At 41.5% G+C, this 133,510-nt stretch overlaps 6 protein-coding genes and 1 long non-coding RNA gene across 8 annotated transcripts in view; 4 read left to right on the plus strand and 3 right to left on the minus strand.

The window, feature by feature from the left end:
- LOC138973410 (protein Aster-B-like) overlaps positions 1-31,126 on the minus strand; it is a 38,703-nt gene extending 7,577 nt beyond the window's left edge. The window contains exons 1-14 of the mRNA XM_070346131.1: positions 30,842-31,126; positions 30,155-30,262; positions 22,809-23,253; positions 19,787-19,871; positions 18,974-19,077; positions 17,596-17,772; positions 16,615-16,767; positions 15,095-15,290; positions 13,655-13,798; positions 11,184-11,308; positions 8,343-8,535; positions 2,198-2,251; positions 335-511; positions 26-95 (exon numbers count right to left, since the gene is read on the minus strand). Of these exons, the coding sequence (XP_070202232.1) occupies positions 26-95; positions 335-511; positions 2,198-2,251; positions 8,343-8,535; positions 11,184-11,308; positions 13,655-13,798; positions 15,095-15,290; positions 16,615-16,767; positions 17,596-17,772; positions 18,974-19,077; positions 19,787-19,871; positions 22,809-23,253; positions 30,155-30,262; positions 30,842-31,032 (2,222 nt within the window). The 5' untranslated portion in view covers positions 31,033-31,126. The remainder of the gene's footprint in view (positions 1-25; positions 96-334; positions 512-2,197; positions 2,252-8,342; positions 8,536-11,183; positions 11,309-13,654; positions 13,799-15,094; positions 15,291-16,614; positions 16,768-17,595; positions 17,773-18,973; positions 19,078-19,786; positions 19,872-22,808; positions 23,254-30,154; positions 30,263-30,841) is intronic.
- On the plus strand, positions 3,920-6,871 carry LOC138973409 (uncharacterized). Its single transcript, XM_070346130.1, has 3 exons — positions 3,920-4,086; positions 4,874-4,964; positions 5,983-6,871. Exons 1-3 carry the CDS (start codon positions 3,961-3,963, stop codon positions 6,084-6,086), a joined length of 321 nt encoding a protein of 106 aa, XP_070202231.1. The 5' UTR covers positions 3,920-3,960; the 3' UTR covers positions 6,087-6,871.
- A 203-nt stretch (positions 31,127-31,329) lies between the features above and the next one.
- On the plus strand, positions 31,330-54,474 carry LOC138973411 (intraflagellar transport protein 46 homolog). 2 transcript variants are annotated; one of them, XM_070346132.1, is made up of 13 exons: positions 31,330-31,394; positions 34,640-34,745; positions 36,666-36,701; positions 41,517-41,608; positions 46,824-46,978; positions 47,541-47,615; positions 48,075-48,168; positions 48,606-48,740; positions 49,086-49,198; positions 50,237-50,303; positions 51,033-51,093; positions 51,516-51,619; positions 52,771-54,474. In XM_070346132.1, the coding sequence occupies exons 1-13, from the start codon at positions 31,362-31,364 to the stop codon at positions 52,846-52,848; spliced, it is 1,149 nt and encodes a 382-aa protein (XP_070202233.1). In that variant the 5' UTR covers positions 31,330-31,361; the 3' UTR covers positions 52,849-54,474. The 2 variants fall into 2 exon arrangements, with proteins under 2 accessions (XP_070202233.1, XP_070202234.1); XM_070346133.1 differs by lacking the exon at positions 36,666-36,701.
- A 1,717-nt stretch (positions 54,475-56,191) lies between these two features.
- Positions 56,192-59,977, plus strand: LOC138973412 (ATP synthase subunit g, mitochondrial-like). Its single transcript, XM_070346134.1, has 3 exons — positions 56,192-56,346; positions 58,394-58,542; positions 59,619-59,977. The coding sequence occupies exons 1-3, from the start codon at positions 56,271-56,273 to the stop codon at positions 59,745-59,747; spliced, it is 354 nt and encodes a 117-aa protein (XP_070202235.1). The 5' UTR covers positions 56,192-56,270; the 3' UTR covers positions 59,748-59,977.
- Positions 59,978-61,054: 1,077 nt separating this feature from the next.
- On the minus strand, positions 61,055-92,274 carry LOC138973421 (uncharacterized). The gene is made up of 13 exons (XM_070346141.1): positions 92,128-92,274; positions 88,038-88,130; positions 86,664-87,203; positions 83,452-83,563; positions 83,023-83,090; positions 80,748-80,977; positions 78,063-78,291; positions 76,103-76,282; positions 72,998-73,285; positions 72,009-72,257; positions 71,469-71,652; positions 69,510-69,755; positions 61,055-66,902 (listed from the first exon to the last, which is right to left on the minus strand). Exons 2-13 carry the CDS (start codon positions 88,122-88,124, stop codon positions 66,118-66,120), a joined length of 3,198 nt encoding a protein of 1,065 aa, XP_070202242.1. The 5' UTR covers positions 88,125-88,130; positions 92,128-92,274; the 3' UTR covers positions 61,055-66,117.
- A 305-nt stretch (positions 92,275-92,579) lies between these two features.
- On the plus strand, positions 92,580-120,922 carry LOC138973414 (uncharacterized). The gene is made up of 13 exons (XM_070346135.1): positions 92,580-92,716; positions 94,846-95,134; positions 96,425-96,970; positions 97,903-98,017; positions 105,626-105,699; positions 106,855-107,075; positions 110,228-110,420; positions 112,983-113,162; positions 114,454-114,744; positions 115,024-115,275; positions 117,629-117,854; positions 118,541-118,702; positions 119,434-120,922. Exons 2-13 carry the CDS (start codon positions 94,973-94,975, stop codon positions 120,147-120,149), a joined length of 3,138 nt encoding a protein of 1,045 aa, XP_070202236.1. The 5' UTR covers positions 92,580-92,716; positions 94,846-94,972; the 3' UTR covers positions 120,150-120,922.
- On the minus strand, positions 103,112-105,345 carry LOC138973413 (uncharacterized). Its single transcript, XR_011458012.1, has 2 exons — positions 104,186-105,345; positions 103,112-103,507 (listed from the first exon to the last, which is right to left on the minus strand). It is a non-coding gene; the product is annotated as an uncharacterized lncRNA (long non-coding RNA).
- Positions 120,923-133,510: the final 12,588 nt, after the last annotated feature.

The following is a 133,510-nucleotide window of genomic DNA, read 5'->3' on the forward strand; positions in this document are numbered from 1 at the left end:
AAACAGTACAAAGCGCGCTACTCACATGATGATGATGACACGAACCAGTGTGTCTGCGTTCAGTTTGATCATCCCGTCTTCTTTCAGACCCGCACCTGCACAAAAACACACTTAATTACTCGTTGGAATCAAGCTTGGCATGGGCAGTATAACTCCGTCAATTTCAAACTTGAACAATCTTATCAGCCTAACATAAACAAGCAGTGACTCACGAAATGTTTGGGATGAGCTGACGAAGACCCTGAAGAAAGCGGAGTCTGAGTGAAGAGGTTCTCAAAAAATGACAAAAATTGTGATATCTCAACAAGGTAAACATAAAAGGAAATTCACAAACCTCTGACAGGAGAGGGAGGCACAGACGACGTCTGCCTGTCGACAGCGGAACGAGCTTGCACCATGTTGTCCGAAACGCTTGCATGTGGTTTCCGTCGCCGACGCAACTTCTTCTTGGACAGCGGGTGGGAAGGGAGATGACTCTCCTGTCTTTCAGCCTCTCTTCGGAAATGCGCGGCTGCAACAAAATGTGACCCATGCATCTCAGGTGAAAAAGTCATGATTATTAAACAAAAAACCAGCTCTCACAAGCACCTACATTATTACTTTCTTTCTCAGATTTAACAATAAAAAAAATACTGATAAATACAGTAGAAGCCTTCTGTAATGACCATCCAAGGGAACAACCAAAAGTGGATGTTCCAGACAGGTGCTTGTTGTGGAAAGATGAATGATATGGGAAAGAGCCTCGTTCTTTCTTTCTTTATTTGGTGTTTAACGTCGTTTTCAACCGTTCAAGGTTATATTGCGACGGGGAAAGGGGGGGGGGGGGGGGGGGGGGGATGGGATAGAGCCACTTGTTAATTGTTTCTTGTTCACAAAATCACTACTCAAAAATTTGCTCCAGGGGCTTGCAACGTAGTACAATATATGACCTTACTGGGAGAATGCAAGTTTCCAGTACAAAGGACTTAACATTTCTTACATACTGCTTGAGTAAAATCTTTACAAACATTGACTATATTCTAGACAAGAAACACTTAACAAGGGTAAAAGGAGAAACAGAATCCGTTAGTCGCCTCTTACGACATGCTGGGGAGCATCGGGTAAATTCTTCCCCCCTAACCCGCGGGGGGTAAAGAGCCTCGTCTGGGATCCTTTGGAATGGTTATAATGGGCAAGTGGCTGTTATCAAGAGGTGGTCACCATAGCAGGTTCTACTGTATTATATTATCCCCTTGCCCCCTGAACCGCCTGAGCTGGCCCGCCGAAAGTGTCCTGTGAAAATCCTGAATCGCCCGGCATGACACTAGTCACCTACTTTCACTTTGGCTTTGAGTCTTACCCATAAGGCATTTCAAGCGGAAGTCATTATTGCACTTCCTTCCGACTGGTTGATTCTCACATTTACAGAGTTTGAATCGATGCGATAGTGTGTGCTGGTTTGATTTTTCAAATTTTTTTTTTTTTTGTCTGACAAAATGGCGTTAGATGAAGGTTTAGAACTATGGCGTTCAATCATTTGGCACTCTTATTACGATTCTGACCTGCCTTTCGAGGGATTTAGGCTTGAAGAGTTGGTGAAATTGGGCAAAGTCTGAAGTTTGATTTGGGGGTTGTTGTTCGACAAGACTTTCGGTAGATTTTTCAGGGATTTCTCAGTGTCTCATCAGAGAACATAATAATAATGAGTATCTTGTGTCATCAGTAATCTTGCTAAATTTCTGACTGCAATTCTGGTGAAGAGATTTTCACAGATTTCCAACATAATTATATTGGTGTAAATGAGGACTGAAGGCTGACATGCACACAAAACCTTGAATTTGTTTTTGTTAGCACATTTGCTACAGTGAAAGGGAACTGAGCTTACTTGTATGAGACAATATCTGTATCCATGATTTTTTCTGTCATCTTGTGAAACAATCAGAGTACTATTTTATATGATTTGTTTTGTTTTGTATGTGTGCATGCTGTTCTGAGTTGCTTCCCTTTGCTCAGGATTGAGAAGGCGGTCTGCCATTTTTGTGTCAGTGGGCATTGGGTTCATGGCATAGAATTCTATTGCACTAAAACAGACGACAGAGTGCCAAAAAGTCTCCAAACAATTAAAAAAAAAAAAGTAAAGAAAAACCCACACACAAATCAAAACCAACCACAGAACGTACACATGAACAAAAACAGAAAACATGAATGAAATACTCACACAGTGACCTAAAGTAGTCAGTCAAGCCATTGACAGCACTTTTCTCTATCATACCTGCAAGGCAAATAGTACACTGAGTGTGTGTGCTGTTACATCGTCAAAAACACAAGCTACACACCAAACTCACAGGTATATGATCTTACAAGTTCCTTACATCCTTCACTGGCTCTGTAAAAGCCCGTTATTAACTGCTTGCTTCCCTTTAAAGAATAAACTGACCAAAGGGCGTCATTGTCCTGAACAAAATCTTCAAAATCTCTAAAACCATTTGGAATTTTGGGTAAGGAAATCCTTTTGTGAAATGACGCCAGCGCCCTTCCGAGATTGGTCAATGTATTTCAGAGATGGAGTGCCAACATAATGTCGGTCACACTTAAAATCAACAATACTCGATTTTCCTTTCCAAACAAATATGAAGTGAACGGGACCACAGGGGCAGTTATCAACATAACTTACCTTGAACAGTGATATCAACAGAATGTACAATACACAAATATGAATGGAGCGACTCAGAAACCGACGAGTTGATACTAATTCCCATGCTCAAGAACTCAGGTGTAATACTTGAAGTTAAAAATGATCTTTCTACCCCTAAAGACAGTGAGCGATGGGAGGGGCACAGGTTCTTCTTCCAGACCTGTTTACCCCCATAAGTGTTTTGGAGTAATGCTCAGCCCCAAAAATAGTAATCCTGGCACAAAAATAGTAATCATCCAGCATTCGTCGCCAATTACAACGCACATGACAACTGTGTCTGCGAAACGCAATCATGCACATATATAGATCCATCATTCACAAACAAAACACATCAGTCAGTTTTTGTAGTCATCATAATTTCAACGAAGATCACATCAAAAGCCCATGCATCACTGATTCTTTTTCTTTTGCTCGTAGTAGGCCTTTTTCAGTGTGTCAAGCGCTTCTCTACTGTACTTGCGCTTGCCGAATGAGTGAGGGCAAACACTGTACATAAAGAAGACGTGGAACTTGCGAAGAAAATGCGAAAAAGTGTTTGTGGGTTATCGTCCCTAGTCACATGCTGACGGCAAAAATGGCGGATCGCGTAGGTACCGATCGCGTGCGAGGTGGTGGTAAATTGTGCTCGGCTTTTTGTTGCAAGAACGCCCGTTACAAACAGAGCTGCTTCGGGAAAACTTTCCACAAGTTCCCTAAAGAAGAAAAAAGGTGGGTTGTGCAGTGATTATTTCATCAGGTTTACCTTCTTCAGAATGAGAATGCAAGCAGCAATGGCTCGAGTCAACTCACTCAGATTTAAGCCAACTGTCTGTGGGCATTTTTGTCTGCTATGATACTACAGTATTTATAGAACTAATATGCAAATGAAATATTACAAACATAGCATGGATCGGTTCATCCTGAGATTTCTGTACTAGCTGTACTATGTACGCGTGTGTCTGCGTGTGTACCTGTGTGTGCATGTGTACACTGTACTTACGACTGTGAGTGTGAGTCAGCAGTCAGTACAAAACAACAGTTTACACTTGATGACAAACTACCCGTGGGCATATTTGCCGAAATCTTTATCAAACCTTGCTTACGGGAAAACTACAGTACAAAGGTACATCACTCGTCCGTTTTGCGTTCAGGCAGAGCGTTAGATTTAGACTGAAGATCTGATTTATTTTTTGTCTTTCCTTTTTGCTTAGTTTAACAATAACATTGTTGTTTTTATTGTCAAACTAGGTGCAGAATATGGATGCAATTCACAAGGCGAGAGGACTTTGAAAAGCTGCAGCCAGCTGATGTTCAAGGTCTCAAGCTTTGTACTGATCACTTTGAGGCCAACCAGTAAAACAATCCTGCAGAGAGGATCACTTGTGTGGAATGCTGTCCCGACATTGTTTGCAGTGCCCAATCCACCACCGAAGGTTATTTATTTATTGGTTTTAGGTTTTTGCAAACCAATGAAGCACACTATTAAATGCAGGTTGAGTAATGACAAGTTTGAGGCTGATGTAAGAATTGAAAAAAAAACAGCATTGTTCCCATCAAATAATGCCTGTTTGCATTTAGCGCAAAAAAATGATAAGGCCAACCAAAAAAGTTACTTATTTTGGATCGACGTCTTGATTATGATGATATGATGAACTTATTTTGCCAAAAAACAGCCCCAAATGGCAAAAAAAGTATAGGGTCGGCGTCAACAACAAAAAAGTTGTATGTTTCTGGTCACCTGACCCTACCTATGTTTTCCCGACGACCCTAGACTTTTATTTTGCATTTTCAAAAATAAAAGGGGTATTCAAAAATCAATTGTTTTCCTGTTTTTCAACAAAATAAGTTAAAAAGATGGTTTAAAAAAAAAAGTTTAGAAAAAAAATCTCCACCTTTAGTCATGTTAGGCCACAAAAAAAGTCTGTTTAAGGTAACATAGGCCCTCCAAAAATAGCGTCGGTAGGTCGGCTTTTTATTTTTGTATTTTAGCCATCTGAATATTTTAATTTCATTTTTTAATGCCCCAAAAAAGTCTAGGGCCGGTGGGAAAAAAATAGGGTCGGTCCGGATACTGTAAACAGATTATTTTTTGTTTTGCCTTACGAGAAACATACACTTTTTTGTGTGGCCTAAGACCAATGCCATGAAATTGGGAGAATTGTTTCATTGTGACTGGGTGTTGGTTGTGAGTTTGTCAGTTAAAGAGCTGTGCATTTGCAGGTTGCTAGTGGGAGGAAGCCACCATCGCAAAGGGTAGCTACAAATGAAGCCAGCACCGACCTGTCGCCTGATGCACAAATTGTTCAACCAGGTAAGAGATTTTTAACCATGAAGAACACCCTGACATCAAAAAATGTTTAAACCCATCCATTACATAGTTGATAATTGCTGTATAGGGTGACGGGCGCTGTGGCGGGGTGGTAAGACGTCGGTCTATTAACTCGGAAGGTCGAGGGTTCGAATCCCGGTCGCGGCCGCCTGGTGGGTTAAGTGTGGAGATGTTTCCGATCTCCCAGGTCAACTTATGTGAAGACCTGCTAGTGACTTATCCCCCTTCATGTGTACACGCAAGCACAAGACCAAGTACGCACGAAAAAGATCCTGTAATCTATGTCAGAGTTCGGTGGGTTTTAGAAACACAAAAATACCCCGCACGCTTCCTCCGAAAGCGGCGTATGGCTGCCTAAATGGCGGGGTAAAAACGATCATACACGTAAAATTCCACTTGTGCAAAAAAAATGAGTGCACGTGGGAGTTTCAGCCCACGAGCGCAGAAGAAGAAGAAGAAGAAGAAGAAGAAGCTGTATAGGGCGGATGCATGGATGGATGAAATTGTACCTGTAGTTCCAACACGTTAAGATGGGAAACATATCCTGTTAGAGGCATGGTGTAACAAGAAACAATTAAGTGGCTCTATTCCCATCTCCCCCCCCCCCCCCCCCCCTCCCCTTTCCCCGTCGCGATATAAGCTTCGTGGTTGAAAACGACGTTAAACACCAAATAAAGAAAGAAAGAAAGAGGCATGGTGTGTGAGGAGTTTACCTGGTACTGTTGTCCTAATCAATCAATCAATCAATCAATCAATATGAAGCTTATATAGCGCGTATTCCGTGGGTACAGTTCTAATGGCCTCACCCATTCAGTACCAAACAAGGTCAATTCCATCATTGTTCCACATCGTATCCATAGTTGCTAATACACTTCATTTCTGGCCTGCCTTCCTACGCTATTGTTTATTTTCATTTTGTGATTTAATTACACGTGTTTTAATTTCTTCCAGGTTGTAACTTGTTATGGTTATGTTATTTTATGTGTGTTTTCTTTTTTAGATGACATTCAGGCGATCCTGGAGGACATAGGATGTAAAGCATCAAAGTCGTCATCTTCCCATCCCCTCGTGAAGCGGAACTTTGGCAGAAGGTCAACAAACTGAGGAGCAAGGTTTTCCGATTAGAAAAGAAAACGATGGAACCCCGTGTAAAACGAGCGAGTAAATTAGCCAAGCCTCCCAAGAAAGACTTTGTAGTAGAACAGTTGTCTCTTATATTATCAGGCGAGGCGAGCTATTTTGCCATTTATGCCTGTTACATATTTACCGGTTATCTGCTGCTGTGTCCAATCCTGGCAGAGACGGGAACGCATGTTACCAAGGAGCCGAAGGAGAGTCAATGAGATGAGAGAATGTGATTAACAATTGCCAACTCTCTCCGTACAAAGAGGGTCCAAAATTGTATAAAAAAAATAGATGGTAGGCAATTCAAAATTAAAAAAAGGACTCTCGGAGCATGGACTTAATGAGTCAAAAATTAAAGAAGGCTCTATGAGCCGAAGTACATGTTTTGTCTATTGTCTTTTTTTATTTTGAATTCCCTACCATCTATATTTTGATACAATTTTGGACCCTCCCTGGTGTGTTGTTTCTGATGTACCTTTTAGTCTGTTTACAGTAACATAGGCACACAAAAAGAGGGTCGGTAGGTCGGCTTTTCTTAAAAAAAATTTATAACCATCTTTTTAAATTATTTTGCAAAAAAACAGGAACAAAATTGATTTTTTTTTTCTTTTTCTTTTTTTCCAAATGCCAAAAAAAAAGTCTAGGGTTGGTCTAGAAAAATAGGGTTGGTCGGGATACCGTAAACAGGCTATTTTGCTTTGTTTTGCCTAAGCAAAGACTAACAAACTTTCTTTAGGGTCTGACATTGTATATACTATACAATTTTTGGGGTATTAACTAAATATATGTATACAGTTTTCGATTCCTTTTATACTTTTTCACAAATTAGCCCCCCCCCCCCCCCCTTTTTTTTTTTTTTAGTCTGCCCTGGGGGCGGGAGGTCTCCTAATTTCGGTTTCTAGGGTCACCTTATGCTTCCCCATGAGCTGAGAACTTAATTTAAAATGAGCCTCGATTTTTTTATTTGTATTTTGTAATTGTGCCTTTGTCCAGTCACATGATTTCACTTTGTACTTAAAAACTTGGCGCTGTCATCATTTATTGCTATTTATTGTTCAGTTGTTCAGTATTTATTGCTATTGGGCATCAGTTATTCAGTTGCCCTCTTTCGAATGAGCCATGCATGCATTATGGATGTGTTTAGCGAATTGGGATACCTAAAGCAATGTAAAAGAAACAATGTGAAGCAAACATATAGCACCAAATAAAATAACCGAATCAGAATGGAAACTTCTTCAGTGTATGTGTGTGTGTGTGTGTGTGTGTGTGTGTGTGTGTGTGTGTGTGTGTGTTTGCTGTTTTAAATACCGAAAATGTGAAAATAAAGCAAGTCACAGCATGAGAAAGATCGACTGTACTAGTCATGACAAAGCAGAAGACAGCCTGGTCAGCATGTAGAAAAGGGGAATAACTCGTATTTAGCCATTCTCATTTCTAAGCATGCCCAATGAGGAAGTTATCCTTCTTCCCATTGTAGTTTCTTTGGTGAGGGCGAGACTTCACCACTAGAATAAGGCTCTCCAGCGTCTTATCAGACATGATCTCTGGTCAGTCCTGTGCTTTTTCACCCCATTTTGCCATTGAAAAAACAATGCCAAACATGTGAATTCATTTAAAAAAAAAAATAAAAAAAAATCTTTTTTTAACATTTTTTTTTTATTTATGAAAATCGTAGTCTTGACACGGATAGCGGAATGGCGTATTTTTTGCAGAAAATCGTAATAAATTACGCCAAAATCGTAAGGGTAAACAGGTTTGTTCTTCTTCTGCGTTCGTGGGCTGAAACTCCCACGTACACTCGTGTTTTTGCACGAGTGGAATTTTACGTGTATGACCGTTTTTACCCCGCCATTTAGGCAGCCATACGCCGCTTTCGGAGGAAGCATGCTGGGTATTTTCGTGTTTCTATAACCCACCGAATTCTGACATGGATTACAGGATCTTTTCCGTGCGCACTCGGTCTTGTGCTTGCGTGTACACACGAAGGGGGATAAGCCACTAGCAGGTCTGCACATAAGTTGACCTGGGAGATCGGAAATATCTCCACACTTTATTTATTAAGGATATTTCTTAACCCACCAGGCGGCCGCAGCCGGGATTCGAACCCTCAACCTTCCCATTAAGAGGCCGACATCTTACCACCCCGCCACAGCGCCCTTCGGGCACAGGTTCGAATCTCTTAGCAAAATCTGAATCTGAGTTCATAAAGCAGAAAAAAAGAACAAAAATCCTTACTCTTGAACATTCCCATAACAGACTTGCGAAACCTCAGCTCGCTGGTGACACGGATTCGACATTTGGTGAGCGAGATTCGGGTGAGGCAGTAGCGTAACACAACGTAGAAGGAGTCTCCGTAGGGGATGCCGCCATTGCAGATTTCACAGTCCACAATGTAAGCCTTTCCGGGTTTGCTGTCTTTGTAGCACACCTGCAACAAAATGAAATAAATAAATTATTAATAAATTAAATCCCCCCCCCTTAATGGAGGGGTAAAAACGGTTAAATGCGTGAACAAAATTGAGTGTATGTGAGAGTTTCAACCCATGAATGCAGAAGAAGAAGAAGAAGAAGAAATGAATGAATGATTGAATGAATGAATAAATGATTAAATAAATAAACAAAAATGTGGCACTTGCCAAAGACTCCACACGGCAGTTTCTGCTATTAGGTTTAGTTCACAGGCACAGCCGGAATCTGAACCCTTTATCACCCCTTCCTCAGTGCCAGGCCGCCAGCGGTAATTAATCACCCATCCCCCGGTTCAGCGCTGGCTACACAGTAGTGACTGTACAACCGCGCGATAGCATCACCCACACAAGCCATCTCAGCAGTAGAAGGCTAAGAGAAAAGCTCCCTTCTACTAGCAGGCCAGAGTGCGGCCTAGCTCAACCTCTCGGCAGCTACGCACTGCTATCTCTGCCTTGCGAGTAAGCTGTGTGTTTTGAAAACACTTCTATCTTGTTAGTTCTCTTGAATTACGATGTCAGCATGTGTGTTATTTACACATAGCCTTGTAGTCAAGACCATAAACTTTCAAACGATACTAAATATGACCACTATGCTTTAGGTGTGCCACTGCTGTAGCCTGCTGAAAGAAGACAGACAGAGAACAGTACACACGGCACAATGTAATTAATGACATGTATTTGAGTGGCTACAGATCGCGCCACGGTCAACTTTTGAAGACAGAACAAATTAAAAACAAATCTGCAAGGTTAATGTTAACAGATGTTCATGCTGACACTTTGAAGATTTTTACCTTGTGTGTGTGAAGTATCTTTTCTTGAGCCCGCTTATAGGTATCCAAGTAGGATTTATTCCAAAATGTCAGCACACGGCAGTTGTTGTTGTTATAGCTAGTTTTACTTCCATGTATCTTGGGGTAGATTTAAAGAAGGCTGTTCACATTATACTGACACCAGCAAACCAGTGTCGGCAACGGGATAAATGATATGGACACCCACTGGATGTTATTAATGGCTTGAGCTTGTTCCTTAACACGATCAGCTGTTGTGTTTGAGGGCGTACGGTTTAATTTAATCAGCTTTGAATAGCACTTCTGACAAAACGTGGTCGAATGTTTTGCACTAATATCAGAAGATACATCAATGTTAAAAAAGTTTTTCAGTTTGTCCGCATAGTCCACACACAGTTTCACATTACAATGTCGATCTTTTTTTGTTCTTGCAGAGCGTTCCCCACACAGTCTACACAATGCATTAACACAAATTAGATGTTCAGTTTCAGTATGCTCCATTATAAAACACACTGCATACCCAACATACACTGTCACATGAAGACAAAGAAGAAAACTGGAAATATTAGGTCACACTGCTGCACAAAATAACTGAGTGTGATGTCACTTGTAATAATACTATGATTCAATCCTTTCTTTTCTGCTGAACAGTGGGTGAAAAATTTGCCTGTCACAACACAATGCCACACAAATGAAACACACAGCGTACATGTACTCTGATGATCAGAAACTAATACAAGACAAAAAATCTTCAAGACGAAACCACATGGAAAGTGCTCCAGACAGGGCTCTTCAAGATATAAACTAGATACAAAATCTGGTTCTGCTGTGAGGCAGTGGCAGGAAGGCAATTAAACCGTGGGAAATTGACTCATTTTCTGCTGCCAGCCAGTGGAACAAAGAAGGCTGAAGCTCCAGCGGGGCCAGGAATGTGCTAACAGATAAGCAGGGCAGGGGCTGCGTGGGCGGGTGCCAGCAGCAAACTAAATCATGCTGTCTGTGAAAGGGGGAACCGCCGTGTCCAGTTATTATAGCATCTAAGCTTAGGGATTAATATGCTCAATATTAAAATACAGATCACTGCAAATAAAGAAGCATGAAAGCAATATATGGGTTCATGGTAATCCTGTGCTGAATAACATAGATCTCTTTTCTGTCTGTGTTCTATCATTTACTGCTCTTTCCACCTCTCAAAGATATGCTGTGCATTGTATATTCTGAACATATTTTTGTTGTACTATTGCTACATGTTCGATTGCTACCAGCTTGTACTTATAATTACTTGCATAGTATGCATTTGATTTTATGAATAACCACATATGTAATATGCTCTTCATGCCTCATCTTCATCATCATCATCATCATCATCAAGTTTTCTGACCTACTTTTGTTGGTAAACTTTTTAACTTTTTAATTTTTAATTTTTTCAATTTTATCATTGTGTGTCTGTGTGTCCCAAGGACAGATTGTAAGAAAAGGCGTAGCCTTAAATCTTAATCCTTGTTAAATAAATAAAGTTCAATTCTCTCAAAGTTCTCACTCACTCTCTCTCTCTCTCTCTCTCTCTCTCTCTCTCTCTCTAGACTGTCTCTCTCACAGATGCACACAGACACAATCCGAAACAATTTTGTTTTAGTCACACATTACCAGTTGCATAGATTCACACCATGCACCCACCATCCTTCACACAACAATTCTGACCTGTCTCTCTCACAGATGCACACACAGACACAATCCGAAACAATTATTTTTTAGTCACACATTACCAGTTGCATAGATTCACACCATGCACCCACCATCCTTCACACAACAATTCTGACCTGTCTCTCTGTGCTAGGGGAAGTGCGGGGACCTATAGAGTTGTTGAGCGTCAGGGTGTAGCTGATGTTTCTCACGCGGTTACCGTCCTCATCGGGCTCGTCTTCCCATTGCGGAAGGTTCAAATCTGCAGGTGACCAGTACATAATTCTGTAGTTGTTAAAAAACACAATATTTCTGTACTCACAAAGACAAGGACAAACATCCATTTTTTCGCCTATGGAATGGTTATGGAGTGCTGCTCAATGCAGAAAGCTGTGTTCAAAAGCACCAAGAGTTTAACGGATTGCTTACTTTTAATGGTGAATGATAAGGCCACACAAAAAAAAATTGTCTGTTTCTGGTAACATGGCTAAAAAAAATAGGGTCGGTAGGTAGGGATTTTTTATTTTATTTTTTTATTTTACCCCAAATGTAGACCAATAAAACTAACTTTAAAAATCGTGCAAAGAGATTGGATTCACTATACATAGAGACAAGACACTCAACACATTTACAAATCGTCAGCGGACTTTCGTTTTCACACGTTTTTGTTGTTCATTTTCTCACCCTGTCCTTTACCACCAAAAAAAAAAAGAAAGAAATTTGAGTTTGGAAAAAAAAGTTTAGGGTCGGCGCCGAAATTTAGGGTCGGTCGGGTGACCAGAAACAGACAATTTTTTGGGGGGGCCTAAACGTGAATGCTGCTCATCGCTGCTAGAAGCGCTCCAAGGTAGCAAGAGACAATGAACTGCTCAAATCTGAGGGTGAACACTAACCAAGAATACTGCTCAGTCTTGCTAGTTGTGTTTAAAGATAGCAAAAGATAAATTCTCGCACACCGCTGGTACACAGGACCAGCCCCTAACAGTCTTGAGACCAAGTGAAAGTGGAAGAGGGTGAATGGTGGCGGTGGTTGAGGTGAAGGGCTTTTGTTGATTCTTTGCTGTCTCGATGTTACGGTCTGGCATCTGCCTAGCAAGTCTGAGAAAAATGTCCCTCTTTCTTTTTGCTGCTGTATGTATCAACTATATTTTATTCCCCTCCTTTTTGCACTTGTATTTCACACTTTCTGATGCTCTCTGCAGGGTCCCCACTGGTTTTTAGAAACAAAATTCCATGACTTTTCCATGACTTTCCATGAGCCTCAATAACATTTTCCATGACTAGATCCACAGGTCGCCATTTCCGAACACGCAAACTTTTTACGTCTTGTCACTGCCAGTTTTGACACTGGCTTGCTTTGCACTGAATTTGAGTCAGTTTCTACGCTCTCTTCGACAAGCAAGTCAAGCATTTGCTGCGCAGTCAGATTATCGGTAATGTTTGCTGGTCCTGTCATTTCACTAAACTGGACCAGCCACTGTTTGTATCCATCTACACTTTCGTAAATTCCGTTTCGTAACCGTCACTGTGACTTGACGAACTGTCATTTTTTTCACCGCGATACACAGTTCATTGCGAAGATCTTCCTTGGTAATTCGTTCCAATTCCGCATATTTTTTGTTGTCAAGAAACAACTCGAAAGAACGTTTCAAACTCATCATCCTCCATCTTGCTTGTTGAAGCGCTAAAGTACTTTATCGATGCAAAAACAAAAGCAGAAAACTTCGACGAAACCGACTCAAATGCAGCACAGACGACACGACGAGATAACGGAAGGAAGTGAGCCTCGCTTTGGTTCAAGTGCCGTTAAAAATACCGTTATTCTCGTATGCAAATACGAACGAGAAGTTGGTCATACGAACAAGCCTTGTGCTGGCGACGCAAATCGCTGCTGGCTGGCAAAAGGGGGGGGGAGATGGCTGGGCGACGAAAATAGCCGCTGGCGTGCTAAAGGTTATTTTTTTTTTCTTTCTTATTTTTGTTAAATTCCATGACTTTCCATGACTTGAATTGAAATTCCATGACTTTCCAGGCCTGGAAAATTAAAAATCAAATTCCATGACTTTCCAGGTTTTCCATGACCTGTACGAACCCTGTCTCTGCCTCACCCACTGCAAGAAAAGGCGGGGAGACATTCCAATGGCAGCTGTTCTGACCGCTTGAAATAGACAGTGACGGTTGCCCCATACCTGTAGATAAATCCGCCAGGCGGGGGGTGCGAGCGATGCCTGCAGAGTCCCTCCGTGCGGTGGTGATCTCAGACACCTCATACCTTGCCTGCTAATAATTATGTCCTACAAAATCTGAATGAGGTGTCATGGATAACCCATATGGAATTTATGAGAAAGAGTTTCGCAGTGTTAACCCTATTTGAACAGCGTGGGTCGAGCAAGGGGGCGGTTAACATGTTTATACCTATTCGGATGGTGTATGCTGTGTGCGACCCATTTATACTTTTGAACCTAACTTTTTACGTTGAATCCTTCTTTAGAAAGTATGGGTCATTTAGAACCCACACCATTCAGACTGCGTAGTCTAAAGCGTGATCAGGTGAAGGTTAAAGCACCATAATCTTTTCAGCCTAACAAGTTCAGCTACTCCAACTCACCAAAGGTTTTGCGTGAGCCGACGAAGACTCTGAAGAAAGCAGAGTCAGTGAAGAGATTCTCAAACACCTTGTCCGCGTTCAGGTTGAATACCTCGTCCAGGTAGAGTTTTTCCAGGTGCTCGTGGCCGCTGCATGGAACTTCACCTGTACAAGACACTACAGCTTTTGATCAACGCTTTGACTCATTTAGAAGGGCAAAGATTGGGAGAAAAAAATCAAAAAACCAGATAGACTGCTAATGTTCCAAATTTTAGAATAAAAAAAACCAAGAATTGTAGGTTATTGGAACGTTTAGTTATTGACAAAACAAAACGTAACATTAACATTGACGTTAATGTAACGTGTTTTTTTGTGGTTAATAATTAAAGAATGGGAGAGTTTGTTATACAGTAGAACCTCCCTTTAAGACACCCCCCCCCCTCCCCCCCAATTTAAGACGTCTTCCCTTTTAAGACCTTATTTAGGCCAAAAAAAAAATAGGTGTGGTTAAGGTAACATAGCCCCAAAAAATAGGGTAGGAAGGTAGGCAATCCCTTTTTTTTTTATTACTTTTTTTTTCTAATGTGTACAAATTAAACCTACTTGACAGGGAAATAAGTGTGCGACTTGAGCGCTTTCGCTTTCATTGCGTTTTCTGCACTCGTTTTCTTGGGTTTTTTGGTGTTTTTTTGACAAATGTAATAAAAAGTTATAGGGTCGGCCCCTAAAAATAGGGTAGGTCGGGTTACCGTAACCACACCTATTTTTTTTTTAGGCCTTATCAAATTTTCTGCTCATAACCTCTGTAAAGTTACCTACAATTCACTTCCTTTATTTTAAGACGAAATGAATTCTATTTTAGGTTTGTTTCCTTGCTTGTTTTATTTCAACTTTTGTTTTAAGAACAGCTGCCTCAAGGTGGTCCTTATTTGAACCCAAAGTCGACTTTGAGGAGACTTCACCAAGACTTTCACACAAAATTCAGTGCCAAAGCATCATGCATGCAGCTTGCTTTGTGAAGTTGACTTATCCAAATTAGTACAAAAAAATCCTCCAATTATTAAAAAAAAAATAAAAAAAAAAAAATTAGGATGAAAGTCGCCTGTTCATTTCAATGCTTTCATATGCAAGGGGATTGGTTCCGCATAATTCTCACTTACTCTATTATTACACATGTCGTATGCATTTAGATTGCTTATTTCCCTTTGTTTTTCAGATCCTCCACTTGAAGACATATTAAGACAATTTATTGTCCATACAATTAAACAATGGATGGAAAAGTGTGCTTCCTTTGCTCTTAAACAACCAAAACATAAAAACATCCGAAGTAAAAACATCCGAAGTACTCAAGACTGACAAGCACACACACACACACACACACACACACACACACACACACACACACACACACACACACACACACACACACACACACACACACACACACACACACACACTTACTGTCACTGTCTTCAGTGGTGTCACCGTAGTCGGTGGGAGGGGAGCTGGCAGAGGGAAGGATGGGGGCGGTGAGGGGAGAAGGCGATTGGTTGAACACCTCGTCGGACACCAGAGCGTCGGTGTCTTCGTTGCTCGGCCCGGCCATACCGTCGTTGGCTATCGGGTGATCGGAGGAGTCCGTCAAGTCTTGCATGGTCTGATGACACAAACACCATCGTTATGATGAAAGCAGAACAGTGGTGACTGCGAGTGAGAACGAGAAATAAAAAGACCAAAAAATACTGTACTCAAGTGTTTAACGAAGACGATACAAATAACAAAGCACGACGTTTCGACCACTGGGGTCTTCCTCAGGCACAAAAATCAGAAAAAAAGAGGAAGACAGATGACAGAACAGAAAGAACTACAGATTAACGATTCACTTTTTTACATGTTATGACGCACATACCAAAATCGTTATGGTTGTGTTTTATTTTCTTGTTTTTGCTATACCAGGAAGGGAGAGAGAGAGAAAGTGAATAACACACTGAAATTGAAATCCCTCTAAACATCATATCTCTCTCTCTCTCTCTCTCTCTCTCTCTCTCTCTCTCTCCCCCCCTCCCTCCTCCTCCCTCCCTCCCTCCCTCCCTCCCTCCCTCCCTCCCTCCCTCCTCCCTCCCTCCCTCCCTCCCTCCCTCCCTCCCTCCCTCCCCCTCCCTCCCTCCCTCCCTCCCCTCCCTCCCTCCCTCCCTCCCTCCCTCCCTCCCTCCCTCCCTCCCTCCCTCCCTCCCTCCCTCCCTCCCTCCCTCCCTCCCTCCCTCCCCTCCCTCCCTCCTCTCTCTCTCTCTCTCTCTCTCTCTCTCTCTCTCTCTCTCTCTCTCTCTCTCTCTCTCTCTCTCTCTCTCTCTCTGTCTCTCTCTCTCTCTGTCTCTCTCTCTCTCAGATGCCACTGTGGTGACACAGGGGCAGGACATGGATACCGCCTCTGAGTCTGCACATTAAGTTGATCCATGTTCATGTCTGTCCCGGCCTGGATTCAATCCTTGACCCACGGATCATAAGTCCAGACGGGCACAGTGGCCTAGTGGATAAGAAATCGGCCTCCCAATTGGAAGGTCGTGAGTTCAAAACCCGGCCGTGGCTGCCAGGTGAGTATAGGGTGGAGATTTTTCTGATCTCCCAGGTCAACTTATGCGCAGACCTGCTAGTGCCTTATCCCCCTTTGTGTGTACACGCAAGCACAAGACAAAGTGCGCACGGAAAAGAACCTGTAACCCATGTCAGTGTTCGGTGGGTTATAGAAACACAAAAATATCCTGCATGCTTCCCCCGAAAGCGGCGTGTTGCTGCCTGAATGGCTTTGGTAAAAGCGGTCATACACGTAAAAACCCATTCGTGCAAATCATGAGTGAACGTGGGAGTTTCAGCTCTTGAACGAAGAAGAAGAAGAAAAAGATTAAGTCCAGTGCTCTACCAACTGAACTACCAGTGAAGTCATCTTGTCTCAACAAAGGCACACAAAAATAAAACAAACTTACCAGTTTCTGGTTCAGATCTTCGTCAGGTTTGAGCTTCTCTTGGAGATCTTCCATGCGTGGTGGTGGAACATAGTCGTCATCGCTAGACCCGAGTCCAAGCTCCTCCCCATAGTTGTAGTGAATCCATTGCCACAGCTCCCGGGGCGGCATCGGCTGAAACAGTCGCTTGCAAAATTAGTCGTTTTGTTTTTAACCTTGTTGCTGGTGAAATGATAGCTGATAAGGAGATAAAAAGTGTGTTCGTGTGTGTGTGCATGCGTGTGTGCCTGCATGTTTATATGTGTTGTGCATGCAGAAAACGTAAAAACTTGGGGTAATGGTGCAGTAGCTTCTATAACCAAAACTCACCCAGAAAAGTTGGATGAAGAGTTATGAATTTTTATACATGGCTTGCTGCACGAAGCTTTGGCAATGTATTTTCCGTAAAACACTTTGCATGATAGGATTGAGCCTGAAGTTGATTTCCTGAAAACTTTGCAAAGTCTTTTTAAGGAAAATACAGTTTTCACAAAGTCAACTAACTTCAGGCTCAATCCAGGAAAGCCTTTACATGTAGTCTCAGGTTTTTAACAATCTTAAAAGAGGATGAACGTCGCTTGTTCATTTCAATGCTTGTTATTCTCTCAGGTGCCAGGAGATTGGTTCCGGATAACTCTCGCTTACTCCATTGCACATTGTATGTATTTAGAGCGCTTACTTCCCTTTGTTTATCACATTTTTTTTTTTTTTTTTTTTTGCTTAACGCCCAGCCGACCACGAAGGGCCATATCAGGGCGGTGCTGCTTTGACATATAACGTGCGCCACACACAAGACAGAAGTCGCAGCACAGGCTTCATGTCTCACCCAGTCACATTATTCTGACACCGGACCAACCAGTCCTAGCACTAACCCTGTTTATCACATTTCTAAACATATTTCTGCCTCATTTCGTTTAAGAATCTCCAAAGAAGACGACTCCAACAAGGAGAAATGCAGCTGACCTGATTCATAAGATTGTTCTGCCAGATTCGGAAGAGCATCATGTAAGTCTTGTCCCGTGCGCCGAAGGAGGTGAAGAAATACTTGTCGCTGGTGGTGGTGATCTGGATAGCGTTGGGGATGACTCTCGCTGTTCTTTCCTTGGTAATCGCCGTGATGTCTCGACACGGGATCGCAAGCTGGTTGACAATGTAAAAAGCAAACTCTGATAGACGAATTACCGAATTAACTCGACCCCCACCCCCCACACATATAGGTATAGCCAACACAAAGCAATCTTTCTCGATTCATGGAAAAATATCTGAGGTTCTTCTGAAAGACACTATGCATTTTATACACAGTATATCTGCAGTTTACAAAGGTACTATGCATGTCAAAACCTGAACCTAAACAAAATCCAAGCTACACTGGAAGCCCCCTTTTAAGACCCCCAAATCTGGCACACCCCCCCCCCCCCCCCCCCCAACTAGCTCTTTTAGATTTTCAGTTCATAAGCTCTGTAAATTTAACTGTATTCTAAGTCTTTCTCTTTTTAAAGGCACACTCCTTCTCATGAAAACAGTTCCGCTTACTATCTCAGTTCTTGCCAGGCTTTGACAAAGGATAAGAACATCTCTCCACTTGTTCACATGCATACCACAAATGAACAGCTTGGGTGCTCTCTCTGCACAGTGGGAATTTTTGACAAATTAGTTTCTCAAAAAGCCACTCGGGTTGCATTAACAAAATATTTAATAAAACAAAATGACCACTGTGCACAGAGACCACCCATGCTGTTAATTTTGCTTGCTTAACGCCCAGCCGACCACGAGGGCGGTGCTGCTTTGACATATAACGTGCCCCACACACAAGACAGAAGTCGCAGCACAGGCTTCATGTCTCACCCAGTCACATTATTCTGACATCGACACCGGACCAACCAGTCCTAGCACTAACCCCATAATGCCAGATGCCAGACGCCAGGCGGAGCAGCCACTAGATTGCCAATTTTAAAGTCTTAGGTATGACCCGGCCGGGGTTTGAACCCACGACCTCCTGATCACGGGGCGGACGCCTTACTACTAGGCCAACCGTGCCGGTCATGCTGTTAATTTTGTGTATGTGTCCAAGTGGAGGTCTTATCCCATGTACAAGCCTGACCCCATCTGACACATTGAGCTGAACTCTCATGAGAAGGAGTGCGCCTTCAAAGAAGAACATCGGTATCCAGGAGACCAAGCCTTGCATTAGTAGAAGGCCACAGAGTTAAATTTACATTGCCTGTACGAGAAACTAGAGCTACATCTTCCACCCGCTGATGTTGGCTTTAATGACAGCTGTTTTTTTCGGATTGTTAATTAGGTCTTATTAGAGAGGTTCCACTGCACCGTATCAACTTACCACAGTTTCCCAGCGGAAAATGTTGGCGTAGAAACAGACCCAGTTCTGGGAGATGTACATCCTGCCTTGAACCAGAATGTCTTTCTGCATCGCACATGAATAATCTGCAATGTTGGAGTAAGACCTTACATGAAACTGGAAACTCACTTATCTGCTGAAGTTCAAAATGGACATTTGTGAAAATGAAATATGTGCCTAAACTTGAAACAATATCCCTTGTACTTTCTTCTTCTTCTTCTTCGTTGATGGGCTGGTACTCCTATGTACACTGGTGTTTTATGCACAAGTGGGTTTTCACTTGTAAGTCGGTTTTTACCCCGTCATTTAGGCAGCCATACAATGATTTCTGGGGATGCATGCTAAAATGGTATTTTTATGTTTCTATAACCCACCGAACTCTGACATGGATCACAGGATCTTTTCCGTACATACTTGGTCTTGTGCTTGTGTGATACAAAGAAGGGTACACACAAAGGGGGATTATAAATGCACTTGCAGATCTTCACATAACTAAGTTCACCTAAGAGAAAGGAAAAATCTACACCCTTATCCCAGCAGGCGCGGCCGGGATTTGAACACTCAACCTACCGCATAGGAGGCAGGCGTCTTATCTACCAGGCCATTGCGCCCGTCCCATGCACTTCAAAATACTTCTATTTAAATTTGTGCAACATGAGTTTGGCAATCACAAGCTGCAAGAGGCGTGTCTCCAAACGTTGCCGCGAGCACGCTAGTTTTGTTTATTTTTTAATTCTGTTTTTGTGTGTGTGCATGTTGTTTGTTTGTTCTTTAAGGGCATGTTACGGTACTTACCGACTATCAATCTTTCGTCCCTGGGAATCTCCTTGAAAGTTTTCCTGAAGTCCTCACTACGAGATTTGTACGTTGGGCTCAGCATCTGTGGGTATAATTCACAAATGAATGTTCTGAAACCTGTGTCAAACCTAACAGGGTGGAAAAACCTGCACATGATAACACCAGTAGCCTGTCTAGCACTGAACATTAATCAAATGTAAAAAGGTTTTTCTTTTAAATCTGAAAAGAGAACCCCCTCCCCACAGCTAAGAGAAATGAAATCAGTCAAAAAAACAAAGTATACTGGAACTTGAAGCAAAATAACTACTCATATTTGACTGAGTCTCTTTTTGACGACAACAATCAAATTCCAAAACCAAGGTACATTGTAATCTTATTGTGACTCACTTACCATGCCAGTTGTAAACATAAATAAAGCTTGCTCTTAATCAAAACGAAATCAGACAAAATCTGATAAATGCAAAGAGAAACACTTGATCACTATCAGTATCACAAGCAGTATCACTATCAGTATCACAAGCAGTATCACTATCAGTATCACAAGCAGTATCACTATCAGTATCACAAGCAGTATCACTATCAGTATCACAAGCAGTATCACTATCAGTATCACAAGCAGTATCACTATCAGTATCACAAGCAGTATCACTATCAGTATCACAAGCAGTATCACTATCAGTATCACAAGCAGTATCACTATCAGTATCACAAGCAGTATCAGTTGCCACTTCTTTTTCTTTCTCTTGGAGTCCTTACTTCCTTCAAACAGAATTCAACCGATGTGCACGCTTTATGCACACTAACAAACAAAACTTGACTAAACGTAATAAAGAAAGAATAAAAATGAAAAAAAGTACAATGCATTGCAAACTACTTATAAATCATGCTAACTAATTTCTTTTCCCTTGTAAATTAAGCAGCTCTGATTCAAAGTCATACTCATGCTAATGAGCTTCACAGACAGTACTATAATTAGGCACGGAACATAAGTGACCTTGAAACAAGTTCTACGCCTAACTTAGAAACTACAGTGGAACCGGCCATGGAAAGACCGGCTTGGGCCTCGTCAAACGTGTCCTGGTGGCCTGTCATGACAGCTATAGTTTCATTGGAAAAGATGACAGACAATCAATCAATCAATGAGTCTTATATCGCGCATATTCCGTGGGTACAGTTCTAGGCGCTCTGCAGTGATGCCGTGTGAGATGAAATTTTATACGGCCAGTAGATTGCAGCCATTTCGGCGCATATTTACCTTTCACGGCCTATTATTCCAAGTCACACGGGTATAGGTAGACAATTATTAACTGTGCCTAAGCAATTTTGCCAGGAAAGACCCTTTTGTCAATCGTGGGATCTTTAACGTGCACACCCAATGTAGTGTACACGGGGGGAGGTTCGGACACCGAAGAGAGTCTGCACACAAAGTTGACTCTGTGAAATAAATTTCCGCCGAACCTGGGATCGAACTCACGCTGACAGCGGCCAACTGAATACAAATCCAGCGCGCTACCAACTGAGCTATATCCCCGCCCAAGGGGACGACGGATATAAATACAGTGGAACCCCCCCCCCCCCCTTTTTTTAAGACCTACATTTTTTTGAGAAAATCAGGTCTTAAAAAGGAGGGAGTCTTAAAATGGGGGTACATTTACAGGGCGTATGAACACAAAGTGCAAAAAGACAAGGTCTTATAAAGGAGGAAGTCTTATTCTTAAATTGAGGGTCTTAAAAGGGGCGGGGGGGTCCACTGTATCCTTTTATTGAAAGTTCAATTAACTTGGTAAAGGTGATATCATTGACAATTGACAAAGGGACAACAGAAGGTGTCCTTTCCCCAGAGGGGCCTCACATAGCAGGTACCACTGTTCATCAAATTACAAATGGTTGACTCTTGTCATGCCCCATTCATGCCCTCTTCCCCCGCACCCCTTCTCCAACACACACCAATCTGTTCCCTTCCTGCCTGGCTGCTACACTTCCTGTTTGAAACAAGTCATTACACAATGACACTGCATGTAACACAGCATATCATCATTAGCCAAGTTTCAGATAACAACACTAAAATCATGTTGTCACTTGTAACACCAGGGGCTCACATCCATGAGAAGTGGCACGGGACAAATGTCCTGGACAATGCAAAAGTGATAGGACATTTGTCCTGAACAAAAATAAATCAATAGGACTTTTATTTCGCAGCAAAACGTAAATCTAATTAAATTTGACTAGTTAGGTTAGGGCAGAGGTTTGAAATACAAACGCTTCTGGCCTTTTTCTGGCACCAAGTTTCGTTTCGGCGGCATGTTGCTTTTTCGGAGAGAAAAACCGCGAAGGGAGGCAACTGTCAACCGGCTTGGAGCATTCCGAGTTGCGACCCTTGGAAGCTCTTCTCTATAAAAAAAGCACATAAGGTCTCCCCAAGTTTCGTCTGTTTGGAGATACACATCGCTTCGCAAAACATCGATAAAATAGCAAATCAAACTACTGTAAATGGAAAGTACTGACAATATCCAGATCAAATGAAAGCATAATCGGACAATGTCCTCTTGCATGAAAAATGTATATGACATTTGGAAAAAATATCCGTACATAAATATGTCCGATGTCCAACGTGGATGTGGGCCCCTGTAACACTTCTTCCATTCACAGTAAAAGTGATCTACCAATCTAAACAAAGCACTTTAAGATGTCAGACCTCATTGCATGAACACAAACGCCACATTTGAATCTCTAATTCCCCTGAAATAGGTGTATACTGCCTGAATCAGTGAATGGCGGGGTGAAATATCTTTTTCATTCTCTCTCTTTCTATCTCTGTCTCCCTCTCTCTTTGTCTATCTCTCCCTTTCTCTCTCTCCCTCTGCAACCCCTCTCTCTGTCTCTCTGTCATTGCCTCTGTCTCGTGCAAAAACATGAGTGAACGTGGGAGTTTCAGCCGATGAACGAAAAAGAAGAATCTCTAACAGTCCCAACATGAAACTTAATCCGTCACAATCTCACCCTCTGTGGGCAAACTTACCGTATACCATGATCCTTTCTTCTTCTTGTCACCCTTTGAACCCTTTGAAGTGGGCATCACGTCTATTGACCTTGACCCCCCTTCCGACAGCGTCCCGTTCCACGAATCAACACTCAGGTTCAAGTCCAGAGACTTCTCAGAGCACTTGTCCAGAATATTGTCCAGCGATCTCTCAAACGACCGTTCTCTGGTTCTCTGGAGTGTTCGAGTCCGATCCCTCTCTGATGTGGAATCTGACATGGAGTCAGCAAGGGAGGGAAGCACGGGTGTGCTGGCGCTGTGAGAAGGGAGTTCAAAGGTCAAGGTCGATCCCACTACGGGCAAGGTGGAGGTCATTTCGCTCTGACTGTTCCGCTCCGACCCCGGCAGTGATTTTTCCGGAGAGCCAGAGCGTCGGACGTCTGATCGATCGTTGACCGGAGAACCATGTCGGAACACCACCTCTCTGTGCAAGCAAACAGGTATCATTAGGTTCATTTTAAAACTAAGAATTGGTTGCATTAGTAAGCTAATAGCGTAGTACTAGTAAAAAACTGTCGATCTTTAAAAGTAAACAGAGTTATTGCTCCTATGAGGGGAAGAAATGAAGAAAGAAAAATTAACGGGACAGTTGCGGAAATTTCTAGAAGGTAAGGGAGATAACTCTTTTTTTGTATCCAAACAAAGGAGGTAAAGCTAATGATAATGGGATAGCGAGCGTCTTAAATTGCTACAGGGCTCCGCTTACTCCCGGGCGAAGCCGGGCTTAACTGCTAGTGTTTAGAAATAAGACTGTCGGACAGTGACTTACTTATTTCTGGAGTTTGTATACAGTGGAACCCCCTTTTACTTAACAATGTTTAGAAATAAGACTGTCGGACAGTGACATACTTATTTCTGGAGTTTGTATACAATGAAACCTCCTTTTACTTAACAATGTTTAGAAATAAGACTGTCGGACAGTGACATACTTATTTCTGGAGTTTGTATACAGTGGAACCCCCTTTTACTTAACAATGTTTAGAAATAAGACTGTCGGACAGTGACATACTTATTTCTGGAGTTTGTATACAGTGGAACCCCCTTTTACTTAACAATGTTTAGAAATAAGACTGTCGGACAGTGACATACTTATTTCTGGAGTTTGTATACAATGAAACCTCCTTTTACTTAACAATGTTTAGAAATAAGACTGTCGGACAGTGACATACTTATTTCTGGAGTTTGTATACAGTGGAACCCCCTTTTACTTAACAATGTTTAGAAATAAGACTGTCGGACAGTGACATACTTATTTCTGGAGTTTGTATACAGTGGAACCCCTTTTACTTAACAATGTTTAGATATAAGACTGTCGGACAGTGACATACTTATTTCTGGAGTTTGTATACAGTGGCAGGGGTGTACCTTAACTTTTTTTGCTACCGGCCAGGGGGGCCGGTAAGTCAAAAATTGAACCGGCCCTCTCAAATCCCAACCGGCCCCAAACTTGCCGGAATTTCTTACAACCGCCCCAGCGGCCCGTCGCGTGCTAACCACATACACAAAAGACGTACATTCATACTTATAATGCATACATGTGGATTTGCACTACTAATAACTACCACAAACACACACAAAACTTGATGACTAAAATGCTATGTTTTAATATAATGATAATTAACCTTGTTTTAATAAAGAATTTAAAATAAAAGCCGCCACAAAGAAACAAGAAATCAAAACCACATTCACACCCTGTCACACAATCACACACTAAACCTCACTAAAAGTTACCCCCTTTATGTACCCCCTACCACACAATTTACAAAGTAATTTACTATGGAACTTTACTTACCACATAAACACACACTACAAAAGAGTAAATCAGCATTTTTTTAATTTAAATTATGTTTTTTGTTGTATAAAACCAAGTATAAAAAGCTGACTACAGTACAAACAAACAAAATTCTAAGTTGCTTTCTTGTTTTGTTTCTTTTTCTTTATGTCTGTGTTATTAATATTACTGTAAAAGTTGCATACCAGCCAAATTTACCACAGCTTAAGTCATAAATAATCAAAAGCATTACATTTAATTTCTATTTTCTAATGAAAACAAACAGATGTTCAGATTTCCTGATCCTAGAATTGTTCACAGGTGATCTTTATGCTTTTGATTCAGCAGAGTTGCATCCCTTGTCCTATTGTTGAAGGTCTGTCTTTTCTTCTTTATCACATATACTGATATAGTGGATCGGGTTGGTTTTTTTTTTTACTTCCTTGGTTGAAGGGAAATAATTGACAGCAGTAGTACTGTCACTACTTGTACTAAGTTGGTCAGCAAAGCTGGTGTTAACATATTTTGGAAAATGGTCTCAATGAGTATCCCTGCAGTCAATGACGTAATTATATATATACATTTCCCAGAAACTGTATCAGTGGTACATAGCAGGCACATCAAAGGAAAAATACAGAGGGCTAGGGGGAATATGTTTGCTCTGGATGGGCGGTCAGATCAAAGGCAGATGCATTGTAAAAGCTGGTTGGCCTTGAGACCTGGGTCAATGACCGTTACTTGCAATCTGAACACAGCTGCCTGTCGAGACACTGACCTTCTTACTCGGGGTCAATGACCGAGTTTTTATCTGAGAGGAAACTGTTTTACAACATGTGAAAGTCTCTGAAGGATTGGTGAGCGCAGGATAAGATAAGAGAGGGGGTGCAGTGAATAGCGCAAAGAGGGGGGACGGAGGGGGGTTTAACTATTTTGACTGCTGATGCAATCGCCAGCGGCTCGTGGCACTGGTCAAGTGAGGCGGAGGGGGGTAGCTGTCTAGCCAATGTGTCTGGCCTTGATTAGTGGTAGTCCTGAGTCCTCAAAGTGGGGGAAGGGGGGGGGGGGGATGAGTGGGCAGTAGAGAAGTGACAGATTTTGAGATCGCCCGCAGAGATATTTGTTCGCTGGTCGTTCCGATTGACGACGTTGCCTAACGACTTTGTACTTCAGCGCGATTTCAGAGGAATTTTGAACTCGCCCAACGCGATTTGAAGTCGCCGGGGGCGAGCGCCAAAACTCACCCCTGCAGTGGAACCCCCTTTTACTTAACAATGTTTAGAAATAAGACTGTGGGACAGTGACATACTTATTTCTGGAGTTTGTATACAGTGGAACCCCTTTTACTTAACAATGTTTAGAAATAAGACTGTCGGACAGTGACATACTTATTTCTGGAGTTTGTATACAGTCGAACCCTCTTTTGAGACCTCCTCCATTTTAAGAACTTGCTTTTTCAGATGTTCTGTTCACCTCTGTAAATTTACCTCCATTTCCACACCGGTGACACTGTGACGGTTCCCCTACGCTTTGTGTTCGGTGCCCTGACCCTTTGTGTTCGGTTCCCACTCGGTTCCCACACGCCAAAATTCGCGGACAAAACATCCATTTATGGTAGTATTACGCAATGTTGCTCTCTGAGAATGGTCTTGTTAGATCTGTGAGTGTTTACACTACATGCCTAGGTGCTGTTGGATTGAAGGTTTTTGATATTTTAGCCGTTATTAGGTAGAATGCCTTCCACTTTACTGCAAAACTGCATAATTCGTAGCATCGGCAAGAAATATCCTTCCAAAAAATGCCTGCTTGGAACTGTCCGTGGTCCAGCAAAAAGTTCAACATGTCTGTAGCAGACAGCCCAAGTTTCAAGATTGTAGGGCCATCCAAACAGCCGTAATAATAAAAACAACAAAAGTAGTCAGTGAAATTGGCTGTGTTCGGTCCCCCCACACTTTTGTGACGTAGGCGTGACGGTTCCCATAATTCATTGTGTCGGTCCCCACTTTCTGTGTCGGACCCCACTTTCGACCTAATTTCTCTGTGACGGACCCCACAACCAGCCTATTTTGTGTCGGTCCCCACACCTTCTTGGATTTATGACTTGCCGGTTACTTGTATCATTGTATTCATTGAATCTAATTGTCTCGGAGTTATTTTTCAGCAAAAACCGGCAAGGCAGCACCTTTTGTGATACCAAGTAAGTCAGATGACATCAGTATGTGTGTGTGTGTGTGTGTGTGTGTGTGTGTGTGTGTGTGTGTGTGTGTGTGTGTGTAGAGAGAGAGAGAGAGAGGAGTGAGAGAGAGAGAGAGAGAGAGAGAGAGAGAGAGAGAGAGAGAGAGAGAGAGAGAGAGAGAGAGAGAGAGAGAGAGAGAGAGAGGGAGAGAGAGAGAGAGAGAGAGAGAGAGAGAGAGAGAGAGAGAGAGAGAGAGAGAGTTGTGTTTCCGTACCCGCGACAGCGTTTTTCCAGCGGTGCGACGAAAATCAAGCACATAGAAAATGACCAGGAGTGTTTCCACACGCGCGACGCGATTTTTTTGAAAGGGTCCTGGAGCGATTTTTTCGCGTTGTCGCGCGACAACGCGGGAGTTTACAGATTTTACCGCATGTTTAAAACGCAAGTACGGAAACACGTCACGCGTTTGCGCGCGTTTTCTTTTGTCGCTGCCGCTGTCGCGAGTACGGAAACAGAACTTACCGCGAGTACGACACTACCGCGAGTACGACACTACCGCGAGTATAACACTACCGCGTGTCACACTACCGCGAGTATAACATTACCGCGTGTCATTTTATGACTTCCATGGCTGAAGGCAAAGGTTGAAATGTTTCCTTGAAATATAAAACAAAAAGGCCTGGTCTGTTCTCTGAACACTAATTCAATGTTTGTCATGCTAACCAAGAACTGAAAACGATCAGAACACAATGATCAGAATACATATAGAATGGGTTGCTTCCAATCAAAGCCGTTAGAACACAAACTCACAAGAAGTAAGTTTGCATGCGTTCTCTCTACGGTTATGGTATTCGCGGTTGTGGTACGCGCGGTAGTGTGACACGCGGCAGTGTTATACTCGCGGTAGTGTCGTACTCGCGGTAGTGTGACACGCGGTAGTGTTACACGCGGTAGTGTCGTACTCGCGGTAGTGTGACACGCGGTAGTGACGCTCGCGGTAGTGTCGCATAACCGGAGTGATCTGGAAAGGTGTCAATCTCTCTCTCTCTCTCTCTCTCTCTCTCTCTCTCTCTCTCTCTCTCTCTCTCTCTCTCTCTCTCTCTCTCTCTCTCTCTCTCTCTCTCTCTCTCTCTCTCTCTCTCTCTCTCTCTCTCTCTCTCTCTCTCTCTCTCTCTCTCTCTCTCTCTCTCTCTCTCTCTCTCTCTCTCTCTCTCTCTCTCTCTCTCTCTCTCTCTCTCTCTCTCTCTCTCTCTCTCTCTCTCTCTCTCTCTCTCTCTCTCTCTCTCTCTCTCTCTCTCTCTCTCTCTCTCTCTCTCTCTCTCTCTCTCTCTCACACACACACACACACACACACACACACACATACTGATGTCATCTGACTTACTTGGTATCACAAAAGGTGCTGCCTTGCCGGTTTTTGCTGAAAAATAACTCCGAGACAATTAGATTCAATGAATACAATGATACAAGTAACCGGCAAGTCATAAATCCAAGAAGGTGTGGGGACCGACACAAAATAGGCTGGTTGTGGGGTCCGTCACAGAGAAATTAGGTCGAAAGTGGGGTCCGACACAGAAAGTGGGGACCGACACAATGAATTATGGGAACCGTCACGCCTACGTCACAAAAGTGTGGGGGGACCGAACACAGCCAATTTCACTGACTACTTTTGTTGTTTTTATTATTACGGCTGTTTGGATGGCCCTACAATCTTGAAACTTGGGCTGTCTGCTACAGACATGTTGAACTTTTTGCTGGACCACGGACAGTTCCAAGCAGGCATTTTTTGGTAGGATATTTCTTGCCGATGCTACGAATTATGCAGTTTTGCAGTAAAGTGGAAGGCATTCTACCTAATAACGGCTAAAATATCAAAAACCTTCAATCCAACAGCACCTAGGCATGTAGTGTAAACACTCACAGATCTAACAAGACCATTCTCAGAGAGCAACATTGCGTAATACTACCATAAATGGATGTTTTGTCCGCGAATTTTGGCGTGTGGGAACCGAGTGGGAACCGAACACAAAGGGTCAGGGCACCGAACACAAAGCGTAGGGGAACCGTCACAGTGTCACCGGTGTGATTTCAAGATTGCCTCCTTTTTAAGGCCTGATTTTTTCAGATTTTTGAAGGTCTAGTTAAACAGGCATGGGAATTCCATGGTCAAGGGGCAGGCCGCCTGGGCCTCGGCGGGGTACAGGGGCAGAGCCTCATTGGAGGGACCAGGGGGGCCAAGCCCCCCTGAAGGAAAACGAATTTTAGCATTTTAGACTAATATTTTGATAGTTCTTGTGGAGTTAAGGAGCCTCTGTCCACCTCAAGGATATAGACTCCAGGGGACGAATGTGTGCTTGGTGTGTGTGGGTAGTGGGGTATCAAATAGGATGCTCTCCCTTGGACCACCCTAGTCTAGGGTTGTAGTCTGTGTCATGGTGGTTGGTTGCGTATAGCCTGTACCTGCTGCGCTTGCTTGCTGCTCTGGCTGCCTGCTTGGCTGTGTCTGTGTTGTATGTGATGGCTGTAATGATACTAGCTGCAGTCTAAGTGAGGTATCCCTTGTGGTGTAATACCTCCGGACTAGAAAAGTACTGCTTGTCTCAAGACCGACCTTGCGCCTCCACGTTGGCAGCTCTGGAAACTGGGTAGCGCGAGCCCCCAGGCCAAGCAAGGCGGATCGGGGAGGAGGATCTGCCCCCTTGACGTGCGGCATGCAGGTCCCACAAATGTGCGGACACGCCCTGGTGCCTCCGAACAGATCACCTAGCTATGGGCAAATAGCACCTCCAGGGCATCCCAACGGCGGAACAGACGGATGAGGAAGAGAATTGCCAACGGCTGTGAAGGCGGAGGAGGATGTCCTACTGGGCAGACCAGGCTCAGTTTGTAGCCATGGTAGGCAACTGATCTAGGAGAAGCAAACTCCAAAGTCAAAACCCTGCACCGGCAGGATATCCGAGCCTCAACGGCAAGGCAGGCGGATGAAGGCACTCCAGCTATGGGAAACTAGCCGGGCAGAATGGACTCGTTAGCCCAGGAAGGCAACTATTCTTGGGGAGGGAGCAACCCTGAGAAAAAGCTCCAACCGCCGAAGACGGAAGACAGCAGCCATTTTGGCGTGGGTAGAAAATCGGCTGTCTACGCTTTTCCGATTACATGTATCGAACGCAGAAGAAGAAGAAGATAGTTCTTGTGTAAGCAAATAATCGATAGAGAGACAATAGTATACATATAATTTAATTTACCTTTTTTTCGCCGCAGACATTTTTTTTATTTTTGCTGAAACGTAATTTCCCTTTTGCGGAAATCTGCGATTTCGCGGACAATTCCCATGCCTGCTTAAAAGGGGGGTTCCCTTGTATTTTATGAAGCAACACTAACCCTTCTTTGAATGGCTCCAACGCGCTGACCGCCTGTGTGTCGCCCTGTCCAGACATGCTGCTCACGTTGATGGACTCCTGGCTGGACATCAACGTGTCTCGCTGACCCCTGCAAAACAGTTACACTCTGCAGGAAAAGGTTAATTGAGCGCAGCAATGAGGAATCCTTCAAAGATGTCCTTATTAGCAAAGTAAACGTTGATGGCGATGCTTAAATAAATCTAACCCATGAATGTGTGGATGTAACAATGTAATCATGGTTGTGTTTGTATTGATTGAGAATGAGACCAATGCAGAGAGTGATCCTGTTTGGGGCTAGTTAGGGTAACTTAAGTCCGCTGAATGGTTTTGGGTACACAGTCTGGTGGACTGTCAAATTACACTAATAATCTGATCACGCGACATTGACACCATCTTCCATGTGGCTCACCATGAAAATTAATTCACTTTTGCACGGCCAGTTTCGCATGCAGCACACCAATTCCTGGTATTTTTCTTTGCACCATTAACACAGTATAACAGCTCCACCAAAAGTGCCTGTCAATGTCAATTGTCATTGCATTTCACAATTTTCCAGTGTACACACACTATATGACTTTTTGACTATGATGCAAATTACCTGACTCGCTTAACTTTCTCTCACAGATGTCTCTACACGTCTAAATAACAGTTTACTACGCTTACTTACCGTAATGACGTGAATCGAGGCGAGCTTTTCGGTGACTCTACAACAGAGCTTACTGCGGGTGAAGATTCAACATGAAACAACACAGATTGTTTATGCTTAGCCTCTCTGTTGGCAGGGCTTCCCCGCTCGGTGTCAACATAAGTGCGTTGGTATTCGACAGTCACTACACCTCTCTTGCCTTGTCGACTCATACTGGACTGTCGGCGTGGAGTTAGAGGACAGAAATACGTATCATTTTGCAAAAATCGAACTTCCAATGTTTACCGCATTATGTTGACAGCCCAACACGACAGAAGCGGAAGTGCACAACTTTAGAATAGTTTCGTATTTAAGGTTCATTCTCAAAAACACCATCTGAGGGTTTTTCAAATAATGTCAGTAATGTTGAACTTTATTTTTTTCTATCATTGGTATGAAAAATAAGTATATTTGAGATTAAATTTAAAAAGAGTTTGATTTTAGTTCGAAATCGTGCAGTTTGCGCTAGCTCTGTATAGACTGCGTTCCAGAGGCAAACAAGATGAATAGTGGTGATTCTGACGAGGATCGACAGGTATTAAATGATACAACTGACAATTGACTGGCACCGATCAGAGTTTATGTGTATTGTATTGTTTATTGTCTAATGTTTATTTGTTTCCTGCTTCAAAGCAGAGCGTTCATTCGATACATTCACCGGTTGCTAAGTTGGTGTCTGTGGACGCTTTCCAGATTTTGTACACAGTCCTGTAAGTTGTAAGCCTAACTGACATTTTACCTATTTTAATTTTAATCTAATTCAGTCCGGACTTGATTATTGTTGAAAGGTGGGAGAGGAGGGGGGATGTTATTGCGCCTTTTTTTTATAATGATGTTTTCCTTCTAAACCCCATGTAAATGATGTTAATTAAAGACAACTGTACAGTTCATTCCGTAACTTGAATGGTATTGGTAACATGACTTTTTATGATTACAAGAGTAAGTTCGGCAAAATCAGAGGCTTAGATTGCAGTAGAAAAACGTCCCTCCACTTACAGCGCTCACTTCGGACTGGGTGGCCGAGTGGTAACGCACTTGCGCTCGGAAGCAAGAGGTTGCGAGTTCGACCCTGGGTCAGGGCGTTAGCAATTTTCTCCCCCCTTTCCTAACCTAGGTGGTGGATTCAAGTGCTAGTCTTTCGGATGAGACGAAAAACCGAGGTCCCTTCGTGTACACTACATTGGGGTGTGCACGTTAAAGATCCCACGATTGACAAAAGGGTCTTTCCTGGCAAAATTGTATAGGCATAGATAAAAATGTCCACCAAAATACCCGTGTGACTTGGAATAATAGGCCGTGAAAAGTAGGATATGCGCCGAAATGGCTGCGATCTGCTGGCCGATGTGAATGCGTGATGTATTGTGTAAAAAAATTCCATCTCACACGGCATAAATAAATCCCTGCACCTTGAATATGTGCGCGATATAAATTGCATACAAATAAAAAAAAAATAAAAAAAATATATCCCTGCGCTTAGAACTGTACCCACGGAATACGCGCGATATAAGCCTCATATTGGTTGATTGATTGACTTTTCATATACAGTCGAACTCGCTTAAGACGAATCACTTGGGATCAGGAAATAAGTTCGTCTTAACCGAAATTCGCAATAAGAGAATTGATTGATTTTTTTACTGTCACAATTTTAGAAGTAAAATTTAAAAAGTCGTGTAAAAGCATGTACATGTACATTCTGATCAATCTCCGATTTCATGGTGTCCCCCAGTTCTGGTGCATGTACTACTCTGGCCAAGTTTCCTCTCAAGACATCAAAGAGACCGCCCCATAGGTTAAATTCCCCATAGGTTAAATAGTGACCCGGGTGCAGGAAGTGTTTCCTCTCTCATATGAAAGGGGAACCTGACCTCTCATAGCTAAAACTGGGTCTATGACCCCTGGGAAGAAGGTCAGTGTCTATAAAGAAGGCCACCCAGCCATCACAATGGACCTGCCTTTGATCTCGCCTCACACACAGATCCTTGTAGCCTTGTGACTTTTAGAGACAAAGCGGCTCTGGGGCGATGAAAACGTGTTTGTTAAAAGAGGGGTTCGTTATGCAAATGATATGATATGTCAATCTCGGGACGAGTTTAAAGATTTCGTCATAAGCGTGAGTAAATTACAGACATTATGCATGCTTGGGAATCCAAAAAGTGCTCGTCATAAGCATAAATTCGTTACAAAGAATTCGTTTCAAGCATTTTTTGTAAGCATGAAGAAAGAGGTATTCAGTTGGGAACTTAAAACTAATACGTTATAAGTCAAAATTCGTAACTAGCGTGTTCGTTTTAGGTGGGTTCGACTATAGCTAACACAAATGTGTGTCACTGACTTTTAAGTCAAGGAAAATTAAGGCTCCCCTATAGGGAAAACTATACCCACCGGGACTGTATAAAATTACTTTACCTTACCATAACATGTGTATTAAACTATTATACCTGTTTCTTTTCCTGCCAAGAGGTATGATGCTTCCAAACATCTTGTGGATATATGTGGCACAGATTTCCATCACACTTTAACACAGTTGTGCTTGTTAAATTACTGTTGTCTGGTTCACAGGCCTTGGTTGACCACCAGAATCAACCCTATGATATTGATAAGTCCTTGGACATACTAACACTTACTAACTATACTCCCTGATGAGCATTTAACACTGATGTTGTTACTTTTGTCTTGTCCGCAGAATCTGAATCTGATTCACCAGAATTAATAGTAAGATGAATCCCTAAATATGAGCACTTACTCCCTGACGGTGCGACTTTAACATTGATGTTCTTGTTGAGAATGACAGTCTCTGATTCACCAGAATCAACCTTGCCATATGAGTCCATATAGACTAGCACTTACTCCCTGACTCAGAGTTTAACAGTGATGCTGTTGTTACCAGTTCTTGTTGTCTTTTTTAGAGGTAAATCTGATTCACCAAAATCAACTTTACAATGTGTCCCTAGTCATGCCAGCACTATAATCTCCCTGACGCCAAGTTTAACACTGATGATATTGTTACTCCTGTATGTTGTTCAGGCTCTGATTCACTAGAATTAGGTCCTTATGATGAATCCCAAGACTTGCCAGTACTTTCTCCCTGATGCCAGGTTTCACACTGATAATGTGTCTCATTGTTTTCTGATCTATCAGAATCAACTTCACAATGAATCTCTGGACATGCAGCCAGCTTTTCCTCACACAAAGTTTTTACACTGTTGACGTAATGTTACTCTTGTATTTTTTACAGGCCCTGATCAGAATCAACTTAACGGTGAGCCTAGATTATTTACAGCACTCCGTCACACAAAGTTTAACACTGATGACGTTGTTACTTTTGTTTCGTTCACAGGCTCTGGTTGACGAGAATCAACCTTACGATGAGCCTATAGACTTTCAACTACCGCACTCCGTCACACAAATTTGAACTCTGTTGACGTTGTTACTTTTGTTTTTTCTACAGGCCCTGACCAGAGTCAACTTTACGATGAGCCTAGACTTTCGGCTACAGCACTCCCTCACACAAAGTTTAACACTGTTGACAATGTTACTTTTGTTTCCTTCACAGGCTCTGGTTCACGAGAATCAACCTTACGATGAACGTTGACGTGCAGTTACTAAGCTAGCACTCTATCTGTCATATAAAGTTTAGCACCGATTTTGTTGTTACTCTTGTGTTTTCTACAGGCCCTGACCAGAATCAACTTAACGATGAGCCTCGACTTTCAGCCATAGCACGTGTCCATCACACTAATGTTAACACTGATGACGTTGTTACTTTTGTTTCCTTCACAGGCTCTGGTTCACGAGAATCAACCTTACGATGAATCCCTGGAAGTTCCCGACGCAGAGGAGATTGCGAGCACTTACTCCCCCACGCCACGTGTCCCCAACCCTTCAGGTGAGAATTGTGTAATGTGTGTCTTTACAGTGGAACCCCCCTTTTAAGACCTCCAACAATCTGAGAAAATCAGGTCTTAAGAAGGAGGGAGTCTTAAAATGGGGGTAAAATTACAGAGGTTAGGAACAAAAAGTCTCAAAAAACAGGGTCTTAAATTGGGGGATATTAAAAAGGGGGTTCCACTGTATCCTTCATCTGTGTAGAGCTGGATCAGGGATGCTTAAGTTGTGTGCAGCGTACAGTGGAACCTCCCTGTTATGGCCTTAGATAAATTTGAGAAAATTGTGTCTTAAAAGGGAGGTTTTTGTGTTGTTTTTACCAATTTAAAGACGTTCCCAACAGAAACCCTGAAAAAGTATATAGTCTCAAAAGGGATATGTCTTAAATAGGGGGGGGGCGGGGGACAAAAGGGGAGTACCACTGTGTTATTTTTGTTGCATGTCTGCCTACGCTTTTACCTTCAAACAACCCAGTGTCCAATGGGTTACGCTTGTATCATGAAATAAAAACGTGAGAATGAAGTGCTAAAAGTGATGATTGATCCATTAAGTTTGATTGATGTAGTGCTGTCCAATTACTTTATTCTGCTTTGATCTGTTCAGCAATTACATGTACTGGTAATAGAGAGAGTGGCAGGTGGAAGTTAAATACATCATTTGTGACCCTCCACCACGAAATGAGTCGCATGTCACCTTGCGCGGTTCTGCGCTAGGCTTAATAAAAGTCCGGAGAGTGTCTGGTAACAGTGTGAGGGTCACCTTAGTCACAGGCTTATAACTCAAACAGTTTTTGGTCTTTTCTAAAACGGTTTTCACCACTGGATAGAGCATAAAAACCGCTTTAGGAAAATGTAAAAATATGAAAATCATGCAAAAGTGACATGCGACTCATTCCGTGGTGGAGGGTCACATTTATACTTGTGTACAAATGTGGGTACACTACAGTGGAACCCCTGTTTCAAGACCTCCCAGAATCTGAGAACATTAGGTCTTAAAATTAATAGAGTGGTAGTCTTAAAGTGGATGTAAATTTACAGAGGATATGAACAGAAAAACAAAAGCATGCAGTCTTGAAAGATTCCAGAAAGTGTTAGATTGGGGGTGGGGATGATGGTTCTTTAAAAAAAAAAAAAAAAAAAAAAAAATAAACAAATCCCTGCGCTTGGAACTGTACCCACGGAATACGCGAGATATACTAAGCCTCATATTGATTGATTGATTGATTGAAAAGAGGGTTCCACTAGCTCATTCGGCTCAGGTGTGGGTGAGGAGGTACCTTGGGAGTAAAGGAAAAGGGAGTGGGAGTGCAGGTGGGAGCGTGATTTTGAGCTTGAAACTGAAAGGCGGAGGACAGAAAGAATTAAAACTCAATTTCTTTATTGCAGTCGTTTGCGTCTCTTTACTGTTAGTCTTATGATTTCTCCACACACTCCACAACATGAAGCATCAAAAACTCACACTGACTTTCCGCCCAGTATCTTTATCTTCAATTTGTCAGCTTTTGGGTTGTTGTCTTTGTTCATACCATGTTCATAATAAGTTTTCATTCCCCCTTTTAGTGTGACATCTGATCATTCACGTTTTTAGTGTGACATGTTTATTCATATGTGTACTTAAAGTGTTAATATCTGATTATTCATACTTGTATTGTTTTGAGTGTAATGCCTGTTTGTTTATTCTGTTATTGCAACATCTTTTTGGTCACAGTTTTAGTGTAACAACTGTTTGTTCATCCTTTTATTGGTGAGGTGTAATCTGTTCATTCATATTTTTAGTGGAACATCTGTTAAATACTTTTATCAACATCTTAACATCTGAACAATCAGTCCTTTAATGTGACATCTGTTCCATGCTTTTGTAATTGAAAGACTTTGTTCATGCCATTGTTGACAATTTCCATCTCCATGTTTGGTCCTCACAGGGCGGGCTCTAGAGGCTCTTCAAGGCACTCGGCAAGGTGATCATTGCACATTAATCGTGCTGCTTTCATTTCCACCCAGACTGTTTCGCTTTCTGTGTCTGCATTGCCATTGTGTTAATTGTTTTGTTTTGTGTATAAATTTCATACAAGTACTGTGTCAAGCACAACCAACTGCTGTATAACAGTGCATGGGTATGTTACTGTTGTGAATGTAAACACTTTAGTGTGTGTGTCCGACAGTGTGTGTGTGTGTTTGTCAGTGTTGCCATTTGTTTCTGTGTTTCATTTTTATATTTAGTCAAGTTTTGACTAAATATTTTAACATCGAGGGGGAATAGAAACGAGGGTCGTGGTGTATGTGCGTGTGTGCGTGTGTGTGTGTGTGTGTGAAGAGCGATTCAGACAAACTACTTGACCGATCTTTATGAAATTTGACATGAGAGTTCCTGGGTATGAAATCCCCGAACGTTTTTTTCATTTTTTTGATAAATGTCTTTGATGACGTCATATCCGGCTTTTCGTGAAAGTTGAGGCGGCACTGTCACGCCCTCATTTTTCAACCAAATTGGTTGAAATTTTGGTCAAGTAATCTTCGACGAAGCCCGGACTTCGGTATTGCATTTCAGCTTGGTGGCTTAAAAATTAATTAATGACTTTGGTCATTAAAAATCTGAAAATTGTAAAAAAAAATAAAAATTTATAAAACGATCCAAATTTACGTTTATCTTATTCTCCATCATTTGCTGATTCCAAAAACATATAAATATGTTATATTCGGATTAAAAACAAGCTCTGAAAATTAAATATATAAAAATTATTATCAAAATTAAATTGTCGAAATCAATTTAAAAACACTTTCATCTTATTCCTTGTCGGTTCCTGATTCCAAAAACATATAGATATGATATGTTTGGATTAAAAACACGCTCAGAAAGTTAAAACAAAGAGAGGTACAGAAAAGCGTGCTAACCTTCTTAGCGCAACTACTACCCCGCTCTTCTTGTCAATTTCACTGCCTTTGCCATGAGCGGTGGACTGACGATGCTACGAGTATACGGTCTTGCTGAAAAATGGCATTGCGTTCAGTTTCATTCTGTGAGTTCGACAGCTACTTGACTAAATATTGTATTTTCGCCTTACGCGACTTGTTCATTCTCAGCTAAAACCTGGAGTATCGAAAGATTAAAAAAAAAAAAAAAATAATGCTCCAAATGAAAGCCGATGGTTAAAATGATTGTCAGACATTCTTGTGTCATCGGTTTGCATGTCATATTAAATCATGACTACGTGCAGTAGACTGTATCATCATTGCATGTCTTTTTTTTCTTCTTTTTTTTACACTTCGGTCGATACATACTCACATTTGCCTTCGAGTCACGTTGTTCCTCATCCATTGCCTCAGTGTTTATAAATTCTTCAGTCACACTTCTCTGCATGCTGAATTTGCATTGAAAAAAAACCTACAACCAAACCTCCAAGCATCCTGTATTTATCATTCATTAATTCACTGAATTTATTGTGGTGATAAATTCTTCAATCACGGTCCTTTTCTGCATGCTGACTTTGTACATGTACCAGTGATAAATTCTTCGACCACACTTTTCTGTGTGCTGAAAGACTACATGCAGTGATTCACTTTTAACCTACGTGGCACTTTATCGCCACTATGATTTACACGAGCAGTAAATTCTTCAACCACATTATTTTCTCTGCATGCTGATCTTGCAACAGTGATATATTTGTTGACCAGTGTCAATATTCTGCTTTCTGAATTTGCATTTGAATCTCTGAGTTTTCACATTTTAAAATAGTTTTAATTATGCAGAAAATTGACATGTTCTTTGTCTTTTTGAACATTTTCCACACTCAGTTTTCTGCAAATTTCTGCTGAGCAACTCTCTCTAATCTTTCTTTTCTCCCACTCATTTTGCACCTCGGGTCAGATGTGAGTTTTGGTCCGTTTAGCGACCTTGGACACTTGTGGAAGCAGCAACGGAAGAACTCCTGTGCGTTGAGTCAGCCGCTGATTCTTTTTGAATGTCACTTAATGTAGAAATGATCTGTAAAAAGCATGTTGTTGGTGCACATCATTGGCCATTTTTAGACTTCAGGTCTGACCTGTAGTAGTCTTTTGTTCTGTAACGAAGGCCACAAATCTATTATTGCACATGACAGCACTTGCATGCCTGGTCTCTGTTTTACTTATAGTTGCGACTCATATTGTGAGAATATTCTTGAGGAGGTTATAAATTCAATTCTTGACTGTCTGTTGTAATGTTTGATTTCACGTGGTGGCATCAGTGTTCTTCTTCTTCTGCGTTCGGGGGCTGAAACTCCCACGTACACTCGTGTTTTTTGCACGAGTGGAATTTTACGTGTATGACCGTTTTTTACCCCGCCATTTAGGCAGCCATACGCCGTTTTCGGGGGAAATCAGTGTTCATTACTTTCATTCAGTCTAAATGTCTTAAGAAAGATTCCTGAGTGCATTCAAATTGATTTGTATCTCTATATCTTTAAGTGTACTGGACATACAGAATCATATATGGTGTGTAGGGATTTTAAGTGAAAATGAGGTAAAGGTCCTATAGGAAACCTATAAACCTCATGAACTCCTTTTAAGGTCTCAGTATATATATGAAACATAAATGGTCTCTTATGTAAGTCTCCTATATGAAACCTATAGGTCTCTTATGTAAGTCTCCTATATGAAACCTATTGGTCTTTAATGTAAGTCTCCTATATGAAACCTATTGGTCTCTTATGTAAGTCTCCTTTATGAAACCTATAGGTAGGAATCCTATTTGGAACCTACAGATCCCTATATATATGGGATTCCTGTAGGCCTCTGCATGCATACATGTTTATGAGTCTTATGACACTTATGGTTTTCATGCTGAGAAAGGGAGTACATGGGAACTGGAGTTCAGCTAGATTACAATTAAGCTTCATCCGGCTGTCTATGTGGCGAGCGGCAGAGCAATAAAGTTTCCCTCTTTTTCTTCTTCTCGTTCGCTTACACTTGGAGTCCAGCTCTGGTTATGAAGCTGGTGGTGTTAAGTTTCCCTCAATACAACAATCATAATGAGTTCTATTCGATCATGTTATCTCCACACTCAGAAATTCAATCCCCAGTGTTGTCTAAAAGGATCACTCCACCTGTTATAAGGTACTACAGGCTGACTTGTTCTATGTTGGCTGGTGACCAGTAATGAGGGGACAAATTACCAGAAATTACAGGATCAAGTCTCTTGTACATGTTCTTTGTTGTTGTTAGTTGTACTACTCGCGTATGAAGTTATACAGGCAAACCAACGCTCAGAGAGCAGTACTGATCGACGGATACTGGACTAGTACTTCAATTGGTGTGTGTCGACGTGGCATTTACTGAAATTGATGAATTATTGTGGATGTTATCTTGTTGTTTGCTGCGGATTAATTCTGTTTGTTATTAAAATTTCATTTGCCATACATATGTCTACGCGATGTTACTGAGATTGTTACTGTGCTGTGGATGTTATCTTTTTGTTCGCTTAAAATCAGCGTTTGTTAAATTTCCTTTGCCATATATATACACGTCTATGTGGCGTTACTGAGATTGTTTAATGTACTGTGGACGTTATCTTCTTGTTTGCTAAAAAGTTTTGTGTTAAATTTCATTTGCCATGTAAGTTGTCGTCTAGTACTTTGTGTGTTGTAAATTATTTAATGACAGTCTCATTGTTGTGTTGTTGCTTTGGTTTTCAGATTTCAACATCGTTTGCAGAGTTTGATGATTATATTTTTCATCTACTGACAGCATGTGCAGAGAAGAACATTAATGCTTTTGTTTGTTTGTTTGTAAAAAATATTGTTGTTTTGTATTTGACTTACTTTGATAAAAAATGTAGGACTCCGGCAATTTCTGAAGAAAAACAACAACAAAACCTTTTAAGTAGTTGTCCTTTAAAAATTTTAACTTTTTTAGTTTAAAAAGGATAAACTGTGCAGTTTACTGTCAGTGAGTAAAAACAACAAAATAAACTTGTTATTTTCATGACTTTGACATGGGGATTTCTTGAGAAGGGAGCATCAGTGTTGTCAAAATAAGGACAATATAAGGACTGAATGTTTTATTGATTTTAAACTCACATGGACAGAGTAGGTTTTAACATTATGAGGCAGAAAATTGACCTCAACTCTCAGATACAAAGTACTCTCTGAGGTTTTAAGAAGGCGAGAAATGTCTAGAAAAGAAGATAAAAAAACAAAGGATTACTGTACTCACCAATACAAAGACGACACAAGACGATTACATTGAGTAATCGTCTTGTGTCATCTTTGTATTGGTGAATACAGTAATCCTTTGTTTTTTTAACTTTGTTCATCTTACCACAGTCACTTCGTTGTTTAGATTTAGAAAAGAAGAAATAAAGGATGGAAATGGAATGCTTAATTGTCCTAAACTTTAAAGGCCAATAACCCAGCCCTCGGCAAACTAAGCTCGAGTTTCTCATTCCTGGCCATGCTAAATTTAGCTCTGTACCTTATAGTATAACAAGCCTTGGTGTCCTGGAAACGGATGTTCGGCTTTAAAGTTTCACTGAATCATGATCAAACGTCAGGCCTCCGTTAATAATTGTCTAAAGTGCCAAAAGAATATTCAATAATATTCCTTGCAGCTCTCTATGTCATGTAACTATGTTTTCTATATAATTTAGAACATTTACTTTCCAGTGTAGGTAATGACCTTTGTGATTTAGAACACTTAATTCCCATTGTGACATTGATGACCTTTATAATTTAATTTAGAACACTTAATTCCCATTGCTATTAATGACATTTGAAATTTGACTTTTTGTTTTCAAACAGATCTGGGTCATAGCCGAGGCAACTCCCCGCCGCAGTCAGCCATGTCAGACCCATCGGAGGACCCCTACGATGACAAACCTGCACCCATGCAGGTAGTGTGGCAATTTGGATAAGTGAATAGACGATGTTCGGAAATAACTCTTTGTGGACAAATAAAATCAGGTTTGTATGGCTTGTAAAACAGTGAATTGCTTTTAGTAAGGCAAGCTTAATTTTTACGCATACTCCACGAGTTTCAGACACACCCCTCGCTAGCCGCTGGCCTATTATATGTCACTTGGGATAAGCTTGACTCACTACAAGCAAGAGCAGTACTCTGAGTCTTTGACAATCCATACAAACCTGACAGAGTTACATTACCGAACATGGTCTCATCTCTGAATCTCATGTGGATGTGTGGGTAAATGTTTGCCAATCTCCATTCATTCCTTTGTCTTTCCTTGTCCAGTTTTATGGTTGTACATGTACTAGACATTTTCTCGACAGATTTGCAATATAGTTTGCATTAGTGCCACGCCTGATCATTTTCAGAGGGAATCGTCCAAGAAACGTCACAGATGTAAGGGATTAAAACCAAGGATATTGCCAGAAAGGTCATTCGGTCCAGCGCAGCAGACTGAACTGGCACGCTTTACTATCGCTGTGTGTGAGTGGCATGCCAGTTCAGTCTACTGCGCTGGACTGGGTTTTGTCAGTTTTGATGTTGGAAGACCTGTTTTTCGTTATTGTTGTTTCGCGTTCACATCTCCCTACGACCCAAACGCGTTGTTGCTTTTGTACCAAATTTGATCCCCAATTGTACTATTCATTTGTGTTGAAGTGTGCAAAATGCTGAATTTGTGCATCCATACTGTACACAGTTATTACAGTTTAATAAAACTTTTCTGAAAAGTTCCAATACATCCAACAATCTCATAAAAACGCCATGATATTTTACACACATTTTGGCAGTTGTGTTATCAATACTCATGTTAAATTTAAAAACAATACAAACAGCCATTACAGAACTAGAGGGTTTTTACCAACATAGCCCACACAAAAATTACGCCAAAACGAGGCTGACACCGGTCTTCTTTAAAATGGCAAAACAACATTGCTAGTCACAACAGCTGAACCAAATAAATGTGTATGGGTAAAAAATGAGTTGTTCTTCCATTTGAGATCCAAAACTGTTGTTTATTTTGATTTTTGTGTGTATTTTAGTGTCTGCTTCAGTTTGCTTTTGCGAATTTGATTTTGGGGCGTGTCCTAGATCTCCGATACACTGCATACAAACTAGATGATGAAAAATGAAACTCTGTTTTTCATACGGTTGTGGAATAAATTACCTTTCTGGCAATATACTTAGTGTTAATAGAACTGGCCGCATCACAAAGATCTGCAGCTAAATGTATCTGTGTATTTTTTTTATGACAGGTAAAGTGTAGTCTTTTCATGTCTTGTTGTGTCCCCTATCCTGCCTGTCGTGTGCTAGGAGCCGCCAAAGAAAGAGAAGGGGGCCAAAAAGGGCCCGATGAGGCGGCAAGCCCTCCTGTCGGCCAGGTCGCAAAAGAAAGCGGTCATCCAGGAAGGTGAAGGTCAGGAGCCTCAGCCGCCAGCCAATCAGGTGGTCAGCCCCCAGGCGCAAGAGAACCCGCAGCCGCTGCTTCCCAAAGTTCCGGAGGGTGGGAAATCGCTGACAGCAAGCTCTCTACCCCAGCTTGGACCCAAACCCCCGCAGCCACCAGGGCAAGCTGCAGCAGAATACGCAGGGGGAGGAGCCCCACCGGCACAACCTATGCAGCAGCCGCAGCGCCCCCAGATGACGCTGCAGCAGCAACAGCAGATGATGATGATGCAGCAGCAACAGCAACGGATGGCTCAGGCTCCCATGATGCCTCGCATCCCCACCCAGCCGCAGCAGCAGATGCAGCAACAGATGCCGCAGATGCGAGGCCAGCAGATGACCATGCAGCAGGCAGCCATGCGCGCCCGAGCGCAGCAGATGTACGCTGGGCAGATGCAGATGCAACAGATGGCGCAGATGGTTTACATGCAGCGCATGCAAATGATGCAGATGCAACAGATGGGGTATAGGATGCCGCAACCCGCTCAGCCAAGTGGGGGAGGGGGTGGGAGTGATGATGATGAGGAGGATGAAGAAGAGGAGGACGATGATGATGATGAGGACAGCGAGGAAGAAGACAGTGATGACGATGAAGACGAGAACATGGATGAAGAAGAAGAAGAGGGGGAAGGGGAAGATGCTCAGGCTGCGGCAGAAACAGTGCCAGCCGAGACAGAGGGAAAGGCGAAGGAGGTAGAGACAGTAGGCGGGAAACCCATTGCAGTACCGCCACCAACCCTCACCCTACAACAGGAAGACGGCAAAAAGAAGAAAGCAGACGCCAAGAAAAAGGACAAACCGAAAGATGAGAAGCAAGGGCAAGAGACGGATCAACCCAAACCAGCCAAGCTGGGCAAGCTGAAGAAAGGCAAGAAACGCAGGCTGACCACCAAGCACCAAATTCCACCAATCAGACCACGGGGGGTCGTGAGAGACAGCACGCAGGACCTCGGAGAGTCCGGTCTCACACCAAGTCCATTTGGCACTCCAAGGGACGCACTCCCGGACATTGCTGGCATCAAGAAGGTACTCCCGTGGTGATGGGAGTGCTATCATTCCGTGGATTGTGGTGTGTGCGGGCCTGGCTTTGGCCTGGGATAGTTTGGTTGCAGTGCTGGAATTTTGTGCTGGTGAGGGATGAGTTTCAGAATGTGAGGTTTGTGTGAAGGTACAATGTTATTGTGAAATAAGGTTTGAGGTTTTGATAAGAAAAGTATTTGTAGAATTTACAGAGAGGTTTTTTTCTCCGTTTGGTGTGTGTGTGTTATTTTGTCTGGTAGAGGATGAAGGGTGAGAAATGTGATATTGGGAAACAGTTTCAATTAATGGTTTTGATAACACTAACAGAACTGGTAATACTGCTGTGGTAAGGAGTTTTTTTTCAGGTTGTTGAATGATTGTCATCAACTGGGCAAAAATCTTGCATTCCATTTACAAGGAGCAGGTTGACAGTTGATGATTTGCTGTGTTTTTGGCGAAGGTTTGAGTGGGGTTGATGGGGCTGTTGGTGACTTTGAATCTGTTAAGTATTGGGGTGTGCACGTTAAAGATCCCACGATTGACAAAAGGGTCTTTCCTGGCAAAAATGTATAGGCATAACAAAAAAAAGGTCCACCAAATACCCGTGTGACTTGGAATAATAGGCCGTGAAAAGTAAATATTCGCCGTAATGGCTTCAGATTTACTGGCCGATGTGAATGCGTGATATATTGTGTAAAAAATTCCATCTCACACGGCAGAAATTAATATGTAAAGCGCTTAGAGAACGTCAACGCTATATAAATATCCCATATAAATAAATAAATAAATAAATAAATAAATAAATAACAAGAGTCAATACTTTAATTATTGTTTTCTTGTCAAAGTACACTGTATTTATCAGGGACCTTTTCTTTCTTTTTGTATTTGTTAACACCTTCGTATGTGTAATGCATAGGTGGATAATTTCTTTACAGTTTACAGACATGACTTGAATACAAATCCTTCTTCTTTCTGTGCTTTATCTTGTCGTTTTCTTAAAGGTAGTGTATGATAGTGCTGGACTTGGCCAGGGAAGCTAAGGTGCTTTCCAAGAATTAATTTTAAACAAATAAAAATGAATGTTGTTTTTATTTCTAAAGTGTAGTGCATACATCCATATGCATCAACCACAGAGAAAGAGACTTGCACAGGCACTTTAATGATTATATGCCAGTAGCCAGTAGCTCCTTTTGAGTTCACTGGAGTGAAATACAAGTCAGTGTGAACTAAAGAAATAGATACAAAGAGAGAGAGATTATTGTTAGTACTGTTTGCTCTTATCAGCAAATCATTTTGTCATTTTTGGCTCACGTAAGTGTAGCCTATGCGATGATAAACTTTGTCTGTCTGTGCGTGCGTGCGTGCGTGTGTGTGTGTGTGTGTGTGTGTGTGATAGAAACTTTAACATTTCCGAGTCTATGGATTACGTCAGTCTCGGTCAAAAGTGTTTGACGTGTGTGATAGAAACTATTTGAAGACGTCACATTATGACGTAAGAGGGTTAGACGTCACGCAAAGGAATTACTGAAAGTCTCGGTCATTGTTATTGTGAGCGGGCCGAGACTACTTGGCAGATCCAGGGTCTCGCTTTCTTGCACAGTTTCACCTATGCTTACTGTGTGTGTGTGTGTGTGTGTGTGTGTGTGTGTGTGTGTGTGTGTGTGTGTGTGTGTGTGTGTGTGTGTGTGTGTGTGTGTATGTGTGACGGAGTGATTGAGTTTGTGTTACTGTTTGTCGATTTCTTACGTGAGCCTTGAAGGCTTCGCCTCTTGTTCTATGTCTGAACATAACACTTTGTATGTAGCCTTAGCGACCATTTAGAAAATCTCCACGCGTCTCGCGGTGTCACGCGGTGCGCTGAAACAGAGAGTCTGCTATCTCTTCCTCCCCTCTCCCAACCAAGCTTGGAAATGGTCCATAGACTGTATGGGTGGAAGTATTTCCGTGATATTTCTTGACAACAGACAATGTTGTGAAACAACTCTGTCAAGTTTTCATGGGTTGTGGATGAGTGTCTTTCCCTTTTTTCCAAAGAAACACTGAGACAAGACCACAATGTCATGACTGTAGCTTGTCTCAGTGTTTCCATGGACATGAAGCAGGGAAAAACACTTCAAACCAGCTCTTCCAGAACCCATAAAAACCCGACACAGCTTTCTTTATTTCTTTCTTTCTTTCTTTATTTGGTGTTTAACGTCGTTTTCAACCACGAAGGTTATATCGCGACGGGGAAAGGGGGGAGATGGGATAGAGCCACTTGTCAATTGTTTCTTGTTCACAAAAGCACTAATCAAAAATTTGCTCCAGGGGCTTGCAACATAGTACAATATATGACCTTACTGGGAGAATGCAAGTTTCCAGTACAAAGGACTTAACATTTCTTACATACTGCTTGACTAAAAATCTTTACAAAAATGGACTATATTCTATACAAGAAACACTTAACAAGGGTAAAAGGAGAAACAGAATCCGTTAGTCGCCTCTTACGACATGCTGGGGAGCATCGGGTAAATTCTTCCCCCTAACCCGCGGGGGGTCCGATCAGAGCTATTTCCGGAATTCGTCAGCTATTCTTCAACAACCACACTTTCCCATTTGCGGAATAAATATATACATAAGTTATTTTCGGAATTTCAGGCAGCCACATTCCTTCTTTGTAATATGCTATAATTTCAATACAGAGTCTGCAGCCAGGCATTCAGCCGATCCCAGCCGGACGTGGCCAACTACCACCGCAAAGTCAGCAGTTCAACTCGGAAGATGAAGATGATGACGACGATGATGATGATGATTCTGACGATGATGATGACGATGACGAACACCCTCAAGTGGAAGGGTGAGTGTGAAGAAAGAAAAGGGGATGGGGGGGGGGGGGGGCTACTCTTTTCTTTGGTTAATCAGAAAAATATTAAAAGACAGACAGAGGCACGCATGTGCACACAGTTCTTTTTGTAATACAATCAGAAGAAAGTGAACAGAAGCTACCACAAACACAGCTGCAGAAGGAAAAAGAAATAAGTATGTATGCAGAAAAATAGTGGGTAGGAAAGGGTTGGGGTGAGGAGATACTGGGCTAACATTATTTTTCAGTTTATCAGACACACACATTCACACACACACACACACACACACACACACACACACACACACACACACACACACACACACACATACATACACACACACACTTCATTGTGTTAAACAAACAACAGAACAATAAACTTGCACACAAAAAGAGACAAATTGCAGAGTAAACAAGAAGTAAATGTATGGTGTTTATATAAATGTGTGTGTGTTGTATAAAAATACACATAATAAGTTTGTTGTACTGTGCTTTTCTTTTCTTTTCGAAAGAGAACATGATATTATTAATCATTACAACTGACTTTCTTTTGCAGAGCATACGACCCAGCCGAGTTTGAGAACCTGTCTGTGACTGCAGAGATCAAGGAGTTGTTCCAGTATATTACAAGGTGCGGTGCTTGTTATTCTTTCTGCACATTTGTTTTATGCTGTGTGTGGGTGTTTGTGAGTGTGTGTGTGAGTGTGCATAAAAAGAATCCTTTTAGCATAGACTATTAGTAATATTGTCTGCATGTAAGTCAGTGTGTGGGAGAGGGTGTATGTGTGTTTGTTTTTGTGTGTGTGTGTGTTACATTAATATGTTTGTGTGTCTGTGAGTCTTTTCTTGAAGTGTTTTTACACTTATGTGTGTTCTTGCGTATGTATGTGTGTTAGAATGCATTATGTAAATTATATCAACGCACCCTTGTGCAAGCTGTTGTGTTTGTTAGATGTGGATGATATTGTTTCTCTGCCTCACTTTGTGCATTGATCATCTGTTGAACAACCATGTGAAAAAGGAATGATGGTTTTGTGCATTGATTGTCTGTTGAACAACCAAGTGAAAAAGGAATGATGGATTTGTGCAGGTACACTCCTCAGTCCATAGAGCTGGACAACAAACTGAAACCTTTCATCCCTGACTTCATCCCCTCTGTTGGCGACATTGACGCTTTCATCAAGGTGAATGAGTGATAGACACTTTTTTCTGCTTCACCTTTGTGTGTGTGAATTTGGGTGGGGTGGGGGGGGGGGGGGACATCCATGTGTGTGGTTGTTTTTGTATGTGAGTTTGGGTGTGTGTGTGTGTGTGTGTGTGCTGAAGTTGAGTGAGGTGTGTGTGTGTGTGTGTCTCTTTGAGTAAAAAATGTATTCGTTCTGTCTTGGAACAAATATTCCAATAACTGACCGCTCTTGTTTGTTTAAAACAAATTGTGTTTGAGCATAAAGATTTGAACAAATACAAACATAAATGAAGCTGTATGTGTACCATCATTCATGCATGTGTCCGCATGCCTATGCCGTTGTGTGTATAGGGGTGTGTATTTGCCTACTTCACTGCATATTTTCATCAGATTTGTACCTTCATGCCTGTATAACTCGGTGTGTGTATTGTATAGATACCTCGTCCGGACAACAAACCTGACACGCTGGGACTGACAGTACTTGACGAGCCGTGCGCCAAGCAGTCAGATCCCACTGTTCTCGACCTACAGCTTCGAGCCATCTCCAAGCAGACCACTGCCAAATCACTGGTAGGTTTTCACCTTAATCGCTGTCATGCAGAACATGGTAACTTTTGCCAAATCACTGATAGGTTTGTCAGTGAACATTGAAAAAAGCGTTTCTTTGTAATGTATTGGTAAACTTTATCGACGGTGCGATCGACGCGTGTGAAGCATGCTTGAATCGATGTTCAAATGCTGTGTGGAGACCCTCATTTTTCTGAAAATGCTCCAAGTTTGTTTGAGATCACTCCAAGAGCAAAACAGGGGTTCCCAGGTCTGGAGATGTCTTAAATGGGGGTTCCACTGTATATTCAGGTAAATGTTGCTTTTTTTCTATGAGAACGTGTTGACCAGCAGGTGTGTGTCTTGCAGGTGGTGAAGAGCCTGGACAGTGCGGAGAAGAACCCCAAGGCCATCGATAACTGGATCGAGAGCATCAGGGAGCTCCATCGCTCCAAACCCCCACCCAACGTTCACTACTCACGGTAGGTAGATACCATAGACACGCATACTGGCAGACAGACAGTCTCACACATACTGGGAGACACACACACACACACATACTGGCAGACAGACAGACACGCATACTGGTAGACACACACACATACTGGCAGACAGACAGACACGCATACTGGTAGACACACACACATACTGGCAGACAGACACGCATACTGGTAGACACACACACACATACTGGCAGACAGACACGCATACTGGTAGACACACACACACATACTGGCAGACAGACACGCATACTGGTAGACACACACACATACTGGCAGACAGACACGCATACTGGTAGACACACACACATACTGGCAGACAGACAGACACGCATACTGGTAGACACACACACACATACTGGCAGACAGACACGCATACTGGTAGACACACACACACATACTGGCAGACAGACAGACACGCATACTGGTAGACACACACACATACTGGCAGACAGACACGCATACTGGTAGACACACACACACATACTGGCAGACAGACAGACACGCATACTGGTAGACACACACACACATACTGGCAGACAGACACGCATACTGGTAGACACACACACATACTGGCAGACAGACACGCATACTGGTAGACACACACACATACTGGCAGACAGACACGCATACTGGTAGACACACACACACATACTGGCAGACAGACACGCATACTGGTAGACACACACACACATACTGGCAGACAGACACGCATACTGGTAGACACACACACATACTGGCAGACAGACACGCATACTGGTAGACACACACACACATACTGGCAGACAGACACGCATACTGGCAGACAGACACGCATACTGGTAGACACACACACATAATGGCATTGTCTGTTATTGTCTCAGACTTGCCTCACACTAAACAAATATTCATTTATTAATTTTCTTGTGAAGATTCAGCTACTTGCATTAAGTCCCTGGATAAGACGCTTTACCAGAACAATGTATTTTTATCGTTAGTCTTCAATGTCAAATTCTATCTTGTTCTGAATTTGTTTTGCAGAAATATGCCTGACATTGACACGCTGATGCAGGAATGGCCGCCAGAGTTTGAAGACCTTCTCAAAGAGGCAAGTAAAAGGGTAGAATATGCAAATTAGAGAGCTTGAAGGAGAGGCAGGTTTTAGAAAAGAGACTTCAACTTTGTCAAATTAATGAAGGATGTTGAATTAGCTGAGCCCAGACTTTGAGTCTGATTGAGTGGTGATATTTTAAGGTATTGTTGGTCTCAAGCTACAGTGAACCTGTACGCCCTTAGATGCTGATCCTCACCTTTTTCTTCTTCTTCTTTAGCGTTCCAGAATTTTCTGGTAACGCGTGAGCTCGTTTGCCCATTTGGGTTCCCCACACTATACTCTGATAGCATAGTCAGCTTCACTCCGCTTTCGTTGAGTAGGCATGCTGAGTATTTTCGTGTTTCCATAACCCACCGAACTCTGACATGGATTACAGGATCTTTTCCGTGCGCACTTGGTCTTGTGCTTGCGTGTACAGACAAAGGGGGTTAAGTCACTAAGCAGGTCTGCACATAAGTTGACCTGGGAGATCGGAAAAATCGCCACTTTTAACCCACCAAGCGGCAGCGACCGGGATTCGAACTCACGACCTCCCGATTAGGAGGCCGACGTCTTACCACCACGCCACTGCGCCCGTCCGCTGATCCTCACCAGAATGGAATGGGAAAATTATTTCAATGTGAACAGCAACCCCGAACAATTCTGTGTGCTTTCTAAGTGACGTAGCTGTTAAGATGTTGTTGAGGTAAATAAATAAATTGTCTTGTTTTGTTTTTGTTGCAGATTTCCCTTCCTACTGCAGACCTGGACTGTGACCTAGGAAAGTTCACTGAAATCATTTGTTGTAAGTTGTGCCAAGTAGAATAAAGTTTTTTAATTTTATTTTACCAGCAGAGACTGTACACGGGGGTGGGGAGATAGCTCATTCAGTAGCAGCGCTGGCTTCCAAAGGAGTTGGTTGCATCCAGCGAGGGATTTATTTCTATCTATTCGGTGTCAGGGAAGAAAAAAGGGATAGCATGGTACAATGTACTGTATTCAGCTGTAGTAACAACAACATTTGTAATTGTATGTGTTTGTTATAAGTCCCCCCCCCAAAAAAAAATAAAAAAAAATAAAAAAAAATAAAAAGGAATTGCTTTGATAATGAAACTGATGACAATGATACTGCAAAATGCAATGATACCACTCTCATGAATCATTGAAAGCGTCAACAACACTGACACAGATTCTGATCATCATGATTACCAGTATCAATATGTGCAGCGATACTGGACATCCCTGTGTACAAGAACTCCAGTCACCACAACGAGAAGATCCAGGCCCTGCACGTCTTGTTCACACTCTACTCAGAGTTCAAGAACTCACAGGTAATAGGTCACAACACTTAATAATAACAATAAATACCTTTTTATTATGCAAATCTCATTCATTGGCTCCATGGGGTTTACAATTATTTTCATCCCATAACAAACATGCAAAAATGTAACGAGCACAAAAAAATCAGACAGATAACATACAAAGGTGATACGTCCTCACTTTCTCAACATCCCCTCTCCTCCTCCTCCTCCTCCTCCTCCTCCCCTGACACACACACACACACACACACACACACTTTTGTCTGCTCAAATGTCTGTGTTTATGTTCTTTCTTTACTTTATTTGGTGTTTAACGTCGTTTTCAACCACGAAGGTTATATTGCGACGGAGAAAGGGGGGAGATGGGATAGAACCACTTGTCAATTGTTTCTTGTTCACAAAAGCACTAATCAAAAATTTGCTCCAGGGGCTTGCAACATAGTACAATGTATTACCTTACTGGGAGAATGCAAGTTTCCAGTACAAAGGACTTAACATTTCTTACATACTGCTTGACTAAAATCTTTACAAAAATTGACTATATTCTATACAATTAACACTTAACAAGGGTAAAAAGAGAAACAGAATCCGTTAGTCGCCTCTTACGACATGCTGGGGAGCATCGGGTAAATTCTTCCCCCTAACCCGCGGGGGGTTGTGTTTATGTTGACAGCCTGCCTTCAATTTTTTTTCCTGACAACACCTCCTTATCTGTCTCTTTTCCTTTGTCTACCCTATCCTCCCTTTTCCACCACCCCTCCTTCCCCTCCACTCCTCAAGATCCCAAGAGCAGAGCAAAAGTCTAAGAGGTTGAAAACACGAACACACACATACAGGAAAAAGAAAACAAAATGGGGTTGCTCTGTACCGTATGGTAGCTCGATTTCCCCAGCGAGAAAGCAGCCCCACTGTCCACGAGGGGTGCCGTCACAGGACTATGTGATACCTTATCCTAATCCTTATCCGTATCCTGTGTGTTGCAGCATTTCCAAGCTCTGGCAGCAAACAAAATTAAAAAAAAAAAAATTGGGGTAGCTTCCAAACTGTATTGCAGCTGGCTTTCCCCAGTGTGCACGTGAAAGCAGCCCGATTTTCCATGAGGATGACATCACAGGACTTTGCCATTACTAGTATCCTTATTCTTATCCTTCTGTGTGTTGCAGCATTTCCAAGCTCTGGCAGCCAACAACCAAATAGACAACGCCCTGAAGGATGGGCAGGGCGACCAGATGTTCCTTTGAGCAGCGCACTCTTTTTCTTCATCACATTCCATTGCATCATTCTCCTTTGTGGAGAATACTATTCAGTGCTGCCGCTACTCATTCTGCAAAGTGGAATACAGTGGAACCCCCCTTTTAAGACCTCCAGAAATCAAAGAAAGTCAGGTCTTTTTTTTTTTTTTTTTTTTTGCTTAACGCCCAGCCGACCACGAAGGGCTCAGGGCGGTAAGTCAGGTCTTAAAAAGTGGGTCTTAAAATGGAGCTTAAGAACAGATGTTAGTTATGAACAGAAAAGCTGTAAAAGCAAGGTCTTGAAAGGGGGATTTTAAAACAGAGGTTCCACTATAGACGAATTCCAAAAATAACTCTAGTTTTTATGGGCTGTAGAAAATTTAAAACCAGTACCCCTATTACACAATACGTTTTCCACATAAGGTATACATAACATTTCACAGAACGTATACATAATCCTTCGGTACAGGTACAAAATTATGACAAAGCGCAGCCAGCTAAAACAAACAAGGGAGGTGGAAGGGGCAGAGGCGGTAAGAGTGAAGAGCGCTGCGGCGACGCGGGCGCAGATAAAAAGCCAAGTGACCGGTCAACTAACTGCTGGACAGTCAAATACCTGACATCAACTCACACAATTCAAAAATGCACTATAAAAAGCATGCAGGAAATAACGCACGCTTCTGACCGAGGGGTTGTGACTGGTGGTACCCACCAGCCACGGGCACAGTAAAACAAGTGTTTAAATTACATTTATACTAAATAACACCAAAACTATTGATGGTCACAAACTGAAAATGGTCTTCAAGGAGTGTGGGATTTGCTGCATTTTTTTTTTTTGCCTCAGGAGAGAAATGTTACTTTATCAAATGAAGGCCTGAAACATAGATTTTTGCTAGGCTGTTTCCTGCATTATGATGACTGATGCTGCGCTGGGAACTTCAAACCTTGTCTGAAATTTAGCAGGTCTGTCACATTCGTTACAGCAAATTAGTATGGCCCTCTGTGTATTTAAAAAAAAAAGAAGAGTAATGTTCTTTCATAATCCAATCTGTTTCTTAGCCGGGTGAAATCGCATCTTTTTCGCTTGTTGGTTCTGTCTCTGGGGTAGTTATTGGTGATGTTGATTGTTTTTACCGTAAGATGCTTGTGATAAAATGACTACAAACATTGTTTGTCTAAACATTAGTTCATTAGTTGTTGTATTTTAATTCACTTACATGTCTAATTGAAATATGTTGACATTTAATGTTGCTGAAAGTTTGGATATTTGATGTGGGACTATGTTTGCATTTATGCATGTAAAGGCATTCCCAACAGAACGCAAATCTTGTTTCTCAGCAAGTGACTTTGGTATGAGAACGTTTGAATGAAGGACTTTAATTTGAACTGAAAACTGGAACACTCAGTAGTTAATTGAAAACGTTAGGTACTGAATAAAAACGAAAGATCATTTAAAACATTATTCTCTTTGATAACAATTTAATCCCCATCGATTGAAGGTTTGGAACATGAGTCCATTTGCATTCTAGTTCTGTGATAGATATAACCCGTATCTTTTGTTTTTGAGATGTTGTTGAATGTTGCTATGTCGATCTTATTCCGTCCAAGAAAAATAAACTCAAAATTTGTTCATAATATTTTGAAGGTAGCTTTGTTTTTGTTTGATTGGTTTTGCAGTTGTCTGTTGCATGTGTTCCATATATGTTATGCATTGGTGGTCTTGTCTGTGTTTTGATTATGGTGCAGTCGTGAAAATTACTATAAGTATCAGGGCCGGACTAGGTAAGTACTAGGGGGGGTGGAGGGGGGGGGGGGAGGGGGGGGAGTTGCAGATGCGCAGACACTTTGTATAGAAAATCTGTGAAAATATAATCATAATAGGGGTGAGTGTGGGGCTATAAAACGAGGGGTTATAAAAGGGGGTTTCCACTTTTTTTTTTTTTCTTTTTTTTTTTTCTTTTTAAAAGCAGACAAACTCTCAAGTCCTTAATGGCTAAAAACCGTAGGACTTTTAATATTAATTTTACTACTTGGGGGGTTTCCACTGTACATGAAAACCATCAATTAATCTACAGCACCGATCGAAGCTGTATATTTCACTAACACGCCACTTTCTCCTCTCTGTGTTGTGCTGACAAACAAATGAATGAACAAACAATGAAAGATAGACATAAAGAAAGAAAGAGACAAAGAAAGAAAGCATAAGATACATTTTGCATACCAAACTTTAAAAAATCTGACATCTTTATTTGTAATATTTTATTAAAAAAATACCTACACTGAAACACACACAGAGAAAAACAAAGACCGACTCAGATTGTAGACTACAGGGTCCACATATCATTGAAAGAACGGTAACTGTGGCTCTACTGCCTGCTGGATCAAACCCTGTACCAAGGGCGGATCTGGGGGGGGGGGGGGGGGGGGGGGGTTACACAGGTTACGTAACCCCCCCCCCCCCCCCCCCCCCCCCCCCCCCCCCAAAAAAAGAGGTAATTTATTGGCTCAGGATGCACCAGATAGCTCTATTTTGCTTCTTTGGATAAAAAAAAATTTTGGGGGGGGGGGGCAAGCCCCCGGACCCACCTAGAGGCTTAGGCGCCTTCGGCGCCGTCAACTTGTATTTTCGCATTCATTTTGTAACCCCCCCCTCCAAAGTGAATTGATCCGCCCTTGCTGTACTATAGCTGATGGGGTCTATGTCGACCAAAAGAGTGGGATTCCCTGTAGGTGAGGTTCCACAGGGTGGAGTTTTTCAATAAAACTTGCAAACCATACTCGAATTTCTAAGAAATATAAAAAAAGATTGAAAAACATCAAAGTCTACCGATGTCACCAAGCATCACCTGACTTTCAGCGATATCAGCGACACGCTACAGGAACTAAATCCTGTGGTATTCCCTGTATACAGGGAATCCCCCTCCAGGAACTCCAGCTACAGGGAATCCCACTCTCAGTTTTGGTCGACATAGATCCCATCAGCTGTACTATAGTAGCTTTTAGCAATGAACTTGCACAGTAGCTTCTCTTGGCCTGGAACATTATGCCATGTCTTTAAGCCTCTAAAGGTCAATACTGTATCACAGACAGAGAGATAATATTATGAATAATTATTAGTTTTTGTTTCCTCAAGAGTTACCATACATTTTGATTTATTTATCTGTTTATCTGTGTTTAGATGCACAATAGATGCCAACGCACAACACACGCACGCAATTTCCACTGCATTTTCACAGTACAGCCGCACATGCTGTTAGTTTTGATCACAATGATTACAATTTAGTTATTGTACTCAAAGTATTATATTTGATTTCAAACAGGACTGCGAAGGTTTTGAAATTTTACCATAATATTTGGGAACAACAAGAGCTATTTCGCTAAAACTCAGTGAAAAGACAGTCCATGCGCACTGCAGACTAAGCGGCATCAAGATGGCGAAGGCTGCGTCGACCTTGGCTATGCGATTGGTGACTGGTGTCACTTCAGGTGGAACCAATGCCGTGAAATGTAAGTTGGCATCATGTACTCGTGGCCGATCTGTGTTTGCTTTTAAAATACTTTGGAACCGTGTTCTGAGTGTGTGTGTCTTATCAGCACTTGTTTTTGCTGACCTTCGTCTGCTACAGACTACAGTACAAGGTATCCGCCGGGTAGTGGTAACGAAGCACAGGGATTTTTCTTGTCCTTTCTTTTTGTTTTTGTTTTGTTTTGTTTAGTTACTCACACGTTTTTCAGTGTAAGTACTTCTCAAGTTTTCCAGATTGACTGTTGGACATAAAATAAAAATGACAGGAAATGAACAAACATTTCGCCTACTGATTTAGGGTACAAAAACTACATGACAACTTAGAAAGTCGGATTCATAGTCTTTTCAAGTCTCTTGGACTTGCAGTTGCAATCCCACCCCCTCCCCCTACAAGCGCATTCTGGTGTTCGTAAGACAACTGTTCAATCAAAAGATGTAGGCCTACGTTCCAGGGATGTTGCAACAAATTCATATCAAAAGGACAAATGTCCTAGCTCTTCAGCATCAATAGGACATTTGACCGCTTTCAGAAATTTCAATAATCCGGATTTTTTCATTTTCAAGAATGACACTCGCCGTGTTCCCCCTGTTTTTGACCCTAAGAATGACACTCACCGTGTTCCCCCCTGTGTTTGACCCTAATGTAGCACAGGATGCCGTTAAATAGTCAAACGTGTTCGGCTTTTGTTGAACTTTGGCAGGCTTTGGATTTATTTTTCGGTGGCCGCATAACTCGCTTCCTCAAAATGTCTCGAACTGAAAGCAAAAGCAGACGCAAGACTTAGGTCAGTTGGAGTTGTCTTCCATACTCCAAACGTAATGTGCTGCAGACGGGTGTCGCCCAAACGCAAGATCCGCACTGCACAACTTCAGTGCACCTGTACGCGAGAGTGCTTGGTCGCTTTTTGAAAATGTGAATCTTGAAAGGAACATTAACGAATATCGCGCTGTCCGAAGGAATTGAGTTCTTATTGGACAATGCCAGCGCTTAGTTCAAAACGATAGGACATCTGACCGCCATGCGGCCTTGGCTCCGCTTGATTGGGATTCAAAGCGGGCGACCAGGCGATCGCCCGCCACGTGACGCGGGCGATCTGATCTAAAGTACCAATCAAGCGCAATCGGGCCATAAACATGGCTGCCAATTTGTTGCTGTTGGACGAGTTGTTCTTTAGTGATGATAGTGATGCGGAGTACGCCTACAATATGGAGTGTGAATGCTTGGAAGTCACACATATATATTGGAAGTCACACATAATTATGTTTGATCTCCGGTTGAAATGGTTTGCAAGATATTGACCAATTGAAGGGACTGGCTGACTGGTCAAAAGCCTCGAATCTTGTGATCTTGTCATTTGACAAGTCATCTGCATGGAATCGTCATCGATTCACATTCAACTTCACTTGAAATTACTTCAATGAATCCTATCTAAGCCCCAAAACACACTTTAAACAATCACGAGTACTTAGATTCAACCCAATAATTAAGCACAGAAGCGTGAACACGGCCTGAAGGTACAACTTTCTCTTCAGAAGTAAAAGATTCACTTACTTTCCACCCGTGGCGGCCATTTTGATCTCGCATCAGCCGATGTGTTTTGGTCGGGCGAGGCGGGCTAGCCCGCCGGCTTAAGCCGGTTGATGACCCGATTGTACTTGATTGAAAATACTTCACCCGGGCGCACCCGGGCGATCGCCCGGATTCCAATCAAGCGGAGCCTATGTGAATCAGACATTTGAGCATCTAAATCGGTCTATGTCCGATGTCCGACGCCTAACGACGTCCCTGACGTTCCGTCAGGCAATAATATATGAAAACTGTCAAAAGTATATGGTTGACCAATCATGGGTAAAAGACCTTCGAACTGGGGCTTTCAGGCCCCAGGGAAAGAGGGTTTCCTCTTTTTTGTTCTGAGGATCAAGATTCCCACCCCTGATACAACAAAGTATTGTTGAAGATTTAAATGTCAGGGATAAAGTGCAATTGGCTAGAGCACCGTTCTTAGGTAACAAACGTTTCTCATGCAGATGCCACTCCGAGACTTCAGACGTTTTGGAAGTACGCCAAAGTGGAGCTGAGGCCGCCCACACTGGGCGAGATGCCTCAGGTCCAGGAAGGACTCAACAAGCTGGTCATCTCTGCCCGCACTGGCAAGTGGAAAGCCGTCACCGTCAAGGTAAGAATACAATGTTGTATGCTCTTACTTACAGGGGAATTAAGTGCAAAAATGTGGACCTGGAAGTCATGTTTGTACATTTTGCAGGAGCTGGATCACAGTCCTATCATGCTCCAGGAGACATGACCTGTGTGTTTGTTTCTGTCTGTATTCTTCTCTGTACAAGTCTGACAGTTACATTTTTCTTTCTCCATTTTGTGCGTGAGTGTGTCTGTGTGGTCAGGATAATAAATAAAACAAACAAACCACATGCACACACGCATTCAAACAAATCTGGAAAAAAATCTTGCGTAGGCTGTTGTGCAAGACTCAAATCAGACATGCAAATTGTACGACTTTTGTCTTGTTTTTTGTGAGCCTTGCTACCACATTGCCGCCATGGCCATGGCCATTTTGTTCAGTGTACATGTACTTACATGCTGTAGTATAAACCAGTTGCACGGGGGTCTTAGAATTAGATACATTGAGTCCTTTTAATTTAAAGGTTGGAAAGGGAAACAAACAGAATTGTAGCTTGTTTCTTATTCATATCAAGCTATGAGACATTGAGTCAACAGTTATATATATATATATATATGATCATCTAAATTATGTTCACATATGAAGGAATGTGCTCACAGGTTGATAGCAGACTGTGTTTAGAATTGGTCATGATGCCGTTGACGTCATTTTTTCTTGGACATTTCATTGTGTTGATATTTGCTTTGGTTTAAGAATCAAAACGAAAGTACAGTAGAAAGAAAACGAAAGTACAAGATTCTAACTTATTAAGTAAACAAATAATGTGTTTAAGTAACCAGATGTTGTACTGGTTGCTGTGCAACCCATGCGATTTCGTAACCTAGCTGTCGTTGTCTGCGTGCATTACATTTGACTTTGACCGAAAATTCGAGTAGCCAACTTATCTGGTTTGTTTGTTTTTACTGTTCAACTAATATATATATATACGCATGTTCACCTTGCTTCCTACAGTCGTATAAGAAGTGATGTCCAGAGATAAATTATCATCTGTCATTATTATTAGTCTGTTGTGTATTGTTGTTTTTATGCCGATATTTTTGTTTTCTTTTTTTCAGGAGGCCTGGTTGAACACTCTGATTGGCGCAGAAATCATGTTCTGTTTCTTCATCGGGGAGGTGATAGGCCGCAGGAGTTTAGTCGGCTACCATATCCCTGGCGCTGTTCACTACATTGCTGAAATCTAAATCTACTTCATGTGCGATGTAGCTTTTTTCTGCGTGTAAATGTTTGAATAGAGACCAAGAGCTTCGGAGCCATGTGTGTTTTTAGTGTGAGGGAAGAACTTTTGATTTGAAACAAAGTGACAATTCACTACGACCGTTCACACATTTTCGATGTTAAGGTGACGCAGAACTGTTGAGCTCCGAGTTGTACTGTTCTCAATATATATAATAAAACGTTTTTCATAGTCGGAGCTATTTTTACTGCTTGTATGTTTTGGACATATGATGTGTGTGTGTGTGTCTGCTTAACCTTCGCCAGTGGTGGTTGGTCCGTGTTAATTGTAAATATCTCTTAAACTAGTTGGAATTTTGTTATGAGCTTTTAAGAATGCCTCAGGCACCTAAAAAGCTCATGTCCTAACATTTCAGCGAGAAGTAATTAAAAAAAGTCATTTAGACTACAAACGTTGTGGGGCTGTGTGGACCCATGTTTCTCAAAGAAGGAAATGAGAAGCATGGGGCCCCACGATGACTTCGTGTGTAGTCGATAATCCGGACAAGCGAAGGTTAATCTGTGTGTGTGTGGCTGCATCACAGTGTGTCAATGTATCAAACCCATTCACTCGCTCCTGCATACAGTATCAATGCATTCATTCATGAGAACATCCCTTCTTTGCCTTCCCATCAAAAGCATGTTATTGTCTGTCCGGATGGCTAGCGTAGGACGTTTTTACTTTTTTTTATTTAATATTTAGGCAACTTTCATGAAGTGATCAAGAAGAAACGTTAACGATTAGTACTATCGTATGTTCAAATGGCTTGTTTCCAGCTTTCGCAGTTTGAGCTCCACACGTACATTTTCGCAAATTAAGGCGAAAAAACGCCCCCATTTATACCTGAAAAGAGCCCCATGCACAATGTCACAATTTAATATATATTTGTTTGAACTCTGGTGCTTCTCAAAACTGTCACGCTCATAGGACAGTACCTGACCTAGGAATGCAGTAAAACGGAACTTAACAGGTGTGAAACGTGCAACCGACACAGAGATCTGTGGGGTGCGTTCATGGTTGAAATGTATGAAATTTTGGTCGTATCACTCAAAAATATACGAGGGTGGAGCAAAAACGATTTGGGAAAGAACTTAACCCTTTTAACAAAAGATAGAACTAATCGCCCTGAACGACTTTTCTTCTTAAGCACTATGTAAAAGTAAAAGTTGCTTTGATTTTTTAAAATTAATTAAAAACGTCCTCCGCTGGCCAACCGGACAGACTTATCCATCATAAACATAATTTATCAAAAGCTCAGTGTAAACAAGTAAAATGTATGCATTAACAACTTGTAAACAGTTACAAATTGCATTTATATTCATTTATCACAAACGGCTGGATAAAAACAAAGCTTTGCTATCAGAAAGAGGCGTATATATAGAAAATGTCTGCAAGTTTGTCACTTCACAATTTAAATTACAATAATAGCATTCTCTAAATCTGTCGTGCAGTAAACATTCTCAATAATGCATGGAACATACTTGAACGCAGGCCCTGCAAAAAATAACAAAATAAACTCAAAATACTTTACAGTAAATGAAGGTGCGGGAATCTAAAATATGAGTGGCACATGTATTATCTTCTGATTTGTGATCTTTTTTCTCTCTTAAAAATAACACCCCCAAAACAATTTTCTTTTATTGTGAGCATACTTTAAGAGCAAACATAGCTATATTTTTTTGATTCAGGAAGAGATAAGGACTACAATACAATCATTTAAATCTGTTAGTGAAAATGTATGACAACTTTAATGAGCAAATAAATCAATTGATTTGTAAGCTTCCAAGCTGAAATGCTATCCCATGCTCCAGACTGAGTCTTAGATTACTTGACTTAAATTTCAATCAATTTGGTTAAAAAATGAGATCGTTTCAGTGATATCATCAAAGACATTTATTGAAAAACCAAGGTTTGGGGGTGACAGAGTGGAAGAATTTGTATGTAAAGTTTTGTGAAGATACAGTCCACTTAGTTTTCTCGCTCTCCTCACACACACACACACTCATAACCTACATGCAGGGATAACACACAAAAAATGTGAAAAACCTGAAAGGCCAGGGTCCACGGCGGTGCCCCCCAAAAACTGTCAGGCTTCTTTTTATTATCTTGTTGGGACAAAGAACAAAGTTTTAATTTGAGATACCGGATTTTCGGGTTTTAAAAGTGTTCAAAAACCGGATTTCCGGCGGGAACTGGAAAGGTGTTAGCCCTGTACACGGCTATCCTCGTCTAGATTCCTGGTCTATCTGCAAACATCAAGTCAAATCTTGACTAAATGTAAAAATAAAAAAAAAACCTCAGAGACCTTTCACCAAACCAACAAAAAACACTCATGAACCCACAAATGCATAATACAAATCTATCATATGAATGATAAAAATATCAGTACAAACTTGGCTAAAACTGAAGTCTCACATCATAAAAAAAAATAATAAAAGTAGCTACTAAGGTAATTTGGAACCTCCCTTTTAAGATCAGATTTTATCAGATTTTGTGAGGTCCTAACTGTTCCACTGTTCTTTAACAGAAGTATCAGGAGCTGTGAATGCGCCATAACTTGAAAAATCAAATAGATGTCTGTTAGGTTTTTTTTACATCACCATACAAGTATGTACAATATTCTTTCTTTCTTTATTTGGTGTTTAACGTCGTTTTCAACCACGAAGGTTATATCGCGACAGGGGAAGATGGGATAGAGCCACTTGTCAATTGTTTCTTGTTCACAAAAGCACTAATCAACAAGTCGCGTAAGGCGAAATTACTACATTTAGTCAAGCTGTGGAACTCACAGAATGAAACTGAACGTACTGCATTTTTTCACAATGACCGTAGTCCGCCGCTAGTGCAAAAGGCAGTGAAAGTGATGAGCCTGTTCAGCGCTGTAGCGGTTGCGCTGCGCTGCATAGCACGCTTTACTGTACCTCTCTTCGTTTTAACTTTCTGAGCGTGTTTTTAATCCAAACATATCATATCTATATGTTTTTGGAATCAGGAACCGACAAGGAATAAGATAAAATTGTTTTTAAAACGATTTCGGAAATTTAATTTTAATCATAATTTTTATATTTTTAATTTTCAGAGCTTGTTTTTAATCCGAATATAACATATCTATATGTTTTTGGAATCAAAACATGATAAAAAATTAAATAAAAGTAATTTTGGATCGTTTTATAAAAAAATAATTTTAATTACAATTTTCAGATTTTTAATGACCAAAGTCATTAATTAAATTGTAAGCCTCCATGCTGAAATGCAATACCGAAGTCCGGCCTTCGTCGAAGATTGCTTGGCCAAAATTTCAATCAATTTGATTGAAAAATGAAGGTGTGACAGTGCCGCCTCAACTTTTACAAAAAGCCGGATATGACGTCATAAAAGACATTTATCGAAAAAAAGAAAAAAACGTCTGGGGATATCATACCCAGGAACTCTCATGTAAAATTTCATAAAGATTGGTCCAGTAGTTTACTCTGAATCGCTCTACACACACACACACACACACACACACACGCACACACCACGACCCTCGTCTCGATTCCCCCTCTATGTTAAAACATTTTAGTCAAAACTTGACTAAATGTAAAAATTTGCTCCAGGGGCTTGCAACGTAGTACAATATATTACCTTACTGGGAGAATGCAAGTTTCCAGTACAAAGGACTTAACATTTCTTACATAATTCAGTTTTTCACCTTTTTATATGAACTATGTTTCATTATAATGTATTTATAATAACATACCAGCTTTGCAGTATGTGTATGTACTATCTAATCTTTTTAATGGAACAATTTAGATTTCAGTGATCCGGATTTTCTAAACATAAAAAGACTGTAGCAACACAATATACTAACAAGGGCATACCCTCCGAGAATAATAAAAGCCAGAAATGATTCCAGTTATTTCCCTTTAGTTGTCGGTGCAGCCACATGCTATGCAACTTAGCTGACCACTCCCTTTGTGCATTAATTTTGTGTAAGGCATAGTTTGTGAATTACACTTAGATTTAAAATTTGTTTCAACATTTCAACTTCTATGGTAGAAATTATTTTTGGATGATTTATGTTTATAAAAGTGATTTCTTTTGAACATGAAGTATCTTAAAATCTTGTACATGTATACAGTTTGAAAAATGATTCCAGAAAAAAAATGTCAAACAGGAAGAAGAGTGTCACTGCAAAATTATGATCTGATAAATAACTCTACAACAGGCATTAACAGTGTTGCTGAACATGTAATCACATTTCTATACAAATTTTATCGAAGAGATAAATAACAAATCTGCATAATTCAGAGATTACAACAATAATTTCACACAAATATATATCTTTCTTTATTCTTTATTTGGTGTTTAACGTCGTTTTCAACCACGAAGGTTATATCGTGACGGGGAAAGGGGGGAGATGGGATAGAGCCACTGGTCAATTGTTTCTTGTTCACAAAATATATATATGGACATAGGTCTGAAAACATACAAACAAAGCTCAACTACAGGGTGACCCAAAAAAAAGAGTACCCAAACAAAACGTCATAAATTGAACAAAAATAAAGCAATCTTCATAAAATTTATTTACACACACAAGTAGCCTCTGCATGATTTCAACAAAAAATGTTAGCGTTCTAGCTTGTTTTTCAGGAAAGTTATGCTCATTCTACAGAACATGCTCCAAATGGCCTCCCCCGGATTTAAATCCCCCAGATTTCTATCTTTGGGGGTTCCTGAAAGACAACGTCTACAGGAACAACCCACAGACAATCGCAGAACTCAAGTGAGCCATCACAACAACCATTCGCGGAATCTCGCAACAGGAGTGTGTGCGGGTGATTGATAACTTTGCGCGGCGAGTTCAAGTTTGCCTGAATCGGTGCGGAGGCCATTTGGAGCATGTTCTGTAGAATGAGCATAATTTTCCTGAAAGACAAGCTAGAACGCTTAAAGTTTCTGTGCAAATCATGCAGAGGCTACTTGTGTGTGTAAATAAATTTTATGAAGATTGCTTTATTTTTGTTCAATTTATGACGTTTTGTTTGGGTACTCTTTTTTTTGGGTGTATAACATAATGATACTACAATGTGTTTTGAAGAAACAAGTATTTGCATTTCAAACGGATTACAGAATACAAAATGTCACACTGCGATTGCATGTATGGTAACAGATAAAGTGTATACACTCAAAAAGTTAAATCTATTCACAAGCTGATTATTTACACAGAATGCTGCCTTTGCTTACATATCAAAACACACATGCTTGCACACGCATGCACACACACACACACACACACACATACACAAATCTGGTTTAAAAACACGCACCTCTTGTTAAAAACAAACAAACAAACAAGCATGTAATTTAAACAAAGATTCACCAACTAATCTCAATAGCATCTTCTCGTTGAACATGCATTGAAGGCCTGTCAGTTGAAATCATGCAAAATTAAGCCCACAGGCACATGACCTAAGGTTCATTGAAATGGAATCATGCATTTTCTACTACTGTACTTTCGAAACTATAATGCGCTTCGTTTTAGCTATGAGAGGTGGTTCCCTTGTCATATCTGACAGAGGAAACACTTCCTGCACCGGGGTCAGTGACCTAGTTTAACCTATAGGGCGGTCTGTTTGATGTCTTGAGAGGAAACTTGGCCAGGGTAGTACCTAGTAGCTAAAACATGCATTATCACAAGTTGTTTGACTAGTACTCAGGCGGTCTCTTTGATGTCTGAGATGAAACTTGGACTGGGATTTCTATTTTAACAACACATAGGGCGCTTCCGTTCAATAGCAGGGGTCAAGATTGAGGGAAAAAAGTTGCGCCTTATAAAATACGGTACAGTTAATGAAGACTCCAAATTAATCAATACTTTCTAGTAAAGAATCTAAATAAATAAATACATTCTAGTAAAGAATCTAAATAAATCCATGAAAATAAGTGATGTACAGTGGAACATTCTTTTTAAGACTTACCCAGGTTTTTCAAGACCTCAATTTTCAAGACCATCATTATTATTTTTCAGATTTTTTGTTTATACGCTCGTAACATCTGTTATTTTACCCCCATTTTACGACTCCGTACCTTTTACAGACCTGATTTTCTCAGATTTTTAGAGGGAGGTTCCACTGTATTCAGATGAATCCACAACAGTCGGTGAAACATCTAAATGAATGCATGAAAATAAGTGATGAATCAACAACAGTTTATGACGAATCCAGACGAAAGATGTGATCCAACAACCACACGTCATCCAGCTAACATCTTAGATACTGTCCCTCTGCATAGGCCAAAGTCTGTGACAAATCCAGATGCATCCACAAAAGCTTGTGAAAAATTGTGACATTACTATTTCAGTTCGTGTCTGTCTGCATAGGCTCTGCTGCCTTCTTCTTCTTCTTCTTTTCAGGATCCTTGCCAGGGTGAACGAGAATAAGCTGACAGACAGCCCTGGACCCAATGTAGAACATATCCTGTCGCGACTGCTTACTCATGGAATCGATGGCCGCCTGAATCTGTCTCTTGCTGTGAGTGTCGGTGTAGCGGAATGGTTCCTCTTTGACGGACGAAGTTTTGGATTTATTCTGTTCTGAAGCTTGGTCAGGGGTGGGTGGGGAGGCTTGGGGGCGTCCTGCCTGTTCTGCTAAGCCAGAGATGTCTTTCATTTCTACGTCTTCTTCCTGGGGAGCAGGATGTTGGCTTCCGTCTGAGGACCCAGCTTCCTTCATTTCTACATCAGCAACCCTAACTCTATCCCCTTCAACCCCTGCTTCTACTAAATGCTTCCCATCCCCGGTCATCACCAAATCTTCCCCAGCTTCCATGGCTGCCTTGATGTTAGGATCATGTTTGACGAACATTTCTGGCAGACTTTCTTCGTCATCTGAAAGATCTTCCTCTTCCTTCCCGTCTGCGGTCAAGATGATATCGTCTTTCCCCTCTGCCTGTCGCATCTCAACAAGATCCCTCACATTCACCGGCAGTTTATCTTCGTACAAAGGGTTTAACAGGAGACTTCTGGGAAGTGGCGGAGGCGGCTTGACCTCTGGGATGATGATGATGACGGCACGCTCCAAGCCGTGGACGGAAGTGAGGTCGACGATCAGGATGACATCATCAGGAGGAATAGGAGCATCACCTGAACAGCAGATATTCAAAATTATCAGCTGGGTTGCAGCAAGTAAACAAAGCAAACCGACCAAGTAAAATGTAAAGTAGAGGATCTTGATCTTGAAAACTAAAAAAAACACAACAGTAGTTTCCATCTTTATCTTGTTCATGTGTAAACACAGGAAGGGGTATAAAGCACAAGCAGCTCTGCACATAAGTTGAGCTGATGGGGTCTATGTTGACCAAAAGAGTGGGATTCCCTGTAGGTGGAGTTCCTGGAGGGGGATTCCCTGTATACACGGAATACCACAGGAATTAGTTCCTGTAGCGTGTCGCTGATATCGCTCAAAGTCACGTGATGCTTGGCGACATCGGTAGAATTTGATGTTTTTCAATCTTTTTTGATATTTCTTAGAAATTCGAGTATGGTTTGTAAGTTTTATTGAAAAACTCCACCTTGTGGGATTCCCTGTATACAGGGAATCCCCCTCCGGGAACTCCACCTACAGGGAATCCCACTCTTTTGGTCGACATAGACCCCATCAGCATAAGTTGACCCAGGAGATCGAAACATCTCCACCATTAACTCTTACCAGTTCGGGGGTTTTAGGGCATATTTTACAGTGCTGTTGGTGCCTACTTGCCGAGTGGCTATCTGGGGTCATATTCTAAATGAAATATAGAAAGTTATATATCAAATGAAAGGAAAATGAATAAGCTTTTCATATTTGCAAAGAGAATTGTGCTATCTTTAAAGGTAAAAATTTTATGGGGGTGACAACATGATTTTTGTTGAAATTTGTACGCCCATTTTTTGGAACACGTGACAAACACAAAGAAGAAATTTTTTTTGTGTTCAGTTTATTTTAGATATGCTGCTAACTAGTCTGTTTGGGCATTCATTTTACATAACATAGCAAAGTTTTATAGAGTTTTGCTGATAAACAAAAAAGTTATTGTCACCTGAATACCCCCACCCAAATTTCAAAGTTGGACGTTTCATGCCTAAGGCCCCACCCAAAAAAATATTCTGTTTACGGTATCCTGACTGACCCTATTTTTTCGCGCGACCCTAGACTTTTGTTTGGCATTTGGTAAAAATAAAAAAATAAAAATAAAAATATAAAAAAATTTGGAAAAAAAAATTTGAAAAAAAAAATTTGAAAAATTTTTTTAAAAAAAAAAAAAAAAAAAAAAAAAAAAAAAAAAGGGGCTTTGTTTTTGGGCAAAATAACTTAAAAATATGTTTTGGGGAAATAAAAAAAAATTAAAAAAAAAGTCCCGACCTACCGACCCTATTTTTTTTTGCCTATGTTACCGTTAACAGACTTTTTTTTTTTTTGTGTGCCTAATAATGCATTTCTATAACTAACTTATAACAAAAACCCAGCTTGTTTCAGTCATAAAGTGTGTCTTAAATATGAGTTTATCCACTGTCCGACCCATCCAATGTAAAAAAAACACAAAAAAAAAAAAATTATAATTAGATAATTGGTCAGTGGAAAACTACAGGGGGGGCATCGTAAGCTTGCTTACGATGGGCAAGGGAGCGAACTGGTAAGAGTTAACCCACTAGACACATCCGAAATGTATACTAGATGGAAGGCCAGCGTTCTGAACACTAGGCTATCTGTCTATCACTGTGTTTTGATTGTAAACAGTTTAGAAAATTATCATCAGAACAGGCAGAAGCAAACATAATGACTGACGATGGTTCAAAGACTCCAGATCACAAACTAGAAGTAGCATCACCTTTTTACTTTGACAGGAAACCTTTACAGTCATGTATCCCATTACAAACAAAACATATGTGACTTACTATAAGCGCATGAAAAACTTGAATCCCCTTTGGAGGCAAAGACACTCAAACAGCTAGAAGTGATTTTGGGCTAATTCAATTATTAGCCCTACAAAAATGTGTTTGCTAACCATATACAAGGAGACAACAGTAGTCAGACCCAGTCTATCACAAACAGCCCTTTACAATCGAGAAGTGCCCCATCAAACTGTTGCACAAATAAAACCTAGAACTACTAAGTGAAGCCCAAAGAGTAGCATCATGCTGCATTTTGGAATGTTCAGAGTAGCCATTAGTTTTTAAGAGTAGCATTGTCTTGAATTTGAATCGCACACCCGCATTATACGAGGTTTGCCTTGAACTTTCTTTTTTTTTCCTTTCGTTGTCTGTTTCACAAACGACATTGCGACATGTCGACAAGTGGGAGACAGTGTCTCGGTAACCCGCACCTCCAAGACCGTGTTCCAAGTCAATCAAGAATACGCTAACCAAGACTACAACGCGAAAAAAAGAAACGACATTCTCGATTGGATGTACGACAAAACCATCCCCTGACTGGATCAGATCTTTCCATCACGGACAAGCGCAGTTTTTACCGACAGCTGCTGATTGTCCTGTGATAAGTGGACATTTTGTATGCTGTTCATTTTGTGTTTGAGCGTAGCAGTTTTGGGCTTAGCGTAGCAGCGCAGCAATTGCTGCAAAATCGTACCATGCTACGCTGAAATCGTAGCAGTTAGCAGCTATGTATAAATAGCTCATGCTGAAGGCTGGCAGAAAACTCTGCTGTGAAATGGGGGACTACTGCGCCAACGTCACACAAAGATGATTACTTACCATCTTCCCTGGATGTGTTGACAGCAACCTTCAGTTTTTTCTTGGCCATCGCGTGAACAAAACCACCGATGGGAACAGAGAACTGGAAGGCACACTGGGTAGCGACGATCATGACGTCATTGTACTTGAGTGGGAGGTCACCAATGGGCAGAGTTCCTTTGGTCAGCTTCTTGCAGTCAGGGCAATTCTTTGGTGCTTTTTCATCATAGCAGATGGGCTTCTCAGAACACTCACATTCTTCTTGACCTGAATCATTCAATATAATCGAGAACACTGCAAAACTTGTTTTTCTTTATCTCAAGGAGAAAATCAGTATATGGCTAAAACAACAGTTTAGCAATTAGAATACCATACACTCTTGCAAACAGTTAACTCATTCGCGTTGTATCGGACTTCCTAATTCGACAGCTGTGCTTTGCGTTGCCGGCACCTCGGATGTTACGATCCGACGTATGTAAGGAATTTTTAACGATGTGAACGGCCCTGCTGACCAAGGGAAACAACCCCCGCAGTAAACTTCTGCCTGTCTACAGTGGTACCATTCACTGTAAACAATTCCTTCCCTTCAATTGTTGGGAATAATGTTGGATTTTTTTGACGGTGTGTGACCCACGTGTTTTGACTTTTCCAAGATGGCGGATTGTTCTGCTACAAGACGTATTAACTTGAAAAGAGTGCTAGAACTTGTTATTCAGGACGGTTCTGATCTTGACCTTAGTGATGATGATAGAAGAGATGATATTTTAGATTCTGGTGACGAGTTTGTACCAATGGACGATGATTTGGGTGATGATTCGGACAATGAAAGTGTTGATCATGACATTGTGTATAATGGACCCATGACGTAGAAATTGTTTCTGGTTTTTTTTTGCTTCAAAGAGGTACTTTGACTGGATGTGAAGACAACAAAAGGTATGTTCTTTCAAATGTTTCATATATTTTCTAAAAGAGCAAGTTTCATTTTTAACTTTGCAAAAATGCAAGGTAGGTAACTTATCTTGTGTTGTTGATTTTTATTTTATTTTTTTAAGATGGGTCAAAATCGTGCGCCGGGAGGGAACACGGGGGACAATTTAGACGCGCCCCGAATGAGTTAATCATTTTAATCATTTATGCCTTTGACCCCGTCCGGGGCATAGGCCGCCGTTGACGTTTCTGTAACGAGTACTTTTTTCCATGGATGAGTTGTTAGCCCTTCGCACAACCCCCAACCTGGCGGGCCAGGGGGTATACTTAGTCTGGCCCCATTCACCTCAGACCTGTCCGGCGTGGTTACACCTGCCAGGAGCACTATGAAGGCTCCGGCCGGCATAGCTCTTTGGATCATCAGGGCACGCAAGCTGCTACGCCACGGCAAGGCATATATACACCAGTAGCAGGAATGAGTTAAGCAACCCTGAATTTCAATGTACATTGTAATTTCAAAAATCATTCAAAATTCATTGGACAACTAGAATGTACGGGTTGTGAAGGAGTAAATACTCTTGCTTTTATTGAGGGAAACTTTCCCACGTGCTCCTAAGGTCCGTGTGTTGAGACACACCCCTTGCTTGTGAATCGAAAGTTTGCCTCCATAGAGACAAGAGTATTCACTCTTTTATAGCCCATACAAATGTAACCGAGTGCAAGAAGCACAACAATCACCTTTGGAGGCGAAGTCTAATCAAACAAGATTGAGAATTTTAGCGCTAATTTCTTGGCCCTATAAAAACTGTTAAGGGTACACAAAGGCAACCAAGAACTTAAAAGGAGATTGCAGCAGCCAGACCTCAACACACACAGAACTCTACAATGCACAGGTTTCAGCCACGTTGAAGAAACGTTGAGCCATAAATAGCCTGCGCTCCTCAACAGCCGACAACTCTGCAGAGCCTGGTGTGAAGGGTGACGGTAGTCTTCCTGTCACACAAATCCAACCGAGTTATTTCCCAACATCGTCTATTGATAGAAAGGCCTTACCGATGCGAAGTTCGTTCTTCAGGTAGTCAGCTAGCATGTCCCCACACTCAAAACAGAACCAGATGTCCTCCTTTGGCTTCTTGTGGTTGCCATGGGCAATGAGGAACACCGGCAGTCCGTCTGCTGCATACTGCTCACGCTTCTGACAAGCACCTTGTTTGGCTGGGTGTGAGAGAATAGCGTTCTGAATGACAAAAAGCATTGAAATATTTACAAGTTAAATCAGCATAAACAATAATAACCCTGGGAGGCAAAGGGGGTTAACCTCAGATATTGCTGTCATAATATAGGACACGTGTATTTACTCTTTGCTGAAGGCATTCTGTCTTCTACCTATCAACTTGTGAACATTTTCTTTGAAAGAAATAAAGAAACAATCAAATAAACAAAGAGAGAACAAAATATAAATACATGTCACTTGTCAGAAATAAAGACAAAACTGAACCATGTGGACAACACATACACAGAGTAAGAACTGCTGACTGTTGCAAAACTTGTAAAACTTGCAGATACAAAATTCTTTACTGCTTACAGCTTTACCTCTTGGAAGCAGCAAACATTTTCCTGATCCAGAGAAGGCTGAACCAGCATGAGAGCTCTCTGCACTGTTGGCGGGCATCGGAGGGGTAACGTCAGGTCCCAAAGCACCCCAAAGTTGTCTTCGTCAGTTTCCCCAGGTTTTGCTACATACGTAGGACGACCCACTCTTTCAACAGAAGCGGACCAAACGCTGAGGCCTTTGTCAAAGTCACCGGACCTGAACTGCTTTTCCTTGTGTGATTTTGCCACCTGAAAAAGGAGAGAATGTTGAAACCAACAAGATCCGTATGGCCTTACATCTGACAGTGCCCATGACTCATGCTTCAGATCCCAATCCATATGCTCAGCGGACCATCACCCCCCCCCCCCCCCCCACCCCACCCCCCAATCTCCACACCCCCTCCCCCCCCCCCAAGACTTCAGGGTTTTACAAATGGGGTTTTCTCAGTACTGACAGAAGGAATATGATCATGACTTCATCATCTACACGTGATTGACTTACACTTAACTTTCTCCTCATCAGAATAATGAATTATTCCATTGTTGTCAATTGGTGGAATGTCTGACTGTGGTAATCCTTTCTTGGTCATAACATTATTTAAAATACTAACTTCCACCAATCTTTATTACCAAAATGTATCTGCGAAATTATTTGATCATCCAATTCAGCATTATATTCTTCCGTTTCTTACACACACTTTTTGTACTAAATCATTTCTAATGCGTCTAAATAGCGCCGAACACCACACAAAATTTAAACGTTTCGCTATACTGTGCATAAATTGTTTTTTCTTTATCAACTTTTTAATTTCCTTGGTTATCCATGGGGCATCTCGTTCATTTATCCGAACAGTTTTTAGGGGAATACAGTGCTTGGCAGTAGTCATGAGTATGTCTAAGTTATTCACCCTATTGTGACTCTTTCAATTGGATGTACTATTCGTTAAGTAATACAGATGCCTGAAACACCTGGCGTGATCATTGCATACCTGTTCGAAGAATTTATCAAGTCCTTTGCCGTTCATGCCACTTTCATCCAGCGCCATGCACACTTTGCGATCATGCGGGGCGGCCACTGGGGGCAAGGTCGGAGGTCGTGGATAGCCAACGTAAGGGTGTGACACAGTGGTTTTTGCTCGCAGTCTGAATTTCAACATTCGTCGCTCGAAGTAGCCTGCATCCAAAGTCTTCTCTGGCCTGATCAGCATGAACAGACGCAGACGCTGCAAGACTTCCTCATGGTCAGTGGGATGGTACTGTCTTACCATACGCTTGACCTGAAAAATTGAAAAAAATACATGTTAAAAGTCACAGTCAGCCTCCCGTAAACCATCACAGACACTGTCAGGCTTTTACACACAGTACAAACACCCTTTCGTTTAAACACTCACCGCTTGAGAACATCCTAGGTGCCCTCCGAAAAAAGCGAGCAATTTTCAAAGAATATATTTTTGCGTGGCCAGCCGTTGTCTGATCAGACAATCGGATGACGCGGTTTAGCGCTAGACCCAACTTTTAAAATCTAAATAATAAATTAACAGCTTGTTACACAAACATTCTTAAATCATAACAGAATTCTTTTTTTTATCAAGACAAGATCAGTACAACTCAAAGTTTTGAAAGTTTAAAAAAAGATAGCCCGGAGGTGTGTCCCGCAAAACGTAGTTCTCGTAGCAGACAAATGTTCTGCATGTCGCCAGTTTCTTTGAACGGTCAACCGCCACCACTCAGTTCGTGTGGCTCGCAGCCGTTTGTTGCGTTTTAGATTCAGAGGTACATAATAACGTGCTATTGCAGATACAGCGAGTCGCATTGAAATCACAAATTGACCACTAAATTGTGAAAAAAAGGAAAGTGGATCACACGGGTTCACGATGGCTCAGGGGTTAGATAAACCGCGAAAACAGGTGTGTGGTTTATGCAAGCTAATTAAATAGCCATTCAAACAAACTGTGTCATTCAATGCTATTAATTGCTATTGCAAATGTGTTCGATAAAGTTTAGAACGGCTTTTTTTATGCGAACTTGGTCAACCTTGCTTGTTAGAAGCTGACATCCCATCGAGATGCTTCTTTTGTGTTGCATGGTTTGTATGTCTTGTCATAAAAGGAAAAGGCGATATTTTACATTTTTAAGTTATTTTGCATAATATATTCCTTGTCTTTAATCCTTTCAATCTTAACAGTTGGTTTCAAGACTCTTGTCATTGTGAAATTCAGCAACATGTAACCATCTATAAGTTGTGAGAAAGCTTCTTGAATTGACTCAGACTCAGCAATTGTTGCCAGGATTTGCGGAAAACAAGCAAAATAGCAATCTGCTGAGAACGGTAACGTAGGATTCCCTGCGCAACGTTACTGACATCAATGTAAAGTGGTGAGTGTGTGTCAGAGACAGAGATAGTGTGTGTGTGTGTGTGTGTGTGTGTGTGTGTGTGTGTGTGTGTGTGTGTGTGTGTGTGTGTGTGTGTGTGTGTGTGTGTGTGTGTGTGTGTGTGTGTGTGTGTGTGTGTGTGAATTTAGATCAAAAGTGCGCGTTTCCAAGAGTAAAAAAATCTCTGGTCATTCACAATGGCTTGCGTTTTGTTCATTGTCAGTGTGTGCGTGCAGCAGTGAGTTGCTATACGTGTACGTTTGTGTGTGTTTGTGGATAAAATATTACCACATAAGTTTGGGACGAAAAAAGAAGCATGCGTCTTGAGAAAAAGAAAAGAAATCGTCATCGACCAGCACAATGGCTTGGTGGTAAGACGCCGGCCTCCAAAGCGGAAGGTCGCGAGTTCAAATCGGCCGGCCGCGCCTGGTGGGATAAGGGTGGAGATTTTTCAGATCTCCCTGGTCAACTTACGTGCAGACTTGCTTGTGCCTTAACACCCTTCGCGTGTACACTCGAACGCACAAGACCAAGTACGCACGGAAGAGATCGTGTAATCCATGTAAAAGTTCGGTTGGTTACATAAACACAAAATACCAAGCATGCATCACCCGAAAGCGGCGTATGGCTGCCTAAATGGCAGGGTAGTAACGCTCGTACATGTAACAATCCACTCGTGCAAAAACACGAGTGTACATGGGAGTTTCAGCCCACAAACGCAGTCTCGAAGAAGAAGTCATCTGATGATAAAAAAAACCATCTTCTCACAGGTAATATCTTGAGAACATTGTTGCCAACAGAAGCGTCACATCTGAACACTTGTGAAACACATACACATTAACATACACACAGTAACACATACACATGCCAGGCGTGCGCGCACACACACACACACACACACACACACACACACACACACACACACACACACTGTGTCACACACTCACATAGGCTCATAGTGATCGATAGACAAGGTAAATAGCCCGGAGGAACACAGTTGCTTCCCTTAAAAGTGACTTCAGACAACAAGAACAACATTTTGTATGTTCTGATTTAGTGTGAACTATTCTTTTGCAATTATATGCATGGCACGAGAAAAGGAAAATAAGAAATACTCAGTATTAACGATATAAAACCTATATTTTTCAGATTTTCCAAAGAAATCCAAATACCACTTGTGTTGTGTGTGTCCAATTCTGACCAGGGCCACCCAAGGAAACCTCCCCCTCAGCCTATTTTTTTCTTATTTAAATGAAGTAAAAAATAAAATTATAATAATATAAAAAAAATAATAAAGAAATACATTTGAAAATAAAGAAAAAATAATGGCTCAGATTGCACCAGATTGCCCCATTTTCCTTGTTTTTATCAAAATGTTCAGGGGGAGCTGGCCTTTGTCTTCTAAATGACGGTTTCGGAAAATAGTTAGGTAATTAATGTTGGCTCAGGTTGCACCAGATCGGTCAATTGCCCTTGTTTTGATCCAAATTTGACTTCTTTTATTAACTTTTGGAAGTTGTATTAGGGCAAGTGTCTTGGCTCAGATTGCACCAGATTGCTCAAGTTTCCTTGTTTTTATGAACATTTTCCGAACCCCCTTAGTAGCCTCGGGTGATTCGCGCCCTCAACTTAACGCTTCACGTCGTCGATCTGTCCCTAAAAGACATTTGGAAACCCCCCCTTAAAAATGATGTGATACGCCCTTGCTGACTCAAGTATACCTGCTCCAACAGGACGTGCGTCACTGATCGGCTGGGTGGAGAAAGGGAGAGAAGCCAGACGATGTGTCCGTCGTCTAGCCACGTCAGAATTCTCAGCAACAGCACCAGCGTCTTGCCTGTACCCGGAGGGCCCTCGAGGTGCACAAACTCCTCATTTCTCTGGAGTATTTCAATCTGCTCCTGTTTTAATATACAATTAATCCAGTAGGTAATATCTTTCTGAAGACATGCTAGCATCAGAATAAAAAAAGGCACCCGTTTAATGAACCAAAAGATGGTTCTACCAAAAAAATAGATGCTTTCACCAAAAGAAAAGATGGCTTGAGTGACAAAGAATTAAAGTACCAAAAAAAAAATTTATCCACCAAAAGAATTGCTGTCTGAACAAAAAATAAAATAAACTGGCAAAAGCAAATATACTCAGGCAAAAGAAAATATAATCAGGCAAAAGATTGACTACTTCAGGCAAAAGAAAATATAGTTTCAACAAAAGAAATGGATAGTCATTCTCCAACACAGTGAAACACAGTGTGAGTGGTGGTCATTGTTTTGATTCACTGATTTCGCTTAAGCAGAGGTGATTTCTGATCACAAATTCAGCTGAATCAAGCAAGGACACAGATTATGTCAGTTGAAAATGGAATTTGAAGGCACACCGAGATTGCTGAAGCACTGACCACATCGCACACTGAAAATGTGGACAACAGCGTTTCAGTGGGCAACGTCACCAGCTTAGTCGCTGAAGACTGGGAACACGATCTTCGTGGGATCTTCAACCCTGGAAAAGGAGCTCAAGACTGCCATTCGAGAGACTGAAGAAAAGGTTGAATCATCGTCCTGGGCTGACTTCGAGGAGTATGCCACATGTCGGAGGTCGGTGTGGAAGATTACGATCGACGAAAACAATCAGTTTTTCTGCAACTGTCCGGAGTTCCTCAAGTGCTACGTGTGTCATCATTCCATGGGTATGGAGATTCGTCTGGAGGTGACCAACCCCCCTGCCCAGGCCAAGACCATCCCGGGCCAATCGGCCAGAAGCGAAAGCGCGGGCGCCAAAAGCTGTCGAGACCAGCGCTTATCAGGCAGTGAACACACTGATCTTGACTGCTCTGTACACTGATTTCATCATTATGATTATGATATGGAGTGACACTATTTTGTCTCTGAAAGTACACTAAACTTTATATTTGTTGCTGACAGTAGCTATTTTGTTGTTGAAATAATTAGTTTTTTTGGTTGAGAATTCTTTTGCAAGTCTCATTTCTTGTTTTGGTAGAATCAATCGGTTTTTTGCTAGAAGCATCTATTTTGTGGGTGGAAACATCCGATTTTTTTGTTGGAATATCTTTTGCTAACTAAGCAATTCTTTTGGTGAAAGCATCTATTCTTTTGGTGATTTAATTTATTGCCATAAGAAAATAAAAACAGTCTTCAAGATCATGACAATTTGGACTTCCCGATGCCAAAAAGCGTGTGAAAGTAGTTGAGTTGACAACACCTAATTTGTTAATAAATCAAAGACTTTCCTTGCTTTATCTATTCCCCACTGCTTCTTATCATCATATCTTCCTAGCTAACAGACCTACACTAATCAACTAAAATCTTACATCAGAGACGTGGTACATGATCAGTACTCCTTGGCAACTAGCCCATTGTATACATATAGAGAGAATTTGATCTTTCTTGTTCAAAAACATTTTTTATGTCAGTTCTTGAATAGCTTCCACAGGAAATATTCATTTCAATTGAATGCATAAAAGTACAACAAAAATAAATACTGGTACACCCTTTTAAGACCTCGAAAAACCTCGGACAATCATGTTTTAAAAAGGAGGGAATCTTAAGATGGGAATACATTTACAGAGGCAGTCTGAAGAGAAAATGTAAGAAAATAGAGTCTAAAAAGGGAGGGAGTCTTAATTTGGTAGGTCTTAAAATATCAAATCAGAAGAATTCTTACCTCTAACAAAACCAGCTCAGAGAAGCGCCTGGCCATGATTCTTGCAGCTCCTGCCATTGTTTTGGCCACCTCTGGAACCAACCGCACCTTCATTTTGGGCACCGCTTTCTTTGCCTTGCCATTTTTGCCGTTATTATTCTGGTTTGGCGGAATTGTCGTAACTTCCAGTTTCACTCTGGGGTAGGTCTTCTCTGTGTAGATCTTTACGGTTGTCAGAGGGCCACAGAATCTACAAGAAGTACAACATTACAACAAGGAAAGAAACAAGTCGCGTAAGGCGAAATTACTACATTATTTTAGTCAAGCTGTGGAACTCACAGAATGAAACTGAACGCACTGCATTTTTTCACAATGACCGTAGTCCGCCGCTCATGCAAAAGGCAGTGAAATTAACGAGCCTGTTTAGCGCGGTAGTCGTTGCGCTGTGCTGCACAGCACGCTTTTCTGTACCTCTCTTCGTTTTAACTTTCTGAGCGTGTTTTTAAGCCAAACATATCATATCTATATGTTTTTGGAATCAGGAGCCGACAAGGAAAAAGATGAAATTGTTTTTAAATCGATTTCGGACATTTTATTTTAATCATAATTTTTATATTTTTATATTTCAGAGCTTGTTTTTAATCCGAATATAACATATTTATACGTTTTTGGCATCAGAAAATGATGAAGAATAAGATGAACGTAATTTTGGATCATTTTATAACAACATTTTTAATTACAATTTTCATATTGTTAATGACCAAAGTCATCAATTAATTTTTAAGCCTCCAAGCTGAAATGCAATACCGAAGTCCGGCCTTTGTCGAAGATTGCTTGGCCAAAATTTCAATCAATGTTATTGTAAAATGAGGGTGTGACAGTGCCGCCTGAACTTTTACAAAAAGCCGGATATGACGTCATCAAAGACATTTATCGAAAAAAAAAAAAATGTCGGGGGATATCATACCCAGGAACTCTCATGTAAAATTTCATAAAGATCGGTCCAGTAGTTTAGTCTGAATCGCTCTACACACACACACACACACACATGGTCCCCACTGGTTTTTAGAAACAAAATTCCATGACTTTTCCATGACTTTCCATGAGCCTCAATAACATTTTCCATGACTAGATCCACAGGTCGCCATTTCCGAACACGCAAACTTTTTACGTCTTGTCACTGCCAGTTTTGACACTGGCTTGCTTTGCACTGAATTTGAGTCAGTTTCTACGCAGTGTCTCTTCGACAAGCAAGTCAAGCATTTGCTACGCAGTCAGATTATCGGTAATGTTTGCAGGTCCTGTCATTTCAAAGGTTAATTTTTTTTCTTTCTTATTTTTGTTAAATTCCATGACTTTCCATGACTTGAATTGGAATTCCATGACTTTCCAGGCCTGGAAAATTAAAAATCAAATTCCATGACTTTCCAGGTTTTCCATGACCTGTGGGAACCCTGCACACACACACAGAGACACAGACACAAACACAGACACACAGGCACACATACACCACAACCCTTGTCTCAATTCCCCCTCTATGTTAAAACATTTAGTAAAAACTTGACTAAATGTAAAAAGGACAACATCGCTATACAGTTTCTGAGCTATTACCTGAATGAACACACATGAGAACAAATAAATAGGCATGGAGTAAATTAAGTATATCGCAGCCGCCACACACACTCACGCTCTTTACCCCCCCTCCACCCCCCCACCATCTTGACACATTTATCGTACCATTTTAGAAATACAGATACAAAATTTACCATGTTCAGAAGCATAAAATCATGACAGACATCTAAAACAGGGGTGAAAACACACACAAATGTGCACATAAAAAACACAACTAACAAGAAGGGCAAAGCCCATACGACTCACATGCTTGACCTTGACCTTTACATAGCAATGACATCATACACTAAGAACTGCTTTACACATTTTTCCTACCAAAATACATGTGACCTTGACCCAAGGTCATCCAAGGTCATGCAACACAAAGCTGTTAATTCAAGACATAGGAAGTACAATGGTGCTTATTGGCTCTTTCTACCATGAGATATGGTCACTTTTAGTGGTTCACTACCTTATTTTGGTCACATTTCATAAGGGTCAAAGTGACCTTGACCTTGATCATATGTGACCAAATGTGTCTCATGATGAAAGCATAACATGTGCCCCACATAATTTTTAAGTTTGAAACAGTTATCTTCCATAGTTCAGGGTCAAGGTCACTTCAAAATATGTATACAATCCAACTTTGAAGAGCTCCTGTGACCTTGACCTTGAAGCAAGGTAAACCAAACTGTTATCAAAAGATGGGGCTTACTTTGCCCTATATATCATATATAGGTGAGGTATTCAATCTCAAAAACTTCAGAGAAAATGGGAAAAATGTGAAAAATAGCTGTTTTTTAGACAACATTTATGGCCCCTGCGACCTTGACCTTGAAGCAAGGTCCAGATGCTATGTATGTTTTTTGGGGCCTTGTCATCATACACCATCTTGCCAAATTTGGTACTGATAGACTGAATAGTGTCCAAGAAATATCCAACGTTAAAGTTTTCCGGACGGACGGACGGACGGACGACTCGGGTGAGTACATAGACTCACTTTTGCTTCGCATGTGAGTCAAAAAACTGTTACATGTATTTATAAACGCAATCTCACAATTTTAGGGGCAGAGTGAATGGCTCTTAGAGTCTTACCGGGCAACGATTTTTTCATACAGTTCATCAGACATTTTTTCTGATGGTCCCTCAATGTTCCTCAAAGCCGCCAACACCCTGTCTACTTTCTGGTAAAGATCCTTATCCATTTCGTCTTCGGCTGTCACATTTCTTTTCGGCAGATCGTCTAAACACAATGTGATTTTGCTGATCAGATCTGATCGAGTTTTTTCTGAGATGCCCAACGCTTCCATTAGGTCCATTAGGTCCTGAAATGTCACCAGCACCAACTTATTAGTCTCGCATGAAATGTCATAAGTGTTTGTACTGTAGTGTGGAGAGAGAGAAAAAGAGAGAGAGAGAGAGAGAGAGAGAGAGAGAGAGAGAGAGAAAGAGAGAGAGAGAGAGACTCAGAGAGAGAAAGAAAGAGAGAGAGAGAGAAAGAGAGAGAAAGAGAGAGAGAGAAAGAGAAAAAAGAGAGAGAGACAATCAATCAATCAATCAATCAATATGAAGCTTATATAGCGCGTATTCCGTGGGTACAGTTCTAAGCGCTTGTCGAAGAGTTGTCAACACAGGACTAACAAAGAAACTAACATCTTCAGACGGACACGAACCCTATCACACACTAGCAAACCCTGGTAAACATACAACAAACAACTGTTTAACAACAATGTACACATCAATAGCTAGGTCCAAACAAAATAATATTAAGCACAAAGAAAACACCTCTCACAGAGCACAGCACAAGAATGTCTTTTGGGGCACAACACATCACGTCGAACATGAAAGTCGCAGCCAGCTACGGGAAGAACTGAGTCTTCAACCTACTCTTGAACGCGTCAAGAGAGGGGCTCTGGCTCTGGCGAAGACAGAGACATTGAGAGGTGTAGGGAGGTTCGACAGAGACTGACAGAGTGAGACTGAGAGAATGAGAGAGACAGAGAGAAAGAAAAAGAGACAGAGAAAAAGAGAGAGAGAGGGAGGGAGGGACATAGTGAGAGAATGAGAGAAACACAGAGACAGAGCAAGAAAAAGAGTGAGAAAAAAATGAGTGTGTACATGTGTGAGTCATTCTCCAAATATTTCATCATTGTGACACAATTTTGTTCATTATGCAGTCATAATAAAGTTATTGAATGTTGTGCTTAGTGGTGGTTGATAAGCATCTATAAGGAGGGTTTTTAATTTTCTTATTTGATTTTTTTTCAATATTTTATTGAAATACATGTATTTTGTTTTCAACATATTTGTTTAAATATTTTTTTCCAGTTTTTTTTAATCATTTAAAAGTTTTATTTTTTTATTTTTTACATGCTTACAAATAAACATTGGCACGTACATAATCATATTGGTGAGAAATTGGCTATGTCCAAGCAATCGTGGTCTGCATCTTCGCCGGAAGCAAAGGACGTTACGAACGTACCCTTCCAAAATGTCAACTACACCTTTTTTCGTGAATGACATCATTATTTACGACAAATTGTGGAAAAAAAACGTTACGCATCTGTATGGCTGGGTGATTAACAAAGAGGCAAAAATGAAAATGTATGCTTGTATTCAGTTGAATTAATGCTAGCTTATAATGAAAACGGCCGTTACGAACGCATCACGTGTGACACAAAACACTCTCCGAGACATCAAATTCGTCCAAAGTGTGTCCTCGGTTGAATGAATGCATTTTCTGCATCTTCAAGCTGCACTTGTTGACTTGATCGCAAAAGAATTAATGATTTTAAAGAAATACATTTGGTTACAGAGGTCGGAAAAATCTAAGTGAGTGTGACAACATTCGATGCGTTTGTAACGCTGTTTTCAACTTCATTTTTTTGGGTCCCAAACACAAAGGAAATAACAACAATTGACAGGAATGAACCTTTATCGTTTCGCAAAGTGACTTTTCAACAAATCATCCAAAATCAACTTATCGTGTAAATAAACTGTAGCTTCCAATATATGTACCGAGCCTGTTCCCATATTTCTGACACCATTTTAGTTGATTTACTGACATGTGTACACTGTATTAAATATGAACTTACAAATATGTTCATTCAGTTTGCTGTGGGTGCTTCTTCAAACATATCTTTATCAAAATAAACAGGGGGAAAGGTCTAACCACATTTGCTTCTGTGAAATTTTATTTTAAGTGACCGACCTTAGAATTCACCAGCTTTGGAGAATGACTCATATGCAAGTGAATCAGTCTATAGACAGCTTACTGTTTGTCTTCCAAACTGATTTGTTGAGCAGGTGATCAGACATCACAATTCAATTGAAGAAAGAAGCAATGTAGGCAGATTCCACTTAGACTCACCGGTGTAGGCGTATGCTTTTTTAGCGTCTCATCCAGAAGGTCTCTTGTAGTATTTGCTAGCACCACACCTGAAGCATGAAAGCCATTGTCATCATTTTCAGGAATTTTCATTCATAACCTGAACTAGGTAACAAAAACCACTGTTCCCAATTTAACAAATCGAGGTGGTGAATGGGTTTGAGCTTTCAGGTGAAACGTGGATTGTCAGAGTGAAAGATAATCGGGCTGTTTGTTTGATTTGTGGAACCATTGTGGCTTTGGATTCATGTTTCCGAGGACAACAACTGTAAACGTTCACTCTCAAAGATTCAATCAGTGTTGGAAATTACCCGGACAACTCGTGATCAATGAGCCAAACTGATTTTACAAGAAGGAGTGTGCTTTTAACTGTGATTTCATTCATATCTTATATGTGATTTTTTTACTCACCTGCTCTGATTTTAATCTTTTCATCTGGGTCAAGATCAGAAAGTAATTTTCGTATCACATTTTTTTCCTTCTGAACTTGTTTGCCAATTTTTGAAATTTTTTTGGACAGCTCCTGGAACAAAGTAAAGAGAACTGAAGTTAAATTAAAAACACAAACAAAAAGGAAGCAATAAAAACATTGTTTTACCAAGTCTTGTCAAGCGATTATTTCAAAACATTTAGTCAATCTGTAGACCTGAAACTAAAAGATTGACTCTGAAAATCTGGGATCAGTCATCGTTGAGACTAGTAAAACCTGGCTAGTTGAAACATGAGATATGGGTCAAGCTGGTCACATTCTTACACACACATAGTACACCACCACCCTCAGTCACGATTCCTGGTCTATCTGAAAACTTCACTACCGAAATACCGGACTATAAGGCGCAACTTTTTTTTCTCAATCTTGACCCCTGCCGCTTATTGAACGGAAGCGCCCCATGTGTTGTTAAAATAGAAATCCCTGGCCAAGTTTCATCTCAGACATCAAAGAGACCGCCTGATTACCAGTTTCCTCTCTCAGATTTGAAAGGGGAACCACTTCTTAGAGCTAAAACTGGGTCATTGACCCGGGGGAAGAAGGTACAGGCCACCCAGCTATCACAATGGATCTGCCTTTGATCTCGCTGCACACACAGAGCACACATATTTCCACTCTGTATTCTTCCTTTGATGTGCGGCTTATAGACGGAAGCGCCTAATGTGATGTTTTTTCTCACTTTTACCTCAAAAGTTGGGATTGCGCCCTATATGACGAAGCGCCTTATAGTGCCGAAAGTACGATATATCAAAAACAAAACATTAAAATAAAGTCAAAAAGCCCAACAAAATGAACACTTATAATAGCAGGTACACCAAAGTCAGTCAATCAGCTGTCCGCTGAGTGGAATTTCCCCAATTTTACGCTATCTTTCTCCTCTATTTTCTCTGTGTGTATGGCGATGGATGAAATAAAATTTATACTGGGTGAAAGTTTATTCTTTTGTCTTTTATTCTGTTCTATTCTTTATTAGTTTGATAGCTTAGAAATTGGGGAAATCGTAGTTTGAAAAAGTGATGTGTGTGCCGCAGCAAAGATGGCTCCCGCGGTTGGGCCGGGCAATTTTACGATGGGTAGGTTCACTTCTCTCCAAAGTGCATCGGGTGAGATCATCAAATCTAAAAATAACCACCAATGAATGAAAGAGGAGGTTGTGAGCCTCGTTTCCGTATAATTCATTGATCCATACTCGCGCGCTTTACAAGTAAAATCTGTGAATGAAAACTACTACGCGTTTTTTCTACTTGATTTGTTGAAAATACCATCGAAAGGAGCCCACCATGTGAAAGAACGCACCTTTTTCTTCAAAACTGTCAAGTTTGTTTAACTTGTTTCGACACTCACGCGACGTGTAGCCCGATCAAAGATGTGAAGTGTGAAAGTTTTCACGTCGGGTCAATGACCACAATGGCTGCCTGCGGCGAAGTAACCGAGCGTGACCCGTCACCACAACAATGCAGCGATCCGTCCAGTTTTTCATCCCCATTCACATGGGAGATGCTTGTTGGTCAGATTGAACTTATATTTTGTTTGTTTGCGTTGTTATTTTGCCCCAAAACAAACACTTTGTTCGTATATTTTGTCTTTGAAAATGGTGGTTGTCTGCCTGAAGAGATCGATGAAAAGCGAGCTGGGGTAGGGTGGTAAAGTTCACTTGTGAATTAACTTCCTTTACACTATGCAGCGTAATTTTACATTGCTTTTGTAGGGAATATGTTGTATTATTGTTTACGCAACTTTTTACTTGAGTATTGCATCTATATGTTGCCAAAAATGTCATTTTTTAATGGTCACGTGACCTTCGCAAATTTTCCGTCTGCCGGCAAGCGGACAGCAGAGTAGGCCTACTGCTGTTGCTGAGACCATCCCTGAGATGTAGGCCTAGGATGGAGACAGAATGACCAACCTTTGACTTTGTAGGAGATTAGATACACTATACAGCCTAAGGGATTTGATTTTTTTCTCAGGAAGGGGGGGGGAGACTCCAATTTTTTTTATTTTTTTTTTATCAAAACATGAAGAAAGCAGAACTTTTGAGCAAGAAAATGTTCATTAAATAAACTGTTAGCCTGTCACATTATCCTGTGTAACAATCCAACATGAATGGCAACAACTACTGTGGTGAGGAATGATCTAACGTTATGTCGCTATTACAAAATGTATTATGTAATAAATACAAAAACATATTTCATGTTTTCAAGTCTTTTAAGTACTTTAGTTGAGTTCAGTGTTTAATGCTGATTCCAATGATACCAAAACCGTTTTTGTAGGTGAATTAGAACAGAAGTTATGAAAAATGCCAAAGTAGCATATTGTGCGTTATGCTGTGTATCTGTTAAATCCCTAGTAAAATCGCATGTTTTGCAGTTTTTGAGAGATGATTTCATACATTTCCTGACATCAGGTCCCTTGCAAAAAAATTAGGCTTGTTGTATGTTTTCAGTAGAAGTAATAAAAGTGAAATTGACACAAATCATGCATTTGGTTGCTTTAGTGTTGTCCTTCAAAGTTGCCTAATTTGCTAATTTGTAAAGTGTCCTAAAAGCGCGCGCTAAAATTAAATGATTAAAAAATCATAACTTTGGTTCTAATTGACATACACAAATGATTTTGGTACCATTGGAATCAGAATAAAAAGATCTATCAGAAAATACTAACTTTGAAAATAATATCCTAACTTCAAAAATCACTTTGGTGTACCTGATAATAGTCACCTGAATCAGTGGCTTTTATAATTAAGCCGATTAACTTTAATAAACAGCAATCTTTGCTCTTCTGGTCATAACATTAACCTCCTTTTTGTCAAAATATTCCTATTGTACCCTTGTCATGTGTGTCGTCGCAATTTTTTTATTTATTAATCAAGCATCTACAGAGCACTACATGTACCTCAAAGAAGAAAAATTCTGAACCTCTGAATAAACAGTCCAGTGGAAACCTCCTTTTTCGCCATAAAAAATAATCTGAGAAAATCAGGTCTTAAAATGGGGGTAAATTTACATAGGATATGAATAGGAAATCAAAAAAACTAAGGTCTAATTAAAAGGGAGGAAGTCTTAAATTGGGGGGGTCTTAAAAGGGGGGTTCAACTGTGGCCAGTAAGCAGTAAAACAACAACCACCAAACAACTCACTGTGATCTGCGTGCTTCTTTCGAACTCACGCTCCTCGTCTGGATCTCCAATTGCCTTCACCTCCAGAATGAAAACTCCTTGCTCTTTGTCGATGACGAGTACATCAACTTCACCCTCTTCTTGCTGAAGCTTAATGTTCGGCTTGGGGAGTTCTGGAGTGTTGGGATCTGCCCAGCTATAGTCTTTGTTCAGGTAGTTTTGGAACTCCATGTTGGACAGAATGAACGCTGCAGTGCCCTTCTTTTTTGAGTACTCGGACAGAGTCCATAGCACCCGTTGCTGAGCTTCATCATCCTTCGTTGTGCTGTACTGTGTTGGGATGTACATACGCATCCCAAACCGCTCGAAGGGTTCCTCAGGAACAACTGGCTTTTCTGGTTTGGGTTTGAAGGCCACAGCTTTGAAGTGGACCGGAGGCGCACTGTAAACCTCTCGATGCAAGCCAGGGTACCATCTCCGTATGATCTTGTACCAGTTTTCCGTCAGTATTTGTCGAACTTCTGGCAGTACCTTTGTCACTCCAAACAGGGATCCAAACATCTGGAAAGAAATCAAGCAAAATATGCATCTTTTACAATACAGGAATAGATCAGATATTCCTTTCGATTGATGCCATCTTGATGTAGAAGTCGAATACAAGGCCTTCCTGAGCAGCTTAGTCCTTTTATTTATCTCACAATTATTTGTAGATCTGCATGTCCACTATAAATACCATTAGGTCGACATTCTTGTGAATATGATGCTGTTTTCTATCTTTAATGTTCCCTGAAGTAACCTTTCTTGTCTTTTGATTGTATTTTTCTTGAAGAAAAGTAACTTAGACCTTTTTTAGCTTTGTATTTTGATTAATAACGGCGGGGATGTAGCTCAGTCGGTAGCGCGCTGGATTTGTATCCAGTTGGCCGCTGTCAGCGTGAGTTCATCTCCACGTTCGGCGAGAGATTTATTTCTCAGAGTCAACTTTGTGTTCAGACTCTCCTCGGTGTCCGAACACCCCCGTGTGTACACGCAAGCACAAGACCAAGTACGCACGATAAAGATCCTGTAATCCATGTCAGAGTTCGGTGGGTTATGAAACACGAAAATACCCAGCATGCCCACGCAACGAAAAAAGCGGAGTGAGCTGACTATGCTCTCAGAGTATAGTGTGGGGAACCCAAATGGGCAAACGAGCTCACACGTAACCAGAAAAAATTTTCTGGAACGCTGAAGAAGAAGAAGATTAATAACTTAACATATCCCTTTTTTTTTCTTTTTTTTTTTTACAGAATCATGAGAATTAACAACATTTGTAGAAGTTCTTTCAACCATGGTTTGACACTTACACAACAGTAACAGTGACACACAGCACACACATGGATGTAGACAACTTACATTGTTCCATCCTGTTGGCGTTTGCTCTTTATATTCCTCAAAATAACGATCATCGTCTCCTGCTTCCTGGGGCTGTGGGGCTGCCATGATCCTCTGTACACAAACAAAGGCAAACAATAATTACACAGATCCACATGTATGTAAATGTCGTGCCGAATTCACAAAATTGCCGAATTCGCGGAACAATTTTGCCCATTTCACATAATCGGCAAAACGCTGCCCATTACTTGAAATTGGCAGCGGTTTGCCAAAAACACGCAAAGGCTTCAATCATTTGCTCATTTTGCAAAATCGACAGCCACTTTTGGGTTTTAAAGTTCTCAAATGCCTGGGATATCATCACACTTAGACAGCTACATACTAAAATCGATAGATATCGCAATAATCGATGTTATGGCAATAAGTGTGTTTTTGTGCACTTCCGGAGTTATGCTCGACACAGACAAAAACGGACGATAAAAACCATTATAAAGTAATGTTAATGCAATGTTCATGTGACACAAAAAATAAAAGACTCGCTGCCGCTATTTGCGAAACGGGGAAATTTGAGAAACCTTTACGCATAATGGGCAAAAATGTTGCAATTCGGCAATTCCGTGAATTCGGCATGACATACATGTAACCTATTAAGATACACTGCCGAACTAAAGTTAAGGGCCGGCCTCTGATTTGCGCAGCTTTCCGTTGTTATTTTTTTATGCCAACACTGCATGACGATAAAATGGCCAACTTGGGTTTTCCAGAAGCTTGTCTCACTGCTGCATGTGCCTGACCTTGTTTTGCACGCATTGCAGTTCAGCAACACCGTTTTTAGGGGCAGTGAAAAGGTTGTCAAAACACGATAATTTCCTATAAAATTTGCTCGACTTTAGCTGAAGAAGCAGTATTGCAGTCGGTGTTTGGCATGGTGCACGAGCAAACCATGGCTATACTGAAAACTCCTCAACGAAAGTTGCACAGGAATGGGTATTTAGGGGCGCGCACCAGAGCTCTGAGTAAGCATGCCTCCAAGAACGAAACTGACAACATTGGATCGAGGACGGGCGCTGGGATGGCTGCAGGACGGCGTGTCTGGCAGAGAAGTTTCCAGACGGCTAGGAGTGAGCCACTCTGTTATTCAGCGGCTCCACCAACGCTTCCAGACTACCGGAAGTGCTGTTGAGCGACCTCGGTCTGGGCTCCCAAGATGTACAGATCGAAGAGACGATCGCTACCTCCAGCTCTTGGCTCTACGTAACCGAACCAACACCCGCAGGACGTTGATAGGCAACTTCAGGGCCGCTACCAACGTCACCATCAGTCACATGACTGTGACCCGTCGTCTGCGTGAGGTGCGCCTGCACTCAAGGAGAACTGTCGTCCGTCCGCCCCTCACACCACGTCATCGCCGGGCCAGAATGGCGTTCTGCCGCAACCATCGGCGTTGGAACAGACAGCAGTGGGGCAGGGTACTCTTTACAGACGAGTCCCGGTTCACTCTCTCTTCCTGTGATGCCCGCATACGCGCTTGGAGACGTCCGGGTGAACGTTTCATCGATGCCTGTGTCCAGGAACATGACAGGTATGGAGGCGGTTCAGTAATATGGTGTGGGCTGGCTTCCATCTGCACGGGAGGACCTCCCTGTACCGTATTAGAGGCAATCTTACCGGCGTGCAGTACAGGGATGAAATCGTGAGGCCTCAAATCATCCCTACACTGCAAGCCATGGGTGCCGGCGCTATGCTCCAAGACGATAACGCGACCCCTCATCGCGCTAGGGTGGTCCAAGATGTTCTGCAGCGTCAGCAGATTGTGAGGATGAACTGGCCAGCCCGATCCCCCGACTTGGCGCCCATAGAACACCTCTGGGACATCACTGGACGCCGGGTGAGGGACAATCACCCCCCACCTGCTGATGTGGACCAGCTCTTCCGATTCCTGCAGCAGGAGTGGACGGCAATGCCTCAACAGATGCTCCAGAACCATGTAAACTCAATGCGCTCACGGATCGGTGAATGCCTTGCAGCCCGGGGTGGCCACACCCGTTACTGAACTTGAACAAACTGACAGAACTTTCTTGCCACTTTTCAAAAGGGGGGTGGGGTACTTCCGACGGTTGCTGCACAAATTAAATTTCTTTGTTGGTGATTTTGTTTACATGACTCGAACGGTTACATGTCGTATTAAAACATTTCAAGGGTTGAAGGTGTTGCTTTGATTTGTTGTGTTATGAGAGATGATTCTTCTTCTGGCCCTTAACTTTAGTTCGGCAGTGTATGTGGTTACAAAACCTGACTGTAACCTTTCACTTGAAGGAGTTCCATGCCTCACATACAATCTGTCACACAGTTGGGGTGGGGAGATTGCGTGCTAGAGAGAACAGTTTGTCGTTTTTGGCGTGGGTTTGACCTCCAAGTTTGGTGAGGGATTTATTGCCAGCATCAACATTGTGCAAACTCTCCTTCATGTCCGAACTCCCCCATGTGCATCCATGTGCATGATAACGATCTCAAATTCACAGGGAAAGTCTCAGGGCTTGAAAACATGCATGCATGACTACACGCATGCAGGCAGAAAAAAAACCGGCAATGCCATACTTTATGGCAGCTCGGGGTAACCTTGCTCACATTAAGACTATATGCAGTATCTACTAAAGTCACAAGATCACTGAACTTCACTGGATAAACTGAAGACACAATGTTTGTGCACTGGAACTTATCTTTACCCTGGCCACTACAGCGCGATGATATTACCTACAGTCAAACTCGTCTATGATGACCACCCAAATCCTACAAAAGTGGTCGTAAGAGGCAGGTGATCGCTACAGAAAGGTAAATCAAAACAAACAAACAAAATATTTTAGAAAAAAGACCTCATTGAAGATCCTTTAGTGGACATAATTGGCTTGTGGTCATTACTGAGAGGGTCATTTGAGGGTAGGTTTGAGTCAGTAGTATTCAATGATCCGTCTGGCAATCACAATGTTCAGCAATGTAACCCAGTGGCTCCGATTTATTCTTTGGCTTTACCTAAGAAAGTCTACTCATGGATCAAATCTTGTCTGTATCCCCAGACTCTGTAGCAGACAATACACAAAAGAAATCCAGCGTGCCAGCCCACACATCAATTGCTGTCATTTGCTGCTCAGTCTGTGCAAAAACAACTTCCATGTTTATGATATTGAATACAAAGACAAAGTCCCTGCTTGAATCTACCAAGTTTTCTCGTGCTTGATGTTAACAGGGCAGTTTTTGTACGGAGAATTTGCCTGTCGCCAAAAAGAGTGGGTTACCATATAAATGTAATGCGGAGTTAATTAAATAAGGATGATACCCATCCCCCCCCCCCCCCCCCCCACACACACACACACCAAACCAGCTAGTGTCATACAGGACTGGGCATGTGCATTTATCGCATTTTTGGACACCACAGCAGGGAGATTTTGCGATAAATTGCAACAGCAATTATTAACATACCACCGGCCCGCGGCCCCAATCCCCACCCCATACCCCCCTTCCCCCTTTTTTGAGGTTAGCCGTTATGGCAAGTGGCTGCGGTTTACAACAAGTTACCTAGTTTCTGTGACAGGCAAATACTCTGTGTCCATGCAGCTGAGTCATGTACATGCATATATCCTGCCAGGTTTCCAACACTGTGTGGTAGATATATATATGGGTAGCTGCCGCGCTATGCCAATTAATGCTATACACATTCATTTTTCAGAAAACGCATACATCACAAACATGCCCATGGACTTTTTTTTTGGCAGCCTAGTATACTGACTGGATGGCATTATGCTTCTTAAATAAATTCACAATAACATGCCAGTATCACTATCTACCACTGAATCAAAGTGAATGTTTCAGTGAAATGTACTACTCTCCAAAACTCTTCCTCTTTTGCTTTCCTGTTCAGGGTCTGCTTCTCAAGAGCAAATATATTTTTTGATGCTGCTGATGCTTCTAGTAATGAAGAGACTCCTGTATCATAGATGTGATAATTACGACAATGACAACGAAGGCGATATTGATAATCATGATTGTGATGACGGAAGTTTTTGAGTCATAGAAACCGAAAATAACTCAGTTAAGGCAAACTGTGCAACCTTACATTAATAAAACGCCGCAGGACGACGTTGTCAACCCTTGCAGCATCAAAACACAATCTGCATTTGTCACATTCTGCTTATGTATGGAAGACTTTGCAGAAACTATGTCTACACAAGCCACAACAATCAAAACCTGCAGTGCAAGGTACCGGAAGTTGAGCAATTGTGGGAATTCCCGCAACTCAGACAAAAAGTTGGTAAAGGTTCTGGACCGGGCAATATACTCGAACTCTTAACTTATTTATTTTGCATTGACATGTTATTCTCACATTACCACCTTAAAAGTAAGCACTTTTGTTTAAAGCAAAAGCTCTCTCATATCTGCATTTACTGTATCGACGAGGTTAACCATCTTTTTTTTAAACTTCAAAAAGAACAACCGGAAATTGACAAAGTTTTGCAGTTTTGTAGACTCGGGTTTTCCCAGTATGATACTCAGAGAGGGTACTCGCTTCTGCTTTGCTTTTGGTCTACTCATTTTTGAGGACGACAAATGGCTTCCAGCTCAAAGTCTTTGGCATCGGGCAGTTTTCTGCACTCATGTTGTGCTTCACTTTCATTTAACGACTTTAGTTCAAGCCAAGAAGAAGGGTAGGTAGAAACAGTGTAGTTTGACCCAGCTGATCTTGTCAAGAAGCTAGAACCTTTGACCTAGTTTTTGTGTCAGTTACTGTCTGTCTGCATCTTGTCAATGATATGTTTTAAAAAACCTAATTTGATCATATAACGTCCGAGTATTTTGAATAACTTGATATATACAATACAGGTATCAATTCACGTCTCTGAATGTAGGGTTGGTAAGTCGGTTCTTTTTTCTCTTGTTTGTTGATTGATGTTTTTTTTAGAAGATTAACTTTCCTTGTAAAGTCTGCAAGATCAAGTTTTGTCTTTTTTAATTAATTTTGATGAATGGTCAGAAAAGTTCTAGGGTCAGGAGGAAAAAAAACCCGGGTGGATCGGGGAATCAGAAACATTAAATTTGTTTTCTTGGCCTTACAATACCAGTTGCAAATGATTTGTGTTAACCATGCATGAAAACGCACCAGCTAGGATAGCTATAGTGTCTGCATGACAGTTGCAGCATGATTTTAATAAAGACTTTTCACAAGTTGCATTTTTGTGAGCAAATTAATGGTTTTAGAAAATAAGCAGTTTTCTTAATTCATTTATCGGCCTAAAAAAAACCCCAGGTTTCCGTTTTTTCGACCGCCCCTATATTGTCTTCCTGACCCTAAAACATTTTTTTACCCTCAAAAAATAAATTAAAAAATTATTCAAACACAAGAAAACTCGATTTTGAAGACTTTTCAAGCAAATGTCAATTGAGCTTCTCTTCTTTGACACCAAGGGGAAACAACTTGCATGGCTTTTGGCAAGCATTCATGCGCCTGTGTAAATAAAAAATAAAAAATTCAATCCCCCTGCCCCCATCACCCCCCAAAGAAAGCTAACCAACCTACTGCCAACCCTAATCTTTTTGGCCTTGCCATTGGAAACATTGGACTGGAGAGCCAGACTGGCAAAATGGTTGGAATGCTTGCCTGTCACTCTCTTGGTTGGTGATTGACCCCCACGTGAATACAATTAGCCGATTTTCAAAGTGTTCTCCAGTCCACCCAGCTGAAAATGGTTCCCTGACCCTATTTGGAGCTGGGGAAGGCAAAGGCTGCTAGAGAGAGGAGATGGGCACCGCTCTCATAAAGCTGGCTTTAGAAAAGTTGAGATCTCTGGGGGCCCGAGTAGCTCAGGTGGTAGAGCACTGGACTTGTGATCGAGAGGTCGCTGGTTCGAATCCGGGCCGGGACGGACACGGGTCAACTTTATGTGCAGACCCAGAGACGGTATTTATCTCCCACCCCCGTGTCACCACAATGGCACGTTAAAGATCTTGGTCATTCTACCATAAGTGCAGATGGCTGATACCACCTAAACACGCAAACATCAAAAAGCCGTGAGGGCGTAAAACTCGAATCGTATAAACCAATTCATGTCCAATATAGGCAATTAAGACCTGACGGGGCGGTGATGTAGCTCAGTCGGTAGCGGGCTGGATTTGTATCCAGTTGGCCACTGTCAGTGTGAGTTCGTCCCCACGTTCGGCGAGAGATTTATTTCTCAGAGTCAACTTTGTGTGCAGACTTTCCTCGGTGTCCGAACACCCCCCGTGTGTACACGCAAGCACAAGACCAAGTGCGCACGAAAAAGATCCTGTAATCCATGTCAGAGTTCGGTGGGTTATAGAAACACGAAAATACCCAGCATGCTTCCTCCGAAAGCGGCGTATGGCTGCCTAAATGGCGGGGTAAAAAACGGTCATACGCGTAAAATTCCACTTGTGCAAAAAACAAGAGTGTACGTGGGAATTTCAGCCCACAAACGCAGAAGAAGAAGAAGAAGAAGAAGAACCTGACGGACAATAAGCCCCTTAAAATTTACTCTTTTTTTTTTTTAGATCTCTATCTCGTTCCCCTACGATCAGTTATGATTATGGAAATACCCTACCTTACCTTACATTGAAAACAAATTTCTATTCTTTTGGTTGCCTAGTCATACGGTACAGAAAAGTCTAAATTTTGTTGTTGTTGTTAATATAATACTGTAAGACTTGATTATGGAACTTTTGCATGTTTTTTTTTTGTGTAATAAATTTCTATTGGGTTATAACTTTTCTTGATAGGAAATTAATCAGTTGCCACTGTTTATTGTTTCTGTGGTTTCAGATGTGAAGGAAGCTTCTGACAATCATATTCATAGTCAAGGAAGAGGGCCTCGATGCCATGCAAAAAGTGACAGGGAAATAACGCTTCTGTGTTTGGGAAGGTTTTGCCAGTCGCACCCGACACCACAATGGCAAGCACTACATCACCAGCGGCAACAATGGCAAAGGCAACACCAGCAGCCACAACACCGGCAACAACTACTTCTTCAACTGTGACAACAGGAACAGGCAGCACAGCACCAAACCTCTTTGAATTCAAAGAATATGAGGAGTCTGGATTTGTCGATGGCGTACGTAGGAGAAAATCTGTTTACTTTTACTTTTAGTTGACAAGTTTACTAGTCCGGAGTTGTTGTCTTTTTGTTTTGTTTTTTTGGTGTGCTCCTTGACTCACAAAAATGACAAAAATATAGAGAGCTAGGGTTAATTATTTGACTCTTTGATGTACTAGCTCTTACATACACCATCAAACCAGCAGCCACTTAAAAATGATTTCTTAACATAATTGCTCCCACATAGAAAAAGTAACTAATATGGGTACACTATTAAGACTGTCACACTTTCCGTATAATCGTTTGAAAACAAAGTTTATATGTTGCTGCTAAAAGCAAAACTGTGCATTACTCTCCTGCCTTTTAAGCATTCATGTGCACTCAAACTTTTCCTCTTCTTTTTTAGAACTTAGAAGTAAGAAAATGGATCCATTGAAGTTGAAAATAAAAGCAAGCAAGCTAGAGTGTCATGTGATATTAAGCTGAAAGAGAAAAGGAGCAGGGAAATTGCAGTGATATTGGATGCAGGATATTGCAGGAAAGACTAGGAAAAGCTTAAGGTATATAGGTATCCATACTGTCAGTCTGATTAATTGCTGTTGCGCAAGTATTACTTCAGTTACTTCCCTTGTATTGACAGTAATACTGTACTGTTTATCACTTAACCTTCACTGGATCACGCTTTGGACTACACAGTCCAGATGATGTGGGTCTTGTATGACCCATATTTATAAAGAAGGATTTAATGTCAAAAGTGTGGGTCGTACACGACCCACGCCATCCGAATGGGGATAAACACCGTAAAATACCTTCTATAATTCCAGATAGGTCGTCCACAACCCACACCATCCGGACTGTGTAGTTCAAACAACGTCATTGATTATTTGTTTGTTTACGAAGATAATCCTTTAAAAATAGAAGAAGCAATTGACTGACGAAGACAATCACTGAAACCGATCCATGTTAATTGTTCGTGTTTCTGGTACTGGTGAGTACATTTTCACTGTTATCTTGTTCTTTAGAAATTGGTCAATATATATAGGAAGGTTCTATGGTGTTCGAGGATTACATGAAGTCTCAATCCAAAACTCCCGATAGTTTTAGAGACACAGACACTTAATTTAGTGAGGATCTGGGTCGTCCACGACCCAGGAAGCACGGTGAAGGTTAATTGGTTAATTAGACAGACAGCATGCATCCTTACAGTTACAATGACAAGAAGAGAATATGCTATCATGTATGTGTACATTTTTTGTTTTTCTATTGAGTATATTATTGTGATGACAGTGGGGATTTTTTTGTCTCCAGATGTTCGGATCACTCATGCAAGTTGCAAATTCTGCGTCACCAGATAATGACATATATCCCCTTGTTGACAACTGGTGGAAGATCATTCAGAAGTGGTATCCGGACATGCAGAGCAAAGTCTACACAGTCCCTCCTGTCCATTTCAACACTGTCTCCTACAAACCTCGACCAGAAAAGCTTCCCGCACCAGACGAACCATATGCAAAGTTCGGCATGTGCACATACAAACCCTCGCAGTACAGCACCGTGAAGGATGATGAGGCACAACAGCGTACCCTGTGGACAATCTCTTCCTTCCTGGAAGACAGGAAATCTGCCGCTTTCGTTTTGTCCAACATGGATTTTCAAAGCTACTTGAACAAAGATTACGTTGTCACAGGTAGTAAAGTACCAAAATACACAAAACCCAATAACAGTAACAGTAATGAACAAGGAGATGCTGACGTCTTGGTCATTGACAAGAATGAAGGAATTTTTGTATTCGAGGTCAAGGCCATTGGAGACAACGATATGTTTCGTTCCACAACAGAAGAAGACAAACTACAGGTACTTATAGTTATTTTTTGTCAGTTTCAAAGACCTCTTGACAATATGTGTGCTGATCAAGTTGGTCATATTTATACAGTACATGTTGTGTATTGACATACACTCAACAATTTCGAAACTGTGAAAAAGCTTAGGTGAGGAGAGAATCTTTTTGGAGCTTTCTTTATTATTTTCACTTTTGAATGGGTATAAAAAAAATGCCTTGCTGGAATATGATTTGTGAGTGCGCATCGAGGCTGCAATTTATCAAAATATTTGGGTTTGCTGCTACCTGGTTGCCGCTAGCAGTGACCTCCCCAATGTGAGAGGAAGTAATATAATTACTGTATATAATAATGAACGGCAGGGCAGCAGAAATACCTACACTGTTTCCGAGTATCCTCAGCGGATGGTGACAATATTTGGTTTTACTGCGGAAAACCAGAAATGCTGATGAAAACCAGCTTTATTGGTGGAAGAACCTAATTTAGTCATCGTCCCCCTAAGCATGATTTTTTCCTGCGGGAAAACTGAAATGCAGGATGCTGCAGTGCAACTGGACTTTAATGCTTTACTGACAAAAAATCAAGTGCAAATAAAATAAATTCTGTAGAATGTTTACTTGCTTATTGTAATGTTGAAGCATGCTTACTTACTCAGGTAAGCTCATCATAATTATGTAATTATTCCGCAGAAAAAAACACTATTGTCAATGTCATCATAGGGTCAGTGGAAAATTAAACTGTACAGTTTCATAAATAGCAATCTGTTAATCCATTTGGATTCAAGCTTGTGCTTGTATTTCCACGTAAATATTCTCGTCCATTCCCAATCTTGTGATCTTAATGTTTAAATCTGAAATGTTATGAAAACTTCTTTTTTTCACACAGAATAATTTTCGAGTCTTTCTGATTTTTTCCACACTGTTCTCAACAAAAACTTGCTGCTTTCAGAAACTTTGTGACAAATTGGAAGGTACTATAACGAAGCAGGTGAAGAAGGAGAAGTGTGTAGTGCAGAAGTTGCTGTCTGCGCTTGATCCTCAAAAAGAAATCAAAGTCAGAGCTGGTAAGTATAAATTACATCAAGTGGTGGTGGTACAGTATGTGGTAAAAAATTAGACAAAAGGATTTTTTGTTGCACAAGAGTTGTGTGAACAAATCCACAGTTGCTCTCATTATATATGTGTTCAACTTACTTGATAAGCTATGATTCTGAATAATTTAGTACTATTAGTGGGGCTCCTATGTTGCAGAATCACTCAACAATTAATCACATCTTGTGACAAACATCATACTTCGTGATATTGTTCCTTATGATGTTTTAAATGATTTCAGATACAGAGCCACTTCAGAAATTGATTTTTGTGTTTATAATAATGAATAAAAGGCTGCACCTACAGCAGACGATTTTCATACCAAAAGCCATCAGCAGTAAATATTTCCAACTCAGCAAATGTAAACTTCAATTATTAACAATGCACCAGAAGTTGTCTTGTGATAATATATACATGAAATAAATATTTTCATGGGTACTTTTGTGTTCTGTCATTTAGTTTTATATTTTTTTTAGAAAAGTATATATCCGCAGCTAGAAAATTCAAGATGGCGGCCTCCATACCAATGCGTGTTTTGATTCAGCGAAAACAACGTTTGTGAGGGTAAGTTTTTAAGATTACCCTTTCATTCACCAATTTCACGTCATTATAATCTTTATTTGTCCCCTCGGGTCTGTTTTTGATCGGCTGAAGCGCTGAAATGCTGCACACTTTCAAATCTTGCTGAAACTGGATTGTGATAGATCTAGATCTATCTGTTGATTGAATGAAAGAAAACCATGCTCGCCACCACATGATTTTGGACAAGTTAAAAGAACTTTGAATAAAAGGCAAGGAGACAGAGATTGTTCAAGGCATGATAATTAGTCCTGCCTATTATAAAGGACTTGACTTCCATAAGTTTCTAAAAAAAACTGAGGGGGGAGGGGGAGTGACTAAGAGTGAGTAGGCCACAGTGACAATGACATGTACTAACTAGTAGGAGGGCCAGCTTGGGGGGGGGGGGGGGGGGGGAACCATTCCCCATGTCCCTACGGTCTTGTGATCAAACTTTCAAAGATGATAGCTAAAAGACAAAAGTATGCAATAAGCTTATGTGCTAATGAAATGAGAAATGAGTGGTTTTGAAAAAAGTGGTACCTCTCTCTGAGTCTGAGTCTCAACACTGTTAGTGTTACGATTTTGGTGTGTTACTTTTTTCTCAACCTTTTACTTAATTTAGGTTGACCGTGCATTGATGTGCATTTTATTTTAACAGAATATACAACTGAGGGTTACACCACATGCGGGTTCCTGAGAACAAGAGTGCTGCGTGAATACATTATGAGCAATTCTGCCGGTGCCACACAAACGAGCTGATTTCACCATAACTATCAAGGTTGGTACCTAATACCTCCAGAGTAGCTGAACAGTTTGCATCTTTTTTTTGATAATTAACAAGTATGCACACATATGCCTAAGCTACCTCTGTGAATTTGGTGGGTTTACCATACCCTCACAAGGGTCAACATTCTGTAAGCGACTGTTAGAATTCTAATGAATGTAGCGGCCAGCAAGATTTAAGAATCAGTTGGGTAACTGGAAACAGTTTTTTTGTATTGACCTTAAATAGTAAGAATTATACAAATAGCAAGGACTACTACTACTTTAGTAGTCCTTGACAAATAGTTAAAATACAATTTTTGCATTTTATCTTTTGTGTGAAGACTTTGGCTAACTCTCTGAGATAGTAAACATTATTCAAATAAAATTGTCACTTTTCAGCTTTTGTATGAAGGGTACCCCAGGTGGATTTCCTACACCATGGATTTAGAGGAGGCCAGACATCTAAGACGGTCTGCTTCTCATCCCAGCTGATTTCAGTTTTCTGCTTATGAAGTGTGCATCGCTATGGAAAAGGATTCAGCCATTTTTTGCTCACCACATTGCCAAAGCCATTGGCCCCGAGAAGTCACCCTGCCTGCCCATGTTTCACAGTTTTACAGACTGTGATACTGTGTTGTTCTTCGGTGGTATTGGGGGCTTGACAAGTATGGCATGCATTAGTAGACATCACACAATCTTTCCTCAGGTTGTCTGCTCTTCTTTGAGAAATAAGTACTACTGACAGGTCAGTTCAAGAGCATTTTGTGGTACTTCTGCAGGACAAAACCAAACTTCCTGGGTGTGAACAGTGCTAGAAGGTACCTCTTCAGTCAAAAGCGCTGCCAAATTCCCCAAAACACCCTTACAAGTAACGTGCTGTTGCAGGACATGAGTTTGAGAAGAGCAATCTACCAATTAGACTACGTCAGTAAATATACAATCAGGCAAACAACCCAACACCAATCATTGTGGGGCTGGCAGTCCAAGGCTGGAAAGTGGGAGTTATTTTGGACGAGCCTTCAAGAGGTATCCAGCATGTGCCGAGAACGCATGAAGTGTGGAAGTGCTGTACAACAAAACGCTGCAAATGCTGCAAAGAAGGACTGAAGAGCTCTGCTCTCTGCAGCTGTGCTTGCATGCCTGTGAAAATCAGCAAATTAAACTGTGTAAAAATATTATTGCACCCATTTTCGTACCCCAACTCAAACATTCATTCCCGTATCATTTTATTCAAACTTTTTATGCCTGTAAAGGCTCTCACAAATGGCACATCTTTCAGATAAAAGAAGATTTAGTTACAGGGGTCACATGACCGCCGCCAAATAAGGGTACCCTTAACGTGGCAAAGGGGATGTGATCACAACTTTAGGTACCCAATAAAAAGTCCAAAAAAATTCATGAGGCACAACATCTATCCAGAACAGGATGAATACTTTTTAGTGTTATGTCATTATTATACCTTTCATTTTTATCAATTTGATTTTTGGGGTACCCTTATTTAGGCGGCGGTCACATAACCCATGTAAATTCAATCTTTTATATTAAAAGAGTTCCAGATAGCCACGTTGTGTGCCCTTAATAGCATAGACAAATGGAATAAAATGGCACAGGAATAAATGTTTTCGTTTTGGTACGAACATTTGTGCGATAGTTTTTTGTTGGCACAGGTTAGGTAAGCCAACGATTCTTCAACCCTGCCACCCACGCCGTCCAACCAATCGCTGCACCATTGATCATGTATACATGTATTGTTATGTTTTAACAATTGTTTCTGTTAGTTTCTATTGCAAGAGAATGACTTGTAGCATCAAATACGCCTAAATACCTTTTTCACAGGCGGCCATTTTGATTTTTTTTTTAAACTACTGATTTTTAAATTTTTCTCGGTTCCTCTGTGTCAGGTTTTGTTAAGCACATAAAACCATACATTTATACCAAATTTGGTGTTTGTCACATGAAATGAAATATGCCTAACATACCCAACCGTTTTTACTGGCGGCCATTTTGAATTTTGTTATAAAAACTACCGATTTTTTAATTTTTCGCGATGGCTCTGTATCAGGATTTGTTAAGCACATAAAACTGTACATGTATGCCAAATTTGGTGTTTGTCACAAGAAATGATTGATTTTGCAACATAGGAGCCCCACTATATGCAATGAATAGGCTGGCCAGGTTAATTGGACTAATGTGAAATGAAACATTCTTTTATTCACGGCAGCTTATGCTGAGCTTTATTGGATGCAATGGGCGGTTCTGGTGAGGTTATGCCCCTTCTTTCTTTCGGCTGGTAACAGGCGGAACCTCGCGGCAAGATCACACGAGAAAGGGAAAAAAACGTGCATTGGTCCCAAATAGCATGTCGCTTAATTGGTAACAGTTCGGACGGGCGCAGTGGCGTGGTGGTAAGACGTCGGCCTCCTAATCGGGAGGTCGTGAGTTCGAATCCCGGTCGCTGCCGCCTGGTGGGTTAAGAGTGGAGATTTTTCCGATCTCCCAGGTCAACTTATGTGCAGACCTGCTTGTGACTTAACCCCCTTCGTGTGTACACGCAAGCACAAGACCAAGTGCGCACGGAAAAGATCCTGTAATCCATGTCGGAGTTCGGTGGGTTATGGAAACACGAAAATACCCAGCATGCCTACTCAACGAAAGCGGAGTGAGCTGACTATGCTCTCAGAGAATAGTGTGGGGAACCCAAATGGGCAAACGAGCTCACACGTAACCAGAAAAATTCTGGAACGCTGAAGAAGAAGAAGAAGAAGGTAACAGTTCGTGTGTAAGTCGTGCATCTTATACGGTAAAAAGACAATGGTAACAGGCGGAACCTCGCGGCAAGATCACAGGAGTTGTCTCGCGTTATCACTCCAGAAGCGCTCATTGAGTTTTACTCATCTAGTGTGAAAATGTTTTTATAAATGTCAAGAAAATATGGTTCGAATTATGCGACCAGCAGCAAAGAAGTGTAGGCTTTGAGGGTTATGTTGTTGTCAAGCGTTCAGTTCACTCCAGTTCTCCTCTTCCTCCGGGGTTCTGACTACTTCATCCTCTCTGTCCTGTAGCTCTGTAGTCGTTCAAATGTTATTTTCTCCGCTGGATTCCATTCTTGCAAGAGCAAGTGAACAGCGCTGCTGCGATGCGGGCGCAGGTAAAAAGCCAAGTGAGCGGCCCACTGCTGGTCAGTCAAACATACCTGACATCAGCTCACAATTTAAGGGGAGGCACTGGTGTTAAAAGTGATTTTTTTTGTTTCTTAACTCTTGGGTCAACAAATGTTTCAGAATTTAAGTACTCAGTCCATCTCCTGAGAAAATGAAAAAAAATAAAAATTTGGACCATCGGTTGCCATGGTAGCAATCCAAGATGGCCGCCAAACTGCCCCTTTTTAAAACCCTAAGGCTTTTTTAAAACTGCATGAAATTTTGTTTTGATGCTTGTTATTTATACTTTAGCACAATGCCGAGAAACTGATAGAGTCGTTTTTTGATATCTCAAGTCATTTAAAAAATATCAGTGATGAAAGTGAGTGATGTTGAGTTTCATGAAAAAACGCCCCCCAAAACGGTATAACTTCTCAATAAATATTTTTTTCAAGAAATCACTCTATCAGTTTCTGCAAAATAACACACTCAAGATGTATGCAAAGTTTCAACAACGCAAGTTCATAAGAAAAAAAGCCTTAGGCTTTTGAAGTGACAAAAAAGTAGTTTTGAGAAAATACACAAAACGCGAAGAAAATGTATTTTTTGTACACAAACGTTTATGAAACATGTAACAAAACAACACTAACAAAACAACAAGTCTTGCTTAGTTCCACAAGAAAAACAGAAACTAAATTCAACAAAATTTAAAATAACAACACCCAGTGTTCTGCAAGCACCAAGGAAACTGTTCGAAGGTCACAATGATCAACTCTCATCCGTTATGTTCACGCTGCGTAAAGTATGCCCATCCATAACTCCCAACTTGTTATCAGTGAAGCCTTTTATCTTGGACCTCTTTTGGACTTGCTTTGAATAATCAGGGAGTCATATGACAGTGTCCTTTACTTTCTATACTACAATATTTGGGTTGACTTCTGTGAATTGCCTTGCAATGCCATGGGTACTTTGGAAGCTCCTCTCCAGCTTCTGCATCTGTAGAGACAACATAAATTCAAAATTAATATATGTCTATGACAAACTCATATACTGCTATTCACATTTTCCCAACAATGACCCTCCCCCCCCTTACACACACATTTGAAAAAAGGTATTCTAATATTGTGATACATGGTAACACGATATTTGGGCGCATGCATATGTCAGTGCTGATAGTCAAGCAGTGAACAAAAAGATGTTGACAAATCATGTGAATGGTACTATTAGGCAGTGCTGATCTGGTTTACAGCTATTGCACATACATTGCATGCAGAAACCATATGGTCTGCATGGGACGTATGACCACAAGCAATGTTCACTCACTGGGCCATGTGAATGCATGTTTGTTTGAGCCACAAGAAAACTGTGATCAAAGGAGCAAGCTATATATAATATGCTCGAGAAAATAAATGAGGAAAGAACAGATGTTTTGCCCCAACACTGACAAACCTTGTGACAACCAAGCTTCACAGTAGCAGCACATAACTGACTAAATTTGCATCCTATTCAGTTTCTTTGCATCAGGGTGTTGTTACTTATAGATTCTGTTCTTCAGCATAAAACAGTCACACACACACACACACACACACACACACACACACACACACACACACACATAACCAAACAAATATATAAACTTCTACATGTTTGTCAAAAGAAGAAAAAAATACATACCTACTACCATCTTGCTTATCAGCTGCTTGGAATCTTCCCTGCTCTGCTTGGGCTAGTATTCACTGCACCAGATTTCCCAGGAGATGCAAGTTGCACCATGGCTGAACATAGTCATTTTTGTATTGATTGTTCTTTTTCTAAGCAGTTTATTTGCTTTTTTCAAGAGAAAAGATATAGGGTCTGCCTTCTCGTTGCCATAAATGGCAAACTCCGTGTTGTCCTTTTTGCCGTACGCATTCCGCTCCGCAACTCTAAAATAAGTCGTGGCTCAAAACACTCATGGCAACGTGCTTCAAACGTACACCACCGGTGGTGATTTCTTGCTCCATCTCAGCTGTTGCAAGGGAAGCAGCATAGTTTTCATTCTGGACGAAGAAGAATGCACAAACTTGATCTTCCGATTCGTTCGTAGCAATAGCAGACGACACTATCGACTCGCACTTTCTTTTTAAACTTCTGTCACGCCAGCCTCTGCAACTGATCTGATTTTAGTCGATAATTATCTCCTTTGCGTGTCAAGCACTGAAATCCGGGCAAAACGTGTGATAAACTGAAGTTTCCACAAAGATATCCAAGGAAAATCGCAGCTGTAGATGTTTCACATCGCCTTTGGCGAGACCTGGCGGAAATCAAGAATATTGCATTCTGGGAAGGCCGAATCGAACCGAACGAGACCGAGCATAAACGAAGTTTAATATCCGCGATTCGATTGGTCAGTAGACAAAAATGTTCACACGGAATCTCCCGGAATCTTCATCGGTTGTCTTCGGCTCATTGGAATGTCTTCTAGTTGCTGTTACTAACGGCGCGAAATCTGTAAACGGAAATTCCCGTTGTCCGCGGTATGAACTGATTGTAGCAAAGAAAAGACAACTCATTCCAGTCATGCTAACGTGACCACCGTTGACGATGTGTTTGACTCACATTCACCTCTCAAACATACGCATTTTTTTGCTGTTTTGTGTTTGTTCAATACACAATTGCATACACATACATTGTTCATTTAGCCGTTTTGACCGTTTATGATTAATTCTGATCTAAAATCAGTACATCAGAGTAACCAGAAGAGGTTCAAAATCCAGAATCAGAAAGAAAACCGAAATGACCAGGGAACAAAAAAATCACTTTTTTCACTGTGGTGTCTGCCCTTAAGCACAAAAATGCACCATAAAAAGCATGCAGACCGAGGGGTTGTGACTGGTGGTACCCACCAGCCACAGGCACAGTAAAAGGAGTGTTTAAATTATATTTATAGTAAATAACACGAAAACCCTATTGGCGGCGTCTGTTATATTTGCTGCACATGTATGGTACATGTACAAAGAAAATCTATATATATGTACATATAAAAAAAATAATAATATGTGGCGCATAATAACATTTTTGAACGGGTCACTTGTATGCTGAAGTTGGGTTTGCACGTTTATTTCTTGCTTTCAGGCTTCGTTTTGCCGAACATATCCAGGGAGTGTTTAAAGAAAGCAGTCGGCCTGCTATCTTCAACTGCTCAAACGGTAAGCATGAAGACAATCTTTACAAATACTTACTGAACTTAAAGGAGTTGGGTTTTTTCTACTGCCAATATAATACAGAGGGAAGCAATATGGAATGAACGAGTTTGAAGGGAAGATCGAGTAAGGATTTTTGCTGATTAACTGACATTTGAAAGAAGAAGGGCACGAGGTACAGTCTGAGTTCAGCTTTGAATAGCCCGGATGACGGGCGCAGTGGCGTGGTGGTAAGACGTCGGCCTCCAAATCGGGAGGTCGTGAGTTCGAATCCCGGCCGCTGCCGCCTGGTGGGTTAAGAGTGGAGATTTTTCCGATCTCCCAGGTCAAGTTATGTGCAGACCTGCTAGTGACTTAACCCCCCTTCGTGTGTACACGCAAGCACAAGACCAAGTGCGCACGGAAAAGATCCTGTGGGTTATAGAAACACGAAAATACCCAGCATGCCTCCTCAGAAATCGGCGTATGCTGCCGGAATGGCGGGGTAAAAACAGTCATACACATAAAAATCCACTCGTGCTAAAAACATGAGTGAACGTGGGGTGGTCTAAGCCCATGAACGAAGAAAAAGCAGAATAGCCCGGATAGTGTCCTCCGTTGTGGAAGTATATATACATGGGTGCAACTCTGCCGGCTACACGCCGGCAGCCGGTTTTTGGTTTCATCGGCTGCCGATGTTTTTGTTCCAGGAGAGGTTTTTTTTTGGCATTTTAAATACTAAAAAAGCTGGACCCCAACTTTTGCCGGTTTTTGGAATTTTCCAGGTTGCACCCATGCATATATATATATATATATATATATGTGTATTTCCCAACTGTCTTACCAAATTGGTCCACTTGGCACGCCTAGTATACAATGCTGGGAACTTTGTGAAGCAGTTAAGCTCTCAGTCTGACTTCACACCTTGAAAACCAAAATGAAAGATTGTTTGTATATTCCAACATGTACTACACTGACTGAAGTTAAGACTGAGAACCTATTCAACTGCTCAGGCTTTTTATAAGGGAGCTGAGTGGAAGACTTTTCTCTGGCAGTAGTGACACACATATCATGCACATCAGGGGACACTAACATAAGTCCCAGTGGAACTCTAGCTTTATGGTGTACCCTTCTTCTTTCAAACACCAGCTTATTGGCAAATATTGTTTTTTTCCACAACAGAATTTGAAGACATCACTAGGCTTGGACCGTCATGCACACCTTGACAAGATCAGCGACATCACACTTTGTGCGGATGACATGCCTGGCAACACACTGGAAGGCTCTTCAATAATGGATGAGCAGGTTTTGCAGAAAGTCGACAAAGTCTGGACAGCTTTGCGAAATGTTGACGGATACTCTAAACCCATGGATGAGGACCTGTATGAACATATTGTGGCATTGTGAGTGTCTTTACCTTCAACTAACATTTAGATTTGAGATACTGATTTTTGTGTGGTTCTCAAAGATATTTAATACTGTTTGCTTCGGACTGCTTACATTTGAGGTAACTTCCCGGATTTTACATTATAGATAGATGGTCTAAACTTGGCCAAAAAATTATTGCAACAGATTTCACACCCAAATTAAAGCATTAATTCCCGTGTCATTTCATTAAAACTTTATATGCCAGTTAAGGCCATTCATTTAACCTTCAGGATCACCTTTTGGATTAAATATTTCTTTTACATGGATCACGTGACCGCCACGCAGTTAAGGGTACAGTGGAACCCCCCTTTTAAGACCTCCAAACATCTGAGAAATTCTGGTCTTAAAAAGGAGGGAGTCTTAAAATGGGGGTAATTTTACAGAGGTTATGAAGAGAAAGTCTAAGAAAACAAGGTCTTAAAAAGAAGGGAGTTTTAAATTGGGGGGTCTTAAAAGGGGGGTTCCACTGTACCCTCAAAATTGACCAGACAAAAATGGAAGGGCCGAATGAAAAATCGACACAAAATAAAACAATAGGCAAAACCCTGATTCATTCTAGAGTGGAACCCACCTATTAGTACCCCCCCCCCCCCCCCACCCCCCAATCCAAAACTCCCTGCCTTTTCAGACCCTGTTATCTCAGACTTACATTTCTTCTTCTTCTTCTTCTTTTTCTTCTTCTTCTGCGTTCGTGGGCTGAAACTCCCACGTACACTCGTGTTTTTTGCACGAGTGGAATTTTACGTGTATGACCGTTTTTACCCCGCCATTTAGGCAGCCATACGCCGTTTTCGGAGGAAGCATGCTGGGTGTTTTCGTGTTTCTATAACCCACCGAACTCTGACATTGATTACAGGATCTTTTTCGTGCGCACTTGGTCTTGTGCTTGCGTGTACACACGGGGGTGTTCGGACACCGAGGAGAGCCTGCACACAAAGTTGACTCTGAGAAATAAATCTCTCGCCGAACGTGGGGACGAACTCACGCTGACAGCGGCCAACTGGATTCAAATCCAGCGCGCTACCGACTGAGCTACATCCCCGCCCTAGACTTACATGTCATAACCTCTGTCAATTTACCCTATCTTAAGACTATATCCCTTCTTTTTAAGACTGATTTTCTCAGATTTGATGGAGGTCTTAAAAGGGGGGTCCCATTGTATCTACATTTTAAAATACCAAGCCCCTGAATGCACAGGAGCCTATAGCTAGTACCCAGACTTCTTGGAAACAAATTCAGAGGATACACCTAGGATTTACAGACACTGTGAACAGGAATTACTGATCGAATCATAAGTAGAATTACCTGTTAATTTGTTTTTGTAACTTTGAAAATTCAATAAGTATGTGGATACATTTGACGCTGTAAGTACAAAAAGCTCATAACATAAAATGTAGTAAATTAACTCCCAACAGTTTTTAGTGTGACAGGGATACTATTTATAGCTCGCCAGCAACACCTGTGGATTGTAGAGTTCTGTTTGTGATGGGGTCTGGCGGCTTCTGTCTCCCTTTATGTTCTTGGTCTCCTTTGCGTAACCAAACCAATTTTTATTGGGCTACGAAATTAGCTCTAAAATTCTCAATCCTGTTTGATTGGACTTCGCCTCCAAAGGTGATTGTTGTGTTTCGGCGCTCGGTTACATTTGGCGTTGCCCGAGGGCCGACAGGGATGGGACTCCACATGGAATGCACCAGGAAACGGAACAGACCGGAGTAAAGCCGGAGTAAAGCCACTGGTGCATTTCCATGCTGTCTCATCCAGACGAACCTCACACGGGGACCGGTCGCTTAGGTAGAGCGGGTCCTGGGGTTCGGAACTTTGGGGACAAAGTTCATTCGGGGGTGAGTGTGACAGAGGGACTACCGTTGCCCTTCACAGCAGGCTCTGCAGGCATGAGACCAAGGGTAGGGCGGATGGTGGCGAGAGAGGTGAAGGGACGGGGAATGTTTACAGTGCCGTGTGCCGGGCTGTGAGCAGTGCCCGGTAGCTCAGTTGGTAGAGCACTGGACTTGTGATCGGAAGGTCGCAGGATCGAATTCGGGCCGGGACGGACACGGGTCAACTTTATGTGCAGACCCAGAGACGGAAGCCATGTCCCACCCCCGTGTCATCACAATGGCACGTAAAAGACCTTGGTCATTCTGCCATAAGTGCAGGTGGCTGAATACACCTAAACACGCAGACACCTGGGTAGCGCGACTCCGTTGCTGCTAGCTTTCCTCTGGGAGGAAGCGACCCGAATTTCCCAGCGATGGGACAATAAAGTAATGAAAATGAAATGAAATGAAAATGGAAAATATTTAGCTCAGGCACCGTCGCGGCAGACGCCCCTTAGTTCTATGCAGAAAAATGCAGCGCGCTATTCTGGCCATCTGGCCAACTGTCGTCCTCATCTCTAAGGCAGACTGATACCAAGAGGTGTAAGTTACACCCGCCTTCAGGCTCAGGCATTTTCAAACGCTCGACTGAAGACTATCTGCAGAGTTGTTGGCCATTGAGTGCGAGCTATTTATAGCTCGCCGGCTAGTCACCTGTGGATTGTAGAGTTCTGTTAGTGTTTCGGCACTTCAGGTTACATTAGTGTTAACTCGAAAGTGTACATGCATGTATTGTGCAACTTCTTCTTCTTCCTTCATGGGCTGAAACTCCCAGGTTCACTCATGGTTTTAGCACGAGTGGATATTTACGTGTACGACCGTCTTTACCCCGCCATTCAGGCAGCATACGCCGATTTCGGGGGAAGCATGCTGGGTATTTTCGTGTTTCTGTAACCCACCGAACTCTGACGTGGATTACAGTATCTTTTCCGTGCGCACTTGGTCTTGTGTTTGAGTGTACACGCGAAGGGGGATTTTTGCACTAGCAGGTCTGCACATAAGTTGACCTGGGAGATCAGAAAAATCTCCACCCTGAACCCACCAGGCGACAGCTGCCGGGATTTGAACTCACAACTTTCCGATAAGGATGCCGGTGTCTTACCACTACGCCGCTGCACCTGTCATTGTGCGATTTTGTTATGGCCCTAGCTTCTTCCAGAATGCGCTGTCTGATACAAATCTTTGACCAGTGGCACAAGTAGTATACTCATCATATGTTTGAATCTCTTACGTTTCTGTCTGAACAGGTTCTGTGGTCCGCTGACAACAGTGAAGATCTACACTGAGAAGAGCATGCCCAGAGTTAGACTCATCAAAAGGACTGTTGGCAAAGGCAAGAATGCCAAAGAGAAGACCAACGTCATTTTTGAGGAAGTTCGTACACCTGCAGGGGCTGCAAGAAAGGTTGCCTTGCGTTTCTCAGAGCTTATTCTACAGAAGGTAAGGAACCAGACTGTTAGTGTTTCACATTTTCCAGAAATAAAAGTGTTCAGATTTGTATGTGCTGTTGAAGAGTTGTGCCCCAAGCAATGAGGAAAACAACTATATGCCGCTGATCAGAGAAGACGAATGATTGCAGGAAATGATTGGCTCATAAATGTATTTTATGCAGTGACTGCTCAATATAACATGCTCATTTTTTTTTAAAAGTATGCACCGCAGAGATTCTTTGCAGCTATGATCGCTGGCTGGCAGTGATTGCTGACAACATTTTTTGCTAATGTGTGTTTTCCTGGAGGTCATATGTGAGCTCCTTTCGGAAATTAGCATTCTTGGTAATGACTGCAGGCCATAACACCAAATCATGGACCTGCATGTGTGCATTTTTTCAAAAAAGGAAAGGGCGTTAATGAAGTCAAGCAGACATTGCATAGCAAACATGTAAGCGAGTGCCTGAAGCACAAGAATTACCCTTAGAGGAAAATGTTAGCCATTCAAACAAACAAAAACTGCTATGGGTACGCAAAGGTACACCGGCACGGTTGGCCTAGTGGTAAGGTGTCCGCCCCGTGATCGGGAGGTCGTGGGTTCGAACCCCGGCCGGGTCATACCTAAGACTTTAAAATTGGCAATCTAGTGGCTGCTCCGCCTGGCGTCTGGCATTATGGGGTTAGTGCTAGGACTGGTTGGTCCGGTGTCAGAATAATGTGACTGGGTGAGACATGAAGCCTGTGCTGCGACTTCTGTCTTGTGTGTGGCGCACGTTATATGTCAAAAGCAGCACCGCCCTGATATCACCCCTCGTGGTAGACTGGGCGTTAAGCAAACTGTCGCTGCCTCTCACAGACGCAAGACGGATGTATGGTAAAACTTCTTTATTTTCGAGTCATACAGGGCCGTAAAAGACTCGTCTTCTCCTAGTGATGGCAGCGAGCAACGAAAAGGCATGGGGATTGCCCACACAGGTTCCTCTCAAGTCCGAAACAGTGCCACAACACTACCCGACCGGTCTGTCTTACTGCGAGTCGAAGTGTCAAGTGACGTTCTAGAGCATATCCGAATCTCGCGCGAACTCGCGCATGACTCAACAAACAGAACTAATTTCTTTGCCCTACAAAAACTGCTATGGGTACGCAAAGGTACCCATGAGCATTACAAAGAGACAGCAGCAGCCAGACCCCATCACAAGTAGAACTCTACAATTTACAGGTGTCAGCGACGTGAATATACATCAAGCAATAAATAGGTTGTGGTCTTCGCCGGCAGATAACTGCAGAGTCTGCTGTGAAGGGTGACGCTGTACGTAGTCTCCCTGTCACATACACATTTGGAGTTAATAATTTGCTGCGATTGTTCATTGTTACTGGTTGGCAGTATGTCATTGTTGGCGTCGTTAATGTCAAGGGTGCTAGTTCTCTTCCACAGCCCACAACAAATCCTGACTTAAAGGTCTTAAAGGCACAGCTAGTGCAGCTCACAGCCTTCGTTTTGCGTTTTTGTTGCAGCTGAGTGCATTTACAGTTCAAAAATCCTCCCTATGGTAGTAAAACAAACCCAAAACTACCCAACGACGACATCTGGGAAGCTTGACAGTTTCTTGTTCACGCGAGTGCATAAATTAACCTAGTTATTACGTGGTGTTTGGTCGGAGTTCGATTCAACTTGAGTGATTCCGGCCTCCATTTTGTTTTACACAAACTCATGATGACGTCTGACATAGTTTGCTTAGTGACTGTCTTTTTGTGCATGATGTGGTGATCTACCTGATCTAAATTTAGATCCAAAAATAGGTCAAGACCAGCCGGGTCCGAGTACGAAATTAATTCGTAAAAAAATCGCAGTTCTTGACTCTTTGGGTGCAAGTCAATGAAATTTGGTAGTTCCTCTAACGGATAGCTGCCTCGGTATGACTAAAAGCCCCAGGGGCTCCGTGCACCTGGATTTGACAAGTTCAGTACCTTTAATCATTTCACTTGCAAACGCTGGGAGCTCACACGTAAAACATTGCTAAGGCTTTATTTGATCTATGAAGCTAGTGTTTGTTTGTGTGTTTGTGTGTGTGTGTGTGTGTGTGTGTGTGTGTGGAAGTGTGTCTGTGTGTTTGTGTGTCTGTCTGTCTGTCTGTGTGGGACCTACATGATGACGAAACGCTCCAAAACGGCTGCACTGATTTTGACCGGAATCACCCTTCTGTGTATAAGTTCCTTTGCCAATCGAGTCGTGTCACAGGCTACTTTTGGAAAACCAAACTTGAAAAGAGTTGTTAAAAACGGGGAAAAACAGTAATACTCTCTCTTTCTCTGTCTGTCTGTCTCTCTGTCTGTCTCTGTCTGTCTCTGTCTCTCTCTCTCTCTCTGTCTCTCTCTCTCTCTCTGTCTCTCTCTCTCTCTCTGTCTCTCTCTCTCTGTCTCTCTCTCTCTCTGTCTCTCCTTTTACAGACTATCTGAATATGTTAATAGGTGCAGGCTTATAAGTCGTGTACGGCTATATACATGTGAGCTATTTACAAATAAAGTTGACAGTTTACTTACATTGAGCATCATTTGCTTAACTTTCTGCCAGGATCAGATTGACATACTGCAGAGAGAGGAGGATTTTGTCCACCTCCAGGGACCTCCCGGTACAGGCAAGACCTTGCTGCTGCTGTTGCGAGTTCTGACATGGCTGGATGCTGGGCACAAAGTGTGGATCATCTCTTTCTTACCACCAAGCCGCTCTGTCACACACGTCTTGTTTGAACAGGTAATTTAAGGGATGGGGGATGAGGTGAGTGGGGTTTAGTGCGTGTGTGTGTGGGGGAGGGGGGGGGGGGGGGGTGGGGGAGGGTAAGAGTAGGGAGAGAGGAGGAAGGGGCGGAAGGTTAATGGGTTTGCAATGCAATATTTTGAGAAGCTTTTCATTTAGCTGAAACTCTTTTGGTTCCAATAGTGGCTAGATTGTACGCATTAAGGCACATAATGTTACATTGGGCTCGATCTGCACGCAGAAATTGACTCAATTTGGCATGTGATGTGAAGGCATCTTAAAAGCCTAGAATAAAGTATGTAGAGTCACGTACAATGCTCATCCTATTCTGTGTTTAAACCAGTGTCTGGTCGCATCAGAACATATGTCAAGATGGGGGAAACTTCGGGAACATAATTCACTCAAATGGGAGTGAGTGGGGTGGGGTGACATATAGTTGTTACTCATTTTCATAAAAGATAGGTAAAGGTTGTCTGCCTTGAGACACGTGCATAATTTTTAGAGAGCTTTCTGTGGGAAAGTGTGGTTGCTGCGTTGTGTTTTTTCTTATTTAAAGGTCCTTGTCTACATTTTTATACCGAAATCGCCATTTGACCATTAAAATGCAGAGTCTATTATCTACAAATATCAACAATACACCCCCTTTCGATCAGGAAAGACGAAGACAGTGTAGCCGTTTGAAAATTCATTGTAGTATTCCAGCGAAGTATTCATAGTAGGATATCCTTATTTGGAAAATGCCAAGCGCAAAACTCCTCTCAAATCCCGTGCATTTCGTGCGTTTAAAAAAAAGCGTGGACAGCGCTCCAGTGTCAAACTGTTGCTGCACTTGTTTGGGCGTGGCTATAAGCACAGTGACATGAATTTGATTGGTCAGTATTTTTAGGCAAAGCACATGTTCTCAGCAAACAGAAAACAAAATATTGGAAGCGTGAGTCACGCTACCCAAAAATAAAATCTTTTCTTACATATATTTTTTTTTCTATAACTTTTCCCCCCATGGTTCATTCATCATTTGACATAATTTTGTATCGAAATCTAACCATAAGATTATTGAAAAAAAGCAAAAATGTAGACGACCACCTTTAATGGCTTTATATTACGCCCAAATTTACCCCTTATTTGACTGCTTTGGGTTGATAAGGTAACTCAATGGCATAGTTGAGCACACTGTGAAATTCAGGTACAGAAACAGTTTCAGTGGCAGACAAAAATTTGGTGACCATGCAAGAAGATGCACGCTTCTTACTCTTTGTTTATTTGCTCACAATAATGTTTTCTTTTGCAGACAAAACGCATGCTGGATGCATTTTGTAGCACATCAGAAGCCGAGGAGAAGAAAAAACAACTAGACATGTTCATTCTGTCGCGGCCACAAGAGACCCTTGACAAGCAGTACTATGAGCGCAGGCTTTTCAAGTTCAGGGACCGCGCCAAGCACAAGGACCCCTACCCTGATGCTGGCTTCCCCCGCAGACCTACCCTGCCCGCGAAAGCTCTTCCCCAGGACCGTAAGGTCTGTCTCGTGGTGGACGAAAGTGGCATGGCGGGGACAGGTTTGAACGACTTCTTTGAACAGGTAAGTCTGAATGTAAATAGAGAAAGACACAATCAAACAACCAAATATCAACAACCAAACATACAAAACAAAGACCTTCCACCCCCTGTCTCCCATCCCCCCCCCCCCCCCCCAAAAAAAAAAAAACAAAAAAACCAACCAACAACAACCCAAACAAACCCAAAAACAAAACGAGAAAAGGAAGATCAGGTTTGTTTATTTTTTGTTTGTTTTGTCTCTATTTTGTTGTGAAGTATGGACAGTTAGTTGCAACGTGATGTTTTTTGTTTTCCAACTCAGGTTGCCATCTGCCACAAACGCAAAGATTTCCTGAATGACAATGAGTTCAGCAAAGGACTGAGTGTGTGGTCTGCCTCAGTGGAGAGATGTGGACGTCCAAAGTATGCAGCCAAACCCGGGAAAAGCACTCCAGAAAGATTTGGCACGTGCTGGAAACTGAAGATGCCTCTGAGATGTCCACCAACAGTACAGAGAGCACTGATGCTGGTTCAGCCTTCACTTGATGCAAGGAATATCTGCTTCTTCAAAAATGTATGTTACATTTTAACCGTTAAAGGCACAGACATATTCGACTCACCATCTCCTCCCGTCCAGGCTTTGATATGAGGTAAAGACATCCCTCCACTTTAAAGGTCCTTGTCTACATTTTTATACCGAAATCGCCATTTGACCATTAAAATGCAGAGTCTATTATCTACAAATTTCAACAATACACCCCCTTTCGATCAGGAAAGACGAAGTCAGTGTAGCCGTTTGAAAATTCATTGTAGTATTCCAGCGTAGTACTCATAGTAGGATATCCTTATTTGGAAAATGCCAAGCGCAAAACTCCTCTCAAATCCCGTGCATTTCGTGCGTTTAAAAAAAAGCGTGGACAGCGCTCCAGTGTTGCTGCACTTGTTTGGGCGTGGCTATAAGCATAGTGACATGAATTTGATTGGTCAGTATTTTTAGGCAAAGCACATGTTCTAGAGCAAACAGAAAACAAAATATTGGAAGCGTGAGTCACGCTACCCAAAAATAAAAATCTTTTTTTACATATATTTTTTTTTCTTTAACTTTTTTCCCCATGGTTCATTCATCATCTGACATAATTTTTTAGCGAAATCTAACCATAAGATTATTTGAAAAAAAGCAAAAATGTAGACGACCACCTTTAAAATGACTTGGACACATACCCAAAATCGGCATCCTAATTGCTTCCTTTGTAAAGTGAGAATGTTTCATTTTAAAATTTATTAAAACAAGAAATTCCTCCGAGGTAGGAAAAACACCCCCGTTGGTCAAAGGGAAATAACCATTCTCACTGCCACCAACTGAGAAGGTTATTTCCCTTTGACCATTAATATGTGCCTCTATAAGTCCTTGTAGAATCTTAATCCACCAATAACTCCCTAACCGTGTGTTTGACTGGTCCCAATTTTTGTAAGGACCGTCTCAGGAATGTATAGAACCTGTTCACCAAGTTTGGTGACGATCGGTCTGTTCATTCTTGAGATCTATATGCGAACACAAACACACAAACAAACACATCGAGCGAAACCTACACACACCCCTATACCGGGGGTGTAAAAATCCAACTCTGCTGAGGAAGCAGTGTTGATGTTGTGTATTACTTTGTGTTCAAGTGAATTAAGAGATGGCCTTATCCCATTGAAAAGCCTGCATGGTCAGATCTGAGATGCTGAGCAAAACTGTTTCATTTTTTTTCTTTCTCCATTTTCATTACTTTATTGTCCCATCGCTGTGTGCAATTTATCTTCAAAAATGCATGTGAAGATTCATTGTAATAGACAATTGTTAAAAAAAAAAGTGAGTCAAACTTTTTCTCGTGACATATAGGCCAGTCACTATAGAGAACAGGGGCGGGGATGTAGCTCAGTCGGTAGTGCGCTGGATTTGTATCCAGTTGGCCGCTGTCAGCGTGAGTTCGTCCCCACGTTCGGCGAGAGATTTATTTCTCAGAGTCAACTTTGTGTGCAGACTCTCCTCGGTGTCCGAACACCCCCGTGTGTACACGCAAGCACAAGACCAAGTGCGCACAAAAAAGATCCTGTAATCCATGTCAGAGTTCGGTGGGTTATAGAAACACGAAAATACCCAGCATGCCTCCTCCGAAAACGGCGTATGGCTGCCTAAATGGCGGGGTAAAAAACGGTCATACATGTAAAATTCCACTCGTGCAAAAAACACGAGTGTACGTGGGAGTTTCAGCCCACGAACGCAGAAGAAGAATACTATAGAGAACGGTGTGTCTAAAACGCGTGAACTGAAGGAGCCTGCCTCACTAAAAGCAAGAGTATTCACTCTTTCGTAACCCATATCAACCCAGCAGAGTTATTTCTGGAATGGGTGTATTGTTCATTTATCACAGAATTTGTATTGACTTCTGACTTGAGTTTATGAACAGTGGTGTGTTAGTGATCCGGAAAGCTATGCAAGTACAAAACTAACTATATAAACACCCCCAGCACATACACTGACACAGACACACAGCACAGTGAGGCTGACATTTAGAGCTAATATAATAGCAAAAAAGGTGTCGCGGCACTTTAATCTGTTGACACAAGTGTGGCTTAAGTATACATTTACCATCTCGGGTCGTAAATCGTTACAGGCAGCGTTGCTCTTCCTAGGAAAAGTGTTGGTCATTGTTTTCGTTATGATTAGTTGATGCAACTGAGTAAAAGATTGCTGTACGTACTTCTTATGGATGGAGAGAGCCTGTTATATGGGGTACTGACGGGGGGTCTCGGCAAGCCTCGACCCTCGTAAGTGTCCCACGAAACAAAGAAAGTCTCCCGGGATTCCCTACTGTGAGTTAAAAATAGAACATTTTGTAATTTGTATAATAGACATGTGTCTCATCATTTTTTTTTCTTAGCAATTCATGATGGCCAATCCAGCCTGCCCCAGGGACAGGTCAGAGGTGAAAAACCCAGAAGAGGAGGGACCCACAGGACCGTACAACCAGTACCCAGCAGACGGACTGGAGGTGTTCCTCATTGCCCACGGCAGCCATGAGAGGGCACACGAGGATGTCTGGTACTGCAAAGAATGCGGCAACGAGCTGGCCGACTATCTCACCAAAGTTCTGAAGATTACCACTTGTAAGACACTTTGTGAAGGAATGTCAATGTTGTATAAAGTCCTCAGCAATTAAAAAAATGAAAAATGTTAGTTTATAGGTTTGATTGTGGACAAAATAAAATATTCACAATTACATTGAGCTGGTCTTAGTAGTGGAATAATTTTGTCATTTTACTTGTGACGGACGCCTCATTTTGTCTATAATTAAACAGTCCATGAACTAACCTAATATTTGTTTGTTTGCCACTGTTTGCCAGACAGAAAACAATAAATATATATGATGTAAGGTAGCTATTCTATGCAAGCAAGCAAGCAAGCAGGCTTACAAAGGGAGGCAATAAGATTGCACGAGTTCTCAAGAAAATGTAAAACTGTGTAGTCCCTTGAAGAGAAAATACAGAGTTGGCTTTATCATAACAGACACTCAAATCATTTTGAACAGTCTTGTTGTTTTATGGGCATAATTTTTCTTTGTCTGAGAGCTAAAAGAGAGAGAGAGAGAGAGATATACAGAGAGAGAGATATATATATATGGGTTATTCTGCTGTTCACATGAATGGTATGAAAACAGAATAATATACATGTAGTTATAAAACACTTCTTGTGGCACTCTGTTATTGGCTTTTGTTAGCAGGTAAATCTTATTTCAATGATATCTGGGAACTCTTTACTGTTTATTAATTTGTTTTTATTTTGAATTCAACAGCCAAAACCCAGCAGGTGATGTCCGAAAATCACCTGAAGTGCCACGACGTGATGATTGTGGCAACGCAAAATTCCTTCCAGTTCTCTCTGCCCATTGCTGGCTTTATGGCTGCCATGAAGAAACGCAAGCTCAAAGTGGCTGTCAATGTAACACGGGAAGAAGGTAAAGTAAAATATATGTCTAAGACCCTTCATTTTCCAAGATGTTCTCTTTCAAAAGTCAGTAAATGTACCTCTGTTTTGAGGCAGGGTCCCTCCATGATAAGACCTAGTTTCCTCAGTTTTTTGGTGGTCTGTAAACATAGGTTTCACTGTACCTTAATTTCACGGTTAGAACAGACCCCCCACGAGTTAGGGGGAAGAATTTACCCGATGCTCCCCAGCATGTCGTAAGAGGCGACTAACGGATTCTGTTTCTCCTTTTACCCTTGTTAAGTGTTTCTTGTATAGAATATAGTCAATGTTTGTAAAGATTTTAGTCAAGCAGTATGTAAGAAATGTTAAGTCCTTTGTACTGGAAACTTGCATTCTCCCAGTAAGGTCATATATTGTACTACGTTGCAAGCCCCTGGAGCAAATTTTTGATTAGTGCTTTTGTGAACAAGAAACAATTGACAAGTGGCTCTATACCCTCTCCCCCCTTTCCCCGTCGCGATATAACCTTCGTGGTTGAAAACGACGTTAAACACCAAATAAAGAAAGAAAGGAAAGAAAGACGGTTAGAACAGCACACCTGAAAAATCGAAGACTACCCACTGTTTAAGACCTGATTTTCTGAAATATTTGGAAGTCTTAAAAAGGGGGGGCACTGCATCAAAATAAATCTATTGACAGCCTCAGTTCAGTATGTCTTTCCTGTTGTTGTTTGGCTTCAACTGACATTTTTGTGTGCAGGAAAAACGGCCATAACCGATGAAGACACCATCCTGATCGTGGACATGACTTCAGTGCACGGTCTAGAAAGGGCTGTCATCATCGTCGTCCCTGAAGTCAACATGCCTCCACAGCTGCCCACCATGTACAAGACCTCCTTCACATTACCCGAGGAAAGCAAAACCAAGGCGGAAGAAGAGAAAGTTTCTGCTGAAGCTGCGGTGAAAGAAACACAGGCTGCAGATGAACCCATTGCTTTTGAGAAAATACGCCAAGACGACCCGATGAAGGAAGCTTTGGAAGCGGCAGACGGACAGGACTTTAGCATCTCTGCTGCTGGAGAGTTCGTAAAGGAAGACGACTCTGATGAAGAAAAGACCACAGCTGACACAGGCAGAAAAGAAACGGTCATGGAGGTGCAAGAGGAACAAAGCCAGCAAGAAACAACCCCAAGCGGTGCCCCCAGCCAGCCACAGAAGACACCCACAGATGGCAAAGATTACGACACTAGCGACGAGGAAGATGAAGGCATAGATTCCCTGACTTACGCAGATAACAAGAGTGAGCGAAAAATCAAGGCAGCGCTAGCTTCCCTCAGTGATCAGTCCCGCAAAGACATTTTCTACATCGGGTCTCGTGCCGTCTGTCAGCTCATTCTGGTGCACCTGGGCAAGAAGGATGACGGTGAATCACCGGCCAAAGCTGAACCCACCCCCTCGGAATCCATGGACACTTGAAAAGCAGCAGCCTTACAAGTCGTGACAGTCTTTCATTGACGGTAGTAAAAGTGCGTGGATGATGTAGACGATATCAGTACTTTGGAACCCCCCTTTTCAGACCTTCACAAATGTGAGAAAATCTGGTCTTAAAAAGGAGGGAGTCTTAAAATGGAGGTAAATTTAGAGATGCTATGAACAGAAAATCTGAGAAAACAGGGTCTTAAAGAGGAGGGAGTCTTAAAATGGAGGTAAATTTAGAGATGCTATGAACAGAAAATCTGAGAAAACAGGGTCTTAAAGAGGAGGGAGTCTTAAAATGGAGGTAAATTTAGAGATGCTATGAACAGAAAATCTGAGAAAAAAAGGAGGGAGTCTTAAAATGGAGGTAAATTTAGAGATGCTATGAACAGAAAATCTGAGAAAACAGAGTCTTAAAGAGGAGGGAGTCTTAAATGAGGGGTCTCAGAACGGGGGTCTACTGTACACGGCAGTTTGTGAAACTTCTTTCGCATAGCCTGTAATATTGCTGTCAGATCTGCCAAACTTTTTTTTAGGCTTTGGAAAACGATGACTCCAAGTTCTGCCGGAAATTGTCGGAACTTTATGGGTATATCTCAGCAAATTTGTTGAAGGAAATAATTCCTAGCGTTATTCCAGCAGTAGTTATGATGAACCTCTTACAGTGAAAGAGTTTGGTTGATGTCTGTAAAAACGTGCCATCATGATGTTTGTTTGTTATATAAACAATTCAGTTTGTATTGGATTATTGATTTGGGTTTTTTAGGGGTGGGGGATGGCGATGGGGGGAGGGGGGGGGGGGGTCTAAGGTCCTGGGAGGTGTTAAAGTTTTTGAGGATTGCTTGTCATACTGAATTCTATGCAGTTTGTTAATGAAATTATTTGTATCATGATGTACTGGTATTTGAACTTTTTAGGTTATCATTATAACAAATTGTTTGAAAATGTGTGATAGTAAATTTTTATTTTCATTCTTTTCATTCAGCTGTGGTACACTTTCATAGATATATATACGTAGACATTTTATTTTAACATGCGCAATGTTTTATGTGATATTTACCTGTGATAGAAATGCCTTGAAATCTTTGTAGAGTGGGACACCCCTTTAAAGACCTCCAAACATCTAAGACAATTAGGCCTTACAATTGAAAAAATCTTACATTTGGGCTAAATTCACATTGAGTGAACAGAAAATCCAAAAAAACAGCTTGGGTCTTAAAAGGGAGGTAGTCTTTAAAAAGGGGGCACTGTCCTTAGTATAACCATGAAATACTGATTTTTGCTCTTCTTCTTCTTCTGCGTTCGTGGGCTGAAACTCCCATGTACACTCATGTTTTTGCACGAGTGGAATTTGTACGTGTATGACCGTTTTTACCCCGCCATTAAGGCAGCCATACGGCGCTTTCGGAGGAGATTTTTGCTCTAAATGTAAGATGGAACTCACACAATTTACATTAGAGCCATCAACCATGTAAAACCACTAACAAGACCAATGTATCTTTTGAAACAAAGGGAAGTAAGCGATCTAAATACAGTATAGATGTCAAAAGAAAGTGAAAGTTGTGCCTCATTTGGTTATGATTCAAGAACCACTTCAGTTCCAGAAAAAAAATTGTAACCCCAAACCTGTTCACCCATCCAGAGGTCTGTATGTAGAGAGGACATAGTGTAGCTGGTCGATGAGGGTAGTTTTTAGGTCACTGATCGACAGACAGTTCAATCATTACAAAACAGTATCCCCCCAAAGCAAACACACACAAACATACAAAAACGCACATGCACATACACACGCCCGCACATGCACACATACATACACACACACACACTGCCCACATCAGATTTTTTTCTTGACTGGTTGTTCTATCTGTGGGATTTTTAGTATTTTACGTTGTATTCCTTTTTTTCTTGCATAGTACACACGATTTCATCATCATCATCATCATCATATTTTGGTGCTGTGCAAAACTCTAATTTTTATTTACGTGGATAACTCATAACTCATTCTTGCTCAGTGTTTTAGTATTTTACATTGTATTCCTTTTGTTCTCACACGTTACACTAGATTTCATCGTCATCATATCTGTATTGGACTTTACGTAGATAACTCATTCTAGCAGTAAAAAATTTTTGAGATTTTACCATAACTTTTATTATTGAGAGAGCAGAATCTTACTTACCTTTCTTGTTTTTGTATTCTTAATTTTGGAACGGTGGCAGTCTCCTTGTTTTTGGATTTATTAAGAGAACAATAGAAATTTGAACTGAATTGAATTGATTGAACTTTATTTTCCGTTTTTATTTTTTGTAGTGTGTGAGTGTGTGTGCATGTGATTTTGCTCTGAGTGTGTAAGTGTGTTGCAAACTGTTGTGTATTATTGCAAAGAAAAAAATATAAACTTTTTGGGGTAAACTGTCATACAAGATACACCTGTTAATTTGTGAGAATGTACGTTTTCTTTGAGTATGAAGGCACCCTGAAAAAGGCAGCGACAGAAATGTTGCAATGGCTTTTTGATGTGTGTGCTTAATTGCTTATGTTTGTTTGTGTGTATGATTTAGCCAAGATGTTTGAATTGTTCATCCTTGTTGTTTTATTTGCTGGTAAACTTTCATAAACATTTGTTTTCATGATACACCTGTTTATTTGTTTTTATTTTATTTTTACCATGCCATGCCAAGATGAAATCCTTTTGCAAAATTGGTGAATAAATATCTTGTATCTTGTATCTTGTATCTTGTATTTGTGAGAATGTTTTCGTTGAGTATGAAGGCACCGTGAAAAAAGCAGCGACAGAAATGTTGCAATGGCTTTTTCATGTGTGTTTGTTTGCTTTCTTATGTTTGTTTGTATGTATGATTTAGCCAGATATTTGAATTGTTCATCCTTGTTGCTTTATTTCCTGCTGTTTTCTTTGTCTTCTTCTCTCCCGTTGGTTTTATGAAGTCTAGACAATTCGCTACTTATAATATTCAAAGGTATATTGACACATTAGGAAGCTTCAGACGTTTTTTTTAATAAATCCAAAAATCCCGTGTGTGTGTGTGTGTGTGTGTGTGTCTGTCTGTGTGTGTGTGTGTGTGTGTGTGTCTGTCTGTGTGTGTCTGTCTGTGTGTGTGCGTGTGTGTTCAGAATCGTAATATAATGTTCTGCAATGAAAATGCACAAACTCGTAAAAGTGCTCCGGTTTCTGCAAAGCTTTGTACGCACAATCTGTAAAACTTTGTAATAAAGGCATGATGAGAGGAGAACTTTATTACCACTTTTTCTTGCTTTGTGCAGCTTGATATTTAAAATGTTTTTTTTAAATTTCACATACACACACACACACATGCGCGCGCACAGAGTGTGAATGACTCGATTGAATTCTGTTCCGTTCTTTGAATTTCAAACAAACATACATACTCATCGTCATTGATTTCGTCTGTTGCCGTCGTAATTGCACGATGCTGCTTCCCACTGTTTGGCATACATTTGAAATTGATCGACAAGAACACCGGTAACGACGTAATCATTGCATTATTGAGACCCGATGTTGATTAGCCCAGGAACAGAGTCACCCCCCCCTCCCCACTTCCTCAAGCACGTCCTGGTTTGCTGGTTTTTAAAGGCAGTGAATAAAACTACATATGGGTATGTGTGTGTGTGTGTGTGTGTATGTGCATGTGTGTGTGTGTCTGTGTGTGTATGTGCATGTGTGTGTGTGTCTGTGTGTGTATGTGCATGTGTGTGTGTGTGTGTGTGCGCTTGTGCGTGCGTGCGTGTTTTGTAGTGTAATGTGTTAATAATTAACCCCATCCACCGCACGTAAACATCCTATACTGCAGCGACAGGAACGTCAATACCATTTCTGTAGCCAAACGCGTCATTGATCTATTTTTCTATCTCTACGTGGTACACATTATTTTACAGTCGACCTCACACACGTTGTCAATAGCTGGCAAGGATTGTTATGAGGGAACCATAGAGACGACCTATTTTCCCAAAACATTCACTGAAGCCGGCGTGCAAGCCTGGTCGATAAATCGGCTTGCTTGCAACATCTGAGGCGACCTGAATCAAAGCATGTAATAACATGTGTGATAAAGGCCGGAAATATAATTATACTATCCAACTGCTCTCTGTGAGGTCTAACTAGGCAAGTGAGGGATTTTAACTTGGTAACAACTTGGTTCAGAAAACAGTTCACATTTAGTCAAATAACTAAAAAAAGCATAAAACATCATCAGGGGCGGACAAGGGGGGGGGGGGGGGGGTTTCTGGGGTTTCCGGACCCCCCCCCCCCCCCCACCCAAAACATAAAAATATTTTTGTGTGTTTTCTTGGGTTGAGTTTCAATTTTTGGGGTATTAATCAGTGACAAAATCTGCTGCCTGAAACTGGTAATGATCATCCTCAGAATGCACCAGATTGCACCATTTTGCATCCTTTTTTTCAAAATTTTCCGGGGGGGGGCATGCCCCCGGACCCCCCTAGCAAGCTAGGCGCTTCGCGCCGTCGACTCGGCGCTTCGCGCCTTCACACCCATATCTTCACAATATACTTTTGGAACCCCCCCCCAAAAAAATGAACTGATCCGCCCCTGATCATATTTATTGGGTACATGAAAAAGAGGGCCCCAAAGGGGGGGTATCATCACGATCACGGGAAGGGAAATTTTAGCTTTCACGATCTCAGTTACCTTGATTTTTGTTTTCACGATCACGAACACCTTGACGAATAGAGGATCATAGAGTGATACTGCTGTGAAAAATGTACGTTGAAAATAAAATGCTTTGCAATAATGCCCATCACGATCACGAAAACAAATGACGATCACGATCACGAGACTTGATTTTTTTGTCATCACGGATCACGGGCAAAGTCCCATCACGATCACAGAAATGGAAATTTTGGCAATCACGGTCACAGAAAGGTCAAAAAACGCCAATCACGATCACGATTTTAAACCCTTTGGGGCCCTCGAAAAAGGTTCACAACTATCTGACTGCCTGGTTTTTGTCAGCAAACCAGTCAAACAGGAAAATACACTGTGAGTGAGTGTGAGTGTGTGTGTGTGTGTGTGTGTGTGTGCGTGTGTGTGTGTGTGTGTGTGTGTGTGTGTGTGTGTGTGCGTGTGTGTGTGTGTGTGTGTGTTGTCAACTATTACACAATCGATCTATAATACTAAGATTACATTTGACATCACAATAAATACACAGGGCGAAATAACCACTCCGTCTCACGTATATGCCCTTTGACATTCAATATGTAATACACCGTGCTCTTGCAGACAAATAGAGAATACTACAGGGTGTCTCACAAAACTTTTAACCCATTCAAACAGCTTTATTTCATGAACCAATCAACATATTTACAAAAACTAAACTGAAATGGAAAGCTGAGATGTTAACAATTCTGAAAAACAACATGCCTACAATGTAATACTACATCCACAGTAGTAATACAGCAGTTCATAAAACATGCTCCAGATAGCCACCGTTGCGCTGGAGGCATATTTGAGCACGGCGAGCGAAGTTGTCAATGACCCGAACACATTCTTCCTTTGGGATGGCCCTGATCTTCTGGGTGATGGCTTGTTTTAGTTCAGGGATGGTCTGAGACATTAAAATTGACAAAAGTATGCAAGGTTATATGGGTTAAAAGAGAACGTTGCTGCAGTTAGGGACTCCGTTGGGGCTATCTGAAGGACAATGTGTACCAGGATAATCCTCAGACCATCATTCAGAGTGAATACCCTTGCATTTCCTCTGACTAACATTTCAGAGGTCAATCACCCCTCGCTTGCGATTGGCCCCTCCATGTTTTTCAGAGGTTTTGGCTAAGTCATTACCTCTTCCACAACCCATGATACAAACCCGACAGAGTTATTTCCGAAAATCGTCCGTTGGACTTGCGCCAGAAGCGTATCTCTCGTCATGTGCAGGCCTGTTGTCAACCGATCGGCTTTTCAAATCTCGCAATTGTCTAAAATATTCAACAAGTTGGCGAACTGCCAGTTGGAAACAGCACGGATGAATAAATACGAAATGGATTCAGGATCAGATTTCGGGCCTAGGTCTACTAACTGCGCATTGTTGCGTGAATATTGGGTCAGTGGTTCACGTCTGTTTATTTGTGTCCATTGGTTACGAGACACACACACAGAATGTCGGCTAATATCTGGGTCGTACCACGCGATCAGGCATGACGTGATTTTTTTCAGCATAAAATCAATACAACGCAAAAAGGAAACAAACACAAAAGAATGTCGTTAAAGCGTGATTAACCAATCAGACAGTTACAGCGAGGCGCCGGACTCACCGACGGTTAATGCGTGTTCAAACTCTGGTGCGCACGTGCACACACACACACACACACACACACACACACACACACACACACACACACACACACACACACACACACACACACACACACACACACACACTACAACATAACACAAATATTCATGATGGTGGACACGGCAATAATAACACAGGAAGTACAAATAGGCGGAGGGTGTGGATACAAAATCAAAAAGAGAGGAATCTAGACAGACAAATTGTGGAAAAACACACTGGCTAAATGTAAAAAGGATTACCATTTGTGCTATTGATATAAAGAAGTACAATTACACATTCAACACAAATATTTAAAAAGGCGCATAAGCACGTACACACATACCGGCACATAACAATAACAAAGACAACTTTGTTGTCCATAAAAATGAATATATATTTAAATGGAAAATTGTCTTCGACACGAGCGTCTGACCTGCGTTTCAATACACATTCCAATCAGAATTATAAAATACACATTCCAATTAGAATTATAAAATACACATTCCAATCAGAATTATAAAATACACATTCCAATCAGAATTATAAAATACACATTCCAATCAGAATTATAAAATACATTCAAAGAGGCTAAAGTACATGAAACACATAAGTTATCTTAATAACAGGCACACCTATTTCAACTAACCCTAACTCAGAGTGTTTTAAACAAATATTATAGTATTTAAATGGGGTCATTATTCGCAATAATTATGTATCAGAATCAGAATATTGCAGTATTTTGTGTTGTATAGAGCTGTATTGCAATTAAAGAGAAACAATTACATTAAGATATAACAGAATTAGGTATTGTAATTCGCACTCACTCGCTAACATGAGAACACATGCAGGCGCATGCACGATCGTATAAACATGCAACACGCATGCAGGTACTCTCTCTCTCTCTCTCTCTCTCTCTCTCTCTCTCTCTCTCTCTCTCTCTCTCTCTCTCTCTCTCTCTCTCTCTCTCTCGCACGCACACACACACACACACACACACACACACACACACACACACACACACACACACACACACACACACACTGACTGCCTCCAACCAGAAATTCAATCCCATGGGCCGGGCTTCAGCGAAGATTGCATGACCAAAACTCCAATCAATTTGATCAAAAAATAATCCGTTACAGTGCGGTCTTAACTTTCACAAAAAGCCGGATATGACGTCATCAAAGACATTCATCGAAAAACTGAAAACAAGTGTCTCGACAACTCTCATGTAAAGTTTCATGAAGATTGGTCTAGTATTTTTTTCTGAATCGCCTTTCAAACACACACACACACACACACACACACACACACACACACACACACACACACACACACACACACACACACACACACACGCGCACACCCACACATACAAAACACCCTTGTCTCGACTCCCAGTCTACATAAAAACATTTATTAAAAACTTGACAAAATGTTAAAAGGAAACAAAGTTGATTATCATTTGTGCACTTTATATAAAGAAGTACAATTACACATTCAACAACAATAATTAACAAGTCGCGTGAAACGATATAAAAACATTGTCAGCCAGTATCAAACTAAAAGATCAACACCACAAACCAGTCATCGCCGAGACAACATTTAGATAGTCTCGGCTGACCATACCCGAAGACCGAGACGGGTCACGCTCGTCTCCGCGAAGCATTCGACCCTACTGAAATATGTTCTTTCATTCTGAGCACATATTTAGAGAAAAACATGACATATCTATATATTTTTGAATTCAGGAGAAGATGCGGAATACAATGCAATCATTTGTTAATGTGCTTCTGGTATTTCGACTTCAATGAAAGCTTTAATGAGGTAACTTATTAACTAATTTTTAAGCTTCCGAGCTGAAATGCAATCCCATAGTCCGGACTTCGTCGCAGATTGCTTGACCCAAATTCCAATCAATTGTGTTGAAAAATGAGGGCGTGACAGTGCCGCCTCAACTTTCACAAAAACCCGGATATTCATGTTAAAACATTTAGTAAAAACTTGACTAAATGTAAAAAGGCGCATAACCACGTACAAAAAAGATCACAAACATACCGGCACATAACAACACTAACAATTAAGTAGATGTGCAACGCCAAGGCACTGCATACCCCAGCGAAAGACAAACTTCTCTCTTACTCTCTCTCTTTCTCTCTCTCAAACACACACACACACACACACGAACACACACACACACACGCACACGCACACACCCCCCCAAGTTACACACGTACATACACATACACACTCACTCACACGCACTCACTCACTCTCTCACACACACTTCATACACACAAAACACACCCCCATACGCACATATAGACAGACGGACATAAACACCTTTGCAAACAATCACACATACACATACACTTACGCACACGCACATACACATACCCACCCACTCTCTCTCTTTCTCTCTCTTTCTCTCTTATACAAACAGACACACACCCACACACACACACACACACACACTGTACATACGCACGCACACACACACACACACACACACACACACACACACACACATACACACACACACACACACACACACTTTGACTCACACAAATCTCATACACACAAAACACACACTCATACGCACATAGACCGGCACGGTTGGCGTAGTGGTAAGGCGTCCGCCCCGTGATCGGGAGGTCGGGGGTTCGAACCCCGGCCGGGTCATACCTAAGACTTTAAAATTGGCAATCTAGTGGCTGCTCCGCCTGGCGTCTGGCATTATGGGGTTAGTGCTGGGACTGGTTCCGGTGTCAGAATACTGTGACTGGGTGAGACATGAAGCCTGTGCTGCGACTTCTGTCTTGTGTGTGGCGCACGTTATATGTCACTGATATGGTCCTTCGTGGTCGGCTGGGAGTTAAGCAAACAAACAAACAAATACGCACATAGACAGTCGAACACACACCTTTACAAACAAACACCATATACACACTCATACACACACAAACATACACACAAACTCAGACAAACACAATCATACACACAAACACATTCACACACACACACTCTCTCTCTCTCAAACACACACACACACCCACGCACACACACACCCCCCCAAGTCACACACATACACATACACACACTCACTCACACGCACTCACTCTCTCACAAAAACTTCATACACACAAAACACACACCCATACGCACATGGACAGACGGACATACACACCTTTACAAACAAACACACATACACGCACACACATACACTTATGCCCACACCAGGGCCGGACTACCGGGGGGGTTATGGGGGTTGCGCAACCCCCCCCCCCCCCCTAGCCTAAACATGTACCTTACTTATTTAATTTTTTTTTAATTATATATTGCTTATTTTATGCCGTTTCATGCAAGGAGCGACCATTTTCCTATCTCATAATATGACCTACCCATCAGCTTCAGGGGGCTTCGGCCCCTGACCCCCACATCGAGGGGGGGGGGGGGGGGGGGGGGTTCTAGGGTTTCCGGACCCCCCCCCAGCCAAAAAATAAAAATATTGAATGAGGTATGCATTTCTTTATTTTACATTGAGTTTCAATTTTTGGGGTATTAATCAGTGACACAATCTGCTGCCTGAAACTGGTAATGATCATCCTCAGAATGCACCAGATTGCACCATTTTGCATCCTTTTTTTCAAAATTTTCCGGGGGGGGGCATGCCCCCGGACCTTCCTAGCAAGCTAGGCGCTTTGTGCCGTCGGCTCGGCGCTCTGCGCCTTCACACCCATATCTTCACAATATACTTTTGAAAAAAAACACCCATAAAATGAACTGATACGCCCCTGCAGCCAGGGGGGACATCCCCCTGGCCCACCACTGGCACCCCCCCCCCTCCTCTTTGCCTAGTCCGGCCCTGCACACACACATTCACACACACACGAGTACAGACTCATGCACGCGTGCGCGCACACACACACACACCACACACTTACGAGAACAGACTCAAGCACGCGTGCGCACGCACACACACACACACAAATACACACACACACACACACACACACACACACACACACACACACAGTAACACCAACACATGTGCTCAAAATGAACACAAACACACACACTGCGCGAGAGAGAAAGACTACAGGGAGGCATGACGTCATGATGCAATACTTGACGTCAAAGACTTTTGACCGTGACGTAATCTTCTCACGCGAGCTTTATCCATAGTCTTGAACAACCACACACAAATAGACTTGGAAAGTACAGAATTTCTACCCGTCCAAAGCGGCCTTGGGTGGCGTTTGCTGAAAAAATGGGGGCGACTATTGCACCCACCGTATTTTTGTTAGTATGGTCCCAATTTTTGGTGAACTTCCATCTCCAACTGTAGCACGTAGCCGGGCACAAAGAATCCTTCTTTATCATGTATTATCGGTGTGAACATTTCTCAAGTCGATTACAGTATGTGGGATACCTCCAGCTTTGCTGGGATAACAACACTTTGTTGTCCCTTATTGACGCTGATGGGGTCCATGTCGACCAAAAGAGTGGGATTCCCTGTAGGTCGAGTTCCTGTAGGTGGATTCCCTGTATACCTAAGACTTTAAAATTGGCAATCTAGTATACAGGGAATCCCACAGGGTGCAGTTTTTCAATAAAACTTGCAAACCATACTCGAATTTCTAAAAAATATCAAAAAAAGATCGAAAAACATCAAATTCTAACGATGTTGCTAAGCATCACGTGACTTTCATTGATATTAGCGAAACGCTACAGGAACTACACCCTGTGGTATTCCCTGTATACAAGATTGCCAATTTTAAAGTCTTAGGTATACAGGGAATCCACCTACAGGAACTCGACCTACAGTGAATCCCATTCTTTTGGTCGACATAGACCCCAACAGCGTTATTGACAGTAGCAGGTGGAAACCACTCTGAGTGATATTATTGTCGACCCACCTAGTTTTCCCTCATTTCTTTTATTTTTTCAACATTTGCAACACTAAGTCTACTGCTCAGCCACCCCGTGATAATGAATAAGAATACAAAAGAGTCAAACTATACGCACAATTGTTCAATGAGGTGCAGAACCGAATATGGAATCTTGTGTCTCTGCCGTAACGTAATTTTTGCCTCGCCCTATTTCAGGAAATGTTCTTATTTCTGAATACATGTGTACTGCAATATGTATTCAAATACATGTCTTTAATGTTGATAATTTGTGATAGAAACTTTCACACTGGCTGAGCGTGTGAATTGTCACAAATCCGCCATGTTAAAATAATTAAAAAAATATTTTGTTTTATTTTATTGAAAATGCAAGGGTGGGAATCTTTCGGTTTATGTCGGAAATCCGGATTCGATTATGGCCTTTTTTTCTCTCTCTTGTTGTTGTTGTTGTTGTTGTTGTTGTTGTTGTTGTTGTTGTTGTTGTTGTTGTTGTGTGTGTTCGGTTCAGGATTCATGACATTTTTCAGTCCCACTCATGAACATGGTGATCGTATGACTAAACACATCACATCAAAAACTGAATGTTAAAATCTTGCTTAAATAAATACAAACACTGAAAAATCACAGAGTTGACTGCTATTTGCTGATTCCAACAAAACGTTCAGTTTGCGATACGTTTGTATAACTGTGTTTTAATTTTAAATGTGTCAAGCGCAAAGAGCATAATTGTAAAGTTATGATGTTGCGCTATATAAATGCTCATTTATTATTATTATTATTATTAAGTTTGACCCCTCACCTTCCGAGAATGAAGATCGCAAATTACCCAGACAGTGTAAACACTTCTACGTTGTGATTCTTAGACCATATCATTTTCAGTCCCTTATATTAATGAAGCTGAACCACGAATTGCACTTGATTCATCCTTAGTGTTCTTTCTTGTGTATTTATCCTTAGCGGATTATGACTTTATTAAGTTATTCTGCAGAAAAACAGAAATGCTGGAGAAAAACTGTTTGTTTCTGCAGCATTTCTGCATAATGTCATCTTTCGCGAGAGCAACGTTTTTTTCTGCAGTAAAACAGTTTTACTGCAGAAAAATTGAAATCAAGAATGCTGCAGTAAAACGGTGATGTTTTACTGGAGAAAACCTGTTTACACTTTTTCTTCAGCATTTTGGCATTATTCAGTTATTCTGCAGAAAAACAGAAATGCTGGAGAAAAACTGTCTTTTCTGCAGCATTTCTGCATAATGTCATCTTTCGCCGAAGCAACGGTTTTTTTCTGGAGCAAAACATTTTACTGCAGTAAAATTGAAATCAAGAATGCTGAGGTAAAACGGTGCTGTTGCTTTACTGCAGAAAACCTGTTTACACTTTTTCTGCAGCATTTTGTAGGGGAATAAATTACCTTTCTGGCAATATACTTTGTTTTACTATAACTGGCCGCATCACAAAGTTCTACAGCTAAATGTATGTGTTTAGTTTTTTTATGGCGATTAGTGAGAATAGACAGATCTAGATTTTGGAACTTTTCGGTAGTGTACGGGTAACTTAATCAAATCTTGCTTTTACGTCACGCGTTTGTCACAAGATATACAGTCTTGGTGGGAACAATTAAAACAACGTATGCATTTGGAATATTAGAGAATAAAAGTGAGTCACGGGTGACGCAATATCTTCACGTACGCGAACAGGTCTATGCCACACGTTAGGTCATCTAGACCACTGTAATTACCTTTTCTGGACCACAGAAGGCACACGATCAGTAGGCCAAATAATCACTTATATGCAGATGACTTGGTTGATTTATTATTTGTTACCATCTCTTCAGCTGATATTGCTATATATCCGACACCGACTTCTGACGACTTCGGGATAAACTGAAAGATCTGCCACACATTGCTTGCAGTGTTATCCAAAATTATTACCAATTCAGTGCCCCATATGGCTTTTTGACCAATCAGGGCGGATTCTAGGTGACCCTCTAAATGTGATAACGTTCAGGCAGGGACCCTTTTTGTTTATCTCGCGAAAAATAAACAAGACAAAGTAAAAATTTAAATCAACAATATTAGCGTGATTTATTCTAAAGAATGAAACTTCAAATGCTGTCAGATAATACTCTCTT

Source organism: Littorina saxatilis, linkage group LG8 (genome assembly GCF_037325665.1).
Source record: "Littorina saxatilis isolate snail1 linkage group LG8, US_GU_Lsax_2.0, whole genome shotgun sequence".
NCBI classification, from domain to species: domain Eukaryota; kingdom Metazoa; phylum Mollusca; class Gastropoda; order Littorinimorpha; family Littorinidae; genus Littorina; species Littorina saxatilis.

Coding starts and splice junctions, on each gene's coding strand:
- LOC138973409 (XM_070346130.1), top strand. CDS start 3,961: ATGTTCAAGGTCTCAAGCTTTGTACTGATCACTTTGAGGCCAACCAGT. Junction 4,087..4,873: donor TGCCCAATCCACCACCGAAG/GTTATTTATTTA, acceptor GTGCATTTGCAG/GTTGCTAGTGGGAGGAAGCC. Junction 4,965..5,982: donor TGCACAAATTGTTCAACCAG/GTAAGAGATTTT, acceptor TTTCTTTTTTAG/ATGACATTCAGGCGATCCTG.
- LOC138973411 (XM_070346132.1), top strand. CDS start 31,362: ATGAATAGTGGTGATTCTGACGAGGATCGACAG. Junction 41,609..46,823: donor ACAAACCTGCACCCATGCAG/GTAGTGTGGCAA, acceptor ATTTCAATACAG/AGTCTGCAGCCAGGCATTCA. Junction 46,979..47,540: donor GAACACCCTCAAGTGGAAGG/GTGAGTGTGAAG, acceptor TTTCTTTTGCAG/AGCATACGACCCAGCCGAGT.
- LOC138973412 (XM_070346134.1), top strand. CDS start 56,271: ATGGCGAAGGCTGCGTCGACCTTGGCTATGCGATTGGTGACTGGTGTC. Junction 56,347..58,393: donor TGGAACCAATGCCGTGAAAT/GTAAGTTGGCAT, acceptor TTTCTCATGCAG/ATGCCACTCCGAGACTTCAG. Junction 58,543..59,618: donor GGAAAGCCGTCACCGTCAAG/GTAAGAATACAA, acceptor TCTTTTTTTCAG/GAGGCCTGGTTGAACACTCT.
- LOC138973421 (XM_070346141.1), bottom strand. CDS start 88,124: ATGGCAGCCCCACAGCCCCAGGAAGCAGGAGACGATGATCGTTATTTT. Junction 73,286..76,102: donor CGCACGTCCTGTTGGAGCAG/GTATACTTGAGT, acceptor TCAATTTTTCAG/GTCAAGCGTATGGTAAGACA. Junction 71,653..72,008: donor ATGTTTGCTGCTTCCAAGAG/GTAAAGCTGTAA, acceptor TTTGTCATTCAG/AACGCTATTCTCTCACACCC.
- LOC138973414 (XM_070346135.1), top strand. CDS start 94,973: ATGGCAAGCACTACATCACCAGCGGCAACAATGGCAAAGGCAACACCA. Junction 95,135..96,424: donor AGTCTGGATTTGTCGATGGC/GTACGTAGGAGA, acceptor TTTTGTCTCCAG/ATGTTCGGATCACTCATGCA. Junction 110,421..112,982: donor CAGAGCTTATTCTACAGAAG/GTAAGGAACCAG, acceptor ACTTTCTGCCAG/GATCAGATTGACATACTGCA.